The sequence below is a fragment of the Amblyomma mixtum genome, chromosome 3 (genome assembly GCF_055824585.1).
Source record: "Amblyomma mixtum isolate Tamu chromosome 3, ASM5582458v1, whole genome shotgun sequence".
Taxonomy (NCBI): Eukaryota; Metazoa; Arthropoda; class Arachnida; order Ixodida; family Ixodidae; genus Amblyomma; species Amblyomma mixtum.
The window spans coordinates 192,577,970-192,722,148 of record NC_143014.1 but is presented as its reverse complement, the minus strand read 5'-3'; the positions used below and the strand labels follow the sequence as shown (position 1 = coordinate 192,722,148).

The 144,179-nt window shown below is 45.1% G+C and overlaps 4 protein-coding genes and 2 long non-coding RNA genes across 8 annotated transcripts; 3 read left to right on the top strand and 3 right to left on the bottom strand.

Annotated features, from left to right (window-relative positions):
• Positions 1-7,643: 7,643 nt before the first annotated feature.
• Positions 7,644-9,750, bottom strand: LOC149353110 (transcription factor A, mitochondrial-like). 2 transcript variants are annotated; one of them, XM_089582310.1, is made up of 6 exons: positions 9,346-9,750; positions 9,168-9,238; positions 8,917-9,060; positions 8,696-8,782; positions 8,559-8,615; positions 7,644-7,895 (listed from the first exon to the last, which is right to left on the bottom strand). In XM_089582310.1, the coding sequence occupies exons 1-6, from the start codon at positions 9,482-9,484 to the stop codon at positions 7,707-7,709; spliced, it is 687 nt and encodes a 228-aa protein (XP_089438436.1). In that variant the 5' UTR covers positions 9,485-9,750; the 3' UTR covers positions 7,644-7,706. The 2 variants fall into 2 exon arrangements, with proteins under 2 accessions (XP_089438436.1, XP_089438435.1); XM_089582309.1 differs by having other exon boundaries at positions 8,696-8,785; positions 9,346-9,742.
• Positions 9,673-27,365, top strand: LOC149353109 (proteasome inhibitor PI31 subunit-like). The gene is made up of 7 exons (XM_089582308.1): positions 9,673-10,058; positions 18,145-18,300; positions 22,659-22,738; positions 22,807-22,974; positions 26,259-26,408; positions 26,965-27,045; positions 27,282-27,365. Exons 1-7 carry the CDS (start codon positions 9,885-9,887, stop codon positions 27,334-27,336), a joined length of 864 nt encoding a protein of 287 aa, XP_089438434.1. The 5' UTR covers positions 9,673-9,884; the 3' UTR covers positions 27,337-27,365.
• A 7,018-nt stretch (positions 27,366-34,383) lies between these two features.
• LOC149353108 (transcription factor A, mitochondrial-like) lies at positions 34,384-64,098 on the bottom strand. 2 transcript variants are annotated; one of them, XM_089582306.1, is made up of 9 exons: positions 63,932-64,098; positions 63,435-63,598; positions 60,120-60,190; positions 59,891-60,040; positions 49,788-49,883; positions 46,686-46,760; positions 37,020-37,076; positions 34,968-35,138; positions 34,384-34,718 (listed from the first exon to the last, which is right to left on the bottom strand). In XM_089582306.1, exons 1-8 carry the CDS (start codon positions 64,000-64,002, stop codon positions 34,968-34,970), a joined length of 855 nt encoding a protein of 284 aa, XP_089438432.1. In that variant the 5' UTR covers positions 64,003-64,098; the 3' UTR covers positions 34,384-34,718. The 2 variants fall into 2 exon arrangements, with proteins under 2 accessions (XP_089438432.1, XP_089438433.1); XM_089582307.1 differs by lacking the exon at positions 46,686-46,760 and having other exon boundaries at positions 63,932-64,062.
• A 3,116-nt stretch (positions 64,099-67,214) lies between these two features.
• On the bottom strand, positions 67,215-80,263 carry LOC149353105 (uncharacterized). Its single transcript, XR_016290910.1, has 3 exons — positions 79,857-80,263; positions 77,581-77,631; positions 67,215-67,517 (listed from the first exon to the last, which is right to left on the bottom strand). It is a non-coding gene; the product is annotated as an uncharacterized LOC149353105 (long non-coding RNA).
• LOC149353107 (uncharacterized) lies at positions 67,854-69,763 on the top strand. The gene is made up of 3 exons (XM_089582305.1): positions 67,854-68,374; positions 68,516-68,827; positions 68,969-69,763. Exons 1-3 carry the CDS (start codon positions 68,090-68,092, stop codon positions 69,377-69,379), a joined length of 1,008 nt encoding a protein of 335 aa, XP_089438431.1. The 5' UTR covers positions 67,854-68,089; the 3' UTR covers positions 69,380-69,763.
• On the top strand, positions 70,430-76,082 carry LOC149353106 (uncharacterized). The gene is made up of 3 exons (XR_016290909.1): positions 70,430-70,568; positions 72,176-72,307; positions 75,210-76,082. It is a non-coding gene; the product is annotated as an uncharacterized LOC149353106 (long non-coding RNA).
• Positions 80,264-144,179: the final 63,916 nt, after the last annotated feature.

The window sequence follows — 144,179 nt, the reverse complement described above, 5'->3', positions numbered from 1 at the left end:
CTGGTGAGGGCTATTGGTCTGTAACTGCTAGGACTTGTCCGTAAAATTCCGGGTTTCAGAAAAGGTACTATGACTGCTTTTTTTCATTCCTCAGGTATTTTCCCAGTTATCCATTTTTTATTAAAGAATTTCAACAGTGCCTCTACAGTTGCCTCGGAGAGATGGGCAAGCATAGTGTAATGTACGTTGTCAGGTCCTGTCTTTTTTATGGAAGATAATACCCTGTCTAATTCCTGCAGTGTGATAGGCTGGTTGTATTTCTCATGCATGCCTGCTCCAGATGGAAGTTTTTGTTTTTCAGCTATTGCTTTGTGTTTCTGGAAAGTGTTTGTGTAGTTGGACGAACTTGAAACTTCAGCAAAATGCTCGCCCAATATGTTGGCCTGTTCTTCAAATGATGTTTGTGTACCGGGTGTTGTCAACAGGGGAAGTGGGAAAGGGGTATGGTCACCAGTGAAACTATGAACCTTTTCCCACTTTTTTTTTTTATGGTATTGTACTGTTTATTGAGGACACATATTTCTGCCAGGAGGTTTTCTCAGCATTTCTTTGAACACACCGAGCTCTCGCTTTCGCCCTCTTAAAGGTAAGCAAGTTCTCTGCAGTGGGATACCGACGGAGAACGCCCCAGGCTTTGTTTTGCTGTTTTTTTGCCAATGTGCATTCTTGTGCCCACCACACTTTGCATTTCTTCTGTGCAAGTCCTGTAGTTTGTGGCGGATGATATTATGCATGTAGTAAACCTTTGATTAATTTCTTCTATGGTGAGGTCTTCAGATAATTCCTTTTCCAGAATGGCATTTGTTCTACAAAGTGACCAATCTGCAAGGTGAAGTTTCCAGCGCCGTGGCCTTGTGGGGATTATTGGAGTAGACGATGATAGACTGATGACAGTAGGTAGGTGATCACTTCCCAGAGGGTCGTTTAAAATATCCCATTTAAAATCATTAAAAACAGAAGCCGACGTGAAAGCTAGATCGAGGAAGCTCATTTTTCCTGAGCTTGGGCAACAATATGTGGCCTTCTTCGTATTTAAAAGACATATGTTATTTGTGAGAATAAAATCTTCAATTATTTGGCCCCTAGAGTCACAGCTTTCAATTCCCCAAAAAGGGAATGAGCATTAAAATCCCCATCTACCAGATATGGCTCTGGCAGTTCATCAATTAGGTCTTCTAGATTTTGGACTGTTAACTGCGAGATATGGAGGAATATACACAGAACATACTGTTATTGAGTTGTAGCTGATGATGCTGACCGCAACTGCCTCTAGTTTTGTTTTAAGTTTGATTTCTTGAGCAGGGAGTGAAAATTGCAACGCCTCCTGAGAGTCTATTTGCATGCTCGCGATCGTGTCAAAATGTTTTATAATGTCTCAGGATACTCGCATGTTGTGGACCGAGGTTGGTCTCCTGAAGACATAAAGCTACAGGCAACACTGACCCTAGAATATGTGTTATGTCATTGTAATTCCTGAGGAGTCCTCTAGAGTTCCATTGAGCTAAGAAAGTCATGTTTATGTTTTTGGGTGGGGATTGAAGGGGTTTACTTCTTTTCTGGGCCCGTTATCGAGGTTCTGTCTTTGCTCAAGAGAGCTGGTCCAGCGCTGCAAGGCGGGCAGACTGGGAGTTACATCCATCACATCACTAGAGGTGCTGGAGGACTGCGGAGAAGTTGTAGACGTGTTGGTGTCAGGCCTACCCCAGCAGGGGGAAGTCCTGCGGGGTGCCGACCCATGGGCCACTGCTCCCTGCTTTGGCGATGGCAGAGCAGCGTTCGCTGTCCCTGCATGGGGAGTGGATGGCCCTGCCAGATGCCGCGCAGTGCTATGTGGTGCACCGCCCCTGCGCACCAAATCAGCAAAGTTTTATGCGAAGCATATTACTAGAGCTACACTACAGCCCATCGAGCGCGGCGGTGGAGCTACCATTGACCTTTAGCGTGACCAAGTGAAACCACGTGACAACATGACGTCACAGCAGAGGAGAGATGGGCTGCCGGCTCGCGCGGTTGGCCGCGGCGGTGGAGGCTCCACATCAGAGGCGCGGCGGCTGACCACGTGACAACATGACGTCACAGCAGAGGAGAGATGGGCTGCCGGCTCGCGCGGTCGGCCGCGGCGGTGGAGGCTCCACATCAGAGGCGCTGCAGCTGACCACGTGACGCTACAGCAGCGGTATAAAGCTGAGCTTGCCTCGCTCTCTGGGCACTTACGAGGCGGCCAGGTGTTGGGATGCCGCCTAGAAGCAGGGCTGATTTGAACGAGAAGCGAAAGCTTCAGCGTGCCACAGAGACCGATGAAGAGCGGGATGAACGTCTGGCTAAGCGGCGTGCTCAATATGCGGCTCGGCGACAACGTTCTACAACAACTGAAGAACAAAGCGAGGAACTTTACCAAGCCTAGCCATCAATATGCTTCGCATCTGACTAGGCTTAACCTTAGCTAAGCCTCAGCCATTTTTTGCGAAAGCAAAACTACGCTCATGAACGGCCTTTCACGTAGCGGCGGCTGGTAGCCACGTTTGACCTTTAGAATGACCTCTGACGTCATACCAGGGTGAGAGATGGGCTACCAAGTCGAGTCGTCGAGCAGCGGCGGCCGGTAGCCACGCGTGACCTGCAGACGCGGCGCACTGCGTTCCTTCTGCTGGAGGCGCTGCGCTTTTGCTTTCACAACCTACCAGGCTTAACCAAAGCTAAGCCCCCGCCAAATTTTATGCGAAGCATACTAGCCGCACAACCAAGCTCTCCCTTGCTGCGCCGCGCGCGGCCGCGTAGCTACCACTTGACCTACATCGGCGCACCACGTGATATGACGTCACAACAGCTGTGAGAGCTGGGGCTCAACTCGTGCGCTCGCTTGCGGACGCGCAGCCTCCGCTGGCGGCCTAACTCCCGCTCCTTCCGCTAGGGGCGCTGACGTCACAACAGCTGTGAAAGCTGGGGCTCAACTCGTGCTCTCGCTTGCGGACGCGCAGCCTCCGCCGGCGGTATGCTTCGCATCCTAGGCTTAACCATAAGCTAAGCCAGGCCATTTTTTTGTGCAAAAGCTGAAACTGTTCTTTGCACAGAAGAATTTTCGGGCTCCCTTAAATATGATATTTTGTCTTCATTGTAATAATCTCTTTCTCTTTTTTCCATGAGGGGCAAACCTTGAATAGGCGAGGTGATCACCTTCGCAGTTTGTGCAGCGAAGTGCTGCTCCTTCACAGTTATCGGAAGCATGATCTTTTGAAGCGCATTTAGCACAAGTTTGTGGCCACGGCAGCTCTGTGATCCATGACCATACTTTTGACAGTTGAAACACCTTCGAGGGTTTGGTATGTAAAGACGGAGGTTCATTTTGAGGTAGCCTGCTTCCATGGATTCCAGGAGTGTGCTTGAGTTGAAAGTCAATACTAGACGCTTTTTAGGTATTTCTTTGTCGTCTTTTCTTATTTTGATATGATGTACATAAATGACATTCTGTCCTCTAAAACCTTCAAGCATCACTTCCTCAGTCAGGTGAATGAAATCTGATTCGAAAATCACATCACGGACGGTGTTTAGAGATCGATGTGCTGTAGTTGATACAAGGATTTCCCCAATGGACACTAGGCTGGAGTATTGGGCAATGTCTCTGAGTTCAAGGAGCAGGCCACCACTAGGCATTTTAGACAGTTTGTAGCCGGGACCCAAGGCACCGGTTAGACATTTGGATACTAAGAAAGGGGACATGGTTCTTGTGTTTTTTTTTTTTGTTTCTTCACTATGAAGAACATGGAACTTTGGAAATGATTTTGGTTTCTGGAAAAATTGTGCAGTTAGGAGGAGCCATGAAAAATGTGTTGTTCGGCTGTGGTGCCAGCCACCCACCATGGAGCCCAACGAGGGGACGGGACAGGAACTTGCAAGCAAGTCCTGCCCACATCAGCTGTACACCACGACTATAACCAAATATGGGGCAACTCAGGGTAGCTGCACCACACAAGGTTAACCCTAGCCGTCTATAAAAAGCGTAAAAAGCCGAGAAGAGAGGAGGAGGCAGGAAAGTTGTGAGAAAGAAGATAGGAAAGTGAAAGATATAGAGGAGGACAGGAAAAGGTGGCTGCCGGTTTCCCCCGGTCGGGTCAGGCCAGAGGTGCTGTCTACACAGCTGAGCCACGCACGGCTAAGCGTGGGTGGTCGGGTCCGTGGTGGCGCTCTGCTCACCATCATCCTATTGCGGATGCTCAGGAACCCGTGGTGTTGCAACTCATTAACATCTACATGTAGCAGATGTCGCTGCATGGCCAGTCCTATTTGAATACCGCCTGTACACACGTAGTGGACAGTGCTCGAGAGAGCGTGAGCAACCTGTTTTTGAGAACGTCCAATTGCTTCATATGTTTTCTGCACTTGTATGAAGCTCTGATAAATATGTACTGGCAATGGTAAGCATTTTTTTTAGTCCAAGCGCAACTTAACATATCGTGCTGACATTAATTTTCATTTGTATACTTGACTACATAGTATAAGCATCCAAGCTAGTCCATTCAAAATTATTAAGCAGATACCACTATTCGTTTTGAATTCAGTTTGACCCTAAAATTAATGCTTAACAAAATGTGATTTATACCTGTGCCACACAAACAATATTACTGAAGTTAGGCACTGGTGGCTTAAATGACAATTCCATCTGTGTTGTAGCCTCAATGGCACTTCTACCAACTCGTTAACCCCTAAACATCTCTAACATACTACTTTGGATGCACAAGAAAAAAATTTCAATTTTTGATTAAGTGCAAAACATATCACGCATAAGGCTGGTGTAGAATTATATTCTGGTCATCCTAATCCACGGTCCTAAACAAGATATTCACAATGCTTGCATAGTACTTTTAAATTCCCAATAGTTTCTAAGTATTAGCCATATGCTTATATGTGTCAGTTGCTGCTATTTTTGCATTCATTACACTGGCTTCAAAAATGGTGGCACTGAAATACCTGGCTTTGTAAAAGAAAATTCATTTCATTGACCTTGGGTATTGGTCATCTTAGCCAGTTTCATATCATGCTTAGTACAAATTGTAAAAGGATGAAGGCTTGCAGACATTTTCTTCTTTGCTGGAAGCAGATGTAATTGGGAAGAGCGGAGTATCGAGATGAACCCCTCAACAGTCAGCACTTGCACCAAAAATTGTGCCAAAACGGTCCCCCGAGCTTCAGGCCTCTAAGCTCGCTGGTTTCTCTTGGGCAGTCCCAAGTTCAAAGGGTACAGGCACTTACCAGAAACCATTCTGCCACCTGTTGCATCTAATTGTAACTATAAAATTGTTCTATGAACTTATTTGTTAAGAGCCCTGTTCAACAGCTCCACAATATACTTGACAAGACATATTCATCAAAAGCCAAAGAAATGGTTTCGGCCCAGAACAAACCGAGCTTACAAAAAGCCTTCAAGGGGTTAGTTGTTGTCGGGAAGCATGACTGCAACAGGTGCAACATTGCAGTGAACTGACATCGCTGGGAGAAGCACATGATCAGCAATGGACTAAACTGGCGATGGTCACTGCAACCGCGTTACAGTACTTGCAATCTTTTGTTTGTACCATTTTGCAACTGCTTCAATAAAAAAAATAGTTTCCTTTCGTTAATTATTTAATACCCGGCTCTCCATTATTGCTGTGAATGAATGCCCTTTTTAACTGATGAAATTATGTTCTACATGGCAGAACTAGAGATGCTCAAGTGTATACTTGCTTGCACCTGCTGTAGTGGTGCAGTGGCTATGGCTTTCTGTTGCTAAACACTAGTCGGTGGTCTTGACTCACCCCTGCTACAGCTGTGGGTACAAAAACAATTATGTGCCTAGATTTCTGTTCGCACCGAGGGACCCCAAGGGGAGAAAAATAATTCAGGGCCCTCCAGAACAACATACCTCCATGGTCAGTGTCTCTGTGATACGTAATACATTAATTTGTTCATGTTTGTTTGTGTATGTTCTACCGGCAATTCAGTCCATCTACAAGAACATCAGACTTAATTAAGGCCTAGTATCTCTATGTTGCTATAGCCAATACCGCAGCAAGTTTGATTCAACAAACGTACTTGTGCAGGATGCCACGACTAGTTTACCCTTTTCCTGTGGCAGAACAAACACTAAGCATTTTTTGTGCTTGCTGCCAGATTGTAGCTTTGCAAAGGCTGTGCAAAGTTACTGACGTACTGCTCTATTACTGAATGCTCTCTTTATCACAAGGCTTCTTCCTTGACAGCATGGATCCAGATGATTTATAAAGCATAACAGTCATTTCAATGCTACGACTATTCGATACACTAGCAATCTGCAGCAAAAGATTACTTTGTCAATGTATCCAGTCAAAAAATGTTTTTTTCTATACCCCCCATTTTCTTTAGAAAGCTATGCCAACATTCTATCTGCTGCAAAACCTGAATGTAGTGCAGCATAAAAGTTTACACATTTTACTGTCATAAGCCCTTTCATCACACTGCTTAGAACACTACACCCTTTCCGTGATCATTTACTAAATTTGACTGGCCAACTGTTTTCACGGAAATATTACTCGTCTGTTCATTCGTAAAGTGGGGAACAATATGAAGTGGAACATGAAGATTTAAAAAGTTGGAACTTTTTTTTTTCCTCACATTTTACCGAAGCCATTCTTATGGGCTTTCCTGGTAAACTCAAATCCAATGAGGAACCTAAATTCGCAGTTACTAAAATTTAAATCGTGGAGTTTAACGTCCCGTAGCAATGCCTCGACTATGACAGATGCCGTAGTGAAGGGCTCTGGATTAATTCAGACCACCTGGGGTTCTTTAATGTGCACTAACACCACACAGCACACAAGCACCCCTTGTGTTTCAGCTCCAAAGAAATTCCCTAACCACTGAGCCACCACTAGTATTCACTAGTACTTGTAGCAGCACAAATGCAATTAATGAAGCAATATTAAGGCGGAAGCCTTTAATGCCTCATCGTTGTAAGCAGAAGTTGTCGACAGAAATGTCGCGCTTTTCAATTGGTCGAAACAGTAGTGACGTCACAGTGTGCAAATTTTCAAATGGGCCAATTGTACTTTGGCTAGTAATCATGCAACCAATTAAAGGGATCGTATAGTGTCGCTCCGAGTAAGTGGGACTGAGTTTAGTTAATTGCTTAATTACCCAATTAGCCTAATTAACCATTCTAGTCAGGCCAGATAAATAAATAAACCGAGTAGGAAACTGGTCGAGTTTGGGAATCAAACCCCGGTTTCCGGAGTGCGAGACGAGCACGCTACCACTCCGCCATGCCAGCTCGATGGTTAGGAATGAACAAAGGCGCGTCTAGAGAATATGGTGTCTTCGTTCACTCCCATCCTCCTCCCTTCCCGTTACGGCGAGGTTCAGGTGTCCATCGAGATATGCGAGAGATATATTTCCTTTCCTCAAAAACCAATTTACCGACGAGCAAAGAGTAGAACCGAACGGGCGATGGCGTTCTATGGACTCCCTGGCAGCGTTGCAAGACGCTTTCGCGTTTCACTCTTAGAGGCGAAGCCTAACATCTTAATGCATCAGTGACACAAGCAGCAACACTGCGCTTAAGGCTTCCGCCTCCCCGCACTTTAGGTCAACAAAGTGCCCCCCTGAATTTTTATGCTACTATAAACCTGCACTTATATTAACACTTTTTATTGTCAGTCATACAGCTGATATCTGCAGCACATATTTCTGAAAACTCATCCTCCCAAGCTCTCTTCACAGTGTGTCAGCTGCTTGGCCAGGTGCTTTTTTGCTACATCAACATTATTATTTTCAAGATATTCTTGGAGGATTTTTGACTTCCCCGTCTGCTGCATACACATTTCCCAGTCGATCATGGCATCATGGTAGCGCCTCTTGTCCTCTTGAGCTCTTTGCTCGTAGACCTAATAAGAGACAGGCAGAACATTCACAGTATTGACTATTCAAGTAATCGTACAAGGCAAAATTCTGTGAGGTAGTGTCAGTGCAATTATATACAGCCCAAGCTATCATTACCAAAGTACCACCAGTTTCATTTTCTTTATAACAGTGTGCAAGCTGGTTGCATGAGGGCTGAAAAATTACAGGATACTGTCACTCGTTAGTACTTATAAAGAAGCACTTTCCAAAGTAGACCTGGCAGACAAGTGCTTGTTTATGACAGCACAAGCACAACACAATGGCTTCATGACTGTGTCAGTACATGCTAAAAAATGGCTTGCAGTGCTGATGAGACACAGGTATCAAAAGGAAGTGCAATGTGCTGTCTTCACCTTTCTTATGTCTGTGTCTCACCAAAGCTGCACAGCTATTTCTGCGCGACAGTTGCCCCTTAGAGCGGCAGAAAAAAAAAAAAATGCACTGGCAACAGAAAAACTGCAATTTGCCAACATCCAGCACAAATGTCATGTGACATGCGAGTCACTTTGGGTGCCCACGTTCGCATACCAGAACACTACATATTGGACTATGTCGACTGTTACCTGTAATATACCACCACAACTTTCCTGATGCAATGCTGCTAGTCAAAACATGCATTCACTTCAGCACTTATGATACTGCCATACCTGCTTTTCCGAGTCTGACAGTGCTCTCCACTTCTCGGCAAGCAGTTTTGCTTCCTCCTGCAGCAGGAGGGCAGAAGGCAAAATGAAACTGGCAAAATGAAACTGCCTGCAGGGCGTTATTCTTTCTGCCTACTTACAGCCAACTTTAAGTGGGGCTTTCTTGCTTCGATGCAGAAAAAGGCGTATGCTGACCGCGGAGACCTTGGCTTCTTTAGTCGGCGTAACTTCTAAGTCAAGGGAAAACAGGGAGTCAACGCATGTCATAACAATTCAAGGAGTAAAAAGTGCAATGGGAAGTGTGCCATAGCAGACCGACTGCCATTCGGTTGCGTCCGTGATTGCTGACAAACGACCTCACCTTTTCTAGTCTGCTCTTGGTCTTCAGATGCGCTTTAGTCTTTCCATCAGTAGCCAAAATGTGTTCAAAATCCAGGCTGGACAAATATTCACTGTACTCCTTCTCATATCGTGCTGAAATATCCCGCGCTTTGTCTCCGTATAACTGAAACGCAAGAACGGTTTAATCACATGTAAGGTGTGCACAGTAGAAAAGCTAACAGCATTTGCGTTAAATGCTGAATGCGCGCATGCAGTAGGTATTGCTTTTGCCTGTTTTGTCTGAGAACCCGCCGCCTTCCACTTTTTAGCCGCAATGGACACCAGTTGTGGAAATTTTTCTCCTGTAAATGACAGACCACATCACAGTAGCCTCTTGCAAAGTTTACGGATACCAGCAAGTCGCCAAGAAGCAACATGAACATGCGTATCAGTTATCAAAACTTCTTACCTGGATGTTGCTGACTCAGTGAAGGCCAGATAGTTTTCAAAAATAAGCTGTAACCTGACAGCCGTTTCGGAGGGCTAGGCAAACAGCGGGGATCAGCTTTGGAGGAGAGGTTACGAAAGGAAAACCACGCTCTGAGCATTAGCAGTCGATATGCTCGGAAAGCTTCGTCCAACACAAGCGAATGTGCGATCAGTCCGCTGGCATGATCGACGCGGTTGACAGCTGCTGCGATTCATGGAGGAGTCGAGGCGTTTTCTTCCTCCTCGACTCGGCTGCGGTCCGCAGACCACAGGGTTAATATAGCAGACATAACTGTAAACATAACGACATGATCTAGTCGACCGCGTTCACCACAAAATAACCGGACATAAAACTATATTGGATATGGCTTGGACTTGGATACCGGCGAGGCTTTCCCAGCTGACCGGCTGACATGGGTTAACGCCCCACTAACGCTGCTGACGTTGACGGCGCGCCAGGCGCGCGCATCTGCCCTTCTGTTCGAACGTTTTCGTGTGGGCGCGTCAGCAGCGTCAGTAATGAGCTCTACAGGAGAAGCTAGTAGCCTGTCAGCGTACGAAAAGTACTTTGCTTTTGAGTTGCTTTTTAAGTCGTGCAATGAGAGTTTTCAGTCGAAACATGATGCGCTAGTTGTTCTTGCCCACTATCTGCTAGTCAGAAGTGGTAAACGCTGCGCGGGGAGCGGCGAAGTGGTAAGTGTCACTGCGTTTTTAATTGAAGCACATTGCGGCTCTTGCTCCATGATATATTAAGTTGCTGTGATTTGCATACTTGGATTGTGAGGAATCTGTAAACGCGCATCATGGTCCTGTGTGTAGCGGTTCACTAGATTGTAGCAACGAGATTTTGAACCGGCCTGATGCGGACGTAGTGGCCTGTGTAGTGAAATTAGTGTTCTGAAATAATGTAGCGAAATCCATCGCTGTGAGGGAGCCAGTAGAGACGTCATAAAATTTGATATTAGGGGGAATTTGAACAGGGTGAGTGTCGCAAAGCAGTGGCGGTATTCGGACTTGATCAATCTGAATATTGATGTCGATGTGTAGAAAGCGAATTTTTCACATCTATTTCGCTAGCGATCTACGGTGTGCACTTTGCTGCCGCTACGCGCCATAGAGTGTGAGGATGGTGAGTCCTGCTGGTCCTCTTTTGGTGTACAGAGCCATATTGCCTTATTGTGATGCAAAATTGTGATGCAACCGTTTGCCGATCAGCGTTCCAGGTGTGGTCATACGATTTCTCGTTGAATATAGCTTACATGTGCTAGTTAAGATGAAGGCTAGCTTACGACAGGGATTCGAACCAACGACATATGCACCTTCAGTTGTATGCCTTCCCAGACTTTTTACCGGAACATGTAGATCGATTTCCTGCAGTAAAAAGGTGCAGAAAATCTGCGTAGGAAATCGATCTACACCTTCCGGTAAAAAGGCGACTTCAGATTCCTCTTCAGTGCACCTTTAAGCAAAGCCTTCAGCACAATCAAAGACAAGCATCCAGGTGATCCATCCATTGGCTTGAAGAGGCGGAGAGCTCAGTGGCTCTCTACGACATGAAGCCCGATCACGTTTTCACACCTGAAGTGATCATATTAAGGTTCTCACATGTCCTTCGAAGCTTTGGCCAGACCATAGTGTCTTCTTCCCCCTCCTTTACAACCGTATCAGCCGAAACACTGCCTGTCAGAACCGAACCATCAGACGCAGCAGCGTTTGCGACGAGGCGCATGCTGAGCAGTCGGGAGGCATGTAATGGCGGCGTGATCACGTGATCAAAGACGGCAGCTTCCATGATACGGCACTGTAAAGCGTCTATATGGACGGAACCCAACTATACCTGTAAGATTGGAACATAAATTCCTTGGTCTCACTTCCGACAGAAAACTAACATATCTGCCACATATAAAATCCCTGAAGTCTAAAGCTTCTCGAACCATGAATATTCTCAAAGTATTATCACGCAAACATTGGGGCTCTGTCAGGACTTGCCTTTTACATATATACTTTTCAATGGTAAGTTCTGCTTTAGATTACAAGTGTACGATATATGGATCAGCAAGGTCATCTCACCTGGAAGAGCTAGACCCAGTGCACAGCTTGGGACTGTGTCTTGAACAGGCGCATGTAGAACACCGCTTATAATTAGCCTTCATGTTGAAACCAATGAGCCTCCTCTTCAATATACAACAACTATGCTGACATACGCATATGTCTTTAGAATTTGATCACTTCCAAAGCACTTTTGCAACCCCATAGTCACCCATTGTACGTCTAGAGCAAAATTCTATAATAAACCACAAGCAGTCAGGCCATTACTAACGCAATTTGGGGATAAATGCGGCGAGCTGGAGTTACTGGAAACACTACCAGGTACAACACACAAGCACAAACCACGTCCTCCATGGTACAACATCTCTGGCACACTTGCATAAGAAACAAACCCCATAGGAGCACATCATACAAGAATACCTTGCACTTAAAGAAAAACATGAGAATTGCACTGAATTTTACACAGATGGATCAAAAACAGTGCTTTTGTTGGAAGCGCAGTTGTACAAGAAAACTGGGAGACAACAATACGATTACCAAAGAGCTCATCACAATCTTTACAGCTGAATGCTACGCTGTCTATGTTGCAATCGGAAAAACATTGCAAGAGGATGTTAAGTATAGTATATTCCACACAGATTCTCTAGGAATTGTAAAAGCTCTACTCTTCAGAAACACAGTACAATCGTTAATAGAGATTTAATCCATAATATAGCAGCAGCTGAAATAATGGACAAGAAGTAAAATATGCTGGGTCCCAAGCCATATCGGCATAGACGGTAATGTAGCACGAGCTCATCAAATGAAACTAGAGAAAGTAAATATTCGGCGTAAAGATTGCTTAAAACTAGTAGAGAGTAAACTAATAAAAAAATGGCAACAACAAACTGCACCTGGTAAAGCCGATCCTCGGCAAATAGAAGGCGTGTTAACACCAGAAATGCTTTATTGAAGTCATCTTGTGCCACCTTCACATTGTACATATACATCTTACACATAACTGCATCTCATGAAACAAGGAAATCCTTTTTGTGAACTGTGTGGTGAAGTAGTCTCAGTAAACCATATTTTATTTTCATGCAGAAAACGTGAAAACCAAGAAAAAGCATTTTACTGTATTTTACGACAAACTCATCCTTTTCCATCTCATCTTGCTCTTAGGAGAAAATCCCGTGTGCTGTGCGATGTCAGTGCACGTTAAAGAACCCCAGATGGTCGAAATTTTGATATTCTGCACTACAGCATCCCTCATCGCTTTGGGACATTAAACTATATATACACTAAACCCATTTTGCCCACAATTGTGTATTCCTCAATTAACCAGTTCATAAAAATAGTTTTGTAACCACTAGAAGTACGTGAAAAATTTCAACTGAAAAATTGTCGAATGTCACTAGAACTATTTTTAGATTTTCAGACACTGAGAGGAGACCAGTATTGTACAGTACGGTCCACTGTTAAAGGGAACATGCGATCGCGTGGCCTCCGCACTTCGCGGTGCGCTGCCGCCGAGAACTTGTGGGAATTGTCGGCACAAGACGTATGCGCAGTAAGCACAGCGGCTGGTCTTTCCACGCATATGCCTCATGCTGCATATTCTCACCGCATCTAGGCAGCAGGGCTTCGTGAAGCGCGGAGGCCGCGCGATCGCATGTTCCCTTTAACAATGGACCGTACTGTACACGTTACAGAAAGCAAGTAGCCAGTTGCAATTACTTATCGGAAATGTAACTGATTTCAGCGGTAAATTACAGCCCATGAAAAGTAACTGAACAATTAGAGAGCAGTAATTGATTACTATTAATTTATTCTTCATGCATCTTTTATTAGCATAGCACAAATATACATAGATGAGAATGAGCTTTTGCGGCTAGCTGATTTGTGATCTGTTTCTGTACTTATGTTGTAATTTCATCTGCAGTTGTTTTCCGAAGTTTTCTTTGGATTTTTTCTTATGTTTCCTTGTGAACATATCAGTAGCCGCGCTGATGAGTATGTCGATGTGCACGCCGGAGGGAAGTGCACTGCTTTACATACGAAGACCTTGCACACGGCCTCGAAGTGTTACACAAAGCACCGTGCTTTGTTGCTGCTCCTGCTCCGAGAGGACAGAGCTCAAGCTCATTAAATCTGACATTCCATTGTGCGATCATGGTGAAATGTGAAATACAAAGCGCGAAAAATGGGACTAGTCAAATGTACTCTGCTCGGGAAACCCGAGCATGTCCTCGCATGCACAGCTTCTACACAGCTTTCATGTTGTCGCTCTAATGCGAGGGAATTCCTTTCTACACCTGGGTTTTCTGCAGAACTCAAATTCTTAGTTTTTCGCTAGTTACAACTTGTTTTTGAAAATAAAAAATGTTACAGATTACTAGTAATCTATAGCTGGAAAAATTAATTGGATTACTGAGAATGTTAATAAGGGAGTAATTACTCAATGACGTCCACCCGAGCGCAGCCATACGGCCACAAAGGAAAGCTATACAGCTTTCACGGAAACTTCGTAGTTAAAGAAAAATTCGTCCTGGTCCGGGGTTCGAACCCGGGACCACCGCTACACCGGAGCAGTCGCTCTACCAATTGAGCCAACCGGGTAATTACTCCCTTATTAAAAATCTACTCCACCTTGGGGGATTCCCCTAAAATATTTGGCAAACACTGTTCCCACTTCGAGTTATAGATCAATTCGCTCTCGCCCTACCATAAGCTTGCCGTCCCGGTTGGCTCAATTTGTAGAGTGACTGCTCCGGTGTAGCGGTGGTCCCGGGTTCGAACCCCGGACCAGGACGAATTTTTCTTTAACTACGAAGTTTCCGTGAAAGCTGTATAGCTTTCCTTTGTGGCCGTATGGCTGCGCTCGGGTGGACGTCATTGAGTAATTACTCCCTTATTAAAAATCTACTCCACCTTGGGGGATTCCCCTAAAATATTTGGCAAACTGAGAATGTTACGCCTTACAAAAAGCAATCAGCTCATTTCAGAATTTGAAGAAAATGTAGTTTATTACAAGTAATAATTACTTGTCATGCAGTGCACTTCTGTGTACAAGTAAGTTGTAAAATATCTATTTGGTCTGTGTTTCTGCATATTTTGGTTTTCCAGTGATAATTTGGCTCTGGATAAGTGTTGAAAGTATTCTTTTAGGTCTTGTAGTAAAACAAGATGTGTGAGTATTCAAAATTGTCGAGTAGTGAATTGAATATTCTTCTGTTTGATTTGCTGAACAAATCAAACAGTGCATGTTGAAAATAATTCAAAACAAATCGAATTTGTTATCAAGTTTTCGAATGTTATTGAATAATTGTCATGAAGTGTGAATAGGCTACTCTGCAGTTTCCTTCAGTGACTGCACGTTAAAGAACCCCAGGTGGTCGAAATTTCCAGAGCACTTCACTACGGCATCTCTCATAGCCTGAGTTGCTTTGGGATGTTAAACCCCAATAAACTAACCAAACCAACCTTCAGTGACTATGTCAAAAACAGGGCCCACTCCAACGCTGCGCAGCACTCTGCCTCAATCGGTCTGCACAAAATGAAGGGTTCAGTGCAGCGAACCAGCCTACTCGTGTGGCGGCGTTCAAACTCCAAGACTGGGTGATGTGGCAGGGATCAGGCAGGTTCAGCAAACTAGTAAATCCCGCCTTGATACCTGACCTCAGAATCTATGACTCATAAGCAGCTCTTTCCCTTCTAATCTACTCAGATGTAGCGCAGACCTCTCAATTACCAAAAGGTAATTTTCTTATAACTATGAGATGACTGGCTTGCTGACTTCGTGCTGTGTATCCCCTGGTGGAGATCAGTGTTGTGTATTTTGACAGCTATATCTGTATCTCCTTAAGTTGTAGCGCAGTAACAGTAGTGCGGTTGAGCTTAGCTCTTTCACATGATTATTTTTGTACAAACGCCTGCATAAATGGCAACTACTCATAAAAATATTCTATTCATGTTCAACTTTGTACCAAAGCTACACACTATTCATCTTTGGTTTGGTTGCAAAAAAATACTATTACAAAAATACAACAGTCTTGTAGTAAAACAGTCTTTTCTGCTTTTTTTAGCTTCATTTTGTTTGTTTTGGTTTATTGGTGCTTAACGTCCTGAAGCAACTCAGGCTATGAGGGATGCCGTAGTGAAGGTCTCCGGCCAGGTGGTTCTTTCACGTGCACCGACATCGCACAGTACGCAGGCCTCTAGAATTTAGCCTTCATCGAAATTCGGCCGCCGTGGCCAAGATTGAACCCGCGTCTTTCAGGTCAGCAGCCAAGCGCCGTATCCACTGAGCCACCATGGCAGGGTTCTTTTAGCTTCACTAGAGTTACTAGATGAATTGCCTATGCTTTGTGATAGAGACGCATAATTACCCTTCCCACAAAAGCTGAACTTACAGTGGTCAAATCTCTAAAGTGTTGAATTTCAAGCATTGAAAATATAGCCATTATATCAGTGTTTGCATTGCAAGCTGACTTTGTGGTTTCCTCTGTGGGTAAAAAAAAAAAGTTAAATCTGAATGGTGTGTTGGAAAAGCTCAAAACAGAATACACTACCTGTTCATCAAGGAAAGCAGAAAAAAAGCTGGAGTTTAGAGATCAAATGGGTGCGAAAGAGCTTGGTGGGTGCTTCCCGACATACGATGAGACAGCCATTCCCTGATGTATGATGGGGCCCAACTAATGACTGCAAAGGTTTAAGGGGAGACGCTGGTCTTGAAATGATAAAAAAAAAAAAAATGTGAAAATTTGTTTTTCAAAAATGACATATTTGGATTAAGTACCTGCCTACAAAGTTTCAAGGGCTTGTTCGACCTCCAACTACCAAAAAATGGATATATTTGACGCCTCCGAATCACCGAAATGGCGAGTTCGGAGGAAAATGCGGCAGCACTTCGCGCCCTTCGTTTCCTATAACTGCGTCCCCGATGGCCGCCATCTCTTTCGAAAGCTGTTGCCCTTCCCTACATTTAGTAAAACACGTTGCGGGGCTAGTTGGTTATGCATTTTCTTTCGTTAAAATTTAAGCAGCGCTAACTTTTAGGACAAATACACAGAGGACATGACAGGACGGGCGCTGACTCCAACTATGTTTATTGAACACGTTTTTCGTAGAACATATAAGAAAAGACGACCGTGAGCGCATGCGCATCTGCGACAGACCACAAAAGGAAAGGCCAAGATGACAAAGATGACAGCAAAGGTAGATTAATGAGGGCGGCACGCATTTCGTCCCTTATTTTTAAGCAATCTGAATTCGCTGGCATGCAGGGAGACAGAAGTGGTGCTGACACACATGTCGCCTTTTGCCTTGATGAAAAATGCTTCGGATAATTCCCGAGCTAATCTATCTTTGCTCGCCGTTCTTGAAAGGACAAAAACGATGAGAACTGTGAGCCACGGCTTGACAAAATCAAAATTCTAACCAGGAGCAAAGATAGATTAGCTCGGGAATTATCCGATGCATTTTTCATCAAGGCAAAAGGCGACATGTGTGTCAGCACCACTTCTGTCTCCCTGCATGCCAGCGAATTCAGATTGCTTAAAAATAAGGGACGAAATGCGTGCCGCCCTCATTAATCTACCTTTGCTGTCATCTTTGTCATCTTGGCCTTTCCTTTTGTGGTCTGTCACAGATGCGCATGCGCTCACGGTCGTCTTTTCTTATATGTTCTATGAAAAACGTGTTCAATAAACATAGTTGGAGTCAGCGCCCGTCCTGTCATGTCCTCTGTGTATTTGCCCTTCCCTACATACTGGTATTACTCACTACTGTGAAATCCTTTTGGAATGTTTGCATTTTGCTGTTTTCTGAAGCCTCTACAGCAATCTCCAGATGATTGGAGCGCACATTTCAAATGCTATTTTTTAAGCTTCGCGTTTTTTGCCATCATGACTAGTCTTACAGAAGGTTTTATTGCATTTTTATGGTGCAGTTTCAATTAATCTTATACTGTTGAATTCAGAAAGAACTGAACTGTAGAGGTATGCTATTTGTTTATGAAGTCGACCATATCAAATTTTTTGAAAAATGACGTCACTTAACTATATTTCGTAATTATGGAGATTCGACATAGTTGAACATTTTTATATGATGATTCTCTATAAAAATATAAATAGCATATCCAGTGCATGGCAGGTCTTTGGCTACACCTCCACTTGAATCGGAACCAAAAAATATTGAGGGAATGTGTTTTATTGACCCATGAGAAATACCTAATTAAGCTTGAGTTATTTTTATATAATACGGGAGTTAATTAGGGTATATCAAACTGATTATACTGTTATTCTTGAAAACAGGAAGAAATCCATGTACAAGCCTAATTTCATTACAATATTTCTAATGATACAATATTCATTTTAAGACCTCTATTCCCCCTTAAAAGCCAGTTATTTTATCAATGCATATGGTAAACATCCAGATTTTAAAACTGTGCTGCTAATGTGCGTGCATATTTTTGAAAGCCTGTGAAAACCTCTTATAGTTGTGACAATTAGTAATTGCTAGCTGCTTTGTTATTGCTTCTCTACTGATGGAGTGCCAATGCATTTAAAAGGAAAGTTAAAAGAACCTTAGGTGGCTGAAATTAATGTGGAGCCCTCCAGTGTGATGTGTCTCGTAGCCCATTAGCAGCTTCGGGTTGTTAAACACCATATGTCATGCCATTTAAAAGCTGTCACCTTGCTCTTGATAGTGCTACATTATTCTGCGAAAACTTTTTTTTTTTTTCGTTTAGTGGGCAGACCCTCAACAGAACACCACAGAGCTGCTTCCTGTTGGCTGGAATGAAAACCAGGATTTGTACACGATTCGGTACATATCTCCACAAAATCATGAGCAGTACTTACTTACAGCAGTTCGAGCTGACAACTCCCTTCTGATTTGCATATTGGTAAGTACCTGAAAAAGTTTAAAGCTGTTGTTGAAAGTGACTTTGAGTTCCAGACCTTTAATTTATTCAATGGAAGTCATAGTATGAGCTAAATACTTTGATTCAGCAGCTGCTATGCTGATTTAATTGAAATTTGTTGTATGCAAAAGCAGGTGAAATTCTAGTGATCGGTGCAAGAATGTTAATTTTTCTGTCAAAGTAAAAATATTCACTGGACAAGGAACTTTGCAGAGCATAAAGTTCTGAACTTTTGAATACTAACATTGCATCCTTGTGTCTTGTACAGCAGAATCTAGGTGCCAATTTGTGGCTAATATTAGAAATTTTTTTCAGTCAAGTCATTATGCTTGTAATGCAAAGTTTTAAAAATGTTTATGATCTTATTGTTTTATTAATAATGCAACACCTTGCTATTTTGTGGTCCATGGTAGTTAGCACTTAAAATATTTGCTTGCACAAAGATTAGGAAGTGTACACTTATTTCAAAATTTTTGGATTTGATGACATTGAATCACAATTAAGCTTTTGCCAGTCGTAATTTTGTTTTCTTTGTTCGATTCGCTGTATTTAATTTGCATTGGCAAAGCATCTGTCGAGCATTTTTCAGAACGCATCTGAAATCCACCAAGTTTTCTGTTGAGAAGAGCATGATATGGCCATCATACAAAGTGCTTGTCCTTGGGATTTTTTATTTGCTGTATACAGTGAAATGATCCTTTTTTTGTAATTTTTCCTTCTCTTATACAATGAACTGTAATTCATCTGTCGTATTTACTTTGCATGCCAACACCCAAGGTGGTTGGTGTGAAGAAACAATGCGTAGCACAAAAACAATGCACATTGCTTCTGTGTTATGGAAGTTTAAAGATATTACTGGTTGGCTGACCTCAGGTGTACTTTACTCAAGTTGTGGACTAGCTGTATAGCTTTTTTACACTGCTCTAGTATTGCTCAAAACCTTTTGTTAATTTTATCTGTCATGTCATAGGCTCAGAGGTTTTGTTCCAGATGTGTTGCGTTGCTTGGTAATAACTCTGGTACAGTGGCATAGACTAATTAAAGGGGTATTTCTGTAGGATGCAGTTGGGTATTAAGGTAATTAGCACTGCTAGTACAGTTGAGCCCACTTATAACCGAATGGTCGCTTATTACGAATGGGGGCGGTGCTACTGTCAAAATAGGCTGTAGGACAATGGTACCATGTCTCAGATAAAACGAATAACCGTGGCAGCGTAACTCTGAACGAACGAAGAGGCACCATAAATTTGGCCCTGCAGTCGAAAAACCCATGCGTCCGGTAAGCATGAAGTTTGAGGAGCACCTCCGAGCTCCTATGACACCTGCCCTTGGAAAGACTGTGGGACCTAAAAATGTAATTGGAAAGGTGAGACACTGCCTAAAAAATGGGACAGTTTTATCAAATGGTGCCATCAAAAATGAATGCCCTGAAAGTGGAGACCTGCGCTGGTGGAAAGCACCACAAACTTTCCTGTTAACTTGCTTCTGTGTATGCGGATGAATGGCCGCGATTTTTGGCTGTCTAGGAACTGCGATACTTCAGATGGTATGCTTTCATACGCTACTGTCTGAACACAAAGACCTACATAATGCGTCACTTTTTGTTATTTGAGGAGCGTGCAAACAGGCATAAGTTTCATAGGGGCGATGCACGACTTTCTTGAGTGGCTTGTTCAGTTCAGCCATGACGTAGTGAAAAAAAATAAGAGCTCCTGCTCGTGATGGGCATGAAGCACCACATTGTTTCCTTCTCCGACTGTGGTGACAATGCTCTTCTCACCTCCGAATGAAAAGTGCAATATTCAGCTGACAGATGTAGCGCTATTCACGCGCTCAAGACCTCAAGGTGTCCTAACATCGGCGCTACATACAGCATATGCTCATAGTAATTTACACAACAGGCGGCAACATTCCAGTTCGAAAATCTTTATCCACCACCGTGGAAATGATTAAGGCCAGGTAGTTGGGACTGATGGCAGAGTGCATCAGAAATTGCTTCCGTAAAGTATGGTTTATGAGCTAAGAAATGACTGAAGACGCTGTTGGACATCCGTGTGATTAGACTCATGTGGATTTGTAACAACGCATTGTTGATGCACAGATGGTGGGACATGATTTCGCCTGGGATTACTTCAGGAGGTGTGGATCATGACACTGGCATTGCAGAGTGGTAACTGACGAAGCCATTGTACACGAAGTACGAGCACTCTGACTGCCAAGAATCTGAAGACTAGGAGGCTGGCCTGTCACCGGTTGCTGTGAACGCTTTAACTGAGATTAGTTTAGTTGGATTCTTAAAGCAGCTTGTTGTTTGGCCTCTGCAAGAGACATACTTATGACCACTCTACAGAGCTTTGGAACCATCGTGATGTGGTCTTCTTCGAAGAAGCTGGTGCACATAATGCACTTTTTTAAGAAATGAAAAGTCCACTTACTGTGAACCGTGGCTACTACCATCAGGTTTGTTATAAGTGGGCTCTTCTATGTGCATGGTAATGTGCATTGGCCAGTGGCAGTCGGGAAAATAAGATTTTCTATAGATTGTGTGACCCTTAGTGGTATGACATTTATGTTTGGTACCACAGAGATGTGAATAATTCCTGCTTTGTGTATACTGTCTGTTCAAGGTGAGGTGAAGGAGGGCACATTATAATAGGGCAGAAAAGGGTGTTTCTTTGCAGCAGTCATTTCATCGCTTTTGCTGAGGGTGAAGAATTTTACCTCACTTTAATGACAGGCACTCCTAGTGATGTAAGTATCTTGCAGAACCATCAGAAATTGCATATTCATGCTTTTTGTTTATATGTATGCTAGTCTGTACTAATTCTGAATTGTGATATTGTGAAGTTCGCTAGCTGATAAACCAAGTACACCTTTGTTTTTTTTTATACACAGGTTTCAGTGGATCACAGCATTGCATACTTTGCTTTGCTGCATATGTGGGCTTGTTTGCTTTTTATATTAATATAATATAGAAACTGACAAGTGTCTTTTTTTTTTTTTTTACTTGAGGCCAGTTTTTTCTTTCAGAAAGTAAGGTTGTGTCATTTATGAAATTTTGACTCACTTGTGGCAAAAAATGTTGCTGATGCACACGGATATGTAGAGTTCTGCAGTTGCATACCACTTGTTGGCAACATGACAACCAATGAAAACATGCAGCTCCAGCATTTCTAGCTGTTCATTTGTGCTCTGATATGCAGCAGAGTCCTTCGTGCTGGTGCTACTCTGGAGTGTATGCAGTCAGAGCCTTGCAATTGTACTTTTCTTCTTAGATAGAGCACTGGTTGTTGTTTTGCCTGATCCTTAGAGTCCTTAAGGTTATGTGAATAAGATTGTTACGGTCTTGTTTCTGCTTCCACACTTTCATTTCTTTTTTCCTGGAAATTGTCTCAATGCAGGCCTTGCATTGGTGTTTGCAATCAGTGGCTGGAATGTAGAGTCATATGTATTAAAGGGGCACTGAGGGCTGCTCCATCAAATTATTGTTCTCATTAAAAATTGATTATCTGGCTCTTTCTAGGTACTTTAACGTTTGTCTGGCATCAGAAGATACATTTATGACTGAGGAAAGTGAATTTAACTATTTTCCCTCTACTCAGTTCAAATTTGTGATGTCCACACAGAGAAGGACTGGTCGCCACTGTTTTGAAGTGAATGGTGGTGTAGTATAGACCGTGGGATCTGCGTCCGAAATTCGGTGCTAATGCACACAGTTTACTTGTGAAATTGGCTGGCGAGGGCGACACCTGTATTTTTGTTTTTGCCTTTTTCTACTCTGTAAACGCTCAATTTTCGGTGACAGGGATCTTTTTGCTGTTAGAATGCCGTAGTCTGTTGATACAGGCCAACTTCAATTTAACTTCAGTGTCCCTTTGAGGGACAGTTAATGACAGGGTTAATGCAGGGCTGTGCATGCAGTGTAGATTTTACATTTTTCAGACTTCATGCTGAAACTGATAAGTTCTGTGGAAAATGTTGTATAGTGGTACTGAACAGTTTGGTGATCATTAAGCACTTGGTTTTATTGTTGCTGCTGCTGTAATGGTGTAGGTGTAGGTTTTGTAAAAGATATGCAGGCCAATCTGTGGTTTTCCCAACTGTTTCTTTGCCTTCTGTGCTGCCAGGCTTCTGTCAGTCATGTTGTTGCCTCTTCAAGGTTTAAGAAAGTGAGGTGGACAGCTTTTCTCACTGTGTAGCCTGGACATCAGGGTATCAAGAGTACAGCAGAGGTCCAAAAGTGTGGTCCAAGGACTGCATAAGCCAGTTGCAAATTCGCCTGCATATTTGTGACAAAGAGTGCACGTACGATAATGTGGCTTCTATGTGCTTCTCTTCAGAATGTTCAGAAAGAAAGGACAGCATCAACCAATCTGAATGTTGACAAGTATGTGTCTGAGGAATACAAGGACTGTACCAGGTGAGTGCTGTCTCCAGTAAAAACTTGTGCAAGCAGTGTGTGGATTGCTTACGTTTGTTGCCATGCAGGGCATTCAAGGACTTGAATGCTGTGGTTGAAAAACTGAACCGTGAGGTGATTAGTGTCATGGAGTGCTGCGACAGTGGCAGTGAGATTATTGGTGTTCGTGATGCTTCTCCAACTACATCCCAAGAGAGTCTCCTGCGCATGCCCAGCACACGGGTTGGCATAGAATGGTGAGCGCATTTATTTTAGTGGTGACATCAAAAGCTTTACGAAGCTGGTTGCTAGTAAACAGAGCAGCCATTGTTTATGTGAGTCTTCTTTCTGTGCTTTCACCCTCTAAATTAACCATCTTTTCCCAACAAGTATTTTCTTTATGACCCATTTTCAAGACGTGGCTAGCGTGATGAGCAACGCAACCTAAACATTTATTTGTCCTTAGTGCATTAGGGTTTTTGTTTGCTCATGGTTGCACTCATAGACAGTTCTGAATTGCAATATAAAATTTTTAAAACCTTAATGTTTTGGCAGAATCAATGTGCTGATATGGACAAGAGAAATTGAGGAAGTGCACTCTAAATACAGTAAAGGTTAGTTGCAGCATATCTACAGTGCCTCAGTGTTACTGCATCAGCATATTTACATGAATTTGACAAGACTGATTGTGTGGATGTCCATTAACAAAAAAAAAAAAAAAACTGCTATAATGGCATCGTAAGTCTCCATTGAAAGTTCTCAGCATACATTGAATGCATTACTTGTGAACTGATAAGCACATCGCACAGTACACGTGCCTCTAGAATTTCACCTCCATCGAAATTCGGCCGCCACGGCCGTGAAAGTTCAATCCCGGCCGCGGAAATTCTAGAGGCCCGTGTACTGTGTGATGTCAGTGCACGTTAAAGAACCCCAGGTGGTCGAAATTTCTGGAACCCCCTCTCTACGGCGTCCCTCATAGCCTGAGTCGCTTTGGGACGTTAAACCTTAATAAACCAAACGAACATTTTTTTTATGTAATTCGCTGCATTTGTCTCTCGTCTCTATCTGAAACAGAATCAAAGGTAACTATCAACTGGTTGTGAAGAAAAGCTGGTATTCATTGCCTACTAGCAGATTGTTTGCTGTAGTTGAGTTGCATTTGTGGCAACAAAAAAATCACATAGCTGGTTGTTTCTGACTGTGTACAAAGCTCATTAATCCTGACTGAAATAAATGTGTCTGTCCCGTACCAATGCCATTGCTATGGATCATTGCCTGTCATGTTTGAGGTGAATTGCTGGCATTGTAGCAACTGGGCGTTGTAGCAGCAAGTTCCAGGCATGACTCTAAGATCTCTTCTGGGCCAGTACACTTATTTACACCAGTGGCCCATCTGAGATCTGGTAGCCTGTGCCTTGTGTGCAGGCGTTAACTCTATGAATGATTATAGTCTATAGGAGCTTAATGCAAGCCACACACTTGCACCTTTGGTTGTATAAGGCCTGCAGTACCATTTAAGGCCAGCAAGCATGTCATCTGAATGATGTAGTCATGTCTTGTTAATATGGACGTTTTGTTTCCTGCACAAAACTCTCCATTAAGTGAGTAATCCCTAATAATGAATTCTGAAGAAAAAAAATGCCCAGGAAATAAAGTTATGATCCAATTAGGCCTGCTTATGTGAAGAATGGTGAGCACTGCAGTGGCAATCCGACAAAATCTTGAGAGCTTCAAGTCCTTAGTTCTAATTGCCGCATTCTTTTAAACAATGTGGTACTGTTCAGTATTTTATGAGACTTGTGGTGACGTCCCATGATGTGATGACGTATCTCCTATTGCAACTATTCACATTCCACGACCGAGTTGTACATATACGTGCTCACTCAACAGACAGCTACTGAATGTGGCTTTCAGCGTAGCACAAGCTACAGAGAGAGGTTTTTTTCACAACTTTTAATTCAGTGTGGCCTGAAGCCACAAGAAAAAAGCCATCACTCAAGCATTTGCACTTTCCACTGCATTCCACTTGTGTTCTGCACTTAGAATGCAGGAAAGGAAAAATGTGGTTGGGGCAGTCGAGATTTTGTTCTCACTCTTCTCCATATTAACACAACAGAAATGCCATTGTACAGACAGCGAGTTTAAATATTAGTGAGGCGTAAATACATTGAAAAAGTTTGGTCCTACAAAAACTGTCCATAATTTTATTTGTCCATATAAACGGGGCACGACTGTACAGTCATGCCTTGTTAATTATGGACACTTTGGTTCCCAAGCACAAGTGTGCATAAAGCAAGTTGTTCGTAATAACGAATTGTGAAGAAAAACAAAAGGAAATATTAATTGACATTATCTTTAAAAGCTTACTGTGTAGGTTGAAGCACGTTTGAAGCAGGTGCTAGTCCACGAGACGCGTGACAGCGCCTTTTGGTGTGATGAAGTATCTCCTGCTACGACTGTTCAGATCTCAAGAACTCTGTACTCAGTCTGCTGACAGCTGCTGTATGTGGTTTTTAACGTGCACGGACATCGGAGAGAATTTTTTCCTCAACCATTCACACAAAGTGGCAAACAGGCATCGACCGGGCACATTGCCACTGTAAAGCATGGAACCGCACACACATAAAAAGGTCATTACTAGGGCATTTGCACATTTGCAGTGCATTTCGCTGGTGTTCTGCACTGAAAATATAAGGGGTAGAACGTCTGGTAGAGGCACTCAGGATTTTGTTCTCATTGATGTCCATATTAATGGGACAATAATAAATGGGTTCCAATGGAGTCCGTGCATTTTCACCCTGTTCCTTGTCCGGGCAGAGAGTCTCCACGTTAACGAGGCATGAATACATTGGAAAAGTTTGGTCCCCAGAAAAATTGTGCATAATTCAAGTCGCCCATATAAACGGGGGTCGTATTAATGGGGCGCGACTGTATAGCCACTCTGCAGTGCAATGACTAGAGCTTAAGTGGGGTTCAAGATATTATGTTTGGCGATAGGCAGTACTGGTGAGGCAGGACTACTCTCCGATCAGTTTTTATCTGTTACTTTTTGGCATTATTAGGACTTCAGTTTATCATGAAGTGAGCTCTGACCACACCTTGTGTATTGCAAGCCATATTGAACAGAACGAATAATACTTTGTAGTGAACAGTATAATTTAAATAATAGGCAGTGTGCAGGATGGACCACGCTTAGAAGGGAACACACTGGAGAGTCGTTCTACACTCTGCATAGTTCCCACTGCGGGCACTTCGGGCAGACAGTGTGACATTTAACTCAGCATGACATAGAGTAAGTGGCATGATGCGCCTGTAGCGGGCACAGTGATAATTGCAGAGTTATATGCTTGCACACTCCTGCTAAGATTCGCCCACTCTGTATATTTCTGAAGATGCCGAGTGTGAAACCCTGACATCCCCACTTTAGAAACCAGGATGACGTTTTGTTCCATAATGGTAGTATGATTTCAGATTTGTTTCCTTGCAATGTCAGGACCATGTTTTTCGCTGTTTTCATTGCTTGTTCTGCCATTTGTAGGCCCCAGACACCACAGCATGTCCCCCTGGGCCAGCGAGATCTGAACCCATTCTTTGGGGGTGGTCTTGGGGGTGGAATGATCATGGACCGCAGGCACTTGCCAAGACTCCCACGCTCGGACCCAAGGGCAACAGCTCCAGGGCTGCCAAGGTATTGTCGCATAATTAACATATTGATGAATTTTTACTCACCAAAGCTACAGTGTAAGCTATGAAGCTATGAGGCATGCCATATTAGAGGGCTGCTGTTTAACTTCAAACACACAGATGTTTTTTCCATTTCATCTTCATCAGGATTTGGAATTGTGAGCTCATGCTCAGCAGTCAAACACTAAAACCACTGAGCCACCATAGCGGGCAAACTTGCATTTCTCTCATCCCTATTGGAAACAGAATGAGATAACTACAAAGCTGATACCATAGAAAAGCTGGTATTTGTTGTTAAATTGTAAGCTGTTTGCTACAGTTGGGCTGCATTCATGGAAACAAGCTTGCGTAGCTACATTTGCAGTATATCTATCTTCTAACATTCTAAGAGCTAACATCTAACATTCAAATAGCTTGTCACGTTAAAGTTGTTAGGGTCACACTTTGCATAAAAGGCTCTTCTGGCTGCTAGCTCTCCTTATCCATTACTATCCTTAGCCAGAAATCCATTACTATTACTTTATAGAGTTAATGCCTAACTGAATGCTGCTTTTCTGCAGAGGAGCAGTTCCTCCTGGTGCAAGGTTTGATCCGTTTGGACCTCCGCATCCTGATCATCCTGCTGGCTCCAGATTTTCAGAGTAACTAGGGTTTTCCACCTATCAGTAACACTTGAAAAAAAATTGCGTTTTAAAATGCCTCTAGAATTTGCCGGTCATAATTTCGTATTAGTTGGTTTTAAAGTGCTAATGGAATGCTATGCATTGAATGAGTCTGTTGTGCTGTGCATGCAGCAAAATTTTGTATGCACCAGTGATGCTTCTTTAGCAATAATGAGCGTGAATAGCTGCTCTCATATTCTGCCAATTTCTTGCAGGCCCAACCCAGACCATCTTCCAAGACCCCCAGACTACGATGACATGTTCAGTTGAATTAAAAAATTGTCAACATTTCCTCAGAACATCCGTCTGTGCAAACAACAGAGTGAACAAAGTCTTCCTTGTATTAGTCTCTTTGATGCAAGTTGCGGACACCCAGTGCTTGCATTCAACAATGGCTTGAAAGATAACTGAAAACATAGTTAGCAACTTGCTTCTTGAATACATGCCATGGTGTGTGTCTTGAAATGTGACGAAAAAACTAAGGAAAACAGATGCCTGGTGATAAAATGCTTAGTCTTTCAAAGGGGGAACCGCCGCCGCGGTGGCTCAGTGGCTATGGTGCTCGGCTGCTGGCCCGAAAGACGCGGGTTCAATCCCGGCCGCGGCGGCTGAATTTCTTTGGAGGAGAAATTCGAGGCCCGTGTACTGTGTGATGTCAGTGCACGTTAAAGAACCCCAGGTGATCGAAATTTCCGGAGCCCTCCACTACAGCGTCTCTCATAGCCTTAGTCGCTTTGGGACGTTAAACCCCATAAACCAACTAAACCAACCAAAGGGGGAAATACAGAATCCAGCTAGATGCAAATATGTCGTTTTACCAAGAAAAGAGTTTGGAGGTAGGTCAGGCTGTTAGTGCAAGTCCGGAATGGGTTAGGAAAACTGTGATGACAAGGCACTTGTGCGTGTCCTGCTCATGCATGTGTTGTTTCCCGCTGTGCCAGTTGCAAAGCATGTCTGATCAACTTGGCCTGGCATTTACGTTTCTTAAGAAACGGCTTCATGGTGATGATACATGGGCCAGACCCTTTGCAATGGGTGATCTAAGGTCCCTCTAGGTAACTGGCATGATGGTGTGATTGGAAAGCTTGAGACATGTCCTTATGGCTCCATTTCGAGGTGACTTTACATTAAGGAGCAGCTAATGCTTCTTGAATTATGTTCTCTGATGTTTCAAGAATTTGAAAATTCTAAGCTTTAGTTGCCGAGCTACTGGCCAGAATTTTTTGCTAATACCTCATCATCATAATCAGCCCGAGTACACCCACTGCAGGGCAAAGGCCTCTTCCATGTCTCTCCAGTTAACCCTGTCCTTTGCCAGTTGCGGCCACCGTATCCCCGCAAACTTCATCTCATCTGCCCACCGAACTTTCTGCCGTCCCCTGCTACGCTTGCCTTCTCTTGGAATCCACTCTGTTACCCTTAAGGACCAGCGGTTATCTTGCCTTTTTCGCATTACATGCCCCGCCCAAGCCCATTCCTTCCTCTTGATTTCGACTAGGATGTCATTAACCCACGTTCATTCCCTCGCCTACTCCGCCTGCTTTCGATCTCTTAACGTTACACCTACCATTTTTCTTTCCATAGCTCGCTGCATTGGCCCTAACTTAAGCTGAACCCTCTTTGTTAGCCTCCACGTTTCTTCCCCATAGGTGAGTACCGGTAAGATACAGCTGTTGTATACTTTTCTCTTGAAGGATATTGGTAAACTGCTGTTCATGATCCAAGAGAACCTGCCATATAGGCTCCACCCCATTCTTATTCTTCTAGTTATTTTCCTCTCATGATCCGGATCAGCGGTCACTACCTGCCCAAAGTAGACATATTCTCTTACTACTTCCAGCACCTCGCTACCAATTAAGATCTGCTGTTTCCTTACTAGACTGTTGAACATTACTTTGGTTTTCTGCATGCCAATTTTTAACCCTACCGTTCTGCTCTGCCTTTCATGCTTTGCACTTCATGTCCTAAGTGACTTAGCAAGGCAATGTCATCAGCGAATCGCAGATTACTTAGATATTCTCCTTTAATTCTTATCCCCAACTGTTCCCTTTTCAGGCCCCGGAATACCTCCTGTAAATAGGCGGTGAATTGCATTGGCGAGATCATGTCTCCCTGCTTGACATCTTTCCTTATTGGAATCTTATTGCCGACTTTATGGAGGACTTATGGTAGCTGTACAATCGTTATAGATATCTTCCAAACATTCACATAACACTTTTCCACACCCTGATTCTGCAATGCCTGCATGACAGCTGAGGCTTCCACAGAGTCAAATGCTTTCTCGTAATACACCAGACTACATTCAAGTCAGTCATAAAACTTTTAATATCGGTACTGGGAATGATGGGTTCTGTCGACCCCACCAGATGGCCTTCATTTGGTGCTGAAGGCGACCTCTTGGGCTCGTGTTGTGACCTGGACTCGTACTTCCAAATTAGAGCCGGTCAGCAGGTCTCCCACTTTTGTGAGCCTACAAGCTTCTGGAGTTCTTCGGGCGGTGGGTCTGCGGGGCAGTCCCAAAAGATGTTTTATCGTGGCTCTCTAACCACATTTTGAGCAATCTGGTTTGAATTTGTCTGGGTTGATGTGGTGCATTCTGACTGGGTTTGGGAGAGTATTGGTTTGGAGGTGGCAGTAGTGTCTGTCTAGCTAACAAGTGTTGGGCGATTTCCTGGTAGCTGACGAGATCTTCCTCTGTGTGCTCCGGGCTCGAGTTGCTGCTCACAGCTCGGCCAATAGATCCTCGAGCTTGTGAAAGCACTAGTGCAATCTGTATCCGAGTTGGGGGCTTGCTGACGACAGTATAATGAAAACACATATATACTCTGGCCCCCAACTCTGATATGGGTTGCACTCTTGCTTTCATTTGTACAACTTTTATATGTGCCCTATTCTACACACAGGCACATTAACACATGTATATGACAAGGAAAAAGGGAGGCAGTCCAGTGGCAGAAGGAGATGGCACATGTTGGTTTCATCAGTGTGTGATGAAACATGAAAATTACATACTGCATACTTTAGGTTGTGCAAATAAACCCTTTGAGTAAGTCTCTTGGTTTTCTGTGCACAAACCCCTAATAGCTTGCGTAAGATTGCTTTAAAAGCAGGTGCATTTAATTTGCGAGGGACAGGCGCCCACAAAAGTTTTCGAAACACAGAGGTCACAGAAAAGCTTACATGCTTGGCACTCTTAAGCATGCAGCCACCAAGTGGAGCATGTTCTTTTACTCTGTGCGGCCTGTTCAGTGCACCCTTCAATTCTTGGCCACACTTCTAGATAGTGAGAACATTCATTTTTTTCGTGACTTTAGCGTTCCGAAGACTTTGTGGGCACACGCACATAAGTGCAGGCATGTTCAGAATTACATTGAATGTCCTCCTTGTAATTTATTAAATTTTATGGGTATAGCAAAATGATTTGGTTTTCATCAGTAATTTGATGCACAAAAACACAGCATCTCTGACAGCTTTCGAAGGTTCTGACAATTGGCAACTAGCTGAACGGTGCAGCCAAAATTTGATAGGTATGCGGGGCTGTGTTCCAAAGAAACACTCGAGCTATGATGGTCATCATAGAGGAGGGCTCCAGATTGGACCTCCTGGGGTTAATTTCATTAAAATGCAGCTGGGTTCGATCCTGCGATCTTGTGATCAACAGCCAAACGCCAAAGCCACTGTGCAGTGGGTACCGAAATTCAGAAAACTGATGTGCTCGGTGTAGTTTGAGTGTGCCACATGCCACCACACTAACACAGGCAGCTTAAAAGGGTTTGCATGCAGCCTGCTGATCACTATATATTCATATTAGCAGTCACTCATTTGGTTATGGTCCTGCAATCTGCATTGCTCTTTCATTGGCTGCCATTTGGCAGAGCTGCAGAACAGCCTGCTCAGGGCCACATGGCCAACATAGCTCCAATGTCACTTCAAGCCAGCACCACACTCGCTCATCAAGAGCAACTACATCAGTGATTTCATGCACCAAGAGAACAATGTCAGCCATTGTTGTCAGCATAGGCATATTCCAATTATACTGGTGACTAATATATTTAATCTACCAGCTTCCAGTGAAAAGCTTGCATACTGAAGAAATGCAAGTTTCTCAAAATAAAGTAGTGCATGGCCCGTGGGTGCCGTACGTTATGTGCATGGAGAACAGCTGTCCACAGCATCTGGCACACACTTTTGCAGCATTACTGGCACAGTATATTGACAAAGTCGCGTAATAGCCTCTGGTTCAGCAACTTGCATGGAGATTTCTTGAATAGCACTGTTGCTGTTGTCAGTTTGTGGACCTGCCCAATTACTGAAAATACATGACAGCAAAGAAAAAAGTGCTTTATTCTCTCTGCGGTCCAATGCATTTGCACTGCTTACTTAGAAATGCCAAACCAATCAGTTCAAATGTCCACACTGACACTTCGTAAAATGCAACTGTGAGCTGAAAATGGTACGCTCTTTTTCAGATGTTCCTATGCAAAGCACAGCAAAGCTGAGTAGTTGAATCTTGAATTGTTGATAGAACAGAATTGGCATCTGGCTTAATCGTCTCGTATGCAAAGGAAGCTTCTTGGATTTCTTTAGATTGTCATCTAATTAAGGAAATTAGGAGGTGTGGCAGCAAAACTTGTTAGTGTGCACAGGCCACCACTGGTGTAAAAAGAAAGCACCAGCTAGTCTGCTACCAAGATGGCAGGATAACATTTAAGTTTTACGCATGGCGTCTTGCATTAATTTTTACAGCGACAGCTGTTAAGGGCATATTTGCAGGTTCTGTGGCGTTGGCGTAACTGTCCCATGCCGATTGGCCAGCATGCAATGGTATCGCACAGGATGTCGCTGAAAAGTGCCACACCAAGTGGCCCCAACACAGGGACATCAAGCGCACTCTGAGAGAGAAGATGATGAAATAAATTGTTTATATTCACCACAGCTACTGCTGAACCTCTCGTTACACAGGCAACTGTCCCGAGAGTCTCTCGGGGCAGGTAACGCAAGTAATACCTTCTTGATTTTCCCTAAAAACAGGCAGTAATCTGACAAAGCTTTCAAAAACATCTTGACATACTAGTTCCTACATGAAAATTAACATCAAGTGACAAGTTGGGCTGCTAAAAAAAAAAAATCTGAAAGCCAGCTGTTAATCTCTCTATTCTATAAATTCTGCCATGAATTGCCCCTGCTAAATTTTTCCCTAGTGTCCACATCTACTTTTGGCATGTATCACTGCCCAGCTTACATCATATCTGTGCTAAGGGTAGATTGAGAATGAAGTGCTTAAAAAGGTACCTCCAAATTTTTTCTTTACAGAGCTGCACCGCATAATGCAGCTTTTATTATAGTCGGATACAATTCAAGAACGAAGTGGCTTTTCCCAGTCAAGGAATCCCCTTCCAGCCAACGGAGTCAACCAACTCTCATAAGCCTGCTAGCACGACAATACAGGGAGCGAGCCGCCGCGGTGGCTCAGTGGTTATGGCGCTCGACTGCAGACCCGAAAGACTCGGGTTCGATCCCGGCCACGGCGGTCGAATGTCGATGGAGGCGAAATTCTAGAGGCCTTTGTACTGTGCGATGTGATGTCAGTGCACGTTAAAGAACCCCACGCGGTTGAAATTTCTGGTGCCCTTCACTATGGCATCCTAAGTCACATTGGGACGTTAAACGCCCATAAACAAAACCAATACAGGGAGTGGCAGATGAAAAGGGATAGTCCCCTCCCGGCATTGTGACGCTAGCAGGTTCAAGAGCATCAGCCGATGCCATTGGCTGGAAGGGAGTCGTTTGACGATGAAAAGCCGCTTCGTTCTTGAGTTGTATCCGACTATAGTGGTCGGAGCAAATAATGAAAGCATAAAAATGCAAGTAGTTGCAAGCGCCAAACGTGCCTCATATGCTTTCTGCCATGGAAATGCACCGCTCTCTTTAGACACAAAAATCGGGCATGATCGGTAAAAGCTGTAGCTCAGCACTACAAATGTTAAACTCGCATGACATATCTGGAAAGGAAAAAAAATGACGGTCGATTTGTGTAGTTAGGCCAGATGCGAATTAGGTGTGCTAGCACTGTGTGGCCATGGTTTTGCACTGTTTACTGTGGTTATGCTTTGTTATTCATGATATTGCCATGTGATCAAAGTGGTATATCAAGTGTAAACAGTGTGTTTGAAATGGATGAAGCACAGTAGATACACGAGACGTTTTTTTATAGACATCCTACGCATGCATATCAGTAGCGGCTGGCGTTGGCAGTGTTGCAAGCAGAAAAGCAAGTGGCCAACCTGCCACCTTGGTCACGTGACCATGTGACGTCATCACCCCCCGTGCGCACGCATGTACACGCGCGCACGCGCACACACACACACGCGCATACACATGCATGCACATAACACTACCTGCCACAGGCAGGCTGGAGACAGACAAACATCACCAAAATTATTGGGTGGGGGTGTCACAAGCACAGAAAAGGTGAAGCAAACTACTTGCTGAGTGTTCGTCCTCATGTCAAAAAGCTGCCATTTTTGTCGTCTGTCAATTTCAGGTGCTAATGAGGGCAAAAGCCTCCAGGAGCTACGAGCTGCAATTGATACCGGTAGCTCTATTATTAGTCAGCATTTCAAGACCTCACTTATGAAGCTGAAAGTTGGACCTGCATACAGTAGTGAAATATGACGACAAACGTGGTACCTATGCGCAAAGATTGCTTTTCATGCATCCTGGAAGCTTTTGTTCTCGATAGTGAATAAACATTATCACCACTGCTGTTGCTACAAAACAGCATTACAGCTCGGAACTTGACCATGGGTGTGTGGTGCCTGAAAAAACAGCAGTGAATCAAACAGCTTTACCCGGACAGAACAAGTGCTCCATGCTTCCCAACATTAGTAAAGCTAAATGATACACTGACACAGTAGGAGTAGAGTGATAATTATTTAATGCAACAATCTTTTTTCAAACGTGAAACCTTTTTTACCTTGCACAGTGCACCGTCTTTGGCAACTGTGAATATCACATGTGACAAAAAAAGACAGTAAAACCCTCAGGATGTATTCAAGCAGAAAAGTTTGTTTACACTGAAACTATGTAAGTACGTGAAGCAGAAATTTACAGAAGCTCTTTCATTCAAAGCACACATTATGACCAAGACCAAGCAATTCCTTCATTCTTGTTGTGAAGGTGTAGGTTGCGCAACCACGGGACGAACCACGAAGAAAAGACAGACACACACACAAGCGCTTGTGTGTGTCTCTGTCTTTTCTTCGTGGTTTGTCCCGTGGTTGCGCAACCTACACCTTCACAACATCATGTACCAACTAGGCCCAACGCAAGTTTTATTGAAGTTCCTTCATTCTTGGTTCTGTGGAAAGCCGGAACACTGATTTCTGCAATAACAATTGGAAACCACATGGGCATCCTTTAAGGCTGAACAAAAGTATATGTTGAAACACTCCAACACACTGCTGTATCACCAATACTATGACTGCTGCCACGTGCTTGCCATGCACTGCCCCCACCTCCTCCCTCTATGCTTTAACCTGTAGCAGTAGCAGGTATGCTAAAATGTTCTACTGTAGCTCCGAACATCCTGGAATTATTAAACACAATAAGAAGAGAAACAATAAAAGGAGAACACTTTGATATGTACTATCGCGCTCAATATGAGTTGCAACGCGCGGTCATCGACCGGGGCTCGTTCCGTGGTGTGCCTCCTCCAAACAGCCGCTCGGAATTCTGGGAGAAACTGCTGTTCCAGGAAACAACAGCACCCCCGCTCAGGAAAAAGTTTCTCCCAGAATTCCGAGCGACTGTTTGGAGGAAGCACACCACGGAACGAGCCCCTGTCGATGACCGCGCGTTACAACTCATATTGAGCGCGATAGTACTTTTACGTCACTATCTTAAGTGATGTTTTTGCGGGCAGAGCCCTGCTTGCTCCTGCGAATTTCACGAATGTCTTGTCGGAGGTCATTCAACACGCCACTTTGACCTTCCTTTTCCAAATGCTGTGACCAGGCTTTCATCTCCTTTTCATATCGAAGCCTGTCCTGGTCAGCCTGGTGCAAATATGGCTGAAAGATAAAAATTGAGCTGTCAATGTCATGTATCAGAGGGTCTGAAATGTGCAAGCTTTTAGTATATAATGGGTGTCCCGGATGAAAGTAGCCAAGGTTTTAGAAAGACAAAGTGCCGAGGCAAACGAAACCAACTGAGAGCTGTTGAGTTGCATGGCCTAGTCACCAGCATTTTTTTTTCAGCCCGGAAAATTAATTAGTAAATATTAATTAGTGAACATTATAAATATTGCTCTTGGCCTCAGGAATAAAGTATCAATGTGGAAGTTGAAAAACAGCCAGCTGAAATGTTTGCATCAAGGTACCATTTACGTAGCTTTATTTACTGGCCTTAAAAGAAAGCCCGCAAAACACAAGAGCCACTATGTGACAGCAGTGCTACTTCACAGTTCCCAACATGCATATAAAAGAGCAAAATTTGTCTTTCTCCAGAGCGCTGTCCCTGACAGGGTTTGCGTGCGCACAGGGCAAGAGAGATACGCAAGCAGCTGTCGAGTGGTTGCTTTTGCATTTCCCATTTTTTTCTTTTAAGGCCAGTAAATAAAGCTGCATAAATGGCACCTTGGTTCAAATACTTCAGACAGTTGCTTTTCAAGATGGTCTACAGCTTCTGAACTGTACACTTAGAAAGTTTTCAAAGGACAGGACACGAAAAGAGGAGCAACAGGACGAGCGCACACAGTTTATGTTAACTGGGACACCCGGTGTGTGCGTGCATGTGTGTGTGTGAGAGAGAGAGAGACTACAGGCACCTTAAATTAAAAACACACTTTTCAACAAAATACAGCTATGAATAGAAGCAAGTATTGCGAACAAGTCTTATTTTCACCTATCATCAGCATAATTTACTACACACGTATGTTCCAGGCATTAAATAGGCAGTCGTAATAGTAACCAACTTTATTTTGTACACTAATACCTTGGGTACAATTCTTTCAGTCGCATAACTGTGTGCAATGAAAAGGCTTCATATGACAGTTTGACTAAATATGCTCACATGACAATGGAGCTTACTGAATGTTGTTATGAAGCATTCTACGGTGGCCAGATACCTCCTTTCTGGAGTAGCGATGTTAGTGGTTGCTTACTACAAATGTGGCAACTTGGTCGACTGCTTTTGCAGTAAAATGAAACTACTGTATGTGATTGGCTGAAGCAGTGCTCATGTACACACATAACCACTGCTCTAGCAGGCCCCCCCGCCCTTCTTTCCATCTTATACCAGGTGTTCCAGGGAAGACTTTCAATAATTCTCAAAAATAGGTTTTTGGGGTAAAAATACAGCTTTTTCAGCATAGTATTACCAGTGTTGGCAGACACCAGAAAACCGGTGAATCGTCTTTAGTAGTAAGCTGGATAACTAATTTTTAATAATCACCTTTTTAGCTAGTAGAGTTAGGCACCTAGTTGTAATTAGAGATTTGTAGCCGGCTGTTAGTAATAGCCATATCAGGTTTTAGAATTTCGAAAATGTGATTATCCTCGGCACTGTGGCTTGACAAAATTTAGATACATCGTGCCAAAATACCTGCCCTTTTGAAAAGCATGCAGGCAATGAGACCTTTCCAGTGCATGTAACTCATCAAAAAGCCAAATTTTGCATCACCTACATTGGCCTTTTATAGATTTAAAATTTGTAGTGTTAAGCATACCTTAGCAAAACATCAATATCAGTACATCAATATTCCTTCTGACAGTTGTTGAAACTTCCGCTTTCAGAAGCACTCTCTAAACTAGCCCATCCAAGTCTTAATGCACACACCAGCTGCATACCAAAACTAAGTAGCAGGCTACTCAGGGTAATGGTAAATAGCTAAGAGTAATGCATGCAAATGCATCATCATTTGCATGCAAAACAAACTTTCTAAAATGACTGACCTGTTTCTTCTCTTCAGGCAGCTGCTTCCACATAGCACCAATCTGTGCCATGATTTCCTGAAATTCAGATATACAGAAGACAGAGGTTTTAATCCAAGATACTACCACTAAATAGTACACACAATATTTTCTGCATTCTATACAGCCATAAAACTATCCCATGATGCTCTGTGCGTTTTTACATAATTTTTTTATTACTGTTAAGGCACCACCAAGGACACAAACAATAAACTCGCTGTATGCAAACAGCATGGATGTGATCACTACTTGTATTTGGAATGGCATAGCCAGCTGCAAACTAAAACTTCACATGTGCAATGTAACCACGTGATAAAGCACCAAGTTTTCTTTGTCATCAAGCTAAGCTGACGTCTTGAAAATATCAAAAAGAAACAATTTTAAAGCACAGCTAAAAGGGAAGCTTTCTCTTTTTTTTTGTTTGGTTCACTGGATTAGCAGGCCTGTGCAGACTGCTAGGTGAAAACTTGATGGCATTCAACAACGATGAATATAGCAGCTGTTGCAGTAAAAAATAATGCAGGCTACTAGCTTAGATGTGGATGACTTTTCATAACACAGATTATACCTGCACAGAGCTTTGTTACCATGTTGGTAATGCATGACTCATGAGTGGCATTGACACACTATGACACACCACGAGCAGCACACATATCGTGGCTCCTGTCTTGCTGCTACCATTTGTTTAACACTGCTCTCACCACAGTGGCTTCCTTTAGCTGAGGAACCAGCTGTGAAGACAGAACAAACATGTTCTGCTACCAAGTCACTCAACAGAGTGATAAACCATAATTAACCGTTTCAAAATGTTGCAATAAGGCAACCACTGACAATGTCTACCCAATATACCTGCTTTTCTAGTCTATTCAATATATCTTCCATCTATTCTATTTCTATTCTATATACCTACTTTTCTACCGAACCCTAATAAAATATTGATGCATGAACACAAGAGCCCTACTTAAGGTTCACAGTAGAGCTAGCACAGTGGAAGAACTGGCTAATAACATGACTAAGTACCTTTGATGCATGTTGCTGAAACTTTCAGTTTGATGGAGTTTGCAATGCACAATTCTCAAAGAGAGTTTAATGCAGTGAACTGCTAGCATGGGCCAGTTTAAATGTTATGTAATGCAGTCCTGAGAAATTCCCAGTGAAAATTACTGAAATGAAAATTACTGACAGCCCAACAAGCACACCTTTCACTTGCAGTCAAGTACTAAAATACATATTTATGAAGTCATCAAAGTAAAAATGAAATCCAATGCAAATAAAAGTCACCTGGCATTATTGCCGGCTCATTCGAATTGTGACTCTTTGTCCAAAGAGCAAAAGTATAACAACAAATATGTTCTCCATGAACTATGCGTACTCAGTACATTATGAAGTAACACCAACAATGTGACAGATGACAACAAAAGCTATACAGATATGGTTTGTAATGCTGCTACTCAAAAGACTGTGAAAATGCAACACTGCACATGGGCAACAAATTTTTTAAGAGAGACCGTTACAGGTGCCCTGCAACACCTTTAAAAATGACGCTGGTTATGTCTCAGGTGAAATCTTAATGTTGAGTGGATTCAGACTGAAAAAGAGCTACAGAAGTTCGTGCAAATCTAAGTTTCTCAATTAGAACCTAAAATACAAGCAAACCAAATGTTGCCCTCAATTTGATTTTCACAAAGCGTTCAGTTCCCCTTTCAGTTTCTCTGCTGTGCACAGCAAATTAAAACAGCCTAATTCTAACTGCACACACAGCAGAAAAGTGCCTGTCTGCTGAATTTCTTGTGTGAACTGATAGTGTCATTTCATGATTACTACCACCACATAGACTCTCCCATCAAACTTTTCCATTTCGTTCACAGTGCTTCTATGAATTCTATGAAGGAGCGACACCCTGCACGTGATCTTCAAAGGTGCTGGAGGGAGACAGCGAGAAATGCAACAAAGAAAATCAAGACTGCGCTTGGCCACAACCTTAATTCTAATGAATTAACGTCTAATTCTTCGTGTGACAATGAAACCAATGCCCAGTCACTGCATCTGGCATGGGCAAGTGAAAGAGTGCAGCTTCATGGCACAGTGTCAAATCAAAGCTGTTGTTACTTCCAACTGCTGTGTGCCAAAGCAGAATATAATGCATTGGTGACTTTCACGGCTTAGAGGAAGCGGCGCAATTGATCCTACATGGAGGCGTTATGGAGGACTCCTCCTGGTTCTAGCCTGGGTAGAATCATGTTTATTCTTGAATTTCATGACAAACTTGCGCTTGCTCGTGGATGCTGACAGCCTCATGTGAGCGAAGTGGTCTCATTTCTCGAGGGTGGAAAGGAATAGAAAAGAAAGAGAAGTCGCTGTGTGGCGTTTCAAAATGGTCCGCATGAAAGTGGAGCAGTAGGCTGTCAATGTGCAGTTTGGAAAGAACTTAAAATAAATGACAACAATGAAGACTCTTGTACAACAAGCAAATGGCAAAACTAAAAGCGCAATTTTTTGCTTTTAGTATTGCAAGTAAGCATAACTCAGCAAATGTAATTCTGCTCGTGCCGAAAACAAACTAGAAAAGCTTGCAAAGCTGTCGCTGGAGTTTGACCTGATAAACCTGCACCCTTTTGCCTTTTTTCATGCTCAAAAATTTTATTAACCATGTGCAACTTTAAATATAAATTTATATTTTCAAATCATATGTGAGATGGAAAGCGAGAGCAATGAGGTCTCCGTTTTTGCACTGCTTTCTCAGGGCAATTAAGCGGGCCTTCTGACCTTAATTTGTTCATAAGCAGTCAATGGAATGCACAGAATGAATGTAAGGCTGTCACAATATAAATATTTTTCTCACCATCTGCTCGTCTGACTGATTCCAGTGAAAGTGAAGGCATGGGGCAATAGTGAAGGGAAAGAAGAATCAAAATGAACCAGAATTTGAATGAAATCATAATGCCACCGGCTCTCAGATAACAAAGCACCATATCACCATACACGCCTGCGATAATAAGGCCTGCCATTATGGTTGGTTTATGGTTTATGGGGGCTTAACATCCCAAAGCTACTCAGGCTATGAGGGACACCGTAGTGAAGGGCTCCGGACAAGTTCGACCACCTGGGGTTCTTTAACATGCACTAACATCGCACAGTACACAGGCCTCTAGAATTTTGCCTCCATCAAAATTCGACCACCGCGGCCGGGATCGAACCTGCATCTTTCGGGTCAGCAGCCGAGCACCATAAACACTCAGCCACGGCGGCGGCACCTTTGTCATGTGTGCTCAACGATGTTCGTTAACGAATAGCACCTTGCATTTACATAAGCCATTGCAGAGCAGGCAAATAAACTACCGCAGTCAACTATTTAGAAACATAGGCTTGGTGCCTGTTAGCATTCCACTATACAGAATGGAACTTTCCTGTTCTCATTTTCTTTGTGTGCTGTTGGCACCAGAAAACCCACGCAATGAAGCTTAGCAGCTCTTCTATCTAATTATCCTGGAAAAGTTCATGTAACAGCGCTCGCAAGGTATATTTTACAGCGAAACACTGACAACAACATTTCAATGCACCGGTAAACACCTAATGATGCAAACGATGCGATTCCACACACACCAATTTTTCGTAGACTTGTTCATGGTGCTACCCCAGTGTGGCATCAATTTCATGAAAATTACCAACAGAGGGCTGTTGCAGGTGCTGTTAACAAGGTCCCCAAGTATGTACAGATAAGCCGAAAAAAACCTCTGAAGTGATGGGGTAGACAGCACCTTTAATGGTGGCTTTTGTAACATTTGTTTTAGTTTTTTTTTTTATGGCCTACATGCTCATTCCGTTCAGTATTGTAAAAGATTATAACACAATTCCCCATACTTTTACTACCTGAGATAATCTGCAATACATATAGCATTTACTCTACCAGTTGGCATATGCACACTGACATAAAGCACATCATTTCTGCTGCTGAAAGCTGCTGCTGTGTGGTGATGTTTTTAGTACTGGGACCTTGACGTAAATTAAAATATTAAATGCCTACCTCAATACTAGTGTCAGCACCAAAACTACCAACTAAAAGAAAATGCATGTGCTCAGAAGGCACGAAATTCCCCAACACAGAAAATGCCAGAGATTACCTGGTACAGTTATGCCAAATTACTGTAGTCTCTAATGAATCTTTTGAATTGAAGAACATGCATAGTCACAAAGGACCACATTTCTGACAAAAAGCGCAGTTTAGCAGTAAAAAAAAAATATTGCATTACTTGTAGTTAACTCTTTCCTTACTGCACCCATTGGGCATCGTTAGCCCTATGATTTCACGCGCCGATTTTGAAACCTTCTGCATCTTTTACAGGGACATTGCACCACCTACCCTGTAGTCAGAGAAGTCTAGTTTTGGTTTTGGTATAGTTTATCTTTTTTCCACACCATGGTGATTTTTGAGTGGGTTCTGAAGATGCGGGAATGTCAAATTTGAGTGCAAGAATGCCCGCCCTCTGCAAGTGTGGCACACGCTTTGAAATGTTTCAAATCTTGCGATTCTGCTGCATTTGCGGTTGTTTCTGTCAACAATCCGAGCAGCAGTGAGTCCGAGGATGCTGAGAGCAATGACGACAGAAACCAGCCTGGGACACGGGTGGCTATGCCTCAGTTTTGCTTACTTGGTAGGCACTGGTTTGCACGCCTCTGCGCTCATATCAGGTGCTTTGTTTGTGTTCCCAATGTTATTTGTCTCATTACCAGGGTGTCCACATCACCTGGGCAGGACTTTTTTCTGCCTGCACAGTGGAGTGTGGTTCTCTGTCCGAGAGAACTGGGCATCCATTTTGGCACAGCACTACACAGCGGTCTTCAACGACTGCTCTCGGCGAACAATGTTTTCCACCCATTTTTCAGAGCAGATGTGTTACGTCGAGCCTGTTTTCAGAACTGGTTCAACTAAAGATAACGTCCAGAAAACGTTCCTATGCTCTATTAGGCATCCTACATGAGTCTGAACTGAACACTGAAATACAAGGTAGCGGATCAAATTCGGACAAAGTTTTGTGGCTGCTAGACCGTATGAATGAACGTTCAATTAATTTTTTTTCAGCTGCACCTGGATCTTTCCACTGATGAAAGAATGCTGAAATCAAAAGGGCGGTCTAGTATACGACAATACATCTGAGATAAGGTTACCAAATGGAGCTTCAAACTTTGGGTTCTTGGGGACCCTCAAAGGGGTTACGCAATTCAATTCATTGTGTACACAGGCAAATGTGAAAAGCCTGCAGGTGCAAATGGCTTAGCTTACGAAGTAGTCACCTGCCCATGCAACAACTATCTGGATCAAGGCTACTGTATATTATGCGCATAACTTCTACACGGCCTCTTCCCTACTTCGGCACTTGCTTGAATGCATGACATTGGCTTGCGGTACAACAAGAAAAGAATGCCGTGGATTTCCGAATGTGCTGAAAGACAGAAATTGGGAAAGGAAAGCCAAGCGAGGAGATGTCAGAATCGTCTTTTCTTGGGCTAGTTGGTTTTTCATGCTGTAGGTGTTAGCAGTGCACACAAAACAAGGACGGACAGAAAAGGGAACGAAACACAGCGCTGACTTTCAACTGAGCTTTACTGGAAAAATAAGCGACTTTTATACAAAGAATTTTTTAACATGTGACTCAGAAGATGTCAAAACGTCCTACTACATGTTCCATCTAAAATCACTGATACTCTAGATAAACCCTGACAAAAAAACGTGATTTAAAACACAGAGGAATCCTGAGAAGAAATGAGAGGTCAATCAGATGAAACGGGTTAGATTTGTGCAACGCCCACCTTTTTTTCTTAAGACACGTGCCGCTTAAAACCATCTATAAAGGGTGTCATGATCAACAACGGTGAAGAAACAACAATGGAAAAACCTGTCAAAAAACTTTGATACCAAAATGCAAAAGCAGGGTGAAGCTGTATATGGGCTCCCGTTGTCAAAAAAGTAAAAGAAAATAGAATAAAATGACAAAAGACAGGACTGAAACGGCACAAAAACGCATTAACTAAAACAGCATAAAACCCATATTATTTCACCATTTAAAGAGTGTCCAAATTTACGGGTGCGCGCCTGCGGCCTGCAAGAATTCAAGTTCTTTATCCAGGAGCACTAAGGACGCAGCGCTGACGCACATGTCCCCTTTCTGTTCGATGGCTTTTGCCTCGATAATCTCCCTCGTGGTCTGATCGCTGCTTCTACCTGGAACCGTGGTATGCACTTATTGCATTTGCTGCAGTGCACAGGGAGATTTCCTTCTCGTATGTTTCTCTTGCGCAGATTGTCATAATTATTGTTGTGTTCTCGGAGTCGGTCGTTAAGGCATCGACCCGTTTGTCCTATATAGACTTTCCCGCAGCTTAACGGAATCTGATACACAACACCTTTGGTACAAGGTACAAACGAAGTCCGGTGTTTTTTGGAGCACTGCACACGTGGTGTACCACACGTCTGAGTAAGCTTGCAAAGCTTTGACAGCTTTTCAGGGGCTGAAAACAATACTCTCAACTTCACTTTTTTGCCTATCCGTTTCAAATTGTGGGAGATGCTGTGCAAATAGGGTACTACAACCAAGTTTCGTTTCTGTTCACTCTCAGCCGAGGCTTTCACACTTCCCTTGCTTTTACTTTTCACTTCCCTGTAGATTCGTTCAGCCACCGAGACGATGATCTGCTCCGGATAACCACTTTCTTTCAACCTTGCAGTCTGTTGATAAAAACTGCGCTCCATAATATGTGGACAGGATTTTTGCAAAGCATTTGTCAAACACAGGTTAATAATGGAATGTTTTACTAGTTTGGAATGTGCCGAGTTGAACGGGAGGACACTTTTTTTGCCCCGTGGATTGTATGTCCAGCAGATATGACCTCTCGTACACGTGATGCTTAAATCTAGGAACCGGATTGTGTTGTTATTGACAACTTTTTTGACAACGGGAGCCCATATACAGCTTCACCCTGCTTTTGCATTTTGGTATCAAAGTTTTTTGACAGGTTCTTCCATTGTTGTTTTTTCACCGTTGTTGATCATGACAACCTTTAGATGGTTTTAAGCGGCACGTGTCTTAAGAAAAAAAGGTGGGCGTTGCACAAATCTAACCTGTTTCATCTGATTGACCTCTCATTTCTTCTCAGGATTCCTCTGTGTTTTAAATCACGTTTTTTATCAGGGTTTATCTAGAGTATCAGTGATTTTAGATGGCACATGTAGTAGGACGTTTTGACGTCTTCTGAGTCACATGTTAAAAAATTCTTTGTGTAAAAGTCGCTTATTTTTCCAGTAAAGCTCAGTTGAAAGTCAGCGCTGTGTTTCGTTCCCTTTTCTGTCCGTCCTTGTTTCGTGTGTGGTGCCAACACCTACAGCGAGGAGATGTGCGCTGGCTCTATGAAAATGGTGTGCTCTACCTCCAGTGGATGGACCGGCATGTTGTGCAAATGGTCCCTACTGCACATACAGCAAACAAGCACATGCTTGCAAAATGAAGGGAAAAGAAAGACGGTAAATGGGAGAGAGTCTTGATCAGGAAACCTCAGCTTGTCAACGAGTATAACTTGGGCATGCTTGGTGTTGACAAGTCAGATCAGCTGACTGGTTCATGTGATGAACTTCGAAAGGGTGTGCATTTTTCTACAGTACTGACACTGCCTGTGTCAATGGCTGCATCATTTTTGAGGAACACCGAAGGCTGCATCCCAACATTGCAGAGCTGAAAAGAAGTGCCCACTATGATCAGCTGGCTTAAGGACTGAACTAATATAGCAGCTCCTTGGACTTGAAGACGCACAAGTTTGGACTCCTCCACCAGTTCAAGCTATTCATCACCAGCCAGCAAAAATGGGCACATGCCAAAACCGAAAAAAATGCTACCAAGAAAGCAGGATCCAGCAGAAAACAAAAGTCTACCACAAGACTTGCAACGTCCCTGTATGCTTTACGTCCAGGAACTGCTTTGCCTCATGGCATGCCCAATTATAGGGATGAAATGCAGATGAAATGCAGATGAAATGCAAAGGTATGAGAAAACGGAGACGAAAACACACAGGAGACAGGACGGGTGCCAAAGTCTTGCTGGAACTATAGGTCTTCCAGCTGAAGTACTATTCAAGAAATAACTAATTTGTTCAGATACTGGCTACTGGTTGGTGCAACATTTTATATAATTTGAAAATTTTTTATAATTTTTTTCTCTCCAGGTACAAGTGCATCTTTGAAAATTTTGTACAATTTTTTCCAAAATCTTGTTTTCGGCAATTAAAATTTTATGTTGCGAAGCAGAATTCCTTGATAAAACTTCTATGCCTCAAAAGCACATTCATTTAGCTTTTGTTTCCTGTACTGCACATTATTTTGACTTCAAACATTCTTATATAAAAACTATAAACTATAAAACTATAAAAACAGTACTGTAACTCTCAAAAATCAAAAGTAATTTTCCCCACGGTTAGGAAAGAGTTAAAACAGAAGAGACCTGGAAATGGCAGAAGCTAGCTCACCATAAATCTCAAGAATTGTCATTATGGACATCATGATAAAAAAAGCCAACAGAGTGGAGTCTCAGCAAGAGCTCAGTGAATGCCAGTCCAGATGTGGTCGCCCTTGAAATAATTTTATTAAAGAGGGCTCTCTCCAAGAGTGCTGAATCTTTTTATTTTTGATAGCGATTTTAGTCCCTCAGTACCTGCATGAGTTTAAAACCACAACAGCCCATGAATGAGTATAAAGCCTACTTGTCCAATGCTACATCTGAAGGGTAATTTGACCTAGAATGGACATATACCCATTTTTTGCACCAAAATCTTGCACAGAGATTGAACTTCGCAGTCTGTTTTACTTGTGCAGAATATGCAAAACAGTCTATTTTGCTTACTGCAGTTGAGCCTGCCTAGAGGTATGGAAAACTACTAGGAGTGCAAAAAAAATTTGAGCTCGGCAACACCTAATGCCTGGAGAAGACTACACCTAATGCCTGGAGAAGACTATGAAAGAAACATAACCACTATGCATCTGGCATAACTCTCTGTACTAGCGGCAAGTTCACAGAAAGCAGTTGGTTTTCATAAATTTCAAGCTCAGGCAAGCGCTGACAATAAGACGACTGGAGCAACATTAGCACTGTGAAACAAGTAAAAATATTACATGATCTTTGCATAAAATGGGCCCCAGGAGATTAAGAATACAGTGCAATACATCAGCAATGCCAAGCAGCAGATTAAGATTAACCACCATCTCTGCGAGGTTTGGGTGTGGAAGAACCAAGAGTTTAGTGAAGGAATTTTTTGTAGGGTCAAACATGCAAGCCTCTTTGGGTTATTAGGGCCAACAAAATGAATTGGTCACCACATTCTCTGCCACCATTCCGTCTGTAAACTGCTTTTGTAAATGACAGCACAACCAACTACTTTTACTTCTTCACTTACAGAATAACAGACCATTTAAAACATAAACTTCAATATTTTAAGAGAACAGACAGCTCATTAATGATAAAATCCATTTTAAAAAATCTGTCTTAGAAGAATGAACAGTCTAAGTAGCTCATTATCATTGATGACAAAATCGTAAAATTACTTGTTGCTATGGAGGCCTACCAGCTGTCTGATACCTCCTTATTCTTATGTAGAATGGACGCCTACCTGAGGGGATGGTACCTCACTTTTACTAGGCAGCTTTCCTAGGAACCACGAAGATACCCTGCTGCCAGCTGCACTCTGGAGGAAAGATGGAGCAATGGCAGATACTCTAAGATTTTTGTATACAAAATGGTCTTCTGTTGCACAGCTTACTACGCAAGAAATTCTGTACAACAGCATATCTTATTTTAACTCACACGTTGCATGAAAAAAATTAGGAGAAGCTGAGCTGGAAACTAAAGTACACATGTTACTCCCTTGCTTTGCAGTTTAGCTGCCTCATTATTATCTACTAGATGCAAAATGTCTGTCTTTCATTTTTCTAGTATCACAGCGATCAATTCAGTGCATGCATAGCCGGTCTCAACACAAGCACTGTAAACCTCAGGTGCACGACAAATGCACTGACCCCAGGACCTGACAACCCTTTCCAAGTTAAGAGCATTGAAAGTTGATAAGCATACATGCTAGCCTCAAAGGTACTCAGTCTTGAAAGGTTTACACTGATAAAAGTTCGGCTACAGAGCATCATCCAGGCCTATGACTACACGAAACCCCCAATATATGCTCACACAGAAAAAACAGCGTGCAGCTTTGACCAAGAATGACTTGGTACTGTTTAAGCCAAAAGCAGCCAACCAACGAGGTTTGTTTCTTAGCCGTATAATGAAGCACTTATGGTACTTCTTCGGCTCTAACCCCGTGTAGGGTAAAGAGAACCCTTGTACAGAGGCCCGTGTACTGTACGATGTCAGTGCACATTAAAGAACCCCAGGTGGTCGAAATTTCCGCAGCCCTCCACTATGGCGTCCCTCATAGCCTGAGTCGCTTTGGGACGTTAAACCCCAATACACCAAACCAAATTGCTAACTCTGCTAACCGCACTCTTGGCTACTTACGCCGTAACCTTGCTTTAGCGCCTCCTACTGTAAAACTTATTGCCTATGTCGCACTTGTCAGACCCAAACTAGAGTATGCTCATTCCATATTCGATCCTTATCAAGCTAACCTAACCAATTTGCTCTAATCTGTCGAAAATCGCGTGGCTAGATTCATACTTTCCAACTACTCCTATCACACTAGCGTCACTGAACTGAAGTCCCAACTTGATCTCCACCCCTTAGCTTCCCGCCGTAAACTAGCACGCCTTTGCCCATATCACAGATTTTTTTCATACCTTCTCTCCGGACAACACCTTCATCCGCCCAGCCCATTGCTTATCCCGCCACAGCCATCCAAAAGCAGTTTATCCCGAGCGTGCCCATAATACAACACTTCAGAAATCATTTTTTTCTACAAACAACCCAGGACTGGAACGACCTTCCCGCCCACATCGCCTTGTTAACAAACCATTATCAATTCAAAACCGCCATCGAAAATGTCCTGTAAAATCACGTGTATTGCCATAGTCCACGCCCACCTCTCATGTAATACCTTGCAAAAGGGCCTTTGAGGTATCAATGAATAAATGAATGAATAAATAAACTGGGTCAGCAGGTGCAAAAAATAACCTTTCTGAACAAGTGGAAACGATTCACCCCTGGCTCAATTTTTTCAGCAGCTGTCTGCTGAAATTTATTTCAGGTAATCAGCGATGGCTATGTGACAGAAAATAAGAAAAACTGGCTTCTTTGGCAATCATAATGCACTGTACATCTTTATCAATATGCTGTTTCATCACGCTGACCGTATAGGAAGGGGCAATTAATCTACGAGCCTTTCAAAGAGAAGGGACAGTTTATGGGTGGAGAGTGAGATTATGTTATTGCGTACCTATACTACAGACTGAGAAATAAGGTACAATGTCTGAAAACAGCTACAACCAAAATTACTTCAATTTCCTCCACTAAACAAAAATCAAGACATTCGAGGAACTGAACTAACATATTGTTCATGCATGGTCTCGTTATCTTCCTGAAGAACAGCGCGAACTTGGACGAGGACTGAAGGAAGACACATAGACAGGCGCTATGTGTCTTCCTTCAGTCCTCGTCCTGTTCTTCAGGAAAATGTCATGCCAACTTGCCCAAGCATCCGTTTTTGGTCTGGTTAGCCACAGAAAACTTCAATTATGGTCTCTGTGCCAGCTGTGATTAACAAAAAACTTATGAGGTGGTTTCATGTCCTAAGAGCTAGTTTCAAAGAGAATCTAAACCACTTTCTAGCAATCCATTAAGACAGCTAGACATTGAGAAATACAACCACATTATGGCTTGGTGTACAACTGAGTTCTACAGGAATGCAAAAAAAAAAATGCTCATTTTACCTGCCTATTTGTCTGAAAAAGCCTCACCAAATACACAAAAAAACTGAGCAATTTAGTATCACTCATGAATCATTTAGGTCTTCAGTGCAAAACAGTTCTGAATGAACATAACAAGACCAACACTCTGCACAATGCAAAAACGACCCTTTCCAGCCCACCTAACAGAAGTCATTAAATTTTACTTGCACCTTTCCCTTGTAAGTGACATTCAGCAGCTACAAGTTGAGTAACATTGCTTGCAACATCTTATCAAGGTAGTTTTACTACAACACCAACTGCTGTTAGTACATTGCCAACAGCTGTAGAATGCAACCCAATGAAGCTATGCTACCTGGAACATTGACATAATTTATAAAGAGTAGTTTACCTTGCATTTTAATACTTCATTTTGCTCCTTTAGTACTTTGAAGCTCACCATCTAAACATGGGCAGCCAGGCCATCCACGACATTTGATGTCTATTCCTGAAAGCTCCACTGCCTTTTGTGATACGCACTTTGCACATAAACAAAAACTGGTAGCACCATCTTACACAGTAGCACTTGCATTAAGAATTTCGATGAGAGGCATGACCAAACACTGCTGCATTGCCAGAACAGAGCAAATTCCTACCAAGCTACTGTGCAAGCTCCTGCATTTTCACCAATGTAATGAGCAGCACCGCGACTGTGGCACCACACAGGTTGGCACCACACAGGTTGGACACCCCCGCATAAAGTGTAGCTGTCTTTTTTTCTCAAGACAAAAATGACTTTTTTGCATGCAGTCCCATGTGTGCATTGCAGGAAAACTGCCTAGAAGACAGCAATGGCACTGAGTGTAGAAGGAACAAAAACACACCTTAGCAGGCTTGTCCTGCAGCTTCTTCCTCATTTCGGTGGAGAATAGCACATAGGCTGACCTGGCCCCTTTGGGTCTGTCCAGCTCTTTCAGTTTCTAGGAAAAAATAAAAAATTCAGTCCATAGCCAACTGGGGTGAAAAGTATTTTGCAGCTTTGCACAAAAAGAAATTCCCAAAAAGAAGTATGGACCACTCAATGCAATTCAAATAAGGGTACAATATTCCCGGCTTAAATTTTTAAGTTTCTACAGCAAAATGTGCTTTGGCTTCAGGCGTAAATAACATATCAATATTTAGTGTTTTACAGTACAAAAATTACCAAACAAACGCTTACCACTAATTTGACACCATAGAGATTTTAACAGAGAATATGTTAAAAAACGCTGATGAAAAAACAAACAAGAACCAGCTCAAGAAGACAGAACCTTTGGCAGAACACAAAACACAGCTGACTTATAAAAGCTCACCACTCATATTAACTTCTTTAGCCATTCGTCCTCTTGTTGCTGATTATTTGGTTATTTGGATCAACAGTCATGAAGGGTTATTTTCATACAATAAACACTTATGTTACAATTACTAACAAGTGCCATGCTCACTTTTATGTGCATGTCCTTTGACTTGTGCTTTTTTTTTACTGCTGCATGTGACAGTACAGACTATTATAATGAAAGGCTAACTATTCCATGTTTCTACAGTGAGAGGAAAAAAATAAAATGTCCGCTAATGTATCTATCAGATCTGATGACTTGGCACAAATCATGTCGCATGGCCCTCTAGCTAATATGGTACTGTGCCTCAGGATTGTTTTTCTCAGTGGGCATTTACTAGATTTGCCGTTCCTTGTAGTTGCACCAATATCCAAGCTTGCTCTTTCTTTGCTACACCTAAATATATCTGATATTGACTTGATTTCTTCTTTAAAATTATCAACATTTGCAAAAATGCAAAATGAAAGTTGTCAAATACAGAAATTAAAATAACGAATGCATAAGTTTTATTATAGTACTTGCCTTAAGAGCTGTGAGACACTACCAAATTTGCCACATTTATAATGCCGGTAAAGCAAAACAGGTTTTGCAATCAGTCACACATCCCACTATATAACTACCATCATGCAGTAGCACCAGGCAGATTAATTAAAATGCTTCTTATCATGCACTACACGATTCAATATACAAGCGATAGTTGTGAGTCAAAGCAACCATTACTTATCCGAACAACCAGCGCATGCACAACAGTAGAAGCAAGGAGTCACAAAATTTAAATGACAACTGCTTGTCACATTTAACTCTTTCCTTACACGCCTATTGAAGTCATTCAACTTGAATGATGGCGCGAAATGGTCCACTCTGCATGATATCAGCAGCTTCTGCACAAGTAATGCCATCCAATATGTTGGAAAAGAACTGTACTTCAGTTTCGATTTTTTTTTTTTTTTATGAGCCTCATGACTGAGTATTTTAAACTTGCCCAGAAGCCTGTTAACGCAGAGAAATCATGGCGAGTATGGCGTCCTTGTCTCGCACCGACCCTGCTCAGCTACAGCGGTGTTCTCACTATTCTGCAGCACCGCCACTTGACTTCGTAGATGCAAGCAGTAGTTTTGTGTGAAAAGATGACGGTCATTCATCTGATTTTAGTTCTGAGATAAATGACTGCTCTGCCCAGTTCAGACTATCAACAGATGCCTGTCTGTAGCCTTCGTTTTCACAGTTGCAGAGGAGATTTGCTGCTTTGCAAGCCTCTCTGAAGGTACCAGGTCTGAATGATTTCATGCTACCAGCAGTGTAGTAAATAATTTATTTATTTTGTTGGGGTTTAACGTCCCAAAGCGACTGAGGCTATGGGAGACGCTGTAGTGAAGGGCTCCGGAAATTTCGTCCACCTGGGGTTCTTTAACGTGCACTGACATCGCACAGTACACGGGCCTCTAGAATTTCGCCTTCATCGAAATTCAGCCGCCGCAGCCGGGATCGAACCCGCGTCTTTCGGGTCAACAGCTGAGCGCCTTAACCACTGAGCCACCATGGCGGGGCTGTAGTAAATAAGAGTTTTTTCCAAGACAACCCAGGGTCGACCTTGGCACTGCACTGTGGAGTAGCCCAAAGCGCCTTGTGTGAGAAATTATTTTTTTTTTACTGACTGGAAAGTCCACCATGAAGAGTTCTGTAACTCTTAATAGTCGTTTCTGACATAGTAACGCATAAAACACATATCCTAGATTTTTTATTGGCCTATTTTCTGAGTGACCATATCTAATATTTTTGTGAATTTTAGTGCAAGTCTTTCAAATTGTGCCAAATATCCTTTTTTCTTCATAAACAAGAGATGTCCCGTTTTTGTCTTTATCTCATTAAAAAGAAAGTTCTATTAGCTACACCATAAGCTACAACTCAGCAACAGTTTTTAATCTGTGGGTCAATACATTTCTTACGTACAACACCCTGAAATTGTTTGTCTTTGCAAGGTAAGGAAATAGTTAAATTCACAATAAATGTTTGCTCACCGATCTTTCTTTATCTCAAAACTTTTAACTAGTAACACTAAACTGACAAATTACTTCACTTGTACATTAGCCCTTTAAACTTGTGATGCATCTCAACACCACCTTCCCACACTATCGCGAAGGACCTTTGAAGATACCAAAAATAAGCATAGAAATACAAACTTCTTACACAGTTAAATGTATTTGCAACATTACTGTCTTGAGGTGCTTCAGTAGAACAAAGGAGAATAACAATCACCCACAAAATACTTCCCATAAGTAATCATCAACTGCACTTACGTATCGAGTGTTCTTGTTTTAATCTGCACAGATTTTTCTTTAAAAACCCACGAAAGATGTGACAATAAAGCCTTTGCAGGTAAATTTTACAGCAGGACGGACATTATGTCTACGGTGGTAGGCAGTTAAAACACCGGTAACTAACTATTACTAACTAATTAATTTTGTATTTTTGGTCTTAGGGCACAACATTATATGGCGGAATTGAGGACCTTCACTATGACAGGCATATCCGCCTCTTAAAATTTCTAAGTCATCGCTGTGGTTCGAGATATAAAACATGAATTATACGCTCAAAACGAACCAACACCAAAACAGACAAGTGAAATGTGCCAGAAGTGGTACAGCCCCACATCAAACCAGGGAACTCTCAGTCACAAAAAACAAGGCACACCCACATGCCAAATTATGAGAGATGTACTATCGTGCTCAGTATGAGCTGCACCGTGCATGCGCGTGGCCATGCGCTTTGAAAAGTTGTACAGTGGCGCCGATCATGGCGTGTTTCCGAGTTATTGGGAGAGAGTTTGGCTGTTCCAGCAAGCACGCTGGAACCCCTCAGCCCCGTTTATCTGAAGGACATTGCTGTCATTTTTTTTTCTTGTTCACTTTGTTTCCGCTGAAGAAGAAACTGCAAGGTGATACAGCATTTTTGTCACCGACCAGACATAGCGTGCGAAGCTTATCAAGGAATGAGCGTTTCTTTCGTGCAGGAAGGGCTATGCAATGGCTTTAGACGTGATTGCAGCAGTATTGGGCACCTGGGACATGCTGCGAGCTGACGAACGCATTGCTCTTTGTTCTGGTCACTATAGGCAGCATTTTTACGCATATAAGTCTGCGGTGCTTCAGTCCAGCATTCCCCGTTCAGTAAAATGATGAAGCGCAAAGTGACATACTGAATATCACCGACTGTGTGAATCGAGACAGGCCCGAGCACAAAGTCTGGGTGTCATTCTAAGGCTACCATTATCAGTTCCTAAACTGATATCACAACAAAACTAAGCGAGGGTGAAAGTGAGAGCAAGCAAGTGGAGTGGAGAACAGCTAAACTCTCTCTAGATAACTGGGAAACACGGCACGATCGGCGCCACTGTACAACCATGCAGAGCGCTCGGGCACGCACTTGCGTGGTGAAGCTCATACTCAGCGCGATAGTACACCTGACTTGTAGTATTCCTGGTTTGGCGCTGCTGATTCGGTCACATGACAGAGCGCAATAATGCAGACGCATCCTACGTGAGGTTTCCGGTGCATTCCTGGTGTTGTTAAAGAGGAGAAGGCGGTAATGGCTGCCAGCCTCGCTTGTCACTTCACCTAGACAGCTTTGCTGATATATTTTCTCTTCTTGCGCTGCCATGCTAAACGCTGCATCAGCCCCATAATTCATTGCTTAAACACACAGGTATCTTTGGCACCTTGGCACTGTACTTGAAGTGTCGCCTACCCCCTCCTTAGGTTTATAATTTGTCTCCAGTGGTGTAGAGAAGAAAGACGCCAGTCAGCCAGATACCCAGGGAATGCTGCTTTGTTTTTTCGCCTTTAACCCCACCTCCCGCCAGGGTGAAGTGTGGCTATACTACTTCCAGCACATCTCACACATTTTTTTTTCAGTATCAGGTCATCCTGCACACACTATCAACATCTCGAACCATTGTGTAAATTTAGAAGTTTTAAAATCTACGATGTTGTACAGCTAAGCTTACCTGCTTAGTGCAATAATCAGAGCGAAAGCTGTTACAGCTTTGGTTTAGCCCTTTGGCCCTGCATTTGGCAGTGAAATCTATATTGTCAGCTACAAGAGAAACCTTAAATGCTAATGCGTATCAGCTAAATCTCATCTGGCCACCCATCGCCTCCCACCTTCTCTCTTTCCCCTCTTCCCTCGCACTTCCCCTCTCCCAAAAATGTGGAAAGGGGAATTCTCTCCCTTCACTTTTCCGTCTGCCAGTCAGAAGGTGGTAGCCACTGAATTGAACTGAATTAAATTTACATCAATCCAATGAATTCAGTTAAATTAATACACTAAATAATTAAGACCTTAGGGCTGATGCTGTAGATTCCATGGCAAAATGCACAGCTATGTGGCTAAACCATAACTAGTTTCGCTGTAAAAGTTCATGAATATAACGAAGAACACATTGTCCACATGCCGCACAATCTATATGCACACAGAGCATACTCATATCTTTCATGGCTGTCTAAAAAAAATCTGTACAGATAAAAAAAAAAACACCTTGTACAAGCTCAAAGTACATGAGGAAGGGTAGGACAGAACAGAACCTGAATTCATTGAGCACATCAGGCTTTTAGCACAGATTATACAGGGCGTTGCTTCAACATAGACTAAAATGTGTCAGTTCGAAATACGAAGGCAGCTAAAATGAAAAGAGCACTTAGCCACTTGCACTGAAGAGAGCCCTTAGCCACTCAGCTAAGTGCTCTCCTCCGTGCAAGTGCATTGTTTCTGACAGGTAAAAATTAAGAGACGAATATGAGCAAGATGTGTGACACACCAGTCTGTGAATCTGGGGTGTTACCTAACTACCTGGCTTCCAACCTCGCGTGGCAGTGTTAACTTGACGAGGAGTCATAGGTGCTGATATTGGCATAAGTGTGAAGACAATCTATTGGTTTCAGACCAATGAATTAATACGAAAGGCTTTATTTCAAGTCATCATCATCGTCATCAGCCTGACTACACCCACTGCAGGGCAAAGGCCTCTCCCATGTCTCTCCAATTAACCGTGTCCTTTGCCAGTTGCCGCCACTGTATCCCCGCAAACTTCTTAATCTCATCCGCCCACCTAACTTTCTGCCGTCCCCTGCTACGCTTGCTTTCTCTTGGAATCCACTCCGTTACCCTTAAGGACCAGCGGTTATCTTGCCTTCGCATTATATGCCCTGCCCAAGCCCATTTCTTCCTCTTGATTTCAACTAAGATGTCATTAACCCGCGTTTGTTCCCTCACCCACTCCGCCCTCTTCCGATCTCTTAACGTTACACCTATCATTTTCCTTTCCATAGCTCGCTGCGTTGTTCTTAACTTAAGCTGAACCCTCTTTGTTAGCCTCCACGTTTCTGCCCCATAGGTGAGTACAGGTAGGATACAGCTGTTGTATACTTTTCTCTTCAGGGATATTGGTAAGCTACCATTCATAATCTGAGAGAACCTGCCATATGCGCTCCACCCCATTCTTATTCTTCTAGTTATTTCCCTCTCATGATCCGGCCGGATCTGCGGTCACTACCTGCCCTAAGTAGACATGTCCTCTTACTACTTCCAGCACCTCGCTACCAATTGCGAACTGCTGTTCCCTTGCTAGGCTGTTGAATATTACTTTGGTTTTCTGCATGTTAATTCTTAGCCCCACCGTTCTGCTCTGCCTGTCTAACTGATTGATCATGCTTTGCAGTTCTTGTCCTGAGTTGCTTAGCAAGGCAATGTCAACAGCGAATCGCAAATTACTCAGGTATCCTCCATTAACTCTTATCCCCAACTGTTCCCATTCCAGTCCCCGGAATACCTCCTGTAAGCAGGCAGTGAAGAGCATTGGCGAGATCGTGTCTCCCTGCCTGACACCTTTCCGTATTGGAATTTTATTGCAGACTTTATGGAGAACTATAGTAGCTGTGCAATCATTATAGATATCTTCCAATATTTTCACATAACAGCTGAGGTTTCCACTGAGTCAAATGCTTTCTCGTAATCAATGAAGGCTATTATAGGGGTTAGTTATATTCTGCGCATTTCTCTATCACCTGATTGATAGTGTGAATGTGGTCTATTGTAGAGTATCCTTTACGAAAGCCTGTCTGATCATTTGGTTGACTAAAATCCAAGGTTGTCCTGACTCTATTAGCGATTACCTTAGTAAATACCTTGTAGGCAACGGACAATAAGCTGATTGGTCTGTAATTCTTCAAGTCCTTGACGTCTCCTTTCTTATGAATTAAGATAACGTTAGCGTTCTTCCAAGCTTCTGGTACTCTCGAGGTCACAAGGCATTGCGTATACAGGGTGGCTAGTTTTTGTAGCACAATCTCTCCTCCGTCCTTCAACAAATCTGCTGTTACCTGATCCTCACCAGCTGCTTTCCCTCTTTGCATTGCTCCTAAGGCTTTCTTTACTTCCTCCTTCGTTACTGGCAGGATGTCCCATTGCTGTGCTCGACTGCCTCCCTCAGTAACTTGATGATTACATTCGCTACTGTACTTTTTGCAAATATTGCCACGTTCACGTTTGCATAAGACTGAAGTCACTATCTGATAATTACAGTGCTAAAGAGATATCTCTTCTCCCAAAACTTTTTGCATAAGAAGCCTAACCGCATCTAAAAAGTGAACTGCAGAAACTAAAATGACGTGGGTGTGTAACTATATCACTTTGGCAGAGACTGGGCTGTGGCTCGCACACCGATAGAAAGGCGAACAAAAAGCTTGCCACCAGACAAAATTGACGCAACAGAAACACTAGGCCTGGAAGCGCAGCAAAAGGTAAATGCACTCAAAACTACGTGAGCAAATATCAAAACAGAGGTAGTGTGGTTGCGTGCCAGTCCTCTGTTTTCTGGAAAACCACACTTTTACGCAGCACTTGCTAATTCTAAGCTTTTTTTTTGTGTAAAATTTGAGCAGGTTTAAGTGATATATTAATGATACATTGAAGAGGGCATGATTTCTTTGGCAGAAAACTCCTCATAAATTTGGAGGCAAACAACTGCCAAGTGAGTTTCTTTGAGTGCCGCCAGCCTATCCACACTTGTGGAGCGACGATGCTGCCACCTATAGGTTAATCTCGCGACCAATAGACGTTGAGTACACTATAAGAGCCAATGGGAAGTGGCGAAAGAATGACATAGTGGTGACATTACGACATGAACATTAGGAACTGCTAATACCATAAATACCAGGGGGCGCTGTGTCATTAGTTTCCGCTACAGTTGCTGGAAGCTTTCCCACAGTACTGCATTCCTCGTCTCCATGCCTCCAGATTTGGAAGGTATACACGAACTGCTGCCTCGTGTTTCCAGTGCAACAATCCCCTTTGTAATGCCAAGTATATATGCCCTCGCAATGTCGTTTTTTCAGGTGATAATTTAAAACCAACCGTAGTTGGCACAGCTCAAACCGACGATGTCGTGAAATAACACTAACAAGAAACAGGAAACGAGAATTTTTTAACCTCATTTAAACAGCATGTTGCGCACTTATGCAGGCCCTAGAGGACAACCAAGAGACGTTGGAAGGGTGTCTCTATATGTAATTTACCTGTTATGGCTTGTTCTACCTATTCTCACAACAGTGGGCTGTGACAGCCACACACCCTTCTAAACCTGGCAGCAGGGGAAAACGAATGCGTTACTCTAAAATTTTCTAGTGACTCTAACTTCCGATAGTGTTCCTGTATATGCTCCCTCAGAGAGCGCAGCAGCGTGCAGATCCACCATTACGTTCTAAGCTCTGCAGGAAAGCGACCCTTCATGTGGTAGGAGCTGCGATTTCGGCATTGCCAGCAGTATTCAGTATTTCACTTGCTTTATCTTAGCCCGCAAGTGACTTTGGATCAGAAACATGTTTTCCTTTCTTAAACTCGCAGCCGCTGATGATCGTGACATAACTCGTCCAGACATTTTCAGCAATTTCCACAGCGTTTTGCTGCATCATGGCATGAACGAGATTGCCATGCATTTCATTAAGCATTCAGATAATGCTTGCCAATTTCCACTCCAGTCATGGCGTAAGGCGTCGACTGTAACGGAGCATCTCGTTACTGCCATCACCTCCGGTAAATCTCATACATGCGCAATTGTGTGCCCGGTGCTCTGGTAACAGGAACACAGTACATGCTATGCTAAATGGAGACGTTTAGCGTAGCATGTACCTCCACCATGTACCACTCGTCCCCAGTTACAGCACCAGTACCAGAGTGCACGGGCAGATGGTGCCAGATGCCTGCACATGGTGTCTCAGGGAGTTCTGAGTACGCGAAGCAGTAGCGCTGCATCTGTGAAGTCAGGTGTACCGTAATGAATTGGAACATTGCCCATTAGCAGGACCAGGTGATCGTCAATCTGCAATTAGCATTACATGCAGTGTGGGGAAAACAGTCACACAACTCTGCTTTCTACGGAAGCGTATACAGGTACAGGAATACTAGCTTCTGCTGAGATTAGTGATTTTCGCAGCAAAACATAAACATTGCATTTTTTTTTTTAAACAGTAATAGAAGCATATGTGTATTGCCTTATTTTAATTTTTTCCTTCTTTCATGCTATTTGCAGAATGAATACCAACCAACTAGCCCATTGAAGAACTTTGTGAAGCGACAATACACCGGCCCAGTCTTTACCAAAATGATACAATCAAGATACTTGGAGACATACGGTAAAAAAGCTGAGTGACAATGTGAGTAGAAAAAGCAATGAATTTTTAACAGGCACGACCATGTATGAGCTTTCTTATCACACAAGGTGGGTCCTCAAATATGACAAACCTTTTTCTCTTGTTCCTATTTGTGAATTAGAACATGCACAAACGTCATAGACAAACTTTGCTGCTGTCACAAACCTTTTATGCTTGTATAATGACGACAGAACCAAGCTACTTTGTACTTTAGGAATGACACTACAAATGTTGCTTGAAGGCAAAATAAACCCCAAAAAGTACACTAGTATGGAACGGATGGAACAAAAAGCAGCAAGCTTTGCTGACGTTGAAATAGAATGAATTACAGACCAAAAAGAAATGAAAGCTATGAATCAATAAGGTAATGCACCTAATTAAATTTTTGCAGTATCATAGGCTACTATGAGACGACAACCACCGTTTAACTGTAACAAAAATATTTTGTCACATTGTGGTCACTTCCCAAGATTTACCTACTGCTTGCCCAGGACAATGCTAAACACAGCGAAAATCCAACCAGATGGCTGTACTGTTCATTCTTTAGATGAAATTAAGTACAGCACTTGTGGCCCTTAACAGCTGCTTGGTGGCTTGCTGACATTAAAGTTTACTCTACCTCTACATTAAAGTTTTCTCTACTTTTAACTTAATATCTGTCACAAGAATGGGTCAACACTGCCATAACAAAGTGGCTTTCATGTAACAGTGTCCCTGTTTGTTCTATGCACCACAGCACACTCAGGGCACCAGGAGGCAAGTGTGACCCAAGAAAAATCACAGCCAAAAGAATGTGCCAGCTAAAAACAGGAGGATCCAGTTGTATTTTGCAGTTATAAACTGCGTTTTTTTTTCTTCTTCAAAATGAACCTGTCAGTGGTATCCCAACAGTCACATCTACATACTCACATCATTCAACCTCCTTTTGCTGACTTTCAACTTCTTGTTGAGCCTGACTTCTGCAAGGGCCTCTTTCTGCTGTTCAGTCAGTACAGAAGTGTAGGCAGCCTTTTCTTTCTCGTACTGCTCGAAGCGTTCACGAGATAGGGCAGCATATTTCTACAATTGAAACATTAATACGGTTAGAAACTGTGCTGTGCCATCTCCATACAAACATCTGTGGTGTAAAAAGACTCACATTTTTGGTGACTTCATCCACTGTTCGCCATTTTCCCGCAACTGTTTTGATGACTTCAGTGGGTGTAAGGGCTGTAATAATTAAAAACAAAAGGTAAAAATATTTATTTTAACAACTTAATTCACATCATAGCTCTAAAGTCTTGTTTTTTCAAAGTTTCAAAGTTTATTTCCCATCTAACACTACAGATGGAGGAATCGTAGAAAAAAGCTGCCCTTGGGCAGCTTGACGAGTCTACAATCCTAATTATTGACAGGGAGGCAACACAAGAGTTTATACAATTTTAAAAAACAAGCACATCAAGGAAGCACCCGAGAATACACGAAACAGCAATATGTATACATAATGAAACTTAAACCATGTTATTCAAAAACAAATTATGTAGTTCACGACGTAAAAAGAAAACAAATCGAGGTTAATGTGGATATACCTATTTAACTTCTCTGAGGTAAACTGCCCTGGTACTAAAATACTGGTTTGGTTTATTAGGGTTTAACGTCCCAAAGCAACTCAGGTTATAAGGGATGCTGTAGTGAAGGGCTCCGGAAATTTGGACCACCTGGGGTTCTTTAACGTGCACTGACATCGCACAGTACACGGGCCTCTAGAATTTCGCCTCCATCGAAATTCGGCCGCCACGGCCGGGATCGAACCTGCATCTTTCAGGTCAGCAGCTGAGCGCCGTAACCACTGAGCCACCGCGGCGGGTACTAAAATACTGGAAAAGAACATGCATGCACAAAAATAAGTTTGAATGCCTGAGTCACAAGACTTGAGAGATTTCACAAATAAACACCATCCTTCATATTTTATTCAACACAACTGATTCCTGCAGCAAGTGGCCTATGCCAGTTGAGGAAGGGACTGGCCCTTCAGTGCCACTGAAAGTTCCACTAACAAATTAGTACCCTAAGCTGCAAGGTTCATACTATTTGGCAATATATAATTAGGTTCTGAGAAACTTCAGAAAAGAAACCAAGGGCTTCCTGGGGGACACATCATGTAGCTCATGTTGGCATCTCAGACTTTCCTTAGGTCTGAAAACCTATTATGGCTGCTGCATTAACACCAAGTTAGCAGCTATGCAATCTAGCTATGCCGACTTAAAAGAGATGACAAATGTTGCAAAGATATCATTAATTAGCTATAGTGAATGTGTCACCTTTTTAACAATAAGCTCAGACCAGATATACAGGATTAAACATATTTATTTTCTTAGAAGGAACAATATGATTTGCAAAGCATGTGCATTTCACTTCCATGGCCAAACTTTATCCGAATTCACCTAATTACACATATATGCTCCACACAGCTATAGTGCCAGTGCAACTGACATGATTGGTTAATACCTCAATATCAATGTCAGCATGAGATGCCATACCAGGAAGTGTGGTTGCTCATAAATTTTTGTGCTGATTAACTAAAAGAGAACTGTAATATACTGATTCGGTCAACTGCTACATCATCAAACTTAAAATGGGCCTCGTATCGGGCTTTGCCATTCAGTAGCATAACAAGGTGTGTTCAATGTCAACTTCAGCAACAGGTATTTCAGAGCATATGCATGTGTTACAGGAATCTCATGACTAGGTTTAGACTTCTACCAACTGTGCAATAAGATACGTATTTACAATATCACATATTTGCTGCAATTACCCTGGCACTTAACATACTATAAGATGCAGAGAAAGAACTTTATTAATTCTGACCAAAATTCAAGTCTGCAGTTTAAATACCAAAGGCAGCCAAACTTGAATATTTAAAAAAATTATGTTCATTAAATCAACGATTCTGGTCCACAGGGCACATAACGGCTCTTTTATCTCGGTTTTATGCCTTGTCTTTATTGCTACTGTCACAAAAAACTAAAAAGCAAGCATGTCAAAATGCGCCGAAGAGCCCACACTACATTTACAAGCAACAAAACAGGGTCCTACAAATGCCAGACCCACCATAAAAGCTACTGTACCAGTTCACACAGTTAACATTAATGGTACAAATAACTTTCTTTGTAAGAGAAAAACGTGCTTATTCATGAAGCGTAGGGTTTCCCAGTCTTTGTTTAATCACAGAAAATAAATTTATTTCTTGATGATATAGCTTTTTAAGTTCTTTCAAACAACCACACTCTAATGCAAAAACATTTCACATCACAGCTGCCATTTCTAAAGAGCAGCCGCTTTAGGAAAAAGGAGAGAAATACGCTATTCAAGCACTGCGGTCTGAGCCATGACCTTGGAAGAATGGTAAACCTTTCAGTGAAAGGTGTCACTAATAACCATTAAATGTGGCGATTCAAGTCTCTGAAGAGACAGGAGGAATGGTTCAGCTCTCCCAGACATATGCAGCGTTAGCTGGGAGAAGGCAGCAGAGTGCCTTAACAGCTCTGAGGCAAACACAACATGAATGGTAATTGGGATGCACCCTATATACTTGGTACTCATGAATAGCAAGGGGCACCGTCTTGCTTTAAATAGGTGTAGTGTTTAACCCTGTCTGAAAATGAGGCCTTGCCTTGAGCAATGAGGGTAAAATGGCTGTTAAATCGTGGCCACAGCGACTGCTATTCGATGTATGCAAAATGCAAAGATGCCTGTGTGCGGGCAACACCAGTGCACAGTGAAGAGCCCCAGGTGATCAAAATTAGTGTGGAGCCCTTCACTATAATGCCTCTCTTTGCTCCGCATGTGCAGCTTAGGGATGTTAAAATGTGATAAATCATACACCAATGCTTTTTTACATTACAGAAGGAAAAACTGAAAGGGTAACAGGACGTGCAAATTGTTTTCTGCTGGTGCAGCTCATCTAGAGTTTAGAAAATATGGCAGGTGAAGACATGCACAAGTCATCAAGTCATCAAGCGAATGGCCATCCCGTTTGTTTTGTTTTTTTTTTTCATCAGAACAAACTGTAACGAACTGACAACACACAACTGCATGCATATTGATCGCTCAAACTAATATGCAACAGTGCAAATGACTGTTAACAACCGTCAAAAAGAAAATAAGCTAGAATTCCGTAACACCACGGCCACACATCACATCTAACTAATCTAAAGGATCAATAAAGGAACTGTGACCTGTGCAGTTAAATTCTGCGTTTCTGCACATATCTAGTTGTCGGCTTAGAATGATGCACTAACGTCGCCGAGGTCACTGCGCGTCGAGTACAGACTACAAGAACTATGATAGCATACTGAACGCGTGTCTTGAAGGCCCCATCTGCACTCGGCCTTGTTCTTATTTCTTTTTACTGATCCTATATATGTGCACACTTTACGCAAGACACTTCCGCACCACAGAGCGCCTTCCACACCTGGATTTTCCTTCAGGACGGCTTTTCTGGCGTCCGCTGCGAAGAGGATGAAACCAGAGGGTGGTCGTTTCGGTGCTGGTGGAAGGGTGCTAGCATTGCTGTGCTTCTGTGTCGCCAATCCCCGCGCGGAACCCTGGAGTAACCGGGTACAGCTGCCGGCTGCGCTAATGTGTGGAACACCACAGAAGAGGCTTTGGTATTTTAAAGGGCACAGCTCAAGCAAAGGAGGAAGATAAGTACTAAGTTACGGGTTCCCATTACACATATGTGAAGGTAAGGGTTCACACAACTTTGCAAAAATTACTTGCGTATCACTGTTGTTTAGCACAGAGCGAACATCGAAAATCAAACTGCAAATCGAGATTTTAAGAATTGCTTTATGAAGAAGAGAATCAGCTGGGAACCACACTGCAGCACTCAGTCATGGATCTGTTTACACTACGTCTATTACAGACATATTTAATTTTGGAATGTTCAAGATTTAAACACCGTCATACCATAAGCTACGTCCAATAGCTTGCTTGTTCGCAAAAAATCCTCTCAGCGCGGCCGACATGCTTAGCGCCATTTTCTATCAACCGTTGACGTCGATGGATGGATGAATGATAATGGCTTTACCCTTTGTATCGGGCGGCAGCTTTCGCCACCTAGCTTATACTTCCCCCATTGTTAATTGATTTTTCTTTTCCCTTTCTTTCAATTTCGCTCTTACAATGTCTAGTTTGGCTATCCTTTTCCTCTCCAAATTCACCCCTTCGCGTACAGGGGGAAGACGCATGCACGCGACAGCGCGAAACCGACGGCAACGCGAAACGGCGACAGCGCTCAGTGTGGCTGGCATAGCACACCGCAAAGGTATTCGCAAATGCAACAACAGTAAAAAAAAAAATTGCAAGAATTTATACCGGCCGCTGTGAAACCCGCCAAAAGATGTACCGTATTTCTGTGAAATAGTATAATTCTAGTTCTGCATGCAATGCTTTCCTTGTCAGGCAAATCTGCTACGCGGCAGCGTGCATTTTCTAGCGAATGATAACGATCGCTCGACGACAGCTGAGACCACATGCATGAAACATAAATGAGCGCATTCACTTCGTAAATGTCCAGTCTGCCTACTGAAGCAGTTAGCAGTCAATGAAACCAACTCAATGAAATTGTTTACAAAACTGGTGCGCCTGGTGCACCGACTGCTTCTGCAACTCGGCGCCAAGCCGCATCAGAATGACCGCGATGTTTATAGTACCTGTGCTGCAGGTCCCAAAAGACCTGCTCACACTCGACGGCGTCAATAAGGCGCTCATTGAAGTTTTGGTTGGCCGTCGTTTTGTAGGAAGCGCGAATACGCGGCGATCGCAATGCAACGCTTCAAAAAAAAAAAAAAAAAAAGCACGCGAAATGACCGGCAGTGACGTACGCTGAGCTTTCATGCTATTGGCTGATCGCGCATGCACTTCCGGGCGAACGGGCGAAATTTTATAATCAACAGGCGGTGGCGTGGAGGCGTCTACAAACAGATGTCTACCCACACCCAATTCTATGCAAACATTTAATTCCTGAAATAGAAGACGATAAATGCAAGAAGTGCGGAGCGAGAGGGTCCCTCGACCACATAATATGGGAGTGTAGCCAATCCCCAGGCAGGGCGAAGAACATTAATAGTAGAGACGCCTGGGAGACCTTGCTCCGGAGCTCGGACCCTGAGCTCCAGCTCACCGCCGTCCGACTGGCTGAAGAGGCCGCCGGGATACAAGAGATCCCGGCCAGCATCTGACGCGACTACCCCATGCGGCCGGATCTCTCCTGATCCTCCTCCCTCAACTGAGGGTATGGGACAGGGGAGGTCTGGGTGAGGTAGTCTCATTCTGTTGGACAATAAAGGCTGAGCTGCATGCACGCGAAAACTCACGCGAACGCGAACGCGACGGCGGCACGCGTCGCGCGAAGCTCCGCGCGAAGCTTCGCGCGAACGAAATGTATGTGTCGCTTGGCTCGTCGCTCGGATCTGCCGAAATAGAAAATTTCGCCTGTTCGCCCGGAAGTGCATGCGCGATCAGCCAATTGCATGAACGCTCAGCGTACGTCACTGCCGGTCATTTCGCGTGCTTTTTTTTTTTTTTTTGAAGCGTTGCATTGCGATCGCCGCGTATTCACGCTTCCTACAAAACGACGGCCAACCAAAACTTCAGTGAGCGCCCTTATTGACGCCGTCGAGTGCGAGCAGGTCTTTTGAGACCTGCAGCACAGGTACTATGAACATCGCGGCCGTTCTGATGCGGCTTGGTGCCGAGTTGCAGAAGCCGTCGGTGCACCAGGCGCACCAGTTTCGTAAACAATTTCATTGAGTGCTAACTGCTTCAGTAGGCAGACTGGACATTTACGAAGTGAATGCGCTCATTTATATTTCATGCATGTGGTCTTAGCTGCCGTCGAGCGATCATCATTCGCTAGAAAATGCGCGCTGCCGCGTAGCAGATTTGCCTGACAAGGAAACATTGCATGCAGAACTAGAACATTTCACAGAAATACGGTACAGGCTTTATCTTGTGGCGGGTTTAACGGCGGCCGGATTAAATTCTTGCAATTTTTTTTACTGTTGTTGCATTTGCGAATACCTTTGCGGTGTGCTATGCCAGGAACACTGAGCGCTGTCGCCGTTTCGCGTTGCCGTCGGTTTCGCGCTGTCGCGTGCATGCGTCTTGCCCCTGTACGCGACACAGCGAACCACGTTCGCCTTCGTCGCGCCGCTCGTCGCGTCGCTCTCTTTTTCGCTTACATGCGTTCCAGGCTTAACTTCACTTCACTTCTATTTCGGCAGATCCGAGCGACGAGCCAAGCGACACATACATTTCGTTCGCGCGAAGCTTCGCGCGAAGCTTCGCGCGACGCGTGCCGCCGTCGCGTTCGCGTGAGTTTTCGCGTGCATGCAGCTCAGCCTTTATGTCTTTTGCTGTCCCCTCTGGGAGGGCTGGGCGGAGTTCTGCGCACCTCAGAACCAAGTGCTCTATGGTCTCCGTTTCCGTTTTACAAGCAGGGCACAGCCGCCGCGGTGGCCCAGTGGTTATGGTGCTCGGCTGCTGACCCGAAAGACGCGGGTTCGATCCCGGCCGCGGCGGCTGGAATTTCTTTGGAGGAGAAATTCTAGAGGCCCGTGTACTGTGCGATGTCAGTGCACGTTAAAGAACCCCAGGTGGCCGAAATTTCCGGAGCCCTTCACTACGGCGTCCCTACGTTAAACCCCATAAACCAAACCAAACCAAGCAGGGCACAAAATATCTACTTCTTCCATGACTTCTTCAAATTTGGACCTTAAATATCTACTTCTTCCATGACTTCTTCAAATTTGGACCTTATCGACGTCCGGCTATTTCGACGGTTTTTCGACATTTTTGGCTCTACTTATTTAACTAATCATCCTATCGACATAATTTTGTTTTTGCGCATTATCCTTACATCATCCTCTGTCTATTACAACTATTCGTTTGATCCTATCTCTTCTGAGGACGCCAGAACTGCTGCCGACACGTTTTGATGGCACGAAATCGTCGACATAGCCAAGAAAGGCTTTCGCCTTAATATATGCGACCACAAAATTCATCCGAGCAGGCGCATGACACCATTATCGGAGCGTGCCGATCTAAATGCGTCGGAGCAAACGAAAAAGACGAGCAGTGCTCCATGTTTGGGAAATAGGCGCTCAGGAAGTTTCAGAAATGAGTGCTATTGACATATGATGATGTTTCCGTGGAAAATTTCACCGCATTTTTTTTAATAATAATAATCGATTCTGGGCATATTTTTACTTTGTTCCTGTTTGTCCGGTACCAAAACACGCATTTATTGCTCAGAAAATTGCATTTAGAAATTTTCCCGCCAAGCGGTTCAAACTCTCGACGTACGCCGCTGCTCCCTTTGACCACGAATAAGGATATTGCCGTTGCCGACGTCTCTCGCCTTATTCGTCTATTTTTCCTTCTTCTCTTTCTTTTTCCTCCTTCTCTTCCATTCCTTCATCATCGGTGACGGCACGAAATGACTGACTGCGCTGAGGTTTATCCCGAATAATGTCCCTTGAACAGCTTCTCGCTGTAAAAAAAAATAATAATAATAAAATAAAAAATCATGCGCTCACAAGCGATTGATAGAATGCCCACGAAGAGCACACCAGCCGGCATCCGGGTACCATTCAAGACATTCACGACAAAGAGAAGGATAAAGCTGGGACTTGTTTCAGTAGGTATGTGCCTGAGGACATCGACATCATCATCATCATCTTCACCCTCGCGTATCACACGATTCCTCTGAAATTCTTCACAACTTTTATTTCTCCGTATTTTTTGTTTTGTACAAATTCTAGCTTTGCGTCCCAAAATTTTAAATTTAAATATACTCCATTCCCTGTACATGAGTGCGTTTGTATCCGATATGCACCCTGGCCAATCCCCCACCGTGGGTATGTGCCATTCAGCCTGAGGACATCATCATCATCACGCGGCGCACGTGTCATCGTATCACGTTCAGTGCCAGTCACGCGTCGAACGTCTCGTGCTGGACGCAGACAGTTTTCAATCCGCCGAGAGCCACGTCACTGCTGCTGCACTGCTCGAAGACACCGGCGAAGGTAGGCCTCGCTGTCCCCATCTCGGTGCAACTCGACGATGTTCCAGCTATCTGCTGAACCAACACTGGCGGCACCGGCGGCGCTCGAAGACAACGACAGCCCTTGGCACTGCCGCGGAGCCGTCCTTGAAGCCTGGTGCGGCGCACGAGACCGCGATGGTACCCGAGACCCTAGCGCCATTGTTCTGCTGGGAGCTGCTGTTGTGCGCCCCGCTGCGCTGAAGCCGCATCGCCCCTACAGCTTCGAGTTGCAGCAGCCACAGCGGAACCACTCCTGCACGCTTCAAACCTGGCAGCCAGGGGGTGGGCGGCCACGTGTCAAGGTACGTTCTACGTGCACTATTTGAGCGGTTGTGGCCTGCGTTCATCTTACCGGCACAACAGAAAACGTTGTGCTCTCAGCCCAGTCCTCGAAATTCCGTGTGGATTTAGCGCAGACCAACCTTCTCTCCATTCTCTAACAGTGCGAGGTGTCTACTCCTGACAATGGCCACGCTGGTCAACGTGGAAAGCGGGTCACACTGGCGGCACCGGCGGCGCTCGAAGACGACAGCCCTTGGCACTGCCGCGGAGCCGTCCTTGAAGCCTGGTGCGGCGCACGAGCCCGCGATGGTACCCGAGACCCTAGCGCCACTGTTCTGCTGGGAGCTGCTGTTGTGCGCCCTGCTGCGATGAAGCCGCATCGCCCCTACAGCTTCGAGTTGCAGCAGCCACAGCGGAACCACTCCTGCACGCTTCAAACCTGGCAGCCAGGGGGTGGGCGGCCACGTGTCAAGGTACGTTCTACGTGCACTATTTGAGCGGTTGTGGCCTGCGTTCATCTTACCGGCACAACAGAAAACGTTGTGCTCTCAGCCTAGTCCTCGAAATTCCGTGTCGATTTAGCGCAGACCAACCTTCTCTCCATTCTCTAACAGTGCGAGGTGTCTACTCCTGACAATGGCCACGCTGGTCAACGTGGAAAGCGGGTCGGTCGTGTCCCCAGTCGCCGCCGGGCACGCCGTGGTCGTCGCCTGCGACCGCGCCGTCCGTACCACCACCGCGGCGAAGATAGCCACCTCGTGCTTATGGCTCCCGGCCACGCTGCTGCTCTAGTCCACCGTATTGCCCCCGCTGTCGATGAGCCTGGTGCCTATGGTTGCCTCCGGGTCCTCGAACAAGCGGAAGGCCCCGTCGACCTACGCCTGTTTCCCGTCCAGGCTGGCGCTCGAGGGCTCCACCTTGCCGTATACCTTGCTGCTTTTAGGTCTGCGGCACTGGTACCATCTGTCCTCGGTTCCGTCGTGCCACATGGCCTGCGGTATACGGCCGCCGCGTTCGACGGCTAGCATGGCGTCGGAGTCGCCTGCGGGGTAGCAGCAGGGCGCTGCACACGTGTAGATCGAACGCCAGTGATGGGCCCCTCTTCGCCGTCCTCACAGCGAATGAGTGAGCCGGTTGACGAAGATGAGGCAAGCACTGGCGTTCGAACTCAGGGCGGTTTCTGCACCCAGCCGCCCCGCAGGCGTGATTATGTACTTGAAGCTGAAGATCGACGTGGCCTCCAGCTCTTCAAGGACAAAATCATTTTTGGACGCGTCAAGACCTACGTCCTGGGTCGACCTCATGGACATTTGTCGTATGGACTTAAAAATATTGACGTAGTATTATTAACTGTGGGATTTTTCTTCAATGTATTGCTGATATATCGTGGAGTGCTGTTTTTCAAAGAAATACAGAATTTGTCCACAAACAAGTCTACCTGAATTGCAAGGGGAATTGAGCCAAGCTATTAACCAAGGTGGCTTGGCGGGATATCTAGTGTTGTATGGTGTGAATAAAACGCGAGGAGGCATGGAACAAAGACAATATAGAAGTACGATTGAAGCACTTTGCGTGTGTTACATATCTGTGTCCGATAATTTTCTGCGCTTCAAACACGCCCTACCAAGCATCGTGCTGCTGAAACTGAAAGACTCAAAGCCTTCTAAAACTCCGAGGGCTGTTAACGCTATGGTGCTGATAATTTTGTACACCAGAGACACTCAAAAGGTCGAACAAGAACTAAAACAGAAACCGCCATTTCGACTTCTGACACGGTGTTGTCAAGAAGAGTTTTTGCGACACCAATCTGGAAGCACTGTAGCTACACTGTAAAAAAAAGATGTGAAATTACAGATATTTCACAGAAAGTTTCTGTTGCCGGAAAGAAAAATTCTGTGGCCCAACCAAAACATACTTCTGGATTGGGTAATGACAGAAATGTTCTGTTTTTCGTCCGGTTGCTCACACGAGGTAGGAACAGTAAAATGAAATCAACTACGTATGCATTTTACTCTATTGCAAAATACTTGCATAAATATTTAATGAATTTAGGTGTTATTTATTGCAGGTAAAGAATACTAAGCAAAATATCGCACCGCATTTCTTTTTGCTGCGGGGCAGCAAATCAGTTTCGTCATGGCGCCGCCGTAGGCAAGTGCGTTGGTTCAGCGCCGGGGAGCAGGACCTTTTATTTTGGAATACTCTCTCCAGAAGGTATGTAGCATCACTTATATTGCTGTACTACAATTATAAGTTGCTTTCCTTTGATTCTGTTCGTTTTTGTTGTTGGTGCGCCTGGCTGCGGGATTGATTCATGCGGATTGGCTATACTCAGAACGTTCCTGCTACATGTACTAATGGGGCTGTCACAATCGTCGACACGAATTAGCGGTTGATGTTCTCTAGATTTAAAGTTTGTAATTAATGAGGTTTAGGTTAATGAAGAATGAATGTTCATGAGGAGGCGACAAGCTATAACGATGGCGGAAAAAAGGCTGACGCCGTTATGTAGGGTAGGACCACCGGTAAAAACGGAACCACGCGGCCGCGCAACCCAGTTGCTTGGAGTGAGCTCCGTGTGCGCTAAAGCAGCGACGCGACGAGGCGAGGGCCGCGGCAGTTCGCTCCGTTGCTTTGTGTACCAAACTTAACTAAGAAAGGCGACAGGCGACGTGCGCGAGTGCCTTGCACCAGCGATTATGTGCTTTATCTCAGCGTCTGCGGATCTGCAGAGCGTCACTCAAGGCTTGAGTTTCGGTACGTAGAGTCCGTCCCCTTCGTGGAGATCATGACTGGTCGTCCGTGGGGCTTCGTTTCGTTTTTAGTCCCGTTGGCGTTTGGTGGCCTCTTAGGAATGTCACGTCGAGGGCTCTATATTGTGACCCGCCGGGCATCCTGTCGTCCTTAGGGGCGGCTCGTTTTCTCGTAGACGTGGCGTGGCCTCTTGAAAAGTATTTCGTGGGAACCCGCTGCACGAGCTCCTAGCGTGAATTTTCCTCCAACTTGAATTGTTCGCAGTGCTTGTCTCGTTGCGCGTTTATATCCTTGGTTCTTGGATGCGCGCTCCGTCTCCCTCTAAGTTTCTCCCTTTCTCGCCAGCACGGCGCCTTTGACGCGTCAGTCGATCCCCTTCTACGCTTCCTCGCAGTTTGATCGCATCGTTTGATCGCGCGACTCTGTCGCGAATCCGCCGCGCAGGCTCTGCCGCTGGTGAAAGAATATGGGTGCCATGCAGTCGCAGTTGTTATTCGACAAGCATCTATGCCTGCAGTGCGCTCGCCCTTACCCCGCTGCAAATATTGTTAGTCCTTCGTTGCCAACTAAGTAGACTGGCCTCTCCTTTTTTTTTTAAATTTTGCGGATATTCCTCGTAGCCGGGGCAAAAGAAGTATTTTAATTACAGCGGCTGTGTAGGCGGCAGCGGCGACGACCGAGTCGGCGCGCTAGCAGGTGCGAAGATAGGTCACTGATTTCTGCGAGAGGTGTGTTTTAATTCGATGTTGATACCATCCGGCTTGGTAAATATACCCGTAAACTGTCACCTCGATCTGCCTGCGCGAGAGAAATGCCTGCACGAGAGAAAGCTGCATAAACGCCGGCTAATTTTTTATTTTTTTCGCAGCATGCCTTTGGAAGTTTCGAAGTCCCATCTAAACGGTGGGCGAGTTGCTTCATGTAATCCATAGCAATATCGCCTCAGACAGTATTCGAAAAGGGAATCAGAACATGGTGCTGTGTTTTGTGTCCTTTCCTGTGGCCACTTTCTTGTGCTGTAGTGCATTTTCAGCTGTGTCCACTTATCGGATTCCACATTTGTGCAGTGCACTTTTACTACACCAAGAACATTGGAACCTCTACCAACCACTACTGAACATGACCATGAACTTGCCGCAGCTCTAGGGAAGTGCATCGGTATCCGCAAGTGCCTGCTTTGGAAATCCTGTACTTGGAAGGTAAGTAGCGTTGCATTTTTTTACTGTAAAGAAATATTTGCAACTTTTATTTGGATTGTAGTCAGATTGCGGGCTTCTGCAGCTTGTGGAACAAGTGAAAAGGGCAGATTAGTTTTCATGAGAAGGCTGTTGATAGATGTGCTTGTGGGGCCAGTCACACCATTACCCTAAGTTATCAGCTAGGTGTTGCAAAATTTGTAGTTTACAGCCTTTCCTGTCACAGAATAACCGAGGGTAAAGTGAGAGGGGTAAGTTTTCTTATAAAAGCATTTGATTTTATATTTTGAAACATTCTAATAGAACACCTCTTGGGTTCTCGGCAAATATATTAAAGGTTGGCATAGAAAATTTTAAAACTACTTTCTGATCGTTCTTTGTGGTGACATCGAGGAGAAAAAACTGATATTTCAAAGCATTTATTCGCGTTTTTCTTCTTTCTCAAAATTTGATTTTCAGATTTGGCAATGTTCTGAAAGATTACTTAAGCTTTCAGAAACTATAATACGATTGCGTATTCACCACACAGAAAATGCTTTTCTTTATCGATTTTCATGGCCATGTCGAACAGAAAGGAAGGAGTTTTGTGGTACTTCGGCTGTGTATTTCTTAAAAAAAGCTGATGTTTAGGTTTATGTAAATTTTTCGCAAAACGTGTGAGGCATAGAAAACAAAATTTTCCGTCGAGATCACAAAATGCCTCTCACAAAACTCGGAAAAAACTCGAAACGCGAAATCATTCATTCCTCGCACTATAATAGATTGGAATAACTTGCCATCACACATAGCTACTGAGGTTAACGTACAATCGTTTCAGTATTCGTTAAAGCAAAACATGTACTAACAGATTTGGTATTTTTGTTGTATTATGTGCATTTACTGAATATTTTGTTCTGCGTTGTTTGTTGTGTTTTTTGTGTACATTACTAGCTTTAATTCATTATTACGTGTACTTTGTTTCAAGTGCCTGTGCCATATTTTTATGCTTGTATCGCCCCCCCCCCCCATGTAATACTCTCGCACGAGGGCCCTTAAGGGTATTGTAAATAACTAAAAATAAAAAATAAAAAGACGAATTATCTTTTTTTGTGGCTAAAGAACCATTCATGAGTGAGCAAGGGCGTCCGCAGAACATTTTTCAGGGGGGTGCACCCGATGTCTGGGGATGGGGGAGGCGGTAGGTTTGTAGTTGTTTTCTACTAGGGCATAAATAATATCCGTAATTCCAAGGGGGGGCAACCGCCCCCCCTTGCCCCCCCTTCCGGACGCCCATGTGAGTGAGACAACCCACTTCTGACTGGCCAGACTATTATTCCTGATCGGTAAAGGGACCAATAAGCCTTTAAATTATAAGTATTGTATATTGCTGGCAGTCCGAAGTGGCGCAGCTCGTAAACAGAAAGCCAGATGTGTCTAAGAAAATGATTTCTTTCATATTTGCGAACGCAACATGCCCTTTATTCACTTTTTGCAGTACACTGTCTTGGAGCAATGTCACTGTTTCTGACAACATATAACTTGCCAGCGATGCTATTGCTCTATAAAAGTTATACATTATTTTGTGAAAGCATTGAAAGATGAGTGTAGTGCATCTTCATTGGCATATGTTTGGGTGATGCAGGGCACGCTAAACGAGACGTGTATTGAAGCATACATGCAATGTCGCAAAAGTCAACTTTGCATGTATTTTTCTGCTGCATAAATTGCGGCCACAGCAAGCATGATATTTTACAACCTAGGCACTTTTTTTAAAAGACCGGTTTTTGGTCTTTCCAGAAATGTATACCTGCAGCATCTGTCATGCCAACACCAGCACAGTCTCACTCTTCCTCAATCATGCTGCCTTGCATAAAAATATTAGCCAGTTCAACACCAAGTGCCCATATCAGCATTGCTGCAAAATGTTCCGCAAGATCGGCCCACTTTATAGCCACTTAGCCTGTGAGCATACGAGGATAAGGGATTCGGGTGAAACCGCTGGCATTGCTGTTGCAACACAGAAGGTTGACGTTGTTTGCACTGTGGATAATTGCATTCAAGTTTCAAAGGATTACAAGTCGATTGTAGCCCATTTAAGGTGACACATTCTTCAAGGCATGGAAGTGAAGTGCCCTTTTCCCAGATGCCGAAGAACATACAAGAACAAAGCATCATTTTCTTCACATATTTCTCGTTTGCATGGGCAAAACATTCAATGCATGTCGCTTCCTCTTGCACAAACGTCGAACCTTCCATCAGCTGCAGTTGCACACGACACAGATGTGTCTCAGTTGTACTTGCCAACAACAGAAATGGCGTCAGCCATAGAAGGGGAGATATTAGAGGGTCAAGCAGCTTGGTGCGAAGACGACGCAGGAAGCAGCAAGAAGGGTGTGAAGGAAGCATTTGCTAACTTGTACATCAGGCTACTCTCTGAATGTCATGTGCCTTCGCGCACTGTCCAGATTATTGCAGAAGCTATATATGATATTCAGACTGCTAATCTCTCTGCAACTGCCTCCTGTTCAAAAGACAAACTCAAGAGTGCAGGTGTAGGCAACCAGGAAATTAATAAGATTGTGGATGATGTCGTTAAAGCAGATATAATCTCTAATCTGCACAAGGCACCTGATGGAACGTTTCGTTCCCAACATAGTCGCACATCATTCTTTGAGCAAGAACTGCACTATGTAGTGTCACTTGCTATGAACCTAGGCAAGAACGGTAAGGGGAGCAGTGCAGTCTTTCTGTAATTGCAGTTGTTTAGGAATCTTGTCTTTTGTACGTTTTCCCTTTGTGGATATAATGTTTCAAAGAGGCGTGGCAGGGAAGGCCGCTGCATGCAGTAGACAACCTGTCTCGAAATTAAAGTTGTATGATATAACTGTGGTCTTGTAAGTAAAGCCAAAACCGATTTGTTTTCCAGGGCCATCACTGGAATAAACCCAGCCAGGGGCACGAAACTGAGAAGACAGAGAAGAAACAGCACTCTCTCTCACCAAAGGTCGCTGCACTCATAAGGGCACTTGCCGAGTATGGCTTTTAGTGACATTTTATTACTTCTCTTGCTGAATTAGACATTTAGCTGCATTTTAATCAATCACGAATGGAAATAAACGTTTCAATAGTTGTGGTTTTGCTTGATGAGTGTTAATGATGTTCTTTATTACTATTTACGAATCACTGTTTACAGTCATGTCATTCCATCACAGAAGCAGAACATAAAGAGTAGTTTAAAGTATTGCTACGACACCTCATAGAGGCAATTTCCATTAGCCCTTTTTACGCATTATTAGAAAAAGTATTTCACATGTTTGCTTTGTTATGTCAATGAAATAACTTGTTTTCTTCTTAAAACACTATGTCACTCTACGATGTCTCCACAAAAAAACAATGATGGTAACAGGTTTCTACGCCGCAAGGGCATCCTTGACCAATGAGCGCCAAGCACCAGGCAATTGGTCATCCCTGGTCAGACGGTATAAAGAACATTTGATTTCTTAAAGGCAGTAATGACCTACAAAAGGATTTGTTCCTGAGCAGCTATTTGGTCGTTCTAGATGCAAACTTCGTACACAGTCTCGTGACCTGTCTTTACTGTGTGGCGTTCATTAGCTGGCTATAGCTTTATTGCATCAATATTGGCCTAGCATGGTCCAAGGTGAATTAAGGGTCCGCTACAAGAACAATTTAAACTAAGCAATGCGAGAGTTGTTCCACCAATTTATTTGTTTTCTCCAGCAAGTATGTCATCTGTAAAACAATTTTGTGGACAATAAAGAAGGTGCAGAAAAAGCAACTGATATTTCCTGCTTTTTTATTGAATGTTTCTGTGAAACAGCAAAAAAATAATTCCAACAATGCAGGAAATATACATGGAGAACAGAAATTAATATATATTTTCTGCATTTTTCAAAAGCTTTCTATGCGGTGGAAACATATTTGTGTGAAATCACAGAAAACTTGTAAGAACAAAAAGAAATGTTCATAGAAACTTTCTGTGCAGTAAAAACACGTTTCTGTGAAATCACTGAAAACTTTCAAAACACAAAAGAGAAAATTACAGAATGTTTCTGCACAATGAAAAAACATGTTTTTGTGAAATGACTGAAACGTTCTAGAAGGGAAAACAGGTAATCAGATATTTTCTGGCAGGAAAGCTGCCAGACTTTTTCGGTTATTTTACACATATTTTTTTACAGTGTATATAACATGAACTGGTGGGCGAGTTGGTCAGACGTGGTTCTTGTAAACCAGCGCAATGGCTTGAAGCCATACAAGGAAGGGACAAAACAGTGCTGAACTAATAAGTACATGCTGGTATCGCAGAAAACCAGAAAAATAGACAAGTATAGAGAACAGCACATTCCACAGGCTAATCATTCTGAACGTGCAAAAGCTTTGTGGATGCACGTAATCTAGGATATCAAGTATTCATGCTCTTCGAGATAGCAACAGAAGGGGGTGCTTACTCATTCCATACCTAGCCTCACAATCTCTGATGCCTCAATTATCTCTCTGGTGAGCTGGTCTTTGCTTTCTGCTATAATTTTGCTCTTCTCGAACATTGGTTGGTATGAACAACAATCATGACAATGAATCCCGATATGGGGGACGTCATTCTTCACATCATTGTTGTGCTCCTTAAGTCTTTCAGTTAAACAATGAACAGTTCGGCCGACGTATGGTCCACCACAGGATAAAGGAATTGAATACACCAAATTGTTTCGGCACTGAACGTATTTCTTCTCATGCTTCTTCGTGCACACAGGAACATCACATGTTTTTTTCAGACCGATTTACACGCGCGCACAAAGACCTCGATTTTACAGGGGCTGAAAAAAAATCAACTCCAGCTCGTTTTCCTACTCTTTTCAGATTGTGGGATAAAACATGAATGTATGGAATTACGGATACATTTTTTCCTCGGCTGACTTGGTTGAATGTAGCGCCAAGTTTCAACTTCTTCAGCATACCCTCCGCCACCGAAGCCAACATGCACCCTGTCCAATCCCCCGCCGTGGGTATGTGCCATTAAGCCTGAGGACATCATCATTATCATGTGGAGAGGGTATCCTGTAGCAACAAGCCTTTCAACCTGGCATGAAAAACTGTGCATTGTCTTATGCCTACAAGACTTTTTTCGTGGAATTGCCGAAACAAGACGCGGTAATGCCTCGTTTCACTAGCTTAGAGTGTGAAGAGCTGTATGGAAGTAAAGGCTTTCTGCTTCTCGGTTAAAAGGCCCAGCAAACATGAAAATCATTAAAAAAATAGGGTCAAGTCTAGGAACTTACTGGAGTCATTAACAGGCATTTCATGAGTTATTTCCAGTGGCGAAAGAATGTCTGCAAAAACAGAACAAAGTTTAGTCACCTCTGCAGGAAGGCTTGCCGGTTCACATTCAAGTAAAATAAGATAATCGTCTACAAAGCCGAACACTCTTGTAACATTTGATCCCTTAAGGCAAACATCGAGTGCCCTGTCATGCATAGCTAAGTACAAATCGCTGAGCAATGGCGCAACACATGCCCCTATGCATATCCCTTTCTTCTCAATGAAAATATGCGGGCCGGGAAGTGAAACGTTAAACAAGACTCAACTTTTATAGAGTCGCCATTTCATAAGAAGGGGAGGTGTAGTATATGCACATCTAATCCAAAGAAGGCCCTCCGTGCTAGCGTGGCACCTTGGAAGCGAGCATACCGCCCTATCATGCGTCTCCGGTTGCCCACCGCTGCGTGTGGACTTCGCTCCTCAGTGTGCACTCTTGAAATCAAATCAAATGTTTCTAAGCACATCGAAACTTAATTGTTACAAAAGTGAAAATACAGAAGGAGGTCCCTAGCTCATGGCTGCATGCACCGGGACCTTCTGGTAGTGCGAACGTGAAAAAAAAAAACATTAAAAAAGCACAACAGTAGAATACATGCGTCGCTAATTAGTGTTGCGAATGATATTCACGAAAAAAAAAAATTGGACTTATACATACAAGGAGTGATTGATGTTTGAAAAAAGTTATACAATATTATATGTTGATAGCAGATGTACACCAGGTCAAATCTTTAACTGGCTGGTTTTTGCATCCCGGTGATTTTTGCGTCCCTAATTGCCCCTTGTAGAAGGCTTCACTCGGGTAAACCGCTGGCGTATTCATGCTGTAATTTGACGCGTGTGGTAGCATTTGCTGGTCCATTTTTTTTTTCATATTATGCTTGAGTGGAGTACTTGGCTGAATTGATCAAAATTATTAAAAATCCACATCGTCTGCAGCAACGACGAGCCAAAACAAGCGGCACATGCAGCAATGGTTTCGGTTAATCTCACTTCCTCCTCTGGGCAAATATATATCTACCTCTCCTCCCATGCTATACAAGTCGTTTACCCAGAGTAAGAGCGATTGCGCCAACAGAACCACTGCTACGATTCCCCCTCGTTCTGGCTCTTTGTAGCCGCAGACGATGAAGATTACTAATAATTTTGATTTAATCAGGCAATTACTCCACTCAAGCATAATATGAAAAAAAAATGGGGCACCAAATGCCACCACATGCGTCAAATTACAGCATGAATACGCCAGTGGTTTAGCCGAGCGAAGCCTTTTACAAGGTACAATTACGGATGCAAAAATCACGCCAGCTAAATATTTGGCCAGGTGTACCAGCAAACATAAAAATAGGTATACAGCATACAGTGCATCATGTCCAAACAGAAAAAATTTATAACCACCGTAAGTGTAACTATGAAAGTTGAAACTGAAGCTATTAGACAGCTTTCAAGCTTCAAATAATGAACTTGTTAGCCGTTTTTTGAATGTGTGCAAAGATAAAGAACGCTTAATGAGAGCTGGTGAACTGTTCCACAGCAACAGAGAAGAGAAAATGGCGGTGTGCTTACAGTAATTTGTGCAAACAGCTGGTAGTAGGAAATTGCATGTGGCGAACCTTGTTAAGTTTGGATTGAAAAGAACATCTCTGGTAAATACGACTGGTGGGATTAGGTTATTCACGGATTTGTAAACGAGAATCATGAGGTGATAGCTAACTATAACTGACAGAATGCGATGATCATGAAGAAGCAAAGGGGCAACACAACGATATGAACTGGATGTCATAATGCGTATTGCCTGATTTTTGATGTGCTGCAACTGTGATAATTGCGGTAGGCGTTCCCCCACGACGTAACACAGTAAGTGAATTGTGACTGCGAATGAATGCATAATAAAGTGATATCAGTGTTTATTGTGAGAAAAAAGTACGCGCACGAAACAGCGCTCCTATTCCGTAAGAACATTTTGATTTGATATGCGAAATATGATCTGTCAACTTTCGGAGTCGTGAATAACGCCAAGAAATGTACACTTGTTGCAGGAATGGTATGCTGACTAAGGTAGTGACTGGTGTATATGAAGGAGTCTTAGGATGCAAACAAAATATCGTAAAATTTGTTCTAGCGTGGTTAATTTCCAAAGAATCCCGACGACACCAGCATAGAATACTGTTCAAATCGGCGCTAAGCTTTTGTGATCGAGAATCTATTCATTTGCCCGTGCATAATTCGCAAATAAACACACTTGTGTTTCGGGTGCCGTGTCAGCTGGTCGTTCCTTCCTCGCAGTCCACACGAGGCAGTTCTGATTTGTCCAATGTCCCGACCACAAGCTCCGGCCGGCTGGAATGTCCTTGGGATTTTCTTTCCTCCATGGCCCTTGGTTTTTCGCCATGGTTTCCCGCCTCGACGGCCGCTCGATGGCGATTCGACTGCCAGCAATACGGCAAATATCGGAGATGATTGGTGCTGTGGAAACGACGAAGCGTCGACTGACGTTGTAGAGGTTTGACGTTTAACCAGTTTAACCTCTATGAAGATTACTACAGGGTCTCCTACGTAATAGTAGCCACCATAGGCTGGGAAGCCACAGATCCAAATTCAAAGATAAATAGAAAAGGAAAAGGCAAGCCAAGCCGTCGCGTCGTCGGCGTCGTTGATTCGGTTTGTTGTTCTGCCGCTTGCGTGTTCTGCAAAAAACTGTTCAGTTCGTTAATTGCGTGGTTGGCTGGACAGAATTGGCCTTCGAATGTAAAAAAAAAAAATGTCTGCTGAAGATTCACTAAAGTCAAGGGACAGCGCTTATGTCTCGGAATCTAGTTTCTCGGAGCGTGCAGTTCGCTGCGCCCCACTCGCCGGACTGCTGCTGCTAGTTTTGCTCGTCGTCGTCCACGCTGTTGTACTCTGCAGCAAAGGTGACATTATGCTAGAGTACACATCTGTGAACAGTTGCTTAAATTGGCTCTTCGTCTAATCTCGCCTAAAATATTGCATGGCATGGTGCAACTATATAAGCCCAGTGGGGTGACACGTTCAGTGAACATGCTGACCTGCGTTACCCAGACCGCGCAGTTTTGGAGGGAGCCGTTAAGCTTCTATATTTAAAAGTCAATCTATTTTAGCTCAGCAGCCAAAGTTCGGGCTGGTATGTGGCCGTCCGTAACCTACCGTTTTGTTTCGCATCATTGCCGTTAGTCTTCCTTGCTTCGAGTGAGCCCCCGGTACTTGATAGAGAAGGCCGATGAGGAGAAAATATCGGTGTAAAGTAGCTGTATACGTCACACTCGCCTCTCACTCTGTGTTCCACGTGTCACATAGACATCGGAAGACGCACTCCTAAGCTATAGTTTATACTTCTTGAGCGAACCTCATTATGCTGCACGCGTAAGCGTAATTCTACCAAGCGCTTTACACCATATTCTGCCGTTAGCCGAGAGAATTTCCGGGCTAAATTTTCCCGACACCGTCTCTGACTGGCTACAGAAAACTGCGTGACATTCTGCCATGAAAACTGTGATTGTGTCGGTACTTTCACGGTTGGTCTTAGGAAAGAAAGTGCTTTGTATGTTCCCTCCATCGACAGAAACTTCAAAATTTCAAAATTTTCATCGACAGAAACTTCACTGCTGCTTGGGATGCAAGCAACTGCAAGCAGGCACATATCTAGGCAATCTTTTGAACCATCTAAAAACCAGCTGCTTTGAATATGCGTGGAATTTTAACATATTTTAACATCGAACTTGGTGCAGTTCACTGTGAGAGTACTACCGGAAGAAAATAATTATAAAGTGCGAAAAGGCTAAGCGAAGATGGTAAATGATGCTTGCTATGAACAGCGAGTTGAGTTGGCGAGCCGAGAGTTGGGAGCACCCACGCGTGGCCTGTGTACCACTGCTAACCACTACGGAACCTCATCGCTCAGTTTTTTGTCACCTTTGGCGTAAGCTTTCGTTCACTGCTTCCGTTTTCGGTTATATCAAGCCACGTGGATTTCGATCTTTTAAGTTTTGGACTCCGAAGTTCTCAGCAGCTGAGAAGGACTACAGAAGTAGCAAGGGAACGGTGATGACAACTCCATGCAATTATTAGTGTGAAAGCACTATTTCGATAGGTCAACCCTGAGCAAGGCATTGCATTGTGTGTATGCTTGCGGTGTTTGTGGGTTTGTGTCAGGTGAAACAGATAAATAAAAATAAATCAAATAAACATCCGTGACTAGGATTCAAACCCGTGGCGGTGCGAACAGATAAGCTTTGCTGGCCACTGCGCATGAGCACTAGGCTATCGCCGCAGCTGAACATGCCTCGTGTTGAAACTGCAACACTCTCACGCTGTGCATTGCGCATCGTCCTATTCATCAGCTAATACTACTACCAAACTAATAATATTACTACCACACTAAAGATATTACTGCTATCAAACTAATAATGTTAACAAAGTTCCCCATAGAATGAAACAACAGGTTGTGCTCCCCAAAAGGGGTAGCAAGGCAGACTTCTGCCTCTTTGCCACGTTTTCCCACTTACTGCACACGTGAATATATATGTCAACTTGTATGGGGATCAAAATTCACAAAGCTTTTCTTATGATATAATTCTTCCAAAATTGTGATAAATGTCAGGTATCCTTCTTTTGTAATCTGTGTCACACACTTTGCAGTTGAGAAAGCAGGATACTTTCTTACTCGCCGATAGCTATGCTTTTACTTGGAATCTGCCTACTGGATCCGTCATTCCAGAAGTTGCCATTTACTTTCTGATACCTGCAGCTTACAAGGAAGTATTGGTTGGTGGAAGTATTGGAAGTACGAGTTCCAGAGGGTACAATATTTCTCATTTCTTTTCACTCCGCAGCAGCCGTCACGGTCGTGACGATAAGCTAATGCTAATATCAGAAGTCACCTCTCGCAGCCACCTGAGTTTTTTTAAAAAGGAATGAGGAGGTCGGCACTCAGCAATTTTTCTATTTTTTTTCTTAGAGACTAGTAATTTTACATTCTGCATCTTTCATTAGGCTGTACAGTGACACAAGATTACAGAGCAAAAATTCCCTAGATTTCCTTAAAAAAAAGCTAGTTCTCTAAACGACAACAAAAAACCTTAGACCTAGGGAAAATTCGTAAGGTTGACATCCCTGTTACCGAAAAATTTTAGCACAGCCTTTGGGATCTGTGCCTAAAAATCAGTGTCGACGCATGCATTTTACTTTTGAAATCACTCTTTGGTGGTGACGGCTATATTTCGTTTTTTGGTCTTTTCTAGCTTATAAAAAGAACTCCAATTTTTGGTGAGAGTGGTCTCTTCATGAATAGAATGCGTACCCTATCATTACAGGCCAGCTTCAGTTTGTCCTTGTCCTTCTGCCTGCTTGTCCTGATTCGTCTTCTTTAGCCTCAAAAAGCAGTGAACTACCCCGCGAATTATCGAAATAGCCGCTCTTTTTTGATGTCCTGTTTTCGTGTCCTATATATACCTAGCGCCGATTTTTTCTGCATTCTTTCTTTCCACATCTTTCTTTCCACCTCCGCTTTCACGTTAGTATTTTGTTGCGTCCCGTCCCTCACCCGTAAATACTTCGTTCTTAGCTTTAGGGTTCTATTTGCCCATTTTGTGTTCATACTTTTCATGTATAGATACTTGTACACCTTTTTTGCCCACCTTGTTTCCTCCATTTGGGTTAGTCTCTGATCATATTTCAATTTGCTGATTGCCTCCCGAACCTCAAACGACGCCCAACCCATATCTCCCTGGACTCCCTCATTTGGAGTGTTCCCATGGGTTCCCAAGGTTAGCCTTCCTACACTTCTTTGACCTCTAGACTTGACTGTACTTCTGATTTCATGCACAGGATTGCATTTCCAAATGTGAGGCCCGGTACCATGATTCCCTTCCATACCCCTCTAACCACCTCATACCTATTATAGTTCCATAGTACTCTATGTTTCATATTGTCTGAATTCCTTTTTCCTTTATCCTTCAGAATTCTTTCATGCTCTTCCAGATATTTTTTTCCCTTCACTTAGCCATACACCTAGATACTTATAAGTTCTCACATGGTCTATCATAGTGTCGTATATTTCTAGCGGGTCTCCCCTCTCATTATTATATCCCATTATCCCTGAATTCTCTCTTCTGAACTGGAGTCCTAGCTTGTTGCCCTCCTCACCACAGATTTTAGTTAGTTCCTGCAGCCTATCTCGCTTGTCTGCTAGTAGAACAGTGTCATCCGCATACATTAGTCCAGTCAGCACTTGGTTTAACGTCAACTCCTACCCTACTATCTTCCAACCTCTTTTCCATTTGACTCGCGTATACCATGAAAAGTAGGGGTGAGAGTGGGCAGCCCTGTCTTAGCCCTCTTTTAATTTTAGCTGGTTTTGTAGTTTTTCCCTCCCAGGTTACTACCACCTCATTGTCTGAATATACACGTTGTAGATAGTCAACCAGATTTCTATCGGCACCATATCTCTTCAATTGGTCCCACAGTTTTTCCTGATTCACATTGTCATATGCCCCCTTAATGTCTGAAAATGCCATCCATAGAGGCCTCCGACTTTCCTCAGCTATCTCTATACACTGCGTTATGACAAATAGATTGTCCTCCAACCGTCTGTCCTTTCGGAAACCGTTCTGCAACTCTCCCAAGATCTCCTCACGCTCTGCCCATTCTTCCATTCTCATTTTCACCATCTGCATTGCTAACCTGTAAATAACTGATGTGACCGTAATTGGTCGGTAGGATTTAATGTTGTCCCTATTTCCCTTGCCTTCATATATTAGTCTCATCCTGCTCACTTTCCAGTCTTTGGAACGTCTCCTCCCCCTATTACTTTTTCAATGATCTGTCGTAATTTCAATTTGCTTTTTTCGCCTAGTATGCTAATTAATCTCATAGGTATGCCGTCTGGTCCTGTAGCTGTTCCGATGGGAACCTATTCCTTCTATTCTGTCCCAGTCACCTGCTGTTCTCTCTCTAAGCTCTTCCTCCCCTGTCCCATTGCTGTCCCTGCTCTCCCCTAGTCCGTCCGCCACAGGCTCTGCAAATGCTGATTCGATTGTTTGTTGCCAGATCGCTCCGACCAGAGGTAGCCAAATCAGCCTTCGCAGTAGCCCATATCCCCATATATACCCAAAAGCGAAATTTTCGAGTAGCCCAAAAGTAGCCAGAAATCATTATTTTTTGTTAGGTAACTCCTTAGGTATATTAATTTAATTTAATGCCAGGCCATTTGCGTCTTATTTTTTTTCCACACACGATCTCTGAGATGGCGGCCATGGCGTGGTTTTTTCGCCCCGTGCACACCATATTGAGCGATATGGTATGCGCTACGGATAGCAGATACTGCACCAGTTTAAGGACTGCGGCCACGCAGGCATGCAAGCTAATTCATCATAAGGGAAATGCGGCTTTCATAAAAAATGTCGTGGTTTATTTTCTCAGAGCAAAAAAAAAATACCACAAAAAGAACAAAGCACAAATAGCACCCCACAGTAAGGTCACCGAGGAATGGTATGCATTCAGCCACACGGTGTAGTTCAAGCTCACGACAATTTCCCAGAAGGCAGCATAAAAATGAAAAACTACTAATAATTGCAAGACAAAGTTTATAACAATAAATGGCGGTTTGTACAAAATCTAGCGCAACAGATAACAGAAAGTGGGCTTAAGAGGGATCTCAGTCATCAAGAGTTGATTGGGAAGCGGAACTGCTTGATCCATATGGAACATGTTGGAGCTGAAACGGGACAGACATTATTGGCCCGGTTTAAAATCCTTGCAGCTGCTCCCGTTCCTGGCGAGGCCAAACGTCACGTGGAGGAGTGTCTCCAGCGTTATACATTTTATTTCACATGTTGGTTTTAATGAGCGAGACCTGGCTAATGACTCATTTGACGGCGGCGTTTCATACGGGTATTGATAACAAAGAGAGCGCGAGCTCAGGCAAGTGGGAACGTCGTTTTGCCAGCAACATTGTTTTGTATTCCTCATGCAGAATTCATTTATCGACCACGTGCCCTCTGCCAGATCGGCAACTTTCGTTTCGAGGAGGCGATACTCAGATTGTAGTGCAGAAATTTAATTAGTCGATAAAAATACCGAATGAGCGACGGACAAAATTGAAGGCGTATTGAATCACGTTTTGTTTTTTTAGTTCGACAAGCTGCAATCGTTCAGAAGCTTCAGGTAAGAGCTGCTTCAGAAGACTAATACCCTCTATAATAAAGTTGCGGACCTTTCCAAGAGAAATATTTATTCGAGTCGCCGAGGGAACACTTCTCGAGGATGCCGAAAAAAAAATTACCGAAGACAATTTGTAAATCCTAAAGCGTGCCTGGCTAAAGCCTTGTGGTCAACCCACTGCCGCTTCCCCGAACCGCTTGGCGCGGAATCACTGGGCCGCTTCGGAGCCATGCGTCTCACTCACTCGACAGCAACGAGAATTTTACAGCGGCTGAAAAAACATCAACTCCAGCTCGTTTTTCTATTCTTTTCAGATTGTGGGATAAAACATGAATGTATGGAATTACGGATACATTTTTTCCTCGGCTGACTTGATTGAACGTAGCACCAAGTTTCAACTTCTTCAGCATACCCTCCGCCACCAAAGCCAACATGTGGAGAGGGTATCCTGCGGCAACAAGCCTTTCAACCTGGCATGAAAAAATTAGGAGTCACTTTGGCGACTAAAGTGGTGCAAGGCGAAAGCCTGAGTACAGCATTCTGCCACGAATGTGGTTGTGAATGATGATTCAAGTGCTGCCAGCGAATGACGCGTCCATTGGCTGTCTGCGTGTGTTACTGATGTGTGGTTAACATGTTAAACTTCGCCTGTAAGAGTGGAACGCGACAGCGTCTTGCAACGCTGCCAGGGAGTCCACAGAACACCATCGCCAATTCGGCTGTACGCCTTGCTGGACAGTAAATTTATTTTTTGAGGAAAGGAAATGTATCTCTCTCGCATATCTGGGTGGACACCTGCACCTAGCCGTAAGGGAAAGGGGGAAGATGAGAGTGAACGAAGACGCCGTATTAGCTAGACGCGCCTTTGTTCATTCCAAACCATTCAGCTGGCATTACGGAGTGGCTAGCGTGCTCGTATCGCACTCCGGAGACCCTGGTTCGATTCCCCAACTCGCCCAATTTCGTTCTCGGTTTTATTGATTTATGCGGTCTAACCAGAAAGGTTAATTAGGCTATTTCATATTTATATTATTGTATTTCTATCCATCGTGTTCTGTCATTCACCTGTCAAATGTTGGAACTGTCTAGGATGTTCGACACAACGTATATGAAACGAGCAACGTCGAACTGAGTGGGGAAGTGCGTGGTGGTGGAGTGAATGTGGCTTCGTACTTATATGTTTTTTCAGTAGCGTCTCCTTCCGCGGACGCTGTTGTTGCTGCGACGCGCGTCTTTCTTTTCTTTTCCTCTTTCTTCTGACCTCTTCGTTCTCCTCTATCATAATTAGGCTAATTGATTAATTAAGCAATTAACTAAACTCAGTCCCACTTAGTTGGAGCATCACTATACGATCCCTTTGATTGGTTGCATGGTTACTAGCCAAAGTACAATTGGCCCCATTTGAAATTCGCGCACAGTGACGTCACGAGCATTTCGACCAATTGAAAAGCGTGACATTTTCTGTCGACAACTCCTGCTTACAACGATGAGGCATTAAAGGCTTCCGCCTTAAAACTGTGCGTCGTCTTATGCATACAAGATTTTTTCATGGCATTGCCGAAGCAAGACGCGGCAATGCCTCGTTTCACTAGCTTAGAGTGTGAAGAGCTGTATGGAAGTAAAGACTTTCTGCTTCTCGGTTCAAAGGCCCAGCAAAAATGAAAATCACTGAAAAACAGGGCTAAGTGACTCAAGTCTAGGAACTTAATGGAGTCGCTAACAGGCACTTCATGAGTTATTTCCAGTGGCGAAAGAAGTTCTGCAAAAACAGAACAAAGTTTAGTCACCTCTGCAGGAAGACTTGCCGGTTCACATTCAAGTAAAATAGGATAATCGTCTACAAAGCGGAACACTCTTGTAACATTTGATCCCTTAAGGCGAACATCAAGTGCCCTGTCATGCATAGCTAAATACAAATCGCTGAGCGATGGCGCAATACATGCCCCTATGCATATCCCTTTCTTCTGAATGAAAACACGCCCATCCCATTCTGCATAAGTAGACCCCAGGTAGATTTGTGTCAGTTCTAAAAAGTTTCCTACAGAAATGCCAGAGGCACCCTGAAACGCAATATCACCATAATCGTCTATAACTTCACTGATGCACTTTAACAGCTTGTTATGAGGGATGGAGTAATACAGGTTTTTGATGTCAATTGAAAAAGCGCGCACCTGCTTGCTGCCGTGGTTAGTTTTTAGAAAATCCATTACATCGTCCGATTGCTTGACCTGATAAGGATCGTCAACGGTTAGGAGAGTTAGGCTCTTTTGTAAAAACCTACCCAGGCACTTTTGCCAAGCGTCATTTTCTGAAATAATCACCCGTAAAGGCACGTCTACTTTATGCGTTTTTGCTGTAAAAACATGTCCAGGCTAAATTTATGGCATTTGTCTACTGAGGACACCAACGGCTCTAATTGAGCCTCTTGCACAACTGTTTTGCCTTCCTTTTGACCTTTACGAGGCAGCTGCTTGTTCCTTCTTTGAATACCGTGCTAACTGCTACGCCTGCTTCCTGCTTAAAGCTATCTTTTGAAAGTACTGGAAAGCCCCCTTCTTTGTCAGCGTTTAACAAAACCAGATCATTATCCCGCATAAATCGAACAGTCTTAGAGGTTTTCCCCACGAGGTATCGAACGCAGCACAACATCCACTTCGTCGGAAACACATCTACTGTCCTGCGGTTCCTCAGCTCGTCGGGCAACCCGCTCAGGAGGTTGCATTCTTGGCTCAACAGCACACTTTGGGCTAAGACGTAGGACTCGTTGAGTATCCTCGGGAATAGGCACTCCTTTGATGTTGCGAACTTTGTTGAGCATCCCTGCTTGCTTCTTTGGAACGCACCCTCGAAGTAGTGGAAGAAGCTGCTGCCACCAAAACTCCGTTGTGCTGCTGATGAGCCGGCTGATTTCGTGCCACTGTTGTTTCCAATGTCCCTTCTGGCTTGAAGACTGAAAAAGAAGCCTCAGATGGTCCTTGCACGACCTTACTTGACGTTGCCATTCGGCCCTCAGGAACTTTCATACCCTTATGCTATGGATAACTGAAGGCTGGAAGCCCACAAACAAGCCCAGCACCTCAGGAGGCAGAATGCGCTTTCGAATGCAGAAGCCAAGCATTCGTGATTTATACGAAGAATTTGCGATGACGGGTATGAAACGAGACGGTTCGGCGAGACAGGACGAAGAAATAGAGCCCCTTGTAGAAGAAATAAAGCTGTACAACATGAACTGGTGGGCGAGTTGGTCAGACATGGTTCTTGTAAACCAGCGCAACGGCTCGAAGCCAAACAAGCAAGGGACAAAACACAGCGCTGATTGAACTTGGACATGTTTTTTACAGCAAAAACGCATAAAGTATACGTACATTTACGGGTGATTATTTCAGAAAATGACTCGTGGCAAAAGTGCCTGGGTAGGTTTTTACAAAAGAGCCTAACTCTCCTAACCGTTGACGATCCTTATCAGGTCAAGCAATCGGACGATGTAATGGATTTTCTAAAAACTAACCACGGCAGCAAGCAGGTGCGCGCTTTTTCAATTGACATCAAAGACCTGTATTACTCCATCCCTCATAACAAGCTGTTAAAGTGCATCAGTGAAGTTATAGACGATTATGGTGCTATTGCGTTTCAGGGCGCCTCTGGCATTTCTGCAGGAAACTTTTTAGAACTGACACAAATCTACCTGGGGTCTACTTATGCAGAATGGGATGGGCGTGTTTTCATTCAGAAGAAAGGGATATGCATAGGGGCATGTATTGCGCCATCGCTCAGCGATTTGTATTTAGCTATGCATGACAGGGCACTTGATGTTCGCCTTAAGGGATCAAATGTTACAAGAGTGTTCCGCTTTGTAGACGATTATCTTATTTTACTTGAATGTGAACCGGCAAGTCTTCCTGCAGAGGTGACTAAACTTTGTTCTATTTTTGCAGAAGTTCTTGCCACTGGAAATAACTCATGAAGTGCCTGTTAGCGACTACATTAAGTTCCTAGACTTGAGTCACTTGACCCTGTTTTTCAATGATTTTCATGACTGCTGGGCCTTAGAACCGAGAAGTAGAAAGCCTTTACTTCCATACAGCTCTTCACACTCTAAGCTAGTGAAACGAGGCATTGCCGCGTCTTGCTTCGGCAATGCCATGAAAAAATCTTGTATGCATAAGACGACGCACAGTTTTTCATGCCAGGTTGAAAGGCTTGTTGCCACAGGATACCGTCTCCACATGTTGGCTTTGGTGGCGGAGGGTATGCTGAAGAAGTTGAAACTTGGTGCTATGTTCAATCAAGTCCGCCGAGGAAAAAATGTATCCGTAATTCCATACATTCATGTTTTATCCCACAATTTGAAAAGAATAGAAAAACGAGCTGGAGTTGATGTTTTTTCAGCCCCTGTAAAATTGAGGTCTTTATGCGCGCGTGTAAATCGGCCTGAAAAAACATGTCGCGATGTTCCTGTGTGCACGAAGAAGCACGAGAAGAAATACGCTCAGTGCCGAGACAACTTGGTTTATTCAATTCCTTTGTCCTGTGGTGGATCGTACGTCGGCCAAACTGGCCGTTGTTCAAATGAAAGACTTAAGGAGCACAACAATAACGTGAAGAATGCCGTCCGCCATATCGGGATTGATTGTCGCGATTGTTCATGCCAACCAATGTTCGAGAAGAACAAAATTATAGCAAAAAGCAAAGACCAGCTCACCAGAGAGGTAATTGAGGTGTCAGAGATTATGAGGCTAGGTACGGAATTGATAAGCACCCCTTCTGTTGCTATCTCGAAGAAAGAACACGAATGCTTGAGATCCTAGATTACCTGCATCGACAAAGCTTTCGCACGCTCAGAATGATTGGCCCGTGGAAAGTGTTGTTCTCTATATTTTCCTGTTTATCTGCCATATCTGTTTATATTGTGTGCCAGACGTCCGGCACACAATATACGCCGACGATATAACCCTTTGGGTGCACAAAGGCAGCGACGGTCACATCGAAACGGCACTGCAACTAGCAATCGAGACAATAGAGGAATACCTAGAGGGTACGGGTTTACGATGTTCGCCGAAAAAGTCGGAACTCCTACTCTACCGCCCCACGCAGAGGGGCAGACCACCCGGGAGTGGTCGCAATGCGGCAACGACAAAGCGCGAGTACGAAGAGATCAGACTACGTACGAGAGACGGAGCAACCATCCCGATTGTACACACAATTAGGGTCCTCGGCATGATAATCGAGGCCAACGGCGTCAACGGCGAAACGATCACTAAATTAAAGCACAAGACAGCTAGCGCCATGCGAATCCTCAAGAGGGTCACTAGCAGAAGAAACGGAATGAGGGAGGAGAGTCTCACACGACTCATACACTCTTTCGTCATTAGCCATATTGCGTACGTTGCGGCATTCCACAACTGGTACAAGGGAGAAGAAGCCAAGATCAATGTCCTCATTCGCAGGGTGTACAAGATAGCACTGGGTCTACCCGAGTCCACCAGCACGCATCGCTTGCTCCAGCTCGGACTTCACAACACGCTTAGCGAAATCGCCGAGGCGCAGCGCACTTCACAACTGGAAAGATTAACGGGAACGACAGCAGGCCGCCAGATCATGGAAAGTCTCGGCATCCGTTACCACGTACAACAAGGCCAGAAAGTCGCCATTCCAAACGCGATTAGACAAACGCTAAGAGTCGACCCGATTCCACGAAACGTCCACCCGGAACACAACCGGGGAAGAAGAGTGGCCAGGGCCAGAGCTCTCCTGCACAGCCACGGAGACGATACGGGGACAAGGTTCGTTGACGCCGCGGAATACGCAGAACGCTCGCGATTCGCGGTTGCGGTCGTCGATTCGTGCGGCAAAACGCGCATAACGTCAAGTGTAGCGTGCGAACGCGCAGAAGAGGCGGAGGAAGCGGCGGTGGCACTCGCCCTCACGGATCCGACGTGCACCGTGGTTCTCTGCGACTCGCGTCAGACGGTTAGAAACTTCGCCAAAGGATGGATCTCACAGAGAGCGGCCCGAGTCCTGAGGAACCGACAAGTCCAGCAGGAGGTAGAATTCCAAACCAGAATTCAATGGTTCCCGGCGCACATGGGAGAAGTATCGAGGACGTATCGCAACCGCAACGAGACGGCACACGCCAAGGCGCGCGAGCTCGCGAACCGCGCCGGCGACCGTCGTCCGTGGAATAGCACCAAAGACTGCTTGACCAGCTACAACGAAATTACCAAGGCCCTCTGCCTGGCCCGCCGAACCTTCCCTCCGCCCAGCGACAAGCTGGACAGGGCGCACGCGGTGTCCCTCAGACAACTGCAGACGCTCACGTACCCCAACCCGGAACTATACCACAGGCTTTACCCCGGTACATACCCGACAAATATATGCAAGGTCTGCAACGCCAATGTATCCATTTTAACTCACATGCTCTGGGACTGCAACAAAAACCTTCACGGTGCTAATTCCGGAACCCTCCCGCCGCGGTTGGCCGCTGCCTTGCGCAGCCCCAGCCTCGGGGACCAACTCTGGGCCGTCCAGCAGGCCCGCGAGGCGACGGCGAGGCAGCGCCTCGACGTCCCCACGTGGGAGACCTAAGGCCCCGTCGGCGAAAGCTCTGCAGGACTATGAATAAAGTTGTTACCAACCAACCAATCTGCCATACCAGCGAGTATTTAAGCACTGGTGTCCTGAATAAAACCATTCTGTTGTTAGTAATCAGCGCTGTGTTTTGTCTCTTGCTTGTTTGGCTTCGAGCCGTTGCGCTGCTTGACAAGAACCATTGGCGTCTGCAACGTTGAGTGCGTTCCGGACACTGGAGAGGCAGCGCGCCCACCCTGCCACCCTGGCAGGTGGCAGTTAAATCAATGGTTGATCGCGAGAGGTTGCTCATCCAATGAACGCTGCGGCCTATTGGTGCAGTGCCGGGTGTCTGCCACAACGTTGTCAGGCATGTAGCCCACATCCCTCTCTTACCAGTTTCGTACCTCAAAGCGCGACTGAGGCGTTCACTGACCCAGGGAGCTATTTATGCGCCCTTCCTTTCCTCAAAATCATCTGTAAACGCCACTCCAATGAACACAATGAACGCCGACGGCTTACATCTCCAGTGCCGTGTTTCTGCCACAACGTTGTCAGTGCCAACGCATGCAGCGCACATCTGCCACTACCGCCACGTAGCTTAAAGCGCGACTGATGTGTCCACTGTTCCAAGGGGCCAATTAAGCGCCTTTCCTTTGCTTTCGAAGCCCCCGATCTTCATCGGTTTCGGCGCAGCTTCGGAGCGACTGAAGGTCGCTGAAGGCCAAAGCGACGGAGTCGGCGAAACTCGCGGAACATGGCGTAGTAAAGCCTATACGCTCTAAAAAACGTGGCCTTTCCAACGTCTTAGACGGGACTGAGGATGAATTCCTGTGGTTGGTGGATTGCGAAAAAGAGCTGTGTCTGACTCTGATGGCGAGTAGCCTATGATGTTCACATCTTGTGGTTTTGTCTGTGTGTGCCGATTTATTTTTCATAAAATGCTTTATGCAATTTTGGGGCGCCTGTTCATGGCTTTATTTCGTGTGCGTGATAGAATCGGCGCCAAGTTATTTTTGGGGCTTCCGGGTGTTGAATACCACTACGCGTTACTAACGGGGGAGGGGGGGGTGCGTTAGAATCGTGCGAATAGGGTATGGGAGGACCAGATGGTAATGTCATCAGCGTAAAGTGTGTAGCTGATGTCACGGAGTGTGGACAGTTTGTGGGCCAGCGTGGCCTTGGCGATGCTGAAAAGAAGTGGGGAGATTACTGCGCCTTAGGGGTGTCATAGTTGGGTGTGGTGGAAGGGGGTGCACATGTGGAGCCGATGCCGATGGTGGCGATGTGATTCGATAAGAAAACGATGACGTATTGGAGCATTTTGGAGGTTTTTGGAGTGCCTCTTGAGGTGTCGCAGAAGTAGAGCCAGTTTTGAGCGGAGAGCTGGAAAGCGTAGTTGTGGACCTGGTTTGTAATGTTGACAGTGTGAAGCTTGGGTGTTTGGCGGAGCCAGCGTTTAATGAGGCCGGCGCTGGTTTCCCAAAGGTGGAGAAGGTGGGTGTCCACAGCCGGCTGTTCTTCGGACTGCTGTAGTAAGCTGGTGAGGGACAGAGTGTTGGAAACATACATGCCGCATCCATTCGGAGAAGATATGTCTGTAATGGTTTGGGCCGAGGATAGTATGCCTCGAAAAGAATATATGGTCATCCGAATTTCGCCGAGTGGCTTACTCACTTGAGTGTCGGAATACTGATAGAGAGGATGATATGGTCGTTGCCGAGGGTTTCCCCTTGGGTTGTCTAGAGCGGGCGCTCTAGACCCCAGGACCAAGATGGGGATGAACTCCGCACATCCACCAAATGCTACGTGGCGGCCAGCCGAAGAATGAGGCGTGGTGAACGATGGATAAGAGATGATTTAATGGCCACTGGCCTAGCGCGAGCGTTCCGTCCCGCGCCACTGCCAGCTTCATCGTCTTCGTCACAATATTTTTAGCAAAGGTGAAGTCGGGGAACGTGCCCCTTGATACACTTTTGCCAATATTGGTTGGCGCAGCAAGGTATGTGAGGAGATCGAGTTGGAGGGCATCAACTGCTGTGAAAAAGGAGTGGTCTTTAGGTGTGTTAGAGCGCGGTATGCCCATGTAGTGTAGGGTGTATTCATGCCGCCAAGTACTAGTAGTTGGCTACAGGAGGTTGCCGTCATGAGGCTGCCGTCATTTCCAGATTTCTAAGTTGGGTGGGGTGTGTAGGAGGATTAGTGAGAGCCAGCCTGAGTGTCCAGGGGAGGAAAGCTATCAAGGTTCTCTGAATCGCTAACGTCAGGGAGGGGTTGGATGCGACGGAGCGTTTTTTCCAGAGAGGATTCCACGGCAGCCCGTTTCCGATAAATGCGGTCAATCCGCTGGATAAGAGCGTTATAAGGCTTCGTCATGTGTTGCTGTCAGGCTCTCATTTGTTGCCGCATTTGCAGTTGCAGTTTTTGCAGTTGCTAGCGCATTTGCGTTAGGAAGTGCTGAAAAGTAGGGTCAGAGGGTGGCAGAAGAGATGAGTTGGAGGGTGTGGTGGAAGTGCGTGCCGGGATAGGGCGGGCGGGCGGAGGCGTCTGAGTTGGAACAGCGGATGTCTGTGGCGGGCATGCAGTTAGTTCGTGTGCACTAAGTTTTTGTATTTCGGCTTTGAGTTGTTGAACCTAAGTAGCGTCAGATGAAGGAGCAGTAGAGGCGACATCTGACCAGCTCACCTTGTGCGGTGAATCGCTCGCATGGTGCTTGGTACTGGGCCGTTGTGGCTTGGTGGTGCTGGAGTCAGGCCGGGCCGTCGGCGTCCGTATGGTCGGAGAGCAGGTTGGTGGCGGAGTCGGGGCCCGGGAGGAGCTGCGGGATGATTCACGGTCCGAGCTGACCCACAGGAGCCCACGTTGTGAGTTTGGTTGTTGGGGCTGTGGCAGGGTACTAGGGCGACTGGAGGGGGCTTTTGCTTGTTGGGGAAGTGGATGGCGCGAGTTGTTCGGGACCACACCAAGGTGCCGCAGGTGTGACATATGTTAATGTTCGGCATGGTACACACGTCTGAGCAATGACCTTGTTGGTGACATACCAGACAGACCTGGCGGGTGAGCTAGAAGGGGTAGCACCTCTCCTCTGCCCCCATAATAGAGAGCCGGGCGTGGAACGTATCTGGTGCTGAAGGTTATCACCACTGTTCGGGTACAGCCCAGCATCAGAGCTTGAAGAATTTCGACACCTTGGGTACGAACTGGGAGGTGAGCCATGAATACGGTCGGTGTTGTAGAGGGGTCGAGTGTGTGGATGACGCCGCGAACGACGTCTTCAGGGGCCGCCACGTAAGCAGCGACTGCATATGTTTTGTCTGCCAGAGTGAGACGGTCAACATGCCAGCGGTTGCTTATTTGACGTGCTTACGGTGATAATGTTGGAGCCCCGGCGAAAACGAATAAGAATACTTTCTTCGGTAGTCTGGCCCTGGTAGGCAAGTCCTATGGCTTTGGAAATTTGGTGGGCCATGCAATCACGGAGTGCAATTAAGACCCTTATTAGGTCATATAATCACTTTCAGTTTAGACTTGGAAAGCGGAGGAAGGCGGCGCCTTCGGGGTGGCGGGTGGTGAGTTTGTCTAGCATTAGCTAAAGTTGGTGAGGTATGGCTAGGCGGGATAGCTATGCCCGCTACCGTAACTTGCTCACCTCTGGATAGGCGCCGTTGAGTGCGGCATTTCAGATTCAAAGTCCAATTCTTTAACAAAACTTCTGTTTGGGCTAGATGGTGCATAGCTCATTTTGAAATGAATTATTTTGAAATGCCGTGCAAGATATCTTGGATTTTGCCTTCGCAAGGGTCTGGTGCCGGCGGATGTGAGTGCCCTGTTGGGATTTCTGCGTCCCCCCTGGGGTCTTCTGAAGCATTTATTGAAGCTTTTGAGGTCCGAGCTGTGGCGACAAGTTAGAAGGTGTCAAGACGAGTTGCGTGTGCTATGTTATGTGTTGGATCCTGGATGGCTTGCTAGCGCCTGTCCTGTGTCTTTCCTCTCTTGTGTGCGTGTTGTTGTGCGCTTGAATTCATTTCAGAAAAAGTCCAATTCGAATAAGGATCCTCCGTAGGCGTTCCTTGCATGAGGCCCGTAACGGGTGGCGGTGAAGGCGTCATAGAAATCGTGCCATGGTTCATGGCTTTGGTATCGTCCGAGTCCGGAGGGCGTGTCGCGAGGCGGGAGCGAGAGCCGCCGGGGCCTGCGCAGCCGTCGGCAGGAGAAGGAGGAGAAGAGAAGATGCTGCCAGCCGCGGCATCTGCCATCGAAGCTTGAAGTACCCGAGTTGCGGCTAGTGGAAAGAAAAAGGACAGAGAGAGAACAGGGAGTGGGAAAGAAAGAGAAAGCGATAGAAAGCAATGATGGTTTTCAAAAGGTGTAGAGACGCATAATTTAGATAGCATGTTTTCTACAATGATGCGGAAGACGCCGTTATGCATGAATTGCCACGCGCTAATCGCCTACGACCGCTAAATAATTTATAATCGAATTTTTATATAATATTGTTTCGGTTTCAACAGCCAAATGATGACCGTGACGTCAACGTGGGCTTATATGTCACTTGAGGCATGAAAAAATTGCAATCGTTGCTTCTACATTGCTTGTCATTCAATCTTTTGAGGCAGGCTAACTTTAGCATTGCAGTAATTAAAACGATGAAGCAGCGATTATATCGCAGTTTTATGCGTAGCATATTGCAATCACTCAGTTCAGCCCTTGGGCGCGGCCGGGCAGCCACCAAACCACGTGACGTGACGTCACGTGGTTTGGTGACGTCACGTGGTGACGTGACGTCACCGAACCACGTAAAAAAAAGAAGAAACAACAAAAAAAATAAAAAAAGACGGCTAAGCATGGTGGCGGTTGCCACCGCCCCGTTTCAAAGGGGGCTCTCCTATCCATCCGTCCATCCATCCATACGTCAAGGAGGAAAAGCTGCTGAGAAAATCGAGTCCCGCCAAGCAATACCTCGCACAAAAAGACCGCGCAATATGCAACGCATTCTTGGCTTAACCAAGCTAAGCCTGGGCATCTTTTTTTTTTCTTTTCTCACGCGACCTATAAACACACGCTGACGGCATAAGCTGTTGAAACCGAAACAGTACGAGAAAGAAAATAGATTATATTGGCAGCCGTAGGAGAATACCACGTGGTAATTCCTGTATAATAATGCCTTACGCGTCACTGCAAAGACGAAAACACGCAACCAAAAGGGCTGAATCCAGAATTTGTGGGTACGTATGCAACAAATTGCAACAAATTTGTTGCATACGTACCAGCCTCTCAAAACCATGGATGGTGCGAACATTCGAGACTTCTTATTTCACGTGACGCAAACTACGGCGTGCTAAAAAAGTGCCTTCAAAATTTTGCTTGCTTCTATTAACAAGTGTGTGGACATAGTTTGGAAGCTTTTTCTTGTAAATGTGTTCAACGGAAAGAATGCTCCATTTAAGGAAATCCTTCTTCGTGCCCTCAGTAATGGGAATGTGCTACAGCGGATATAGCTCTTTTTTCAGTAGAAATATTTTTGTTTTCTTTGTTTGTGTTGTGGTTCCTTGTGTAAACAAGTAAACAAGCGAATAGTGAAGCTATATTTTGAATCAGACTCACAGTGGCGTTATAAATTTGTTGATAATTCCGATACACTTAGATATATTATTTCTTAAGTTACCTACATGTTAGGACCATAGCAAATATTGGTAAAAAAAATACGTCTGAAAACTTTATCGTCCTTTCACGACTAAGAAAATGAGCCTCAAAGTACAGCAAGAAGCTGCCTAAAACAGTTCTCTGTTTAGGTCTGTATAGTACTTATTTGTTTTTCTCAACATTTAATTGACCTTCGTTGGAGTTAAGCCAGTCTGGGACTTCCGACAACCGCTATCTTGTGCATATTGTGGATTCTGCCCTGAACAAAGAAAAAAACCGTTGGTGTCGGCAGATCACGTCGTTTGTGTAGGGAATATTAGTTATCTTGTTTATATGTACTAAAAATAAATCAGGACCTAGAATTGAGCCGTGGGGAACTCCGGTCGAGACTCTGCCCACATAAGATTTAAAGCCACATACCACTATATACTGAAATCGATTATCAAGATCGATACTTATTAAGTTTAAGGGTGCGCGTCTTATGCTACATAGTGGAACAAATTTTCTGTTCAGTATATCATGTTTTATAGTGTCAAACTTTTTACTGAAATTTATAAATATTCCTATAGTTAGGGACATTCCTTTTATGGTTTCTATTAATTTCTCTTTTATCTGGATAAGGCAGACTCGATGGATCTATTTTTTTAAACTCGAACTGTTTGGCGCGAACTGTCTGCAAAGTTATCTGCGATGCAAAATTGGCAGTGATTTAGCTCTGGTTAAACCTGGAGGATTGCGAAAGCAACGAGGAGAGAGAGAGAGGCGATGGAGAGCGCGCGGAAGCGGCGGCGGCCCCGGCACGCTAGTTGTGCGCCGCCACTGCGCATGCGCAAATGGCGAGCGCGGCGGCGGCGGCGGCGCGCATGCGCAGTACGGCCTTTCGTCACCTCCGCGAAATGGCTCGGCGACTCGCTTAGTGCTGCTTTCGCAACAAAAAAATTAGGTGTCGACCAATCCGAAGTTTCGCGGCATAACAACGTCAGCTTGCACGAGCATGCCGTGAATGTCCTGCGAATGAAGTACTACTCATTTAAATGCGAGCGCAGCTGCTTACTCTCGTGCAATCTTTAATCATGCAGACACACTCGCGCGAGCCACACGTATGTATAGCAGTGGCACCACATGGGGCACTAGTAACGTTACACGTGTCTCGCTATGATTTGCGCAGGTAAACAGAGCAAACACACATTTTGCGACCGCAAAACTCTTCAGGAGCGTTGTATGCGCCGTTGTGTAGATCATGTTTGCGCGCTGTTTCTTGACCGCGCATTGGGTGCGTTTTTAAAATTTTGCACTGTGTTGCTTTCTTCCTTTTTTTTTTTCAGGGGTTCAATCAAGCCTTTATTTTGCGGCATGAGTCCGGCAGGTGGCTCCTTTTAACAAAATGATATGGATAATAGTACGAGAGAAATGACAGCTACGTCGGAAAGGACCATCGACGAAAAAAAAAATCACGTTTTCGCACCCTCGAGGAATGAGGCGTTTCCCGCCGACTGAAGACGCCACACTGAGCGAGCGGGCAGACACGAGGGCTAGTGTGTGGCGACAGACTGACTGTGAGTAGCTCGCTTGCGAAGCGGTCGCACGGGTGTGTCTGCATTTCCGGCGCCTCAGAACACGGCGTCCTCCACAGGCGCCAGCAGCAGCAAACAGCAGATACTACTATCCCGTGAAGTACTGGCTGCCGAGCTCACCAGTAATGGAGTAAGCAAGAAAGGCCGACAGCGGTGTTTTAAGAAGGAGAGCGCGCAAGCCCAGCTCTTGGTACGCGCCAGGGCGGTGCCTGGGAGCGCGGCGGCCGAAAGGGGGAAGGAGGCGGAAAGTTGTCCGCATCTGCCGATGGCAGGCGCTCATTGTGCGAGTTCGCCGGAGCAAGCCCAAGTTTTCGGGCGCCACGTCAGCGAAGACCTGTTGATCGCGCGGGGGACAATGGGAAAGGAGCGTATTTCCATTCCGGGCCCCCTCGGCGCCGGGTCGCCGGTTCCGGCTCATCCATCGTTTGTCTAATTTGGTGCCCGCCCTCCTTCCCTCCGGGGCGCACTTTTGTCATCCCGCGCCGGGACCGCGGCTCTTAATTTCTTCGCCGCTTCGCCCTTCTCTTCCTGGGCGCGCCGAGTGAATGGCCGCCGTATTTCTTTCCATCGGCTCGATTGTCGCTGTTCATTAACACTCGTGCGCACGGCGCAATTACACCTCTTCGATTGCTCTCCGTTTTGTGGAAACGACAAAAATGAAAGCGGCACGCCCGTCTCCGCACTGTTTTTCTTCACACCCCTCGGACGGAGGAAGCCGCGCTGGGGCGCATGGAAGCCACATTGCTATTTCATTATCTCGGAGGCTGCGGCGCGGAAGGCGAAGAGAGCAGTCAATAAATTTCCCCGCTGATTCCGCCCAGCTTGCTGCGTTTTCTTCAGGCACGCGTGCTCCGCGCACCACCCGCAGTGCCCTGCAGTGCGCCATCGCGCTGGCGAGCCGAGATGACGGGGGGGGGGGGGGGGGGGGGGGGGATGACCGGTTGCTCGCCTACACCTCCTGGCGCTGCTTACGTATTCGTCATTCGATATGAGTGCCGCGCGCAGCGCCGCTTATCGCCACGCGCCGCCGCCGCAGCGTCCATTTTTCGCCGCGACAGTTGCCTGCGTCGCGGCATTTTCTCAAAAGTCGTTAGGGTTTCTCGAAGATTCCGGGATGCGCGGCATATATACTGCATCTCCGCTCTCGAGATAGGGGCGGCCATTGGGCGGGATTACGCCCACTCGCTGACTGCTAAGCGCCTTTCTCTTTCTGGGAGCTTGTCTCAGCCAGGGATCGCTTATCTCTGCATGGAAATGGCGCTAGCGGCGCATTCATCAGCAGAGACTGCTTATGCGCCAACGAGGCTCATAGCGAGCGAGCACCTGGCCACGCCGCTATCACCGCGCGCTGCTGCCGAGCCTAGTCGCAGGCGTCTCTTCGACAGCGGCGAAATGTTGGCAAACCGACCTATCTCTGGCTTTTGTTGCCGAGTCCATCAGGTGACCCATTAAAAATATCAAAGACATATACACAGTCCCTTGCCTTCCTGCACCTAGTTAAAATTTGTGGAACAAAAACAAAAAAGATACGGAGGGCACTTGCCTACGTGCTGTGAAGGCGAACGCTCTCCTCAAAAGAGAGAATTTTCTCTTTTCCATCTGCATACGGTGCTCCAATCACGCGGATCTTTGTGTTCAGACATCATCTTACCCTGATGAAGGACGGTGCACAGTCCGAAACCATTGGTAAATATTTCCTCAAGAAGTGTACTTCAGCTCTTATGTTATTAGCAATCGAGTAAGTTTTTCATCGTAACATCCTATATACATGTATATATAGACCCAAACAAAAGTTTGGCCTGACCGCGTTAATCCAAAAAGATATATCAAGCCTCAGCGGTCCAATGAATGTACTCACAAAATTTGGCAGCCGTAGGTCAAATCAGTTCAGTTCCGTTCAGTTCAGTTCAGTCTATTTACCTTAAAGGCCCCCTTGTATCGGGGGTATTACATATTTCTTCTCTTGCGAGTTTTCTCCATGCTCTCTGCTACGGGCCTCTGGGCCTACATAAACATGCGACAATGTTTTATGGCATATAATTAGCTGAATACATGCATGACAGAATCAGTATTTAAATCAAAGTAACAAGAAATCGCGTGAAAAAGCAAGAGAGTCTTGGGAGCTGTTTGGGTGCTGAGAACAGAAATCTGGTTTAGACGAATAAACCAACTTGGGATGCTGCTCAGAGCGCGTCTATTGTTTCACACTTGTTGAAAAGCTGGCCACGTGGTAGCATCCCAGGTAGCACCGAACATTAGAATAGTGTTATAAAAATGTTATGTAACTTGGAGTAAGGTTACATGTTGCATAGTAACTTTACATTAACATTAAAAATTAACATATAACATTAAAAGTTACATAGGAAACGTTACTTTCACATTCTAAACAAATGTTGTTTAAATATAATCTTCTAAATTTTATTATAATGTTAGAGTCGCAACTATAAAACAACATTGCAAATATATTTCGAGCACGGATTTCCAGACATTTTCTCACTGTTCTTAGAGCAAAGATGTTTTTCAACTAACAGTACCTTGTAACCACATCTCTTAAATAGTACTCGCCATAGATTACATGAAGAGCCCCATTATTTTGTCACAAAACTTCAGTTATTACCCATTCCCCACTGTCACTCATGGGACATCCCGCAGTGGCGAGTATTTAAGCTCGGCGGCATGATATCCGTTTGGAGGCGAGTGAATACGAGTTGCTGTGCTATAGTGTAGTGGAGAAGGTGTCGTTCTTGTTGATGGTTCTTGCAAAGTGTTGTAAGTTGTGTGCCGTCACCACTGGCAGGCCTGCTTGCTTGTGCGGGGCTGCTTCACCATTTTCGAGAAAGTTCCATTTATGTTGTTTACATGTTTCATGAATGTTTGGGAAAAGTTATTCGAACATTTATATGTAACATTACAAAAACATTAGAAAAAAAGGACATTAAGGACATTGAAATAACATTTGAGCGTAACAAAAATGTTACATTATCGCAATGTTTCGGGGCTACCTAGGAAGTTCCATTTATGTTGTTTACATGTTTCATAAATATTTGGGGAAGGTTATTCGAACATTTATATGTAACATTACAAAAACATTAGAAAAAAAGGACATTGAAATAACATTTGAGCGTAACAAAAATGTAACATTATCGCAATGTTTCGGTGCTACCTGGGATATTGAGTGCTCTTTGACTTCCAATGACATTTGCGCTGCGGGAGTGATGCGTATATATATAGTCAATAAAAATAAAAGTCAAATAAAAGTGCTTCCTTTAACGAAGCGAATACTTCACTATATACTCTTTTAAGCACTTCAAACACTTCATGTTCTCGCAATATATATATATACCGGGTGTCCCAGCTAAATGTAACCAAACTTTTAAAAAAGGCGAAGTGTCCTAGTCCTGTGAAACCAACTCAGGGTTGTTTATAGTCGCGTGGCCTAGTCTTGAGTATTTTTTTCGGCCTTCAAAGTTAATTAATTAGTTAAGTTTCATTAGCTAACTTTTTAATTACTAACTTCAGGAAGAAAGTGTCAATGCAAAAGTTTTAGATCACCTCGAAAAACCGCTAGTAGTGCTGTTTCCGTCAAGTTACGACTTACGTAGCTTCATTTATTGGCCTTAAAAGAAAGTTGTCACGTGACCAGCTGCTCACTCACTTCTCTGCCCCAATGTGCACCCAAAGTCTCATCGAGGAGAGGACTTCAGAAAAAATGAATTTTATTCTTTAAGGCGCGTCTTGGGACGTTTAAGTGGCACAGTTGTCATGTGGAAACTTTTTCTTATTGTGCGGGTTATGGTTAAAGGCCGGTAAAAAAACTACTTTACGTAAATATTACTTTGCTGCAAATGTCTCAGTAAGCTGTTTCTCAAAGCGATCTACAACTTTTCCATTGACACTTTGTTCCTCAAGTCAATAACTAAAAAGTTAGTTAATTAAGCTCAACTAATTAGTCAACCTTGAAGAACGAAAAAAATACTGCAGATTAGTCACGCGACTATAAACAACCCTCATTTGGTTTCAGACGGCTAGGACACCTCGTGTTTTTAAAAGCTTGGTTACATTTAGCTGGGACACCTGGTATATATATATATATATATATATATATATATATATATATATATATATATATATATATATATATATATATATATATATATATATATATATATATATATATATAGCCAACCGCCACAGAAACCAAGGGGTACAGGGGATTTTTAATTTATTTATTTTGTGGTGTTGATCAATTTATAATATTACTGAATATGTTATCGCTTAAAGTTAATTGATTAGAAAAGCAGCAGAAAAAACAACCACATGCCGCCGGTGGGATCCGAACCCACGACCTCCGAATTACGCGTCCGGTGCTCTACCGCTGAGCTACGGCGACGGCTGTCAAATCTGCTGCTTTCGGGGGTATTTATGTTTACAAGTAACCTAACCTTGGGAGTGTTCACCAGCGCCACCCACGTTCTTAAACGGCTTCTCTCATATTTGTAACGAGCCCCTCATTTCCCTTCCCTTGTTTGCTATATATATATATATATATATATATATATATATATATATATATAATGACAGAAGCGAACAGTCACCTAAACCAATGAGCATAGGGGTTTTCTTTTTTGTTTTATCAATGGGAGATTAATAAGCTACGGCGACGGCTCTCTAGTCGTCTGCTTTTGAGGGTATCTGTGATCTTTGTGTATAATGTTTACCAGCGCCACCCTCGTACATAGCAGCGGACATGGTGTGTGTGTGTGTGTGTGTGTATACATACCCCCCCCCCCCCCCCACACACACACACACGTTTTAACTTCAATAAATGGGTTGTGAGTGGCGCACGTGCTCGTCTTATTTTTTTCTGTTGTCCTGCCCTTTGCGCTAAATAAGATGGATGTGATGTCGAAATACCAACTAGGCCAATAGTTAACTCTTTTATAACATTTATTTTCTGTGATTTTGTACATCAGGAAAATTGTTAATGGGCATCAAGAAGAGTAATGGTCCTAGTATTGATCCGTGAAGAGCTCCTTTCTAAGCAGAAGTAAAGACATTATTTACTAGAACAACTCAAGAGGTCCACCGGAAATTCCAAATGATTCAAGTTTATGAAGAAGAATATGATGATCAATAATATCGAAGGCGTTCATTAGATCGATGAAGATGGCTGAAATGATTTAACCCTCGTCAGCGACTAGTTTACGATTTTCAATGAAATTTAGCAGCGCTAGTTCTGTCCATAACTTTCTCGGAAGCCAAGTCATTGAGGAGATAACTGTTGCTGATGAGATAAAGAGCCGTCTTAGTAGAGGGCACTGGATTAATTTTGACTATCTGGGGTTCTTTAACGTGCACCGGCATCGCACAACACACGGGCGTCTTTTGCATTTCACCTCCTCTGAAACGGGGCCACCGAGACCGGCATTTAGTCCTGCGACTTCTTGCTCAGCAGCCAACCGCTACAACGGCTGACCCACCACAGCAGGTGAGACGAAAAAACAAAGGAAATGAACCTTGCGTGATAAAACCAGTGTCCAATTATGTACAGGCATAGATCCAGTATGAAAAGGAACACGTTGTTGGCATTCAACCAATGATCACTACATAGTTATGAGAGAGAGTCACACTTTTTTCCTTTATTCTGAATAGTTTTCCTCTCTGTGGACAATGCCTATGATGCATTTTTAGTTCAATGCAGAAGTAAGAACATGCATCGTTCTTGTGTCATTTGTTCCCTTTCTTCACATTGAAGCTACCTGTACCTTCCATCCATCCATGAACGCCTTCGGCGCCTGATTCCCTACCAATGCAGTTTCTTCATCGCCAGCTCCTGCTCCGACATATCCGTCGGGTAAGCCCTGAAGGGCAAGCACCCCCTTCGCTGCTCTGACGTTACCGATTCAAGGGGTTGACCCAAAATTCAAGTTTGGTGGTGTAAGAAAGAGCGGTTTTCTGTCTTGCGCGGAAGAGGGACAGGGGAAGTGGGGTGGTGTATGGTGTTCTGGAAGCCAACAAACCGAGGGGTCGTTACAGGGGAAAAACTTCCATACTTTCCGTCACGGGGAAGGAAGACTGAGAAGGAGCTTCACGTGTCAATTTCGAAGCCTAAATCGCTTACGTTCCTTCGACGGCGGGGCTTGGGAAGAGGCAACGCCGAAGCCAGCGTGCATCCTTGGTTTGGTTTGTGTTCTGATCACGAATAATTTGTATTATCCAATGGAAAAGAAGCAACCGCAGCCTTCTGATTCGGAACCAGATGCCCTATTCTATTAGGTCACCTGGGCACATTGGCTAGTTAATGACAGCTGCATTTTCAACCTTTCAAACTTTCAAAACATGTAATTTTATTGTAGGTTGGAGATTAAAAAGGCTCTATATTCCTTCGTGCAAAAAAAAAGCAAGATATATCGTATTTTCTTCAACGCAAAATAAACTGCTCGCGCTCAGTACGAGGCTAGGGTACTGCGTACACCGCCAACGCGAAACGACAATACTCTTTCATATCCTTCATTAAAAAGCTTACACTGCTGCAGTCGTTTTGTTATGGTCCTTCATCAGCGATCTCAGTGTCGTTGTTTCAATGGTCCATCCAAAATGAAGATACGCAATTGTATGCAGCGCATCGTGTAACCACAACCTTGAAGCGTCATCCGACAGTAGTGTCACGTGCAGAGATGGAAGTGAAAAGTGGACCACAGGTGAAGTGAGAAAAATTTTAGAGACGTTCTGTCTCTTACAGATGATGTCACTGCAAACTGTCTCAGTGAGCCCCCCGATGGCTATCATCTCGTTATTTTTTTAGCAGAACGTACGAGTTTAATGGGGCATCAGCGCTAACGAAGTCATGGCGCTGAAAGGGTAAGTTAGCGCGGAGTTGACATCGTTTATTAAATTCTAAAAATTTTCCCAAGATATAAAATTAATTGAGCCCCAAGTTACTTATAGGGACTAACAGTCTACGTCCTTAAAAACTGATATTGGATTTCTGAAATCAAAATGACAATCATGGTGAGCCATCAGAAGTTGGTCACTAAGTCAAAATCAGTAGTTTTTGCGTCAGACTGACAAAGTTCTGCATTAACTTTTTTGCATCAGGCTAGCTTGATAAATTCTAGATGAATTTTAGTGCTAACTTTTTTTCATAAGTTCTTGCATTACCTTTCCTGGTCTATAATGCAATGGCGGTCACTTGATACGACGCGACAAATCTGTGTTAGCAAAAATGATTGTACATTTCACTTTTACGCTGATCGCCTTCCCATTGCGTCTTTGAATTTGTTTTCGCCGAGGGTTGTGTTGGATGGAGGCTTCTAGAGTGTGGAGGAGGTCGGTGGGTGGTGGTGTGCGGGTGGGCATTGGGTGAAGTCTCCTGGAAGGAGAAATGGGTGGCCTTTTAGAGGGTGGAGGGTTGTATGTGGGAGATTCATTCTTACTGGGGGGTGCCTGGAGTTACACTGATCGGAGGCAGCCACAGAGAGGCACTTTCCGGTTGCCTCCCGGGCCCGGAAGGGGGAGGCTTCAAACAGACAGACAGACAGACAGACTGTCTGTCTGTCTGTCTGTCTGTCTGTCTGTCTGTCTGTCTGTCTGTCTGTCTGTCTGTCTGTCTGTCTGTCTGTCTGTCTGTCTGTCTGTCTGTCTGTCTGTCTGTCTGTCTGTCTGTCTGTCTGTCTGTCTGTCTGTCTATCCGTCCATCTATCTGCCTGCTTGTCTGCCCGTCCATCTATCTGCCTGCTTGTCTGTCCGTCCATCCATCTGCCTGCTTGTCTGTCCGTTCATCTATCTGCCTGCTTGTCTGTCCGTCCATCTATCTGCCTGCTTGTCTGTCCGTCCATCCATCTGCCTGCTTGTCTGTCCGTCCATCTGCCTGCTTGTCTATCCGTCCATCTATCTGCCTGCTTGTCTGCCCGTCCATCTATCTGCCTGCTTGTCCGTCCGTCCGTCAGACAGACAGACAGACAGACAGACAGACAGACAGACAGACAGACAGACAGACAGACAGACAGACAGACAGACAGACAGACAGACGGACGGACGGACGGACGGACGGACGTCCGTCCGTCCGTCCGTCCGTCTGTCCGTCTGTCTGTTTGTCTGTCTGTCTGTCTGTCTGTCTGTCTGTCTGTCTGTCTGACGGACGGACGGACGGACGGGCAGACAAGCAGGCAGATAGATGGACGGATAGACAAGCAGGCAGATGGACGGACAGACAAGCAGCCAGATAGATGAACGGACAGACAAGCAGGCAGATGGACGGACGGATAGACAAGCAGGCAGATGGACGGACAGACAAGCAGGCAGATGGATGGACGGACAGACAAGCAGGCAGATAGATGGACGGACAGACAAGCAGGCAGATAGATGAACGGACAGACAAGCAGGCAGATGGATGGACGGACAGACAAGCAGGCAGATAGATGGACGGGCAGAAAAGCAGGCAGATAGATGGACGGATAGACAAGCAGGCAGATGGACGGACAGACAAGCAGCCAGATAGATGAACGGACAGACAAGCAGGCAGATGGACGGACGGACAGACAAGCAGCCAGATAGATGAACGGACAGACAAGCAGGCAGATGGACGGACGGACAGACAAGCAGGCAGATATATGGACGGACAGACAAGCAGGCAGATAGATGAACGGACAGACAAGCAGGCAGATGGATGGACGGACAGACAAGCAGGCAGATAGATGGACGGACAGACAAGCAGGCAGATAGATGAACGGACAGACAAGCAGGCAGATGGATGGACGGACAGACAAGCAGGCAGATAGATGGACGGACAGACAAGCAGGCAGATAGATGAACGGACAGACAAGCAGGCAGATGGACGGACAGACAGTCAGACAGATGGACAGGCGACCGGATGGGCAGGCAGGCAGATGGACGGGCGGACGGATGGGCAGGCCGGGCAGGCAAGCAGATGGACGGACGGACGGACGGATGGACAGACACAGACATATGGACAGGCGGACAGATAGATAGCTAGAAAGATGGACGGGCGGACGAACAGAGACAGACAGATGGACGGGCGGAGGGATGTGCAGGCAGGGAGGCAGGCTGTCGCGAACAGCGAATCTTTCGCGTCGAACCCCCCCTCCACCCCCCCTTTTTTCTCCTTTTTGTGTTTATGTCGATGGCTCGAACGATAGCCGTTTCTGGTCTTCCCTTTCTCTCGACCCCCTTTTCCAACTATGCTATACGAGGTCTGTTAGAAAAGTATCCGACCTTATTTTTTTTTGCGAACACCTGATGGATATGAAACAAGCGCGCTTGCACCAGCAGACCTTGAACCGTCGTGCGCATGCACGAATTTTTTCCCGCCTGCCGATAGCGTCAGTCGCTGGGAGGCAGCGTTTGAGTGAGGTAGTGCGCAGTGCTCTCGTCGGTTTTTTAGTGCAAGTAAAATGGCGCTCCGACAGGAGCAGCGCTAATGCATCAAATTTTGCCAGAAATGGGGCGACAGCCAAGTGGAAACCATTCGGAATATTCAGACGGTTTTCGGTGATGATGCTTAGAGCAGCACACAAATTAAGCAATAGTACAACTGGTTTAAAGATGGCCGCACATCGGTGGAGAGCGAGCCACGCTTCAGTCGGCCATCAACATGCCGAAATGGCCAGGTCATTGCCGAAGTGAACGCTCTGGTGATGCGGGACCGTCGTGTGACTATCCGAGAAATTGCGGAAGAGGTGAACATCAGTAGTTTTTCTGCACATTCCATTATCACCGAAGATTTGGGCATGAAGAGAGTTGCGGCAAAATTTGCGCCGAAGCTGCTCACGGTGGAGCAAAAGCAGCTTCGTGTTGAAGTCTCACAGGACACGCTGGATTCCACAAACAGTGACCCCGACTTCATCAACACCATAATCACTGGTTACGAGTCTTCGGTGTACGGGTACGACCCGGAAACCAAATCCCAGTCGTCACAGCAGAAGCATTCCACGTCCCCAAGACCAAAGAAGGCCTGCCAAATGCTCAGCAACGTCAAAGTGATGCTGACTGCTTTCTTGGACTCTCGCTGTGTGGAACACCACGAGTACGCACGCCCCAGGGTCAAACAATGACCAAAGAGTACTACAGGGGTGTCCTCCGTCGCCTACGCGATGCTGTGCGGCGCAAGAGACCGGAGTTGAGGTCAACAGGAAATTGGCGCATCCATCATGACAATGCTCCTGCACATTCCTCGCATTTGATTCAGATTTTTTGGCGAAAAACCAGACTCCTGTAGTTCGGCAGACTCCTTACTCTCTTGATATGGCCCCCTGCGACTTCTGGTTGTTTCCGAAAATCAAGCGGCCATTGAAAGGAGCGCGATTTCAGACAAGAGAGGACATTATGGCTGCAACGACAGCTGAGCTAAACTCCATTCCGAAAAAGGCCTTTTCGGAATACTTCCAACAGTGGCAGCACATCTGGGAGAAGTGTGTGGAGTCCCAAGGAGACTACTTTGAAGGTAATTAGGTTTCCAACGCTCCAGTTATGCCATTTTTTTTTCTTCGGCCAAAGGTCGGATACTTTTCTAACAGACCTCGTATATTGGCCTACGCTGCCAGAATAAACGCTCATCCCCCCCAGCTGTGTCGGCGTCTGCTTGCCCGCGGCTGAGTACCTGGCGATGCAACACAGGCTGTAGGTTTTTGCCGTAAGAGGACTATGTATCTAGAAAATACGCCTCTTCTTTGCAGGTGCGCCATTGTATCTGACTTAGAACCAGGCAAAATCATTAGCATCTTTCAAGAATTTGGAGACACCGTGGTAGAGCTATTAAACATATATACAATTGAGATATGGTCAAAATATAAAGGTCCGAACGATACGCTCAAAATTACGCCACCTTCCCTAACAACTTATGAAAATACCCCCAATTAGAGCCGATACACAGCAGAGAGCTCTCGTTTCGGACTACTAAATTGAAGAAACTCATCGACGGCTGTCGTTCCCCGCTACCATCAGCAAGCGAGACGGGTGCGCACGGATCTAGGACGAACGACTTCAGCGATTGTTGCGCGGAGCGTAGGCTTTCTTCTAGCTTGTAGTGTACTTGATCAATCACGTGTATGTAGCCAGATCTGACAAGAATTTCAGTATTTTCTTTTGCGGTTTCTTGTGTCATGCCAGTGGCGAGTATTTATGGACGAACGACATTCGTAGAATTGTTTGAAGTGGCGGCGCTCTGCTTGCTGTGTCCGTCACACACACACACACACACACACACACACACACACACACACACACACACACACACACACACACACACACACACACACACACACACACACACACACACACACACACACACACACACACACACACACACACACACGCACACGCACACGCGCACACACGCGCGCGCGCACACACACACACACACACACACACACACACACACACACACACACACACACACACACACACACACACACACACGGCGGTGCGCGCGCACCGCCGTCTTTTCTCGTAATAGGACGAGTATTGCTTTCACAATAAAAAAGAAACGTTGTCATCGCCGCAGAGATGATGGTTGCATCGCTTCTGTGTTATTGCTTGTAAAGTGGATCGAGGGCTCCTCAAGCTGATGCCATGCAGCTTGAGGAGCTGTGGGAGGTGAAGGTGAACAGTGCATGCCTCGAAGACTTTGCAGCGCTCCTTCTCGTCGCCAGAAGGTCGGCAGAAGCCTCCGGACCTTGGACTGAGGGCCCACCCACATGCGTTCCTGCCACCAACCTCTCCATCCTCCTCAGTGAACGTTTATTCACTCACTCACTCACTCACTCACTCACTCACTCACTCACTCACTCACTCACTCACTCACTCACTCACTCACTCACTCACTCACTCACTCACTCACTCACTCACTCACTCACTCACTCACTCACTCACTCACTCACTCACTCACTCATTCATTCACTCACTCACTCACTCACTCACTCACTCACTCACTCACTCACTCACTCACTCACTCACTCACTCACTCACTCACTCACTCACTCACTCACTCACTCACTCACTCATTCATCCACACACTCGCTGACTCACTCGCTCACTCACTCGCTCACTCACTCACTCACTCACTCACTCACTCACTCACTCACTCACTCACTCACTCACTCATTCATTCACTCACTCGCTGACTCACTCGCTCACTCACTCGCTCGCTCACTCACTCGCTCGCTCACTCACTCACTCACTCACTCACTCACTCACTCACTCACTCACTCACTCACTCACTCACTCACTCACTCACTCACTCACTCACTCACTCACTCACTCACTCACTCACTCACTCACTCACTCACTCACTCACTCACTCACTCACTCACTCACTCCTTGGCCTTTTTTCCTCGGCCTCCTTCACATATTGTGTGGAAATAAAGAATTGAAATAGAGAAAATTAGGGTCGATCAATTCGATCGATGCGGAGGAAACATGATAGTATGGTTCTCTCACTCGGCAGTCAATTCCAATTCTGATTCTCATCCAATTTTGAGTTCGTTGTACGTATTTCACTCCCCAATACAGTCCAATTCTGATTCTCATCGAATTTCGACCACGCAGCTAGGCAAAATGTGTCACATTCATTAGTCGCGACGAGTCCTCATACCGCTACCAGCTCAGTGACGCAGCGGTTAAGCGATAAACCTCTTCTATAGAACTATACCTCTGCACTGGCAAGTGGCTGCTTCAAGCAAAGCCACTGGTAGGGCTTGTGAGGCACCAGTTGCTCTTCCCGTGCAATGCTAGAAGGAGTAGCTCCCTCAGGCTTCATTTTTTCACAGATAGTTATTCGGGAGACTGCATTATTTTTCACATGCTGTTGTCTGAGTCGTATTCTTCTTAGTCACTTTCATTTTGCTGTCTCATTCTTCATGCGACGTCTCCCTCTTCTCCCTAAAAGGTGAAGAAGGGGAAGGGTAGAGAGGTGAGAGGTCAGGGGGATGGTTGACAAGTATCATCGGGAGGAGAGAGGCAAATATCTCTAAACATCGCCTAGCATGTGGAGGCTTCACACAAACGCCGACGTCGCCGGACAGTTTTCGCCTTTATAGCCCTCCTAAAACTATCGCATTAAAAAAAATTGAATCCCACTCGCGGCTATAATGTGTTTTGTTTATTGATAAACGTGAATTGTCCAGCTGACGCTCGACGCCCCTTGCTACGCTTGCCCTTTCCGGTATCGACCTGTCGCAGCCTTTAAACTCCACCGATGATAATGGACTAAATTTTTTGGGGCGCGCTGTGATTGGCTCTTAGTGGTCACGTGACACTTGTGACGTCATCAATGTCTCAACCAATCAGAAAATTTCTTGACATCCGGCGGGAGGGTTTTTGTCGGACGCCAGCTCTAATGCTGTCGCATTAATACACGCATCTTTGCGCGTGCGTATAATGGTACTGTGGTTTAACTTGAATTCAGTTCGTAGTCTTCTTAATGTCTTCTGTAACGCACGTCAGACGGACGAAAGAAGAGACTAGCGTTCGTTTCACGCTTGATTCGTTCGTCCCTGCTTGAGGTGTGATATATGGGACAATAGACTAGGGGAGTTGCTGTGCAACACGAAGTCCATTCCCAGTGACAACAGGCGTATGGCAACAAGTGACAAGTACCTCTTAAGGGGGAGGTGCTCATCTTGCTGCGACTAAACTACGGCGAGCCTTGAGAGACTGAAAGTTTTCAGCGCTGCGGATATTCCGACGAAGCGCGACATGCGGACGCACGTCTCAGAACCGAAACACCCTACGCTCAGCGCTGCCCCGAAGAGAAGGCAACGTGTGGCCCGCACGCCCAGTGCGGGAAGCTAGTGAGGGTCTGGGTGCCTAGGGCGAAAGCGGGGGACGTCTACCATTATTCCTCCCCTTATCGGCTGCGTGGTCACCGCTCGCCATCTATCATAATGCCGGTCTTGAGCGCGTCAACAGCCACTGACCGATATCGCCGTTTCGCGAAAAGGAGTCCCAAGTATGAGAGACAAAGCTGGCCTGCCCCTCTTTGTTTTTTCTTCGTCGCATTGTGTACAGGGCACCCTTAATTTCTTTCTTGTGTTCTTCTGTCCCCACAGGGAGACGCGCCGTGGTGCCACTGACGAGGGGTTTTTGCTTGCAGCGTGAGTGACGCTGACCCGCAAAAGTGCCGTTCTTCCTTCTAAACCTGCTCTCTGTCGGTGATTACAAACATGCCGGCTGAGAACTCTGCCTTCTCGGCAAAGATCTATCTAGCCCTGCAGCGCCAAGCACAGGCAACGACACAAAGACTGACAAAACACAATTCAGACGTCTTTGTGTCGCCTGTGCTTGGCGCTGTAGGCGTAGGCATGAGTGACCAACTAGCCTGCATCAGCACGAGGCTGCACAAAGATATTTCTCTCTTTCTCTTGCCAGTTATGCGACCTTGTTCACCGATTTGTTAAAGAGCGCGCAAGTTTTGTGCGCCTCGGAACTGGTTACACTTTGGTCGATAGTGAATTGTGCTGTCGACAGATTATTATGTGCTCTGCCAGGAAATATATAGAATGAGCAAGACTTTGACATGCTCATTGCACATCTCTCCTGACAAAGCATATAGTAATCTCTTGACAACACTATTAAATATCGACCAAGTGTGTCACTAGTTTGGAGGCGCGTTGGATTGAGCTTCGAACACTTGCAGGTGCCGCTGCATTCGCTATGCCTGGCACGTGGTGGTGGTGGTGATGTTCAGCTGCGCTGGAAGGTAGATTGACAAAAAAAAAAAATGGCACAAATCATATGCACGCCCGTGAATATTTTACACCTGCGTGATCGAAAATGCGAGATACGTTGCAAAAGTTCATGCATTTTATTGACAAAAAATTATTCGCAAAAGTTGCTTCTTTTTGAAAAAGAATTAACCTCCCTTATTGCTCTCTAAAATTTGCATCAATATAATTACACCTTTAAAGGCAGCGGAATTAGATCTGCTTTTGAAAGGACTCCTGAGCTTCTATTGTTGGCATTGAAAGCTCTTCCATTATTGCACGGACAATGCCTTTTCAATCCCGGCATAGCTTTTTACACGCATGTTGGCCTGGATTTTACACAACAATAAAAGATCGCAGATATCTATGCGGGCGCCACGAGTAAGTTGCAAGGTGCAAAAAATTGCTCCTAAATTTTCACGCCAAATCTTCATCTTCATGCAGCAATGGGCAGCTGAGTTATCATGGTGAAGGAAAAACAATCGCTAAACTATGACCGAGGAGAGCGTGCTTTCAGTTACTTAAACATTTCCAAGGCGTTTCATACAGCTCACCTCGGGCTGGTGCAGTCAGCTCTTCACTGAATGAAATGCGGGCCACTGGCCCCTCCTGAATAATAAAAAAAATTGCGAAGATCACTGTGATGATATGGCGATGTTCACTCGTCTGGCTTATCCCGGTTGCGGAGCTACTTTTTCCAACAAAACCATGCTGTGCTGTTTACTTTCAATGACCAACTTGAGAAAGAAAGTGAACGCCAATAACAATGGTCTTGAGTTTTGGCGATTTCTCTTTCTTGAATTTGCTGAAGGTTTTTGCGAAATCCACTCCAGCCGTTTTTTTTTTGATAATGCTATTCATTGCCTCAGAGCATTTAAGATAAAAAGAAAAAAGAAGGCAAAAACGGTGGTGTTGAATGAATGAGAAAATGTGGGACGACCTAATGAAGGCTAGGAGGGAGCGGTGACGTGTCCCCTGCGTCCAAGCAATATATGAGAACGGGTTGTTCGGCGGGAGACCCGCTGCTGCCAGGTGCTGAATTCCCGTTGGCTTGAGCGCCGGGCAAACCCATAACAAGGGATGAATATTGGCCTCAGTATTTTGGGAGTTTCAGAGAGGACACCGGGGGCAGGGATATAAGTGTCGAAATTTAGGCCATGTCCGAGTGACGAGGCAACCCAGACCTGGATTCTCCGAAGTACAACCTCCTCTGCACGGGTAAGACCGCGGGGGAGGGTTATCGCACACGGAGGGACGAGAGCACGTGTGCGGCGCCGGAGGTGTTCCTTTCTTGTGAGAAGGAGGGTAGCATCATCCATGCTGAGGAACCAAGTCATTGATGAATGTAGGGTCGCCAGGCGTATCTGCAGAGCTTTGTGAACTCAGAAGGTCACGTGGAACCCACTCATTTCGAATGGGTTGTGGGATGCGAGCCGCGAGACGATGTATGTTCTGGCAGATTTCTGGGCGGCGGCTGACGCGTCGGAGTAGGCGTGTTGCTTGAAGGGCGTCGGTGCGGATGGCAATGTGGGCTGTAGGAAGCAAGGTAACAGCATCTATAGAGCTAAGCGCGTCTCGGATGGAAACCAGCTCAGCGCAGGAGGAAGAAGGAGGTTTCGCGAATTGACCTAGCCGTCTTATTTAGTGCAGGCTTGCAGGGACAGTAAGCTGCAGTGGTCGTTTCTCACCTCTGGATATTGGCCTCTACATATATAATGATCGAGCCGCGGGGCAGGTGGATATCTTGTTCCGCGATTCGCTCAGGAAGAGACGATGCCGCCTAAGATGAGGTTGGTCAACGAAGATCGGTAGGTTTGTTGTCGCTCAGCTGGACAAAACCCCACTGAGGAAGAACTGGTGGTGGCGGCAACAGTATGGTGTAGAATGAACCATAAGCTCGGAGTGCTCGCAGTGAGTGCAAAAGGGTGGCCTTAAAGGTGCGAGCATCACGTCGCTGCTGTACCGGCTCATTTAGTGTGTTGAGCTGAGCATTTTCTTGAAGTGCCACGATCGGCGTGATGCGGGGGAGGCAAGTGATGGTTCCCATAGCCCCTCGATTGACGGCTTTCGGAGGATCCCACTGAGCTCCGGTTAAGTGCTGGAACTGTGCTTTCTAGATGAGGCGCGGTTGCAGAACCGCTCTCACTAAATGTCGTGCGACATGGGAGCGAGCGCCACCGGTTTTTGGAGCAATACGTCTGACTGTGTCCAAGGTCTGCATCGCCTGGATTTTTTAGAAATCCAGGCAGTGCCCGTTCCCGTCTGATGGATCGACAAACCCAAAATTTTCAATGTCGAACATTCTTGAAATGGGGTTCCATATAGTTGGAGACGGATTGGCGTTGCAGCAAGTTTACGGCACCCCCAGCGGTTGACGACTGACGTGAACGTAGTTTTGCTCAAAGAAAGCTGTAGTCCGACAGACATAGGATAATTGGCGGTAACAGCTAAGGCTGACTGTAAAGCCGCCGCTTGAGCCAGTAGGCCGCGGTTAATGCCACACACCGTGATCACAACAGTGTACAGTAAAAACTTAACGTCAAGAACATCAAGTAAGCGCCATGCAAGATAAATGGAGGCAATATTAAACAGCATTGGTGACAGAACTGAGTCCTGGGGTACACAGCGAACAGGGACAAATGATCCTATGATGTCACCACTGAGGCGTATGACAAATTTTTTTTTTTTTTGCAGATCGTTATTTTCTTGCCTCCCCAAATTCGCCAGAGGATTTGCACTAGAGCCTTGTATTTTTGAATTTGGTTATCCTTTTTTTGTAATAAACTATTTCTGCCAAGGTTAATATCCTAGGCTGTTCTTCATTGTGATCTTCGCAGGTGCTGAAATCAAGCAAAGCAGATTTCGACAGTTCGCATAGACGGTGATTGCTGTTTAAAGTGAGCATTATTCAGTGTGAGAGCTCTTAGAGCATTTCGCTGCCGATAAAATTTGCTGAATATTGTAGAGAATCACAAAATATTTCTTGTCAGTGAAGTACATTGGTCAAAGCACGCGTCATTTACTTAAACCCTCATTACTCAGCTCCGTAATGAGCTTCGTGCCTACAAATATCACAGAGCGAGGTTAGGTAGCCTAGACAGAGTCTGCGTTTGCTCTATGAGCAGTCAGGACCGAGTGAAACACGTACACGCACATACCTTACTTTTCTACTTCGCAGCGAGATATTTATTTACAACCGGTTCTACTTCGCAGCGAGATATTTCTTTACAACCGGTTGCAAACTATAGCCAGAAACATAAATCAGGCTGGCTAGACACTGCAGCTGAAAGTGCGCAAGTAAAATATTTTGTTTTACAGGCACTGTTAGCATTTCATTCCAGCCTTACTGAGTACAGACTTTCGGAACTGACTTTATAGAATACAGACGAATAAATAAAGGTCGCTAGTGCGGTACCTTGAGGTGGTTATTAAAAAAATACTTTCCCAGTTTACAAGCCACTACTTAAAAAAAAAACAAACAAACTGGGCGTTCCTAGTGATTGGACTGTCGTTCTTGTGGCAGCTGATGCGCCAAATTGGGACGCGTCCGCAGGCGTGCTGCAGCCATGTAGCGCAGTAAATGTCGAAAGACGCGCTAACACTTCACGCCTTTTTGTAAGTTCATTCTGTGCGTGTGTTTAGATGCATCTGAGCGCACATGTCATCCGAGCCTCGCAATTCTTTCTCCCGTTCGAAACGCTGTGTTCAGGGATCTGCTGATCCTGAAGTTTATGTACTCCTTATCAAGAAGAGTGTCGCCTCCTTGAAGGCATATTTTGAAGAAGGGTCCCACAATGTTCAGTTCACAACTATGTGAGATGCGGTTTTGATATAACTGACTCGTGTGTCCTCCAGCTTACCGAATTTGTACATGACCTGTCAAGTGCTTTGGATAAGGGATATTCTGTTGACTGTATTTTTCTAGATTTTAAGAAGGCCTTTGATGTCGTATCACATTCCTTGTTAATACAAAAATTATACTGGTACAACATAAATGAGAACGTTATTAGGTGGATAAAGGAATATTTGAGCTTTAGGCGTCAATGTGTTGTTGTCAACGGGAAACAGTCGCATGAGGTGGCTGTAACATCAGGGGTGCCCCAGGGATCCGTCTTGGGCCCATTACTGTTCATAATTTACATGAATGACATCTTTTCAGGTATTTCTTCATACATGCGTCTTTTTGCGGACGATTGTGTATTGTATAGAATTATTAACGATCAAAGTGACTGTGATGCATTACAACAGGATTTGTGTAAAGTGACCCAGTGGTGTGAGAACTGGGGAATGCATATTAACTTACAAAAATCTGTACATATGTGTTTCACTAAAAAGAAGGTTCCCCATATTTTCACTTATAACATAAATAATAGCAGACTGCTTTCAGTGTTGGAATTTAAATATCTTGGTGTATATTTAACAAGTTCAATGTCTTGGCATCGTCACGTGGATTTCGTTACTGCCAAAGCCTGTCGTGTGTTAGGCTTCCTGCGACGTAAGGCTAAACTTTTCCCCTTAAAGACTAAAGAACTGCTGTATAATACAAATGTTAGAAGCATACTTGAGTATGCTTGCACAGTCTGGGATCCGAAATAATTTCTTGACGTTCAAAAGCTAGAAAGAGTTCAGAATTTGGCCGTTCGTTTTGTTTTCAATAACTATGGGCGATATTTTAGTGTAACGAGCGCGAAAAAATCTTTGGGTTGGGTCTCCCTTCAAAAACGTAGGAAAGTTCTGCGTTTAAAATTATTTCATAACATATTTCATTCTAGAACTGGAATAGACAAAACCAAATATATAGCCAACCCTGATTACGTGTCTTTACGAATAGATCATCCACTTAAAGTTAAAGAATACAGATGCCGGACTGACCTTTTTAAAATGTCTTTTTTCCCTAAAACGGTTTCGCTATGGAACAAGCTGCCTGAGTAAGTAGTGCCCATATTATCAAATGATTCATTTTCTTCCATGCTGTGCCATTTTTTGTGTATAATAATTCCGTGTTCTTTCTATCTCATTGTTATCTTTTTTTTTGTAACCACTTGCATGAGGTAGCATTTGTGTACTTTTTGTTCACCCCCCCCCCCCCCCCCCCCCCTCACTGTAATGCCAGACAATGGCGCTGTGGGTATGACGATAAATAAATAAATAAATAAATAAATAGCAAGCGTGCTAGTTCTTGTACTCTACAGAAGTATTCTTCGGCGCCTCGTTACGCACTTTCAGAACTATTTTTGTGTCCGTGGCACTCGTTTGGTGTACCATTAGGTGGGCGGTGGTGTCATGATGCGAAGTTTAATGCATGGTTGTTAGCTGTCCCGATTGCGCTGTGGCGCAAGAATGTCTGAAACTCGAGAGCCACAGAATATGGCTTGTTACCCGAGACATGTTTCTTGGGCATTCCAAGTGATTTGAAGAGCCTCTGTAGAAACGTATTCTCGGCCGTAATTGTTGCCGCAGGACTTACTTCAGGTCACTCTGAGTTCCAAAGAAAAATGACTTCGTTGACCTTCGTGAAGTCTACGTGTGTATGTTACTACGGAGATGCTGCTCATGTACAAAATTTAGCTGTGCTGTCGAGCTAAGGTTCTGAAGAGAAGAGCAGGTGAAGCACCTGCTAACGAATGCTTGCGTCTTTTGACACGGACATCTCTGAAAGTAGCCTGACGCCTTAGCGCCATGGAGCCATTTGAGCAACTGCACCTCCAGTGTTTTGTAAAACAACGAATCATGATCCTCACAGAAATCATACTTTGTTAACTCGTCTTTCTGTCCCTTGCATTCCGTCCCTTTAAGCCCTTTTGAACTTCATTTAACAACATAGCGTAGTCGATCCAGTGACCTCTGACAGTATCGCATCGCGTTCTTCCTTGTTTCCCTGGCCATATCGTTCTTCGTTACGGGCAGTTGCGCCACGCTAGATACGAGGAACGAAGTCTGTCCTTTCTCATTCTCATTTTGCTTACATGGCCTGAGAAAGTATGGACTGTGCACCTGCATTCGCGTGTTTCAATGAGTGTGTTGGAGTGAAATCCAAACTACATTCCACATTTACACTCTACGGACGGTGCTGAAGTCTTGTGTACGAAAAAAGGCAGGTGTGGTCTTGTCTCTTACACGTGTTAATTTTTATACATAGAAGTATATGTAAAATGCTTTCACTCTGTAGAATATTTGTTCATTGTGGTTGGCACAGAGCTAAACAGACGGAAGATGAAAGTAGAAGACGACACGGACTTTTGTTTTTTGTCCGCTTCGCGCGGTACCACCGATAGTGAACTACTATGACCAACTCGCCCAGTTATCCACCCTCTTTCAGTGCATTTCTGAACCGCTTTGTTGTGAACTCCTGGCTTGCTCTGTTCATTATTTCACTCACTGGCAATGAGCCAGTGAGTGGAACATTATGCAAAAGCTTTTTTCCAGTGCCGCAAGCGAAACGTCGTTAGCAAATCTGAGTGGTTTATTTGTTCATAACGTAACAGCCATTTGCCCTTCTACCATAGTTGCTTGGATTCTTTGAATCCAAATTGCTTGGGACCAACTGGACTTTTTCTTAAGTCTCGTTTTTGCAAGCGGTAATGAGTCGATCATTATTTAATCATGACGAATATAACAGTTTGTGGAGGTGGTGGTGGGGGGGGGGGGGGGGGGAGGGGGGAGTGCTTTTGCGCAGTAGGGATTAGCCTTACAGTGGTCTGCCTGCAATAGCTCTGCCTGTTCCACTTAACAGAAAGAAAAGTAGCGGCCATGACCACATCACAAGCTCAGCTTCTGTAACTGTTAAGCCTTATCAGCCCAGAATTAAGCCATTAAACACTGCAGTCATATCTATTTGTTGGCTGCGCAACCAGCCTCCAGGCCGCAGGCGTTCTTCCAAATACTGAGATTTTGCATTTTGTCCTTTGCACATTTGCGAAGAGATAGTTAACGATGTGACGAAAGCGGTATATTAAGGCGAAAGCCTTTAATGCCTCATACTGTCGTTAGCAGACGCGTCGGCAGCCGTGTCGGCAGATTTGTCCGCCTTTCGGCGTCACTGCCTAAAAAGAAACTGCGCCGAGGGTGGGAATAGAACCAGGGCCTTTGGCATTTCAAGCGGAGACGCTACCACTCCGCCACGAAGGCTCAAGGTTCGAGCATGAATAAAGGCGCATCTAGTGAATCCATGGGTTTCATAAATAAAAGGAATAAAGTAAACGAAAGGAAAAATAAAAAAATAAAATAAGAAAATAAACACAAAATAAAAATAAGATATGAACATAAAAATAAAAAACTATAAAAATAAGAAAAGGAGCAAAAAAAATATGAACAATAAAAGAGTAAATAAAAACAAACAGTGCGCCAGGAAATGCTTTCGCCTTGCAGCACTTTAGAGAGTCAAAGTGCCTCCTGAATTTTTTCCATGCGGCGCTGCCGCGCAGGCAGCGTAAAATCAGCTCAAGGTCGCACAATTCACGGCGTTTACGCCGATATGTGCACTAAAGTGACCTCCTGTGTCCATTGTTCGCACAAGGATTCATTTGGTTGGCGCCAGGATAGAACTCTCGCACAGGCACTAACTACGTTGACACTCGTATCGATCTTGAATGAGGCTCGTGCATTCGTGGTGGCACCCGGAATAAATACGCTGGCGCTTAGACTAAATATCTGGGCCTTGTATAAAATTCTGTGGCGTGCGTACTGAATCTTAAGTGAGCAAATTACGCATTGGCATCCCCTCAAGCGCAGCCATGCGGCTACAACAGAAAGCTACGCAGCCTCTGCAGAAACCTCTTAGTTAAAGAAAAATTCGCCCTGGTCCGGGGACCCCGAACAATGAATAATTTGCTCCCTTATTACAAATTTACTCCACCTTGGGTGGTTCCCCTAAACATTTGACCAGCATATTTAATCATCTAGCGTCGAAATATCATCCGCTAGCACTTAGATGAAATTGGGGAAAAAAAGAAAGACCTCTAGTGCCCATTACGTAACCGCACTAAGGCGTCCAAATCTTACAGAATTTTCTGCTCACCACCACCAACCCTGTTCAAGCGGTTGAATTCAGTTTTTGTCGTACACTTCTCATTCTTCACGCAAGTTCTGATATGAAACATTAAAAATCGAATAATTTATTGACTGATGGGTTTTTGCTTACCCAAACACAGCGAACCATGGGGCATGCCGTACAGCGAAGTGCTGGAGGTTAATTCAGACCACCTGAGGCTCTTCTACGAGCGCCGAAATTTCAATACTATTGCATTCCTTCTTTTTGCATTTCGCCTGCATCGAAACGCTTTTCTCGAAAACAGGCTTTACTTCGGCATACATGAAGGAAGCCAGCAGTCACCGAAACTAAGGAGCATAGGGGACTTTTTAAAAAAACTACGGCGTTGATCAACGGGAGATTAATAGTGAACTTATTTTATCGCTGAAAGACAGCTGATTATAAAGCAGAAGAAAAAAGAACCACATGCCGCTAGTGGTGTACGAACCCACGACCTCCGAATTTCGCGTCCAGTGCTCTACCAACTGAGCTACGGCGACGGCTGTCGAATCTTCTGCTTTCGGGGGTATTTATTTTTTTGCGTGTCACCGAACCTTGAGAGTGTTCACCAGCGCCACCCTAGTGCATAGCAGCGAACGTAGTACGTCCTGTATCACCTCGAATGCCTCGTGAAACGCCATTTTCATTCACCAGCGCCGGCCTCGTCTATAGCGGCGGGCATGGTACGTCCTGTTTCTTATGCTTTATAACCAATTATTTTTAGGCGATGCAATAATTACGCTATTAATATGTCATTGATCAGCAAGATAAATGAAAAAAATTCTCTATGCTCCATGGCTTCAGTGACTGTTGGCTTCCGTCATGTATGTCATAACGAGCTCCTCTTTTCCCTTGCCTTGTCTGCTCAGTTTACTTCTTCATAGCACGCTGACTCTAGTTGCAGTAGCGACGACGTTTCCTCACGCTTCGCTAAGACAGGCAGGATTGTTTTCAATCTAAACATTGCTTCTGTGGCTAGTTGCACTCCCCGCATTGGAACTCCGTCGCACAGACGCCAATGCCGTCGTTCGAGCGTTATACTCGGCTGTTTTTCTTCAAGGAAAAGCACATTTGGAAGACTGTTGGCTCTTCAGCTCATGCTGAAGATCCAAAAGTCTTCCAAATACGCATGCGGGAAGGAATAATCCTTGGCCGCCTTGGGAAGCTCCACTTTTCTCTTGAGCCGCTACAAAGTTTTCACAGTGCGCGCAGCAGGGCAGTCTGTCTTCTCCCCTGGTTCGCAACAAAAGGCTAGCGGCAGTATCTCGCGTATGCACAACCGTTGGGGGGCCCGTCGGCAGATTCCGGAGCGGCTGGACGAGCGCCGTTCTTTGTCGAGATTTGATTGATGCGGGAGTCCATCAGGGCAAACTCCCCGGCATAAGCTGCTCCGGGGGCTTTCACCGCGGCCGGCTTTTGAAACTTGAAGGTAATTGCGTGCCTGTGGCATTTTTTACTCAGGCGCCAAACTCGGAGTCATCAATGACGAATAAATAGAAGGCTGATCCTGAACAAGACTTTTCCCAGTAATGGAACTGGAGTCCCTTGATCTCGAAGAAGCGCTTTAATCCCGCCTCCGATCAGAGGCCTTAAAGTCGGCGGCGAAAGCGCGGTGCCGATCAGCCCGTAGGGGGCAGCAAACTATAAATGAGGGCCCGCACCCTTTCGCGCTCCGGAGGTGCCCGAGGCGCCGCCAAGCTTCCCCCTGGACGGGAGTTACTTATCGCCATCGCGACGCCTCTTGTCAAGAGGTGACGCTGATGGAGACAGCCAGCCTCGAGTCTCATGGTCGGGGATGGAATATAGCGATTAGGCAAGCTGAACATGCGTGTTGCGCAATGTTTGACGTTGTATAGACCTGCATTGCACAACAGGCAGTTTTTTTTGGGGCACGCAAAAACTAAATCACTTTCGATGGGTCTACATCACGAAATGCAATAGATTAGCTGGCAGGATTATGTGTGGGCATACGACACATTAATGAAAATATAGATAGAGGTTGGTTGGTTTATGGGGTTTAACGTCCCAAAGCGACTAAGGCTATGAGAGACGCCGTAGTGGAGGGCTCCGGAAATTTCGACCACCTGGGGTTCTTTAACGTGCACTGACATCGCACAGTACACGGGCCTCGAATTTCTCCTCCAAAGAAATTAAACCGCCACGGCCGGGATCGAACCCACGTCTTTCGGGCCAGCAGCCGAGCACCATAGCCACTGAGCCACCGCGGCGGCAAATATAGATAGAGCATCTATACTCTTGGAAGTCATATCTCTGCTTATGAAAATATAAAAAAAGTATTCGCCGCATAGAAGACAAACCCTTTGAACTAAATGAAATGAAATTATCGACACATAAATAGACTAGTTCCAATAGGTCCGACTAGCTACTAGGCCGAAGAAAGCGCGAAATCGGGCGGAATGCTGACAGTTAGCCCGGACTCCTTTCAGTACTGTATACCGGTCGGTGCATTTTTTCGCAATAAAAAAAAAAAAAAAACATTGCTCATTTTGAAATATTGTTCGCTCATAATGTTAGCTCAAATATTGCTCATTTACAAACATCGATCGATCGATCAATCAATCAATCAATCAATCAATCAATCAATCAATCAATCAATCAATCAATCAATCAATCATTGCAATGGAAATTTTAGCATTGCAAATACCTGGAAGACATTCCGTGCACATAAACAGGTTCGGAACGGAATTCCACTTTAGCTAGTGCTTGTACGACATGAAGTGAACAGAATGATAATACTTTACAGAGAAGCTCGTACCGAAGATTAAAAAGCCCAATCGGGAACATTTTAAATTCCACGCATTATTGGCGCTACGCCCGATGCGCTGCTGTAAGTTCTTTTTCGAAAAAGTCGCCATGCTACACGAGGTAATGGCAAAAGTGTTGGGGTCATCCTCATCGGTTTTCCTGGCATTGCCACAGCCACTGCAGATTACAAGAATCTTTTTTCACTTTTTGCTACCGCGTATTCTTCCCTGGGTGAAAAATTTGCGCTGACTTTGCCACGTTTATTATGCCACCAAAACTGGTCTGTGTTCGTTTACAATACAACCTTTACGGCTCTTCGTGCTTCGTGCAAAACGTTAATTTTTCTCACTTAGGTTGCTGTTTAAGCCATTGCAGCATTTTTTGTGTTCGTGACAAACACTTACAATTTGTGCATTGTGTTGGTTAAATAATGGAATTCCGACAGTATTAAAGAAGTTTTGAGATTTCAGCTGCTTTATTGCGTACTGTTCAATGACGTGGCGCGTATGTCTTCTTTATGTTTCTTTTTGTCACAAAAATCTGAGTTTTTTTTTTTATACAGAACAGGCGTCTAACACGTTTTAATTATCTTTATTCAAAACCTTTGGCACCAGAGTTATTTCGAAATGCTCGGGAGAGTGTTATATGGATAAATTAATTCCCCACTGTATACTGTTATATTTTTTATATTGCCTCTGGAACTATACATTCATCAAGAAGCGAAAAATAGGTTGTCCGAAATTTCGCAATCATAAACAAAAAACATGAAAGAACACCTATCTTAGGGCTGTTTAAGTGAAGCAAAGCATATATTGGTTCAATAGCACAAAGAAGATTTTCCGTGAGCAATAGTTTGTTTCATTTCAAGTAGTGCCAACCCGTAAGGTACGCTCAGCAGGTATTCTTAACATGCAATGTTCATAAAGAATAATAGATGTCGCGGAATAATTTTGTGGTCAAAAACGTAATGTAATTTGTCTTAAAGAATATGCTTTAGAGCAATAGTTACGGAGCTTGACGTCAGCGTCAGCGAAGCAGCGAGCGACATCGTCAGAAACGCGAAACAAACACCGTTTTCGAACTAGGAATAATCATTTCCCTGTTGAGATGTTCTCGACTTGCTTTCGGCTGGGCCGTTTTTTTCCCTGCTATGATTCAGTGGATATTTCGTGCCACTTACGAAATGACCTTTATCAATATCGTATCAATTTCATTATCTGTCATACAGCGCAAGGTACACACCATATTGAGTCATCTGGGCTATGACGAAGAGGCGACGGTAGTACGTAAAGTAGAATATCTCAGGAGAACGCGGTCCACGCTGATCAAGGCATGTCCTAGGACCGAAGACGAAGAGCGCAGCGCGGATTGCCGAAATAATTAAGCTGCTTGCCCCCAGGTGATTCTCTCAAAAATGGCAAGCGTGTTTGCTTTCTGTGATAAAGAGACCACTATAGGTTTCGATTGCTCTCACTTATCTGCTGTAAGAAATGGGCTCTCATAATAATCGTAAATGTTTGCAACCAAACTGTTAATCGACTAAGTAAATAATTTCTAATTTACCGTGGTTAATGACGTAATTTACACACGCACACACGCACGTACGCACGCACGCACGCACACGCGCACGCGCGCACACACACGCACACACACACACACACGCACACACACACACTCGCTCGCTCGCTGACTCACTCACTCACTCACTCACTCACTCACTCACTCACTCACTCACTCACTCACTCACTCACTCACTCACTCACTCGCTGACTCACTCACTCACTCACTCACTCACTCACTCACTCACTCACTCACTCACTCACTCACTCACTCACTCGCTCACTCACTCACTCACTCACTCACTCACTCGCTGACTCACTCACTCACTCACTCACTCACTCACTCGCTGACTCACTCACTCACTCACTCACTCGCTGACTCACTCACTCACTCACTCACTCACTCACTCACTCACTCACTCACTCACTCACTCACTCACTCACTCACTCACTCACTCACTCACTCACTCACTCACTCACTCACTCACTCACTCACTCACTCACTCACTCACTTACTCACTCACTCTATCTCTCTCTCTCTCTATGGAGATACTGCTTACCTCTGTCACAGTTGCAAAAATATAAAACAAAGCCTATTTGTATTCTTTCAGAAAAGTGGCGCTATGAAAACTCTAGATGCTCGCTACAATGTATTTTTCAAGTTATGCAAAATGGTCCCTTAAAGCTATCTTCTCCTGTTTAAGGCTGTTTAGCTGGCAGAGCACCCTTTACAGAAATAACCCAAACTTGACAGAGATGGTTCTAGGTAATCAATAAGTGAACAAGAAAGGGGAAAGCCTCGGGGTGCTAACCAACCTGAGGCTTTCCCCTCCCTGGTTCCCTTTTTGATTGCCAAATTTTCACGGGACATTTGATAACAGCCTGAAGTTGAGCTAGTTGGTGAATTGTTTCCATGACAGCGAACAGCTCATAGAAACGGGACGCTTATCATCTGATATCTACCGAAGTAGCATGTTCAGTGACTGGAACTCAGTCTGAATGGCTTCGCAAAAACTGCATTTTTTGCTACCCATACCAAAAGTACAGAATGGCTAGCGATCGCTTTTAATGCATGCGCTTCATCGCTTGATGTGCCTATTTCTCCTTGTTCTTAAGCAGCGCAAGAACTTCGAAGAGATACCTCTATTCACTCTTCCGCAGTTGATTTGAAAAGGGCGTGACGCTCACCTCCCCCCCCCTCCCACAAAAAAAAAAAAAAACGTGAATTACGCTGCTTAGAATTCTGCCAGTACTTATTTCTGTCTTTCACTCCAGTCACCATGAGCGTACGCAAGGTAATGCGTTCAATAAAGCTGCCTATTGCATGGGAAGGTGCCTGTACGGCAATTTGAGCAAGTACGCTTTTCCGTTGGTGTGCGTTAGCGCCCAACATTTCCACCTGTCATCTTGTAAAGTCTCGCGCAACATTTCGTGTCACACAATGTTTGCCGAATGAGCAACACCTGTCGGTAGGAGAGTTCCGCTGTCTTTGCCACTTCCCTGACGGAAAGCAGGCGAACAGAGAATCAGTCAATTGCCATTCTGGGCAACAAGTGCGCAATGCATGCGGGCTGGAAATAGAGGGCTGCTAACTGACCAAGACAGCGTTTCAAAAGAAAAAAAAAACGCTCACAAAGGCTGTTACGAAGCGCATACAAACCGCACGATGGTGCCCGTTATAACACTTAGACATTGTAATAAACTTACACGTGTCGCCAGCGAGTATTTTAGGCGTTAGTTTTTATCGCTGGCTGCACGTTGTCTTGAGTTGGATCGTAATAGAAAGTGCGACCTTTCTTTTAGGGCTGTTTGTGCGTGCTGTGTCTGTGTCAGCATCTGCGTCACAGCGCATGTCCGCGTTTGCGTCGACTCTCCGGCTATCCCCCCTCCCCCCTCCCCCCCAATTTTTTTCCTGCTGTTAAGTGTGTGGACTTCGGAAACGTGACATGAACTTCCCGCAGCACCGTTGTTGGCACAGATATGCGCTGAAAGCCGACAGGCGCTGACACCAGCCCGGAACGCTCGAGTAATTTTTTGAAGTTTCCGGGTCGATGCTCATGTGCGATATTCTTTAAACGCCTATATTTGGGGCTCGTGCGAAAAACCCGCGTGCAAATTTCAGCTACCGTGCTTCAACGCGACATGCTCATTCGTTACCCTGGCGTGCGTCGCCTCGGCCCAGCCGAGGCGCAGCGGTGCCTACTAGTTACTTTGTCGCTCTCGCGTAGCTTGCCCCAGCGATGACCCACGATTGGTGTGAGGACCGATCAGCGCGCCGAGAGGAGCTCGCGAGGGTAGTGCTCCCTCAAGATAACAGCCTCGCATTATAACCGGACGACTGTGGCGCCTCTCTCACCCGCGCGCGCGCCAGCTCGCTTCTTTTGCCCGGTCCCCAGCCCCGCCTGCAGCACCTCTTTTAAGGAGGCACGCCGGTTTTTTAATAAGCGCTCTCATAAATGGCGAGCCCATGATGAAAAGCAAGATCACGAGGGCCGTGTGACGCGGGACCTCCGGTTCTCTTGCGCGGCCGCCTCTATACGCTCTCCGGACGAACCGTGCTGCCCCCCCCCCCCCCCCCCCCTCTCATTGTTGCCGCCGTCTTCTCCCTCGGAAGAGTCTATCAGCTTGCCGCCGCTGCTGCACCCGGGACGCGCCACTGGGCGCCTCCCGCCTTTATTTTGCGCCTTTTCTTGGCGGCTGCACGCTTCAGTATTTATACGCCGCCTTATCGTGCGCCGTTAAAGCCCGCGTACAGCTCCGGGCGAGCCTGTATAAAAGCGCGAATCGTCGTGTCCGAAGGTGCGCGCGTGTGAGGCGGACCTGGGTGTTGATAAAAGGCGGCCTATTTGGTGCGCGCGAAAGCCCGGCTTTGCCTACCTGAAGCGCCGGCCGCTGTGTGCAAGTGCTAGGCTTGGCGGGCTGGCCAGTAGAACGAATAAGTAGACGGCTGGTGCCGCAAGTTTCCCGGGCAAATTTGCGAAACTGCAACGACCGTTAGTACTTGTCTAGGCGCAGCCATACCGGCTACGATGGAACGCTCTGCAGCTGTCACAGAAACTTCGAAGTGGAAGAAAAATTCGTCCTGTCCGGGCCAGTCGCTCTACAACTTGAGCTAACCAGGACGGATAGCAGTTGGCATGGCAAAGGCGAATTGACCAACAACTTGAAGTGGGAATGGTGTTGGTTTAGTGTTTGAGGGAATCCGCCAAAACGGAGTGCTTTTGTAGCAGAGGAGTAATTCCCAGTTAGCATCCAAATGAAGCCATATGACTACACGTGAAGGCTGTACAGCTGTACGCGTCAGCAGGCTAATTCACTTTAGTTGGCTGGAAAACCAAATACATCATCGAGTGCAGCAGAATAATGCCGTCTTGCGGCGTTCCGGGGTCAATATCCTCGTTGCGCAGCCTTTTCTAACGGGCACTCACTGCAGTGGTATGGTAGGCACAAGATTTCTGGAGGTAGTCGAGTGACATGTGCACGGTGTTCTGTGCTGCGAAGTAACGTACTAGCCGCTAGGCGATAAAGAATTGCCTGTTGCGTACCATTCACTTCGTTGGCTTACTACGGTACCAAAGTGAAATGATTTCGTCCGGTCATTTTTAATTCAATGTTTATTCTTTCTCCTGCTCCCAAATAGCGATTATTATACACACGCAGGAGCAAATGAGAAGAGAGCGCGGTCGACTGCGTCCAAGGCGGCGCTGAGGCTGATATTAATCAGGAATCGCGAGGCGGGGGATTATACCTTCTCGCAGCGCACGCTGTGGCGCGCGGATAATATGCGCGTGTCTCCGGGAGGCCCCCTCCCCATATCGCGCGTTATGCCCATATACAGCTTTGCCGCATAGCGTCACGCGCCGCGGGATCGCCTTGCTGCTGCGTCGCCCTGACGCGTGCGTGGCATCCTTCCTCTAGAGAGTGCGCGCTCCCGCAGCACGAAAGTGAGAAACAAAAACGAAAGCGCCGCGGAACGACGTTGCTCTCAAAGTGCTTCGATCCTCTTCCCCACTCTCTCTCGCACTATCTCCTTCTGCTGTCCTTTTTTCTTTTCTTCTTCCTTTGGCTGCCATTATACACCGGACGCGCGCCCTCATCCATTTAGATAGAGGAAGTAAAAAAAGAAGGAAGAAAGAAGCACACGTGCACATATTTTTGTATTTGAGCTCGCGCTACCGGCTGTATCATTGCATACTAAATTGTCCAGAAAGAGTCATTTACTTCATTGCCAAGTTTATCTATCTCCATTCAGTTCGGCAATGAATTTTCTCTGTTTCGAACAACCGGCGCAGTCTGGCACAGAATGATCTCGGCATGCTTCTGAGCATGTTTTCGCGAATGAAATCAACTGCGAAGCTTTCAGAATGGGGCTTTTTCCGTGTGATTCCGCTGCCCACTTCCACACACATGGTTTCCACCCCCTTCCTTCCCCCTCATTTTTTTCTCCTTGACTTTTTCTGTTCCCCCCATCGCCACCCCATTTTGTGATCTAATAAAGCAGAGCTTCTACTGCCTCACCATTCGAAGGCTCGACCATCTGCGCATTACTGAAGTTTGATAATTGTTTTCTGCTATGCTTTCAGTATCGTTCACGGGCCCTATGCTTCATCCTGATGGGTCCCTGCTATATAATTCCCGAAGCGGATAACCTATCATCATGATCGTCATCATCACGCTTGGTTACATTCGTAGCAGAGCAAAGTCATCTCCGATTTGTCTCCAATTAGCCCTGTCCTGCGGCAGCCATGGCCACGCTGTCCCATCAACCTTTATAATTTCATCCGCCCACCTAACTCACTGCCACCGCCCGGCTACGCTCGAACGGAGAACTGCAAATATCTAAAACGAACGCAGCACGTGACACTTGCTTAGTGTACTCGAACGGTGCGCTTCGCAGCTGGTAAGGCCGCGCCTGGCCGCAGCAGTTCGATTTAGAGACAATAGACAGTTTGGGGGAGCGTCCGCAATAGCTTTACGTATGCAAGGAGTTCTAGGGGGTGGTAGTTCGCAAGCGCAGAACGCAAGCAAGAATCCTGCGTCTTGCGTACATACGCAAGCTAGCGCAGTTTGCTTTGCGGCCTTTGCGGGGCTTGCGTGGATTAATGTTGACAACATAATCATCATCGTCAGCCTGGCTACGCCCACTGCAGGGCATATGCCTAACAACACGGCAACGCCCTGCTCGATCAGCTCGGAACAAATACTGCGTCGCCGTCCGTGCCTTTTTTGACGTGATAGCTCGCTCTTAATAGCTGCATCACTTTGAATTTGCGCATTCTGACCCCTAGTTAATGGTGCAACTAATCATTATATTCCAGATACACTGACAATTTTCTTGGTGCTAAGCCTAACTATGTTTGTGTACATCATCGTCATCAACGACGCCGGGCGAAGCAATTCTTCAGGTTTGTCTTGGTAGATACATTTTGATTCAGTTTAACTGCTTTGTTTCCTCTGCTCGCAGTTGAGGTGCTTTGACTTGCTGTCACTAGTTGGCGCCCTATTGCGTTACGCATTAGGGTGCCCTGATGTCCGCGCGCCTCCGCTTTCAGGGTGGGGACACCCTTTGTACCTCCCAGCGCCGCCGTTTCCCCCTCGCAGCAGCATGTTGGGTCCCATGCGCCAGTCGCGTACAGTGCGCTATGCGTGCGGCGTGGTTTGTATGCGGTTGCGTGGAGACTGGAATAACGCGACTGAACTGGAAATATGCAGTAGGTAGTTGTTTCGCTCATAGCAATAATATTCTGGCACTTTTGAGTGTGTATTATGCGTGGTGCAGTCGCTCTAACCACACGGCAACCGAAAAGTAATGACGGACTGCTACATTCCCCAGTCACTGGCTGCACTACAGAAGGATAGCAGTTATTTGGTGTTCCTTCATAGCTGTAATTTAGAGTGTCATGGTCGCCGAATTCAGTAGAATTATGCTGCATTTGTTGTTCGTACGTAAGAACTGTTCACAGCGCCCTAATTTTCTCGGGTATGCCAGCAGCGCGGAGGACGACCTGCCAAATATAACTATTTCTGCGTAGTTAACGCCCACTTTTTCAACATTATTTGAGATCCCTTCGTCCCATTACTGCGCCATATGGGAAGAATTCCACGCAGTAATGACAAATTTCTCTTCCAAACGGTCCGTCACCACACACTGCTCTGAGGTGAACAACTGTGACATGTCTGAAACCTATTGGTCGTACTTTCTCAACTGCTTGTTCTGCAAAAGAATCATGCAGACGGTTGAGTTTTTCTCTGAACGGTGTTGACTACATGTAGATTGATGATAAGATGAGTCGTCGTTTTGCTGATTCGTAGTTACTGAGTAGCCTTATTCGAGGACAAATTTAACTGACAGATTTATTTTTTCTTTTCAAAACTTGAAGAAAAAATCGTCAAAGGCGGCTGATTCACAAAGTAACCTCCCACGAAGTGGTTATCAGAGGCTGATTTGCCTCTGATAACCACTTCGTCTGAATCCGATAATCCCTGCCAAGCTAAACTAAAAAAGGGGAGTCTCGAATAGCGGGCCGCCTTCCTCGCTTTCCCGGGACCGTCTGCTCCAGTTTCCAAAAGACGCTGGTTTGTCGCCTCACTCAGTGGTAGTGGGGCAAGGCAATAGGTCTCTCATTAAGGTATGGGTCTGGGCTAGTTGGAAAACCGCGTTTGACGTAAAGCGCGCAGAAAGACACGGACGAGTCAACAGGACAAACTCTCATCCCCGCAGCCGTCATCGAGAGGCAAAAATTTTACTGATGTGGCTGCGTGATGCCAACGAAAGGAGCTTTTTTCCTTCGTAGTGAGAAAAAAAAAAGGCTCCTTTCGTTGGCGTTATGCAGTCGTTACTTTGCTTACTTTCGCACAGAATGTAGGTATGCCGCCAGGATATTCGTAGTGAGCTGGCGCAAAGTAGAGGGGGGCTGGGGAGGGGGGGGGGGATGCCTTCGTGACATAAAGGTAAATAAATTGAACAAAATGCGTGACGAAAGCTGAAATACTCGCTTACCAGCGAGAGGGCGCCCAAGTAATATGGGTGCCTTACTGGGAAACGTCTTTGCCGTCAGGTTCTCTAGGGAGCGCTTGGAAAATTTGGGCGTGGCCTGGCAGGTTTTAATCCTGGCCTCCCCTTGCCGCAATCAACTGCAGGGCGATTACAGGTTTCCCGGCCTACGTCATCGGCGCACGTGCTAACGGTCGGGACAAAGCACGCGACTTCAGACAGCATGGTGCGCATAAGGTTAGATGTGTACTGAGGCTGCTGCACAATGGTGCGCCTAAGAAAAGCAGCGTAGCGGGGAACGCTCGAATCATGCAACACCTACGCCGCCGCGGTGGCTCAGTGCTCGGCTGCTGAACCAAAAGACGCGGGTTCTATCCCGGCCGCGGCGGTCGAATTTCGATGGAGGCGAAATTATAGAGGCCCGTGTAGTGTGCCATGTCAGTGCACGTTGGAGGACCCCAGGTGGTCGAAATTTCCGGAGCTCTTCACCACGACGTCTCTCATAGCCTGAGTCGCTTTCGGACGTTAAATCTCATAAACCAAACCAAACCAAACATGCAACACCGAGGCGAAAGTATACACAAGTTCGCCCATTTGAAGTGAGCTCGTGTTGTGAGTGTGATGCAGCAGTCGGAGATCAAGCTATGAGGGTCTGTTATGTTCCCGGGTGTTCTGCTCACTCTAGAAAAGAACAGCGGCTACTTTCCTTTGCTCGAGAAGGCATGCGGAGAAAAAAGCGGGAATCGCAGGCCAGGTGGTGAGACGGCTGTAAACCAATAGAACTCCGAAGTATGCGATGAAAAGGCATGCAAAATGATTGCATTTAATAACAATATTTGCTTGGGGCGGAGTTATAATGTGCAACTTTAACGTTTCACCCTCGTAAACTTATCGAACTTGACTTCGCAGCGAACGAGAAGCTGTTTGAATGGCAGTCTTTGGCGAATATGAAAATGTAGCTCGAAATAAGTAATCCTGCTTGTTTGAAAACTAATGAAATGCAAAGCATCCGGGTCAGCAGATTCCACTCGAGTATGCAACGCCCTTTGTGAGAATGTAACGACTGTTCACAAGGCGCCGAGTTTCTCGGCAAATTAGCTTCAAAAGAAGATATATTTTTGCGTAACTAACTTTTATTCATTTTTTAAACAATCTATGGCACCACCCTGTCTTGGGAGGACACCCAATTTGCGGAATTTCACGCGGTAGAGGCAGTTTTATGTTCGAAACAACTCGTCGACGTATTGCGCCCAGTGTAACCGAACGGGAGAGTGGCACCCTACATGCCTCCGTCGAGAGCGGTGCCCTCACCCTGAAAGCGGTGCTGGCCATCGAGGCACCCTATTACGCATCTGAGGCGTTGTGCTTGCCACGCTCAAACACTCGTTGCCAAGCCGTGCGGTAATTAGTGAGGGAGGGCTCTGAAAAGAACCGAAAACTGTAAAAAAAAACAGCTTTTTTCTTTTTTTTCCCCCGAGGCATGGAAAGCTGAAAAAAAAAAAAAAATACGCCTATTCCCTAGTAACCCTTAACAGTTATTCCAGTCAACACTGAAACGGCGATGGCTGGCTGCGTAAAAAAAAAAAGCGAAATGTGCGCTTCGTTGTTAATAATAGTATGATTTAGTTGGAACGTGATTCGAGGTATTCCCATGGCATTATGATCAAACGAATTTGGCACTAAGTACTGTCCCGCTGTATTCTCGTACTGTAGATACTTCTTTCCGTCCTAGCCAAGCTGAAGCCAAGACATTATCAGAAGTGTCGCGTGGTTTAGTTCGCATGAGAACGCGCCTGCACGTGGTGAACATTTTAAAACTGGGTCTAGAAACAAGCTGCTACTCCCTTGCGACCACTTAACTATGTATAAAAAAAATTAGCTTCCTCAAGAAAAAAAAAAAAAAAACCTAGTTCTTTCCTGCCGTAGAACCTATAGCATACTTCTGCTTTCCATTTTTGGTTTGGTTTGGTTTTGTGGGGTTTAACGTCCCAAAGCGACTAAGGCCATGAGAAACGCCGTAGTGGAGGGCTCCGGAAATTTTGACCACCTGGGGTTCTTTTAACGTGCACTGACATCGCACAGTACACGGGCCTCTAAAATTTCTCCTCCAAAGAAATTCTAGCCGCCGCGGCCGGGATCGAACCCGCGTCTTTTGGGTCAGCAGCCGAGCACCATAGCCACTGAGCCACCGCGGCGGCCTTTCCATTTTTTAACAAACTCATAGTGGCTAGCTACTGGCGTGGTGATATGAGAAAAAAAAGAGCGATTCCGTCAACAAACAAGCCTGCATTTCAAAGTGTGCAGACGTTGCGTGAAACTTACTTGTGTATCTGATCGCACATTTCCACTTCTTAACTTTTTGCAAGGTCTAATTAGTTTAATTACTTTCAGAGAAAACCAAATCAGGTGCGCGCACAGCAACCCAGCGTTTTGACTTCGGTTATAGTTGGCTTATGATCGCCCACATGCAGCTTTTAAGTTAATCGAATTGCCTGTAACTATACAGCAAACTCTTTCTCGCCGCCAAGCTGCCCCATGACCTTTGAACTTTCTGCAGGTATATTATACTATTGGCGAATTTCCCGACGTAGAGGGAGCGTCTCAATTCATCCAACATGGCATCGATACACAGGACAGCTAATAACAACGTTGAAATTCGGGCTTGGTGGTTCATACTTCGGAGAAATAGCGCAAACAGGACAAGGGACAAAGAACGAGTAGACACACAGAGCGCTAAATGGGGTCAGCTAATGGGGTCAGCCTAGTAGAAGCTCGCTTGTTTTAAACTTTGTTGAAGAGCTTGTTTGTTGATACAGGCAGCAATGTGCGAACCAATTAGTTTTCTTTCTCGACTGTTTCAAGGAATAAACTAGAAATAAGAAAGAAATCGTTGTCAGTCGTTTTTGGCCATCCCGTTGAAAGCGGACTCTGTGACATATACGATGAAGATTTTTGTACAGCCTGCAAATGACAAAGCTAGACGCGCAAGTTTTCACATTAAACATTACAAGCAAACAAGACCCAGCTGTTTTTTTTTCTCATCAAATTTATTAACCACGTCCTACTTTAAATACGAATATAAATTTCGAATCGCGTGTAAGTGAGAAGAAAGTCCAATGAGGTCGCCTTTATCCGGCGCGCCCTTTCCACGGAGCAATTAGAACTGTACCTTGCACTCTCCGTTTCTTGGTACGCAGTGGATGGAAAGGAACATAAAAATGTAAACCCTCCTTAATACAATTCTATTAATTCGATTCTGTTCTCTTCTTACCATCCGCTTGTGTGACTGCACTGATTCCATTGACAGCGGGCGAGGACGTGGGGCAACAACGAAGTATAAAAGGAAGATCTGAATGAAATGGAATCGGAATGGAATCGTTGTATCACGCTTCGCTCTCTGTGGATAACGAAGCACTGTATCACCAACCACGCATGCCATAATGAAGGCTGTCATTTCAGACAGAACATCTCAGTAATCTTTTCGCTCTTGGTTGGTTTGGTTTATGGGGTTTAACGTCCCGAAGCAACTAAGGCTATGAGAGACGCCGTAGTGGAGGGCTCCGGAAATTTCGACCACCTGGGGTTCTTTAACGTGCACTGACATCGCACAGTACACGGGCCTGTAGAATTTCTCCTCCAAAGAAATTCAACCACCGCGGCCGGGATCGAACCCGCGTCTTTCGGGTCAGCAGCCGAGCACCATAACCACTGAGCCACCGCGGCGGCAATCTTTTCGCTCTTGAAATGTGGTCGTTATTCATGTGTGCTCAGCGATGCTTGCTAACAAATAGCACCTTGCATTTCTATGTGCACTGCTAGTTTGAGATATTAATCTTTTATAGACTCGGTGCCTGATGTCAACGGCGCTGTCATGGTCCTGCAGGTGTTCCACTGCAGCGTGAAAAGTTGCTGTTCCCATGTTCACGCAACGACGCTTAGCGTCTCTTCTATCTCGTTGTAGTGGAAACATCCACGTTATAGCCCTGCTAAGGTATATTTCGACAGGAAATCTCTGACAACAGTGTCTGACAGTGCCGGCGAAACGCTTGCTCGGCGGAGCAAAACGTTGTTACACGCGTGTCTGTCCTTCTTATACTAGCTCGCAGCGCCGTCGCAGCGTGGCGTCGATATCGTCAACATCGCCAGTGATGTTTCCACTGCAGTGTGGACAATTAGCCCTCACGAAGCCCCAAGAAAGTTCGGCGCGCTCTTGCCGCCCAACACCAAACACAAAACTTGCTGGGCTTTTTTTTCCTTGACACATCATTCTGTCATGTTAAACTTCCAGGACTCGGGAGTCTTGTTGCGAGTGCCTTGATGGCGGCAAGAATGTGAGACTACGAAGCCTGAAGGCTTACAGATGGTATCGCTTCTGAATAACAAAGCGGCCCTACTAGTCTATATTGTTTGGCGGAGCGCTTAATCAAATTTGTTCTGGCAGTCTGGTTCTTTTAGCTCAACAGATGTTTATATTGAAGTATACCGATGAGCTTCTTTTTCAGCTTCCTTCTGAGCCTAGGTGCTGTCAGCTTTTGACAGCAAACTCCTAGGTCTCTCAACTTGATTAGATAACCTCCTGAAGAGACTGTAATCGGACGAAATCCTTGAAACACCGCCTTGTTTAAACTGAGCAGATGACCTAATGTCCGGTGGGCCAGCAAACAACAGTGTTTAGGAAGCCACACGAGAGAATATTGAATTTATATGAACAAGATTTCGTAAAAATGTATTTTTGTTGTCAAGCACTGTGTTTATATCCTTGTTCTAAGTAGTTTTTCAATCTTTTCGATAAAAAAAAGAACATTTCTTTCGTAGTATTTTTCCTACGTTAAAAATTTCCGGAAATTTTACGTCTCTATATAGTGGTAGTGCGCAGTAATGTGCGCCCGCTGCGTACGGAAAGATTTTGCGGACCCACAGCTTTATGTATGTATGTATGTATGTATGTATGTATGCATATATATATATATATATATATATATATATATATATATATATATATATATATATATATATATATATATATATATATATATATGAGTGTTTTATGGCCTGTTTTCTTCTCTATATTGATGCGGAATACACTACCATGTATGAATCAACATGTTGTATTCGCCTACGACCACTAAATAATTCATAATCGAATTTCTCTGTCATGCTGTTTCGGTTTCAACAGTCTAATGATGACTGTGACGCCAAAGTCTGGTTATACGTCATAGGAGGCATGGAAAAGCCGCGATATAATCGCTGCTTCATCGTTTTAATTCACTACAGAGCTGAAGCCAACCTTCCTCAAGAGCCGAAATGACAGCCTATGTAGAAGCGCCGATTACATTGCAGTTTTTCATGCCTCACGTGACCTGGAACCTCTTTTTGACATCACAGCCACCGTTCGACTGTTGAAACCGAAACCTAACCTGCACGAGAAAGAATTTCGATTATAAATTATTTAGCGGTCGTAGGAGGATACCACGTGGTAATCCGTGTATAACAATGCGTTACGCATCATTACAAAAAAGAAAACACGCACCCAAAATTTAGTTGCCTATACTCCTTTAATTCGAATGTTTCTGACCTAAACGTAATAGTCGCCGTCGTGATGATCGAGAGGCCGCGATCATTTCAGTACTTCGCGCACATAGCCTCGCTCTACCTTCGTAGTCATCAGGTGGAGCGTGGTGCGGAGCAGCTGACGATGGCCATCCGCAATGCCATGGGTGTAATCGCCGATAAATTTGATTGCATAGAGATAATCTAGACGTATACTGCAGTGTCTGACATCGTTTTAAAATCTTGGAAATGCGCCCTTTCTACCACTGGCCACTTATTTTTTAGCGCCTAAGTAAACGATTGCGAATAGATTTTCGCGAGGATGAAGAGAAAAGTGCACGATGAGACGAACGAGTGCCGTTCCTTACTTTCATACAGAGTGGATTCATGCACATTCTATGGACACGCAATTAAGGCCTGTCTGACGTGTTTACATAGCGGAACATGTTACGTATAAGCCTAGAAAAATTAGCGTAACAATAAGAGTTACGAACACGTCGCTTTTTCGTTCTTGGGTTTTCGCTAAAGATAACTCCCCTAAGGCGCTTATTCATGCCAGCCATGGCTCGCGAAATGTTTTTACATCATTTTTCTTTCACCGTTGCTATCTGACCCGCATGGAAGCTTAAAAACGGTAAACGTAAATGCGGATTATCTTGAACGAGTAGTAGCCTAGGAAATACAAAAACGCGCATGCCCTTAAGCAAACTAGTGCTTAAATTAGACGTACCAAATGAAAACCAAACAAAAATTTGCAGCTTCCAGTCCGCATGTGCTGCTGATAGGGTAAAAAAAAAAGCGACCGCGAAGTGTGTTCGCAACAGATGTGGCTATTTTCAAGGCTGCCTAATGAGCCGTGCCGGAGCCAAGCGTTGTACACCCGGCCCGCCCTCCTTAACAATCCTTCTTCGCTATACTTTTCTGTTAGCTTGCTTGTTTGCGCCGAGGCAGGGCTCGCCTGAATTGTTCGACAATCCACTTAATGGTGTGGACAACCTTTCAGGCACGTGGTTGTTTCATGCCGTCGCTTTAGCGCTAAAAACACCGCTATTCATGTTAGCGCCAAGATTCTTTGATTTAGGCTTTTAGGCGGAAGCCATTTGTGCACCTCACCAAGTGGTAGGTCGCTGCCCTTGCTTTGATGCTCTGTTGGCTGCCTGTTTTGTCGTCTTCGCTGAGGAACGTCGCACAACGTCGTTGCTTGTACTCAGCTGCTGCAAGCTCGCGTTGGGTGCACCGTGTCGCACCCGTCATGGTACGACCACAACCGGTCCCAGCTCTTTGTGAGAGAAAGCAAGGAAAAAGAAAGCAGCAAAAGACTTCGGCAATGCTCCGTGACCGGTTTTAAGGATGTGACCACTCAAAAGGCCGAGACGCCATCTAGAACAGAGAAGCTATACTCGTCCGCTTCAGCTGGAATAAAACAGTCGCCGACGCAAACTCTTTTGTCTGAAGTTTATAGACGGTGTTGTTCTTGTTTATGTGGGAGTAAACATACTCGTGCGCTAACATTCCGAAATCGACAAATCTGCGCCCCGAGCTTGCAGCGGCGAAACATGGCGCAGCGTTCGCGACCACCGCAGTCCGCTGCGTTGCCGGCGGTGACAGAGCGGCGGCGGCTGCAGAGGCTCCTCCCGGGCGTTGCTTTTCCGTCCAGCGCTCGTTCGTCTCTCGCCGGTGCGGCCGCGGACGCTGAGCCCATTCCCACCTGATCCATGATCCCAGCTCGTCGTCAGAAACCCGGCAGGAAGTCGGACGCGAAGGGCTTTCTTCCGGAACCGGAAGCTTCTTCCGCCGTCCTCGCGGATAAGTCCCCGCTGGCCCGGGCTCCCGACCTTAATCCGACCCTTTCAAAGTTGCGCCTCCAGCGCTGGCGGCCCCCTCTGGCGGCCTCAAATTTGTTGGCTTGCAGCGGGCACTCGGGGCTACGTGGAGGCGTCGCCAGGGGTGGCCGCGCCAAAGCCTGTTTCTTTCCTGTTGGGGCCAGGTTGCCTCCGCCGTCATTCTTCTTTATGTCATTCGTGCCACCCCGACTGCGCGCGAAGACGAGGCCGGAAGGACGATGACGACGCCGGGAGGACGACGCTATATATACACACGTTCATTCACTCACGCCTCATTCGCGTCACCAGCCCTACTGGGCGCTGAATTGCGATGACCGGTTTCCGCGAAATCAATCAATCAATCAATCAATCAATCAATCAATCAATCAATCAATCAATCAATCAATCAATCAATCAATTAATCAATCAACCAATCAATCAATCAATCAATCAATCAATCAATCAATAAGTCAATCAATCAATCAATCACATGAAACAAGCGATTCTGGGCCATGAATTTTCATCGGTTGCAGAGTAATCAATGACGCTCACGAAACTGACGTTTTCGTGACGCAGAATTCGCCATCGCCTGAGCGGGGCCGCAGAGAACTCCCTGCACTGGCCTACTGTGCCGACACGTCTTATTCTTAGCTGCACTCGGGAGTCTGGCAAGTGTCTGTTGGAATTTCTTTCAGCCAATGGGCAGGCATCATCGGTACTCGCCCCATGTGCGACTGAGCGGATCTCACGGAAGAAACCATGCACGAAAGCACCCGATTTTCGCGTCATTCCTGTTTCTTTTGTAGTACAGCTGTATATGGCACGTACAGCTAAATCAGGGCGTTATCGTCGCCGTCGTCCGCGCACCCGCCGGTGATGGACGGCCTGTTGTTAGCTGAAGCAGGCACCCGGCGTGACAAGAGCGGCAAGTTGTAGCCGTGACCGTGTGCGTGACTGTGCGTCACTCTTCCCCTACACCTGCACCCCAGGCATTCACTCGAGCTTACCCGTGGCGCTATAATGTCAGTGTAGCGGCATAAACGCTATACGAACGTCCCACGCCATAACCCAGAGTTATTGAACAGCTAACTAAACACGACTGGATGGCATCAGCATTTTACACCACCCTAGCAGTCGCTGGGTAAACGTACGATCAATTTCTGAAAAACTTTTCTATCTCTCTTTTTTTAATGATCGCGACTCTGACGGTAATCAGAACCGCGACGTTGCGAGCGACGAGGACCCTTTTAAGATTTCCCAGGGACACAGGATGTAGGCGCTCTCAGCCAACAGTCCTATGGGTATATTGGGTGACTTGCGCATCAGTGCGTCTCACTACGTGCTTATGTATTCGTACTTGGAATAGCCTCCGCGGCACATTAAAAGGCTAGCGTTAAAGAACGTCTACTCCTTATTTTTCGTGTTTTTGATAACCATCGTTACAATTATTTGGCAGTGATTTAAAGCGCTTTTTATCACCGCAAAAAACAAAAAAAAAGAAACGTTATGCTTCGCTATAGGCATTAAAAAACAAACTAAATAAAGGGAACAATTCATTCTGGTTGTTTGATCACCAAGCGTTGCTTGATTTCGATGCCTTCAAGCTAAGCAGTCGAATAGTGATATAAATAGGAACTTGCGAAATTTTGCAGTTGGCGTGTGAGCAACTTTACCAGGCCGATTATTTCTGGGCCATGCCTTTACCACTAAAAAAAAGTCTTCATAACAAAGATATTTGGGTTTTTAGCCGACTAACTCATTTCCTGTGCAAAGTCCACACTCTCGTGTTCAATCACTGTCCCTGTAAAAAACTGGGCATCCGACACAGGGCTCGTTCGTGTCGCATGCATAGTATCAACGTATGCGAATTAAGAATTCAAAGGGCGTTAAAAGCGCCAGATTGCCCAATGTTTCTTCGAAGCTTGAAACTCAATATTTTAGCGACGTGGAAGCTAATCTCGTTTCATCCTTTGCAAAGCGTTTGTTTTTTCGAAGCTTGCTAAAGCCCACTGTGATCAAATGAGGGCATAAGAAGATGTGGACGGATAGCACAGGTGTATTTATCTTCCTCGCACATTTGCTACGCTCGGTTGAGAATCGAGTTAGACTAGTGCAGCGCACGCGAGAGCGCTCTTAGCAGCTGCTCGACCACATGAAACTCGGCAGCTCTTGACACTTATTCCAAAGTGTTAGCTATTATGTTCATGCACCTAGGACGGCTATCCCCTTGTGCCTCCTTCCACCCTTCCATACTGCTTCTTATTTTTAATATATTCCTGATTTAAGTTTACCTGTTGAATAGTCCAGACGGCTACGGAACTTTGGCGCGAGCACACTCGCCAAATTGCACAAAAAAAAAGAAAACAAAATATAGTGCGAGCTCCTGCATTCGGTACGCTCAGTTTGAAAATGGAATAGGGCTTGACTGATTCCGCTCCCTTCCCATGTACAGCAAAACTTGCAAAGCCCACATGGAAAAGCATTTGCCCAGCCAGTATCTGCAAATTCTTGTTGGAGGGCAAATTTTTTTGCGTAGCTTGCACACCACCGATGTAATATAAGTGTGGTGTCACAGCAAGATCTCCTTTCATTTTGCCACCGAAGTATTCCTCTCGACAAGAAGAAAGCGCCGGGTTGTTGATGTTATCATCTAGGAAACTGAATTCGCAATAGTGACCGAAGTAGCTAATAACAGAAGTGATTTACTGAGACTGAGATTATCTTCTATCTTATATTTGGTGGTACGTATGTCGACCCAACTCAGATCCACGATCTATCGATTCAACCTACTAATGCAGCTTGGTCTCCCAGGAAAAACGGATATCAGGAGCACTATTCTCCGGCGTCTCCGGAGGAAGTCTACGCCTAGGATTTATACTACGCTTAACACCATTTGCGCAAAAGTCTGGAATGAACATCGATTATTCCTTTCCAATTACCAGGAATGCGGGTCAGCGCCTCTAGTTTCCTTGGCTGCCACCACGTGGCGCATGACTTTGAAGAATTTGAAAACAGCGAGCTGTCATCCGTGATGTAAGAAAGAAAGAGAATGACCGAGTGGCGTCAGAGCAGGACATGGTACTTAGGGTTAGCGGCACTGACTGGGAGCTGTACCGAATTCATGGTAATGTTCCAGCTAAGCGGGTTAGAACTGCGCCGGAA

Bases quoted from the DNA above. Each gene is read 5' to 3' on its own strand.
- LOC149353107 (XM_089582305.1), top strand. From the start codon at position 68,090: ATGTTCCAGCTATCTGCTGAACCAACACTGGCGGCACCGGCGGCGCTC. The intron at 68,375-68,515 runs GTACGTTCTACG...ATTCTCTAACAG, and splicing joins GTGGGCGGCCACGTGTCAAG to TGCGAGGTGTCTACTCCTGA. The intron at 68,828-68,968 runs GTACGTTCTACG...ATTCTCTAACAG, and splicing joins GTGGGCGGCCACGTGTCAAG to TGCGAGGTGTCTACTCCTGA.
- LOC149353108 (XM_089582306.1), bottom strand. From the start codon at position 64,002: ATGGCGCTAAGCATGTCGGCCGCGCTGAGAGGATTTTTTGCGAACAAG. The intron at 37,077-46,685 runs GTAGGCGTCCAT...TCTGAATTTCAG, and splicing joins GTGAGGTACCATCCCCTCAG to GAAATCATGGCACAGATTGG. The intron at 35,139-37,019 runs GTCAGTCATTTT...TTTATCTTTCAG, and splicing joins TGCCTGAAGAGAAGAAACAG to CCATATTTGCACCAGGCTGA.
- LOC149353110 (XM_089582309.1), bottom strand. From the start codon at position 9,484: ATGCTCAGAGCGTGGTTTTCCTTTCGTAACCTCTCCTCCAAAGCTGAT. The intron at 9,061-9,167 runs GCAAAAGCAATA...CTTGCGTTTCAG, and splicing joins CGGGTTCTCAGACAAAACAG to TTATACGGAGACAAAGCGCG. The intron at 7,896-8,558 runs GTATGGCAGTAT...GTCTCTTATTAG, and splicing joins TGTCAGACTCGGAAAAGCAG to GTCTACGAGCAAAGAGCTCA.
- LOC149353109 (XM_089582308.1), top strand. From the start codon at position 9,885: ATGAGCTCTACAGGAGAAGCTAGTAGCCTGTCAGCGTACGAAAAGTAC. The intron at 18,301-22,658 runs GTAAGTACCTGA...GCTTCTCTTCAG, and splicing joins CCCTTCTGATTTGCATATTG to AATGTTCAGAAAGAAAGGAC. The intron at 22,975-26,258 runs GTGAGCGCATTT...TGCCATTTGTAG, and splicing joins ACACGGGTTGGCATAGAATG to GCCCCAGACACCACAGCATG.